This window comes from Centroberyx affinis, unplaced genomic scaffold, assembly GCF_046629955.1.
Source record: "Centroberyx affinis isolate AG114_WGS23_722 - 3 ecotype Tasmania unplaced genomic scaffold, CSIRO-AGI_Caff_v1 ptg003126l_1, whole genome shotgun sequence".
NCBI classification, from domain to species: domain Eukaryota; kingdom Metazoa; phylum Chordata; class Actinopteri; order Beryciformes; family Berycidae; genus Centroberyx; species Centroberyx affinis.
The window spans coordinates 1-121,831 of NW_027281188.1; the positions used below are offsets into that span (position 1 = coordinate 1).

The 121,831-nt window shown below is 41.1% G+C and overlaps 1 protein-coding gene across 1 annotated transcript; it reads right to left on the bottom strand.

Annotated features, from left to right (window-relative positions):
• Nucleotides 1–34,605: 34,605 nt before the first annotated feature.
• LOC139659498 (protein FAM184A-like) lies at nt 34,606–120,649 on the bottom strand (the record flags this gene model as incomplete). The annotated part of the gene is made up of 13 exons (XM_071537792.1): nt 34,606–34,687; nt 42,300–42,568; nt 44,837–44,941; nt 45,741–45,858; nt 54,378–54,524; nt 59,604–59,788; nt 74,334–74,461; nt 78,462–78,615; nt 94,689–94,901; nt 105,073–105,223; nt 116,050–116,171; nt 119,326–119,487; nt 120,527–120,649. Coding segments are annotated over 13 exons (1,959 nt in total), but the record flags the coding sequence as incomplete, so codon positions are not given.
• Nucleotides 120,650–121,831: the final 1,182 nt, after the last annotated feature.

Here is a 121,831-nt window from a genome sequence, read left to right on the forward strand (position 1 = left end):
ATAACTTTAACTGTATTGCTTTACCACTGAGTCCCCATTCATTGTCTCCCACATTGTATGATACCTTTAACTGTATGACCTGCTTTACCACTGAGTCCCCATTAATTGTCAATGCTGCCCCCTAGCGGCACAAAGTCAACATTACAGTGTGACTAACAAAAGAACAAACTAACTAACTAACGGACGGAGACAATCACCATGCACCTTCCAGTCACATGACATAGGCTACTTATCTCTCCCAGGAGTCGATGCTTGTTTATTGATAAAATAGCTATATCAATTAAAACTACCATTAAAATGTCAGCAGTGGTAGACACCAACTCAAGAGCTTTGTCTTGCTTGTATGAGCAGTTTGCTTGATAGGTGCTTGTGCGGCCACTGCCAGCCCATGGCCTCAGCTCAGGAGAGTAGGTGCTGCAGGGAAGTGGATGCCTTCTGGGCCTTGGTGGAAAACCTCACTCCCAGACCGGACCAGACATTACCTGTCTCACACAGCACCCAGGCTTTGAAGCATGCTGTCTGAATCCTTTTGTGCTCCAGATAGCATACATGAACTTCCGGCAGGAACATGGCCCACTCAACACCAGCACACATGAGTAAGTATAGGGCAGAAACAATGGATTATTCTGTTGATTCTTTTTGAAATTATTTGATTATTAATTACAAGATTTATACCATAAAATGATGGTGGAATAATATAGTAAAGTACAAATGATGGTAAATGCTCATCACCAGATATCTAAACCCAAACAGACATCTTCACATTGCTGTCAAAAACATAGCTTTTCCTTTTATATGTAACATTGACAAACATTCACATTTTATGTTATACCCGGCCTAGGGGAAACCTGAGCGCAACACAAAAGCGACTCCCCCCTTTTCCCACTCCCAAGGATGACCAGTACCACAGCAGATGCAGTCCAAACATAATTGATTTATTCATCAACCAGGTAGCATAGGCGTCGGGGAGAGCATGGCCCAAAACAATAAACAAAACGATCTATAATATTAACAACTAACTTACCTAACTTAACCAAAAGAAAGCAAAAGAAAATACAGGTCTCTTACCTACCTCCCTAACTTAAACAGGAGAAAAAAGGACAAAAGAAAAGGCTTCTCACCCCTACAGCTACCAGGACTGCTCTTTTAGAAGATATTTACAATATGGTACAACAGATCAAGAAGCGATACAGGTGGCAGGCTACATAGGTAATGTATGAAATTGATGCAGCATTAATGACTAGGACTACATGCAGCAGTAGCCTAATACTCATAACTAGCAGGGTTATAACATATACAAATATCCTCCATAAATGAAGACTTCAATTATCAGTGCAGTCTTATTCTAATAATAAACTGCAAATAAGACAAATACAAATACAGAATATGAACTGTGGAAACACTCCGACTTTCTCTCTGCTTATAATCTCAAACAGAAAAGGCTTGCACCAGGAACCATTTCTTGCACGCTGGGTTTCAAACTAATGTCCTGTGGTGAACCATGAATGCAGCGCAAGATACAGGCCAACAGCTTCATCCTTGGTGATCTGCTGGCAGGATCTGGAAGGGGGGCCAGGTGCGGTGGAGGACATGGCAGCACTGCTCTCTTGTAGAGCTGTTGGTGACCTGGAGTAGTTCTTCCTCAGAGACTCCATCAGGGCCGATGCATATGCTGGGCGAGAAGAAACATTATTTGAGCACATTCAGCAATATGGCTGGTGAGGCATGCACAGTACAAAGAACATAAATCACATTTGAAGATCGAAATTGCTAAATGTATGGCTTCTACTTGATACGGCGGACTACCCAACCACCCTTACAGACCCCTGGGTAGCGAACCGCATAGCGAATCCCCATCATTGGTGGTAGCTACTGTCACGGGGTCAGACCAGTCATCCTGATTCTTATTTTTCTCCTTTTTTCCCTGTCTGTTATGTGGTGTGTGTCTAGGTATCCCCGCCCCATCTGTCCAGAGGCCACGCCTCACCCTGGGTTACCAGCTGTTGGTGATGATTAATTAGTTCAGGGGTATATATACCTGTCCTCATGCCTTTGTTCCCTGCTGGATTGTCTGGTGTATGTATGGACTAGCTTGCTCACTATTTTGACTAGTTCTGTCAGTTTGCTTTCTGTCGTTCTGCCTGCCCTTGATTTTTGGATTGTTTTCTGTACCATTTCTTGCAACGACTAGTAAATTCTTTTACACAAGCTCCTGTTTCCTGTGTCTGCATTTTGGGTCCCTGTCTGGTCTGCCTGTTACAGTACAATCCAGCCAGCATGGACCCAGCAGACGTGACTCAGCTTCGCACTGCCATCTCAGCTCAAGGATCTGCTCTCGGCCGCCATGAACAACTCCTGGACCATGTTGCTGGAGGATTACAGGAATTGTCTATCCGCCTGGACCAAACACTGGCTCAACTCCTGGATCGGCTTCAGGTCGTTGCCCCAGAACCTGCTCCTTCTCCCACCGTTACCGGCTCTGAAGTTCCCAACCCCACCACACCACAGACTCCGGCACACCATGAGCCCCGACTTCCGCATCCTGAACGCTATTCTGGTGAGCCTGGTAACTGTCGCTCTTTTTTGGCCCAGTGTTCACTCACGTTTGAACTGCAGCCATCCAGTTTCCACACAGACCGTTCCAGAGTGGCTTATATAATATCACTCCTGGCTGGGCAAGCAAGACAGTGGGCGACGGCGGAGTGGGAGAGGCAGTCCACGGTATGTGACAATCTGACTCTGTTTACTGCTGAGATGAAAAAGATTTTTGATCACCCAGTTGTTGGCAGAGAAGCAGCACAGAGGCTTTTTCAACTGAGACAAGGGGGACGCAGAGTGGCAGAGTTTGCGATTGAATTCAGGACATTGGCAGCAGAGAGTGAATGGAATCAGTCTTCCCTTTTTGATGCATTCTACCATGGCCTATCTGAGCAGTTGAAAGACGAACTTGCTTCCAGACAACTACCTGCCAGTTTGGATGACTTGATTGCACTTGCAATTAGGATTGATAACCGTCTCCGGGAGCGTAGGAGGGAGAGAGGCCTCAGCGATCAGAGACTATCTGGAAATGTCAGACCCCTTTACAGATCACCCGGAGCTATGGAGCAGGAAAGAGAGACGGGATCAGCTACCAGGGGAGAGGGGGAATCTGCCACTGTGGAGCCCATGCAAATAGGGAGGACCCATTTGGACCCCCGAGAGCGCCAATGGAGGATACGGGAGAACTGTTGTCTATACTGTGGGAAGTTGGGACACTATGCAGCTGCTTGTCCAGTAAAAGGGCAGACTCACCAGTGAGAGAGAGGCTGTTGGTGAGTCATACTTCTACTTCTGTAATGTCCTCTCATTCCCCTCTACAGGCATCTCTCATCCTTCAAGACCAGACCATCGCAGTGGCTGTGCTGATCGATTCGGGGGCAGATGAGAGTTTGATAGATGAAGAACTGATCCGTCAGCTGGGAATAGAAACTGTCCCTCTCTTGAAACCTATTGCTGCTCATGCCCTGGATGGTAGGGTTTTCAAGTCCATCATGTTCAAGACAGTGCCAGTGGAGCTCGTCATGTCAGGTAACCATCACGAGAAGACTGAATTTTACCTGATAGATTCACCTCAGATACCACTAGTTTTGGGATTCCCCTGGCTGCAGAAACACAATCCTCATATTGATTGGGCTACTAATACTATTGTGGGATGGAGCAGTTTTTGTCATGCCAATTGTCTACATTCTGCCATGCCTGTTCCTCTGAGTTTGTCTTCTGCCACAGATGAAATCAACCTCTCAGGCGTACCACAAGAGTACCATGACCGGAAGGAGATGTTTAGTAAAGGACGGGCGACATCCTTGCCTCCGCACCGTCCCTATGACTGTGCAATTGACCTCCTCCCTGGCACAGCACCTCCTAGGGGCCGGTTGTACTCCCTCACAGCACCTGAAATCAAGTCAATGGAGAAGTACATAGGGGAGTGTCTTGCTGCTGGACTGATTCGTCCCTCCTCGTCTCCGGCTGGAGCCGGCTTCTTCTTTGTAGACAAGAAAGATGGAGGGTTGAGACCTTGCATTGACTACAGACCCCTGAACAACATTACGGTAAAGAATCGGTACCCCCTACCTCTCCTATCTTCTGCTCATGAACTACTCCAGGGAGCCACCATCTTTACCAAATTGGATCTTCGCAATGCATACCATCTAGTTCGGATCCGTGAAGGAGATGAGTGGAAGACGGCGTTTAATACGCCAAGTGGACACTATGAGTATCTGGTAATGCCTTTTGGTCTTACAAATGCCCCTGCTGTTTTTCAGGCACTCATCAACGATGTTCTGAGAGATATGCTGAACAGATCTGTGTTTGTCTATCTTGATGATATTCTTATTTTCTCCAGAACAAGAGAGGAACATGTGCAACATGTTCGGCAGGTCCTGCAGAGACTTTTGGAGAACCAACTGTTTGTTAAAGGTGAGAAGTGCGAGTTTCATGCCACCACTGTTTCCTTTCTGGGTTTGCTTATCTCAGCAGGAAGCATCAAGATGGACCCCGCTAAGCTCCAGGCAGTGAGGGAGTGGCCGCAGCCCGCCACTCGGAAGGACCTCCAACGATTCCTAGGCTTTGCCAACTTCTACCGCAGATTCATTCAGAGTTACAGCACACTGGCAGCTCCTCTGAATGCCCTCACCTCCAGTGCTGTTCCGTTCAAGTAGAGTAAGGAGGCAGAGAAGGCTTTCCAGAGCCTCAAGACCCGTTTCACCTCTGCACCAGTGCTCATTCACCCGGACCCTACTCGCCAGTTCATCGTCGAGGTGGATGCATCTGATGTGGCTGTTGGGGCAGTCCTGTCTCAGCGGTCTGCTAAAGATGGTAAGCTGCATCCGTGTGCCTTCCTTTCCCATAAATTTTCACCTGCAGAAAAGAACTATGACGTTGGGAACAGGGAGTTGATGGCCGTCAAGCTTGCCTTGGAGGAATGGAGACACTGGTTGGAGGGAGCGGACCAGCCATTCCTGGTTTGGACGGACCACAAGAACCTTGAGTATGTCCAGTCAGCTAAACGCCTGAATTCTAGGCAAGCCAGGTGGGCCCTGTTTTTCCACACGTTTCAATTTCACACTGTCCTATCGCCCAGGGTCTAAGAATGTTAAACCTGATGCTCTTTCTCGCCAATTTGGGTCTGAGGCTGAAGAGCTTGTGCCTGAACCTATTCTTCCGGAGTCCTGCAGGGTGGCCGTGGTGAAGTGGGAGGTGGAGCAGAAGGTTAAAGAGGCACTACAGCGTGAACCTTGTCCGGCGTCTTGTCCTGCAAATCGGTTGTATGTCCCAGACTCTGTCCGGTCCTGCGTCCTCCAGTGGAGACATGCCTCCAAGTTGACCTGCCATCCTGGGGTTAGTCGGACCCTTGCATTTCTCCGGCGGCGGTTCTGGTGGCCATCTATGGAGAGGGACGTCCGCTCCTATGTCGCAGCCTGTCCAGAATGTGCACGAAACAAGGCCTCTCATCAAGCACCTGCAGGTCTGCTACAGCCTCTGCCTATTCCTCATCGCCCTTGGTCACATATTGGCCTGGATTTTGTTACAGGGTTGCCTCCCTCTGATGGCAACACAGTGGTATTAACTGTTGTTGACAGATTCTCCAAAGCTGCCCATTTCATCCCCTTAACCAAACTTCCCTCTGCCAAGGAGACTGCCCTGCTGCTCCTCCAGAATGTGTTTAGGCTACATGGGCTACCTGTGGACATAGTATCAGACAGAGGGCCTCAGTTCACCGCTGGATTCTGGAAGGCTTTCTGTCAGCAGGTTGGAGCTACGGTCAGTCTATCCTCAGGGTTCCACCCTCAGACCAATGGTCAGACGGAAAGAGCTAACCAGGAGTTGGAGACAGCACTTCGATGTCTTGCATCCGACAACCCATCATCATGGAGTAAGATGCTCATATGGGTTGAGTATGCACACAATACCTTGCCATGTTCTGCTACTGGGTTCTCTCCATTTCAGTGTGCTTATGGTTATCAGCCTCCTTTGTTCCCTGAAGAAGAGACTGAGGTTGCAGTCCCCTCTGCTCAAGAGTTTGTCAAGCGGTGTAGAAGAACCTGGAGGAAAGCTGTGCTGGCTCTTCGTCGTGCTACGTCCAGGTATCGGGCTCAAGCTGACCGCCATCGGGTGCCTGCACCACAGTACCACCAGGGACAGAAGGTATGGCTGTCTACACGTGATATCCCTCTCAGAGTGGAGTCTCGGAAGCTGGCACCTAGGTTCATTGGTCCATTCCCCATTTCTAAGATAATCAGTCCTGTGGCGGTTCGCCTATCTCTACCCAAGACTCTGTGTATTCATCCCACTTTCCATGTTTCTAGGGTCAAACCAGTTCGAGAGAGTCCGCTTGTCCCACTATCTCCAGCCCCTCCTCCGCCACGCCTCATTGATGGTCATCCTTCTTACACGGTCAAGAGACTCCTCAATGTTCGTAGGAGGGGGAGGGGTTTCCAGTACTTGGTAGACTGGGAGGGGTATGGACCTGAAGAGAGGTCTTGGGTGCCAGCCCGGAACATCCTGGATCCCACTCTTATCAGTGACTTTCACAAGAAGCACCCAGACAAGCCTGGAGGGTTGTCCAGTGTCGACCCTAAAGGGGGGGGGGTCCTGTCACGGGGTCAGACCAGTCATCCTGATTCTTATTTTTCTCCTTTTTTCCCTGTCTGTTATGTGGTGTGTGTCTAGGTATCCCCGCCCCATCTGTCCAGAGGCCACGCCTCACCCTGGGTTACCAGCTGTTGGTGATGATTAATTAGTTCAGGGGTATATATACCTGTCCTCATGCCTTTGTTCCCTGCTGGATTGTCTGGTGTATGTATGGACTAGCTTGCTGACTATTTTGACTAGTTCTGTCAGTTTGCTTTCTGTCTTTCTGCCTGCTCTTGATTTTTGGATTGTTTTTTGTACCATTTCTTGCAACGACTAGTAAATTCTTTTACACAAGCTCCTGTTTCCTGTGTCTGCATTTTGGGTCCCTGTCTGGTCTGCCTGTTACAGCTACCTCTCGGCTGCTATTGGGATTATAATGCAAGGCTGCCAAGAGGAGCCTATAGACAAAGTAAATTATGAAATTCACCAATGATAATTGCCTATATGGATGTGAATAAATCCAAAGGAAACAGCACATGGAAAGTGTGAAGAACCTTCTTGTTGTGTTGTGCATAGTGCTAGGGCTACGCTGCCACCTTGTGGCTAAAAGTTGCATTTTGCCCACTGATAGGAAGCAATATTTCTGTATTCAAATAATTCACTCAGTCAATAGGAATGGGAGTACGGACTGAGTGAATTATTTGCATACAGAATTACGGCTTCCAACTTTTAGCCACAGGGAGGCAGAGTAGCCTTAGCACTATGCACAACACAACAAAATGAGGTTGTTTGACTGAAGTTACCTGCTGTACATGCCAAGGAAGGAGAACCCAGTGTGCTTTGGTGCAAAGCGGAGGATGGTGAAGAGTCCTTCATCAATGCTGTTCGGGTAGCTAGGCTCTCCAGACAGCTACTGTTGCATAAACAAATACTTTGTTCAGCATCATTACATTATTCTGCCATTAGAACTGTCAACAAATACAGCATTTGTCACACATGTTGAATAAATACGAGATAATGCAGATCCATATATTGTAATCTGTATACTGTACCTGGTTCCAGCCACTGCTTGTCCCGTGCTTCTCCCTCCAGACGTGGATGTGCGCAGGTGGGGAATGCAGGAGTGCCATGTTCATGGATGTCCTGCACATGGTTCACCATGCTTCGCCACTTGGCCTCCATCACATTTGGGTCTCCATTTGGGGTGGAAGCTGCAGTCCAGTACAGGTGGTTAATGATTGCTGGCCTCCACAGCTTCAGGTCCTCACACTCCCTCGCCTTTGCAGCAGCATCCGATGCCTTACCTAGGCCTGTTTCAGAACAGAAACTAAATGTTAAAAAAGAAATGTTGTCATTCTAATACTGGAAACCTAACCTGAACTACCAACATAAAGAAACATACTTTTACCAATGTGCTAGACGTTAAAGAAATGGTCCGTTCCTCCTGGACACAACTCCTCCCGCACCCACTTGGCAACCTACAGTTTAGAGTACAATGTAAGAAATGTGGGTTTGCTGTGAAAATTGTATGCAGAGATTGTGCATGTGTATGTGTGTGTGTATGTGTGTGTTTACCTGGCGATTTCTGTCGGTGATGATGACTGACACTTGCATGCCTTGCTCGTCCTGTGCTTCAGACCCTCCAGCTCACACCAGGTGCTGCTTGGAACCTCTGAGCTCTGTAAAGCACATTATTCAATAATTTCACTCACTGACATTACATCAGACAAATGCATAACTTTATGAATAGTGTCTTTGGTTAGACTGACCTGGACAAGCTGAAGGTCCAAAACTTTGTTCGCTCTGTCCTCTAACAGAGAGTAAGTGCCATATTTAGCACAATGGCCAGGAGAGTCTGACCTAGGGATATCAAAAACAACAGTCTGATTTAGGCATGATAGCATGGAAAAAACATAAATTACACTATCAATATTTGCAAATATTGTTTTGACCTGCTTGCTATCTGAATGATAGGCCTATAGTGTCTTACCTGCAGTCACCAGAGAGGATTAGTCCTCCCCCCATCTCCTTCAGCTCTGTGATGAACCCTGCCTGCTCACTCTGCCAGGTCTGCATGATGGTGGTGATGGTGTAATGGCGCTGATGATGAAAGTAGGTGCTGGCACTGATGGGCAAATGGTGAACAGGGACAACAGCTGGCTTTGGCACTCAATGAACTTGTCAGCAGCACTGAAAAAAGAGGAAGATTGATCAATGTTTTGACTGTGAGACAAGGGGTTGATACACATCATGTAGAATGTCTTACTTGAGGTCAGGGTGAGACTCCTAACACTGAAAACTCTAACATTCAAAAGTCCAAACCTGACCACTAGGTCGGAGGTAGGAGTGTAAGATCTCTTCTTATCTGAGCGAAGTGCAGACAATTAATAAAAGATTCTGAGTTGACGCCTCTGGAACTGATGCACGGCTTCACTATATTAAGTCTTTACCTGGTAATAACAGGAATGTTGGTGGGGGAGAAATTATCAATGGGACTGTTTTTGATACATCCTTTCCACTGTACTTTAGTGCATTATAAAGAAGATAAAAATCCCGTTTCAATAGTTCAGATTGTCGACGTGGGATGTCATTAGTGCCAGCGTGAATGACGACCGTACATACAGAGGGTACAGAGTTAGTAGGCCAGTAAGTTCAGAGATAACATCAGTTACCTCCAGGAAGGAGCTCCAGGAAGGCAGTGGGTCACCGTCGATCTGGACTCGACGCCCCTGATGATGGAGTCCCCGATGATGAGGGTTGTTGGCTGAGGCTGTGATGAGGGGCCGTCGAGGGAGCAGCGACGACTACCGTGTAGCGAGGCCGGTCCGGACACTGAGGAAAGTGCTGTGGCGAGGAGGCGGCATCACTCTTGGGAGGGGAGTGAAATCCTGCTGGCTTGGAGCGAGGAAGACCTCCAGAGCGTCGGATCACGGCCTCCTTCACCATCTTATGGCGGGAAGAGGAGGTCACTGCCCGGGGACGGGGCCGCTTATTTGGCTACAGTCCTCACAGGGCATAGCTGAAGTTCACTTTGTTCAGCTTGGCCACAGGCTAAAGGCAAGCCAAGCAAATAGCCGGGGCGGCTTGGCTATCAAGCTGGCAGAATATAGTCCAATAAAAGCATAGCATATATGTTATATATTATTAATAATAGGCTATAATACAATATTACATTATATTATATTATATTAGGCTATATTATATGATATTATATTATATTATTGTAGTGTCCTATAAATATAATTATTTATAGGACACTTTTCAACACTTTACAATAAAATTAAAAAAATTAAATATACATTTTTTTTAAATATACATTTTTAGGTAAATTAAATTAAATGACCATTTGGGCCTACTTGTGCAGACAACACAGGTTTACCCGACCCTGCTGTTACTCAGGACAGAAAATGACAGCCTACAAAATGGAACGACTTTCCCCTGGCTGACTACCTACCCCAAAAACTAACTTGCTATCTCAACCCTAGTCTTCATGCAAAACTGCAACAGGTGTTTTAAACACAGAGCCCAGTGACACGGTTGGGTCCCAGCATGCTGATCCCCACCTGACCGTCATGGAAGTGTACCCGAGCAACTGCTCTAATCGCTGTTTTGCACAAAAACAACAAACTAAAACAACAAACCAACAAGTCCATGAAGGACTACATTGCTTCAACCTGCCGGGAAAGTCAGTTCTACTTAATAATAATAATTGATTGATATAGCGCTTTTCTAGGTACTCAAAGCACTTCACATATCGGGGGGGGGACTCAACTCATCCACCACCGATGTGTAGCACCCACCTGGGTGATGCACGGCGCCAGAACGCTCACCACACATCAGCTATCTCAGTGGAGAGTAGAGGACTGAAAGAGCCAACGAGGGATGATTAGGTGGCCATGATGGAAGGAAGGCCAGGGTAGGGATGTAATCCCGGTGGTTTAACGTCTCATCCGAAGGACGGTGCTCACTCACAGGACAGACTCCCTGTCTCTGCCCTGGGGCATTGGGGATATTACTCATGAGACCAGAGGGAAGAGCACCTCCTACTGGTCCTCCAACACCACTTCCAGCACCAGGTGGTCTCCCATTCAAGGACTAACCACAGCTAAACCTGCTTAGATTCCTAGGCAAGCTAGCGATGTAATGCAGGAGCTATGGTGCTGGCTACTTAATAATAATAATCGTAATCATGTAATATGTGTATCATACGTGTGTATTTCGGAAAAAAGCAATAGTTCATCAGACAGGAGGAATATGGTAAAGCAATAGGGGACATCTCCTTCCCCAGAATGATTTCAATTCATTAAAAAAAACTTGAACTTCCATTTTAGGCAATTTTTTTTTTTTTAAGGTTGTCATCAAACAATTTTTAACCATTTCATCCCACCCGCTCTGTAATTTGACAATAACTTCATCAGGCACTTGTTGGGGAAATGTGAAGGAAGCTCTGTCTGAATGTTCTTTGTACATTCTGTCAGGACTCTCTTCTGCCCGTCTCAAAAGCTTTTCACGAACAGATGAAATGTCCTCCTTTACTTGTATTGTATTGTCTACCCTTTTGAGTATCTCAAATATTTTACTCTTATTAAAATGTTTTCTTAACTCTTCATGGTCCAATTTGAAAGGTATTTTGCAGTCTGCCAAATTTGGATAAAAATCACTGATATTACAGGTTAAATATTTAAAATTGTTTGGACCAGCTAATCCCCAAAATTTTGTGAAGGCCACATGAGTGAAAACTCCATATTTATCGTACCACTCACAGGCCTTATCTAAAAGTTGAAACATGCAAGGGTCAATGTTTTTTCGACCTTCTAAACATGGGCTATTGTCTGTAAAAATAAAAACACATTTTGGCTCATTTTCATTGCCTTGAAAATGTTCATAAATGTTTTCAATTAGAATTTCTTCACAGTGTTTCATTAGGCCTATGTTTTCTTGCTTGCTTGGATAAACTGGTGAAAAAAACTTGACACTATTGTTTTCCATGACTACAAGAGCATATGCATATTGACTGTCCTTTTTCAAGTCTTTCAAATGTGGAATTATACATCTGTGTAGCTGCTGTGGTTTTTCAGCAACATCAAAATCAGTCGGAGACATTATTTCATGATAAAATGTTTTAGGGCTATAATCTGCGATTCTTTTGGTCCAATGGACTTTAAATCTATTTTTATAATTTTCTTCTATTATTTCTTTGTTTGTTTCTATATCAAATTTTTCGTATGTTTGTATATCAAATTTTTCGTATGTTTCTATATCATATTTTTCGTATGTTTGTATATCAAATTTTTCGGATATTTCTGTATCAAATGTTTCGGATGTATCTGTATCATATCTTTCGGATGTATCTGTATCAAATCTTTCGGATGTATCTGTATCAAATCTTTCGGATGTATCTGTATCATATTTTTCGGATCTATCTGTATCAAATTTTTTGGATGTATCTGTATCATATCTTTCGGATGTTTCTGTATAAATTTTTTCAAAAATGTCTAAAATAAATGTAATTTCTCCAGGGCTAAAGGGATGCTGCTCCTCCTGCTTGATCCTTTTCCTGAAAAACAGAAATGTCAAAATGAATTGAATTCACATGTAAAAAATACGAATTCTAAAAATGTTTTTTTCCAGTGATATTATAACTCTCCAGCTGAAAGTTGCATGTCTGCTCGCTACTGAGAGCTGTAACATTCTAGGTAGCCAACATACTGTCTGTTTGGGTCATGTGATTATATGAACCTACTTTTGGGGGTCCAGCTCAGTGGAACTGGCTGAAGACAGCTCTCCCCCCTCACGTTTATTTGAGGATGGGACATTCTGCTCCTGGAAAAAAAAACAATACAGGGCAGTACCGGTTATTATACAAGTTTTGGGGGGTTTTTTCACCAAGGTTTGCCAGCTGGGTGGTGTTTGGACCATCGGGCCAATCGAAGCGCTTAAAAACGGAAAACTCCACCCAACCGGTAAGCAGGGCAACGCTAAACAAACGCACAATCAAATAACAGACACATACAGTTTAATCTGAGCAGCGGAGCTGACAAGTTGTGATGTGAAAATGTCGGGAAAGAAGAAACTTAACTTAGAAATTTAACTTGTAATCAGACAGAAATATCATTGTAATTTTCACATTATCCATCTTTGTAACTGAAATAGTAGTTTAATAGTGTCAAATTTGCTACCGGTTCGCTAATATGCAAACCTGATGAAGCTTTGTGGAAACGCGTTGTTCGCTGTCTTAACCTGTCTAATAAAGTAATGGTATAAATTATGGTTGGCCTGGCTTCTCCTGCTCAAGGAGTTCAATGTATATATGATATGGGAATGTCCAAAAGTAATGGACTTCTGGAAACACTCCCCTATGTTTGACATTAGCTCCTCTCATGTGTTTGCCTTTTCTTCAGTCTTGCCTCACTAATATTTTATTTTTTGTCTGCTTTGTTTAATGTATATATATCTTAAATATTGCATACTATCACCTTAAATAATCCTTGAGGCAAGTAATATATGGTGTATACTGGGGAAAGTGTAATGTCTACGACTAAGCAGCAAAAGTGTTCTGTTGATCCTTTATTATTATAAATCATTAAAAAACCATTGATCACAAAAAAAGAAACATATACCATTCATTCACCATAATTGTAGCGAGTTGTGGCGGCAGTTCTCACGAGTGATGTCTCCCCCAAAGTTGAAATGAAAATTATGCCTATGTATGTGTCTATGGATATATTGTATACAGTTTTTTTTTTTACTTTAGTTTTTTTTTCCCCATTCTTTAACATATTTATTTTCCATGTTTTATGATATAATTACTTTAATCCCATCCTGATTTATCAGATACTTGCAGCTCTATCTTGCATACACACACACACACACAAACACACACACACACACACATGCACACACACACACACACACATGCACACACTTGCAATTTGTAAAATGTCATGGTATCACCATCTAGAGCAGAGTAGCGTGTAAAGCAACATCACATGATTTCCCTGAAATCTGTCCTGCTGCTCTTCTTGTCACATCATGTGTTGGATAAACCTTTGCATAATTAAACAGGTGGGCCAATCAGGACTAACAGCATTCCAGAAGTCATAAGGACTTTCAACAATGGAACTGAATTTGCTTCTGATCCAACCTGTGCTACAATAATACTAATAATAACCTTTATGTGTATAGCACCTTTCATACACAACATGCAGCTCAAAGTGCTTTACATCATAGAAGGCAGATAAAAGACAGATAAAAAGATAAAATTTATATAAAAGAACAAGCAAAACGCATTGCATTAAAAGAATCAAATCAAGTGAAATAGAAAGATATTTTTACCCCTTAAAGGAAACTCAGAATCATGCGGTGTTAGTTCTTGGTATTGAGTAGTCACTCTCACACTGGTGACACTGTCAACCAGTATACGATTAAGTGTGCCTTACCTCTTCAAAGATAATCACAACTTAAAAGACCTTTTGTCGGCCTCACCGGACAAAAATATGTATAGCGCTATAACTTGTCGGAGAGTGAACTCCCTCAATTCTTCCTTTCAAAAGGAAATCAATTAGATGAGATCATGAAGGATTCTTAGAAGGAGCATAGATTCTTTCCGGTGGTCTTACCCTGCCGCATAGGCAGGCCCCACAGCCCTTATAGGACTTGTCAAATGTTCCTTTAGAACAATATACAGATCAGCTAAGCAATTACAATTATAAACTTCAAGCAATCCTTAAATTCTCAATATAGGTTTGTGGATCCTGTCAGAGTGGATACAATGATACAATGAGTCACTGTTGCATATGTAGGCCATTGGTAGGCACAGAATAGTAGCTTCTAGCTAATGTAGCCTATAACAAAGCTCGTGCCCCGTGTCAAAGATGGCGTTGTCATGCATGACATGGAGCTGAATTTTCCAATAGACATTGGTGATAACGCAAGAGGGCAGTCGAGGGATCCTGTGGCTGGCTGAGAGGTGGGGCTAAATGGGCCGAACATTCGAGAATGGTCTAGTGAGTATACCAACATTGTCATGTGATTTCCCGAAAATCAGCCCTCCAGAGCTTTCTGTAGTCTACGTAGTGAAACTTGAGAACTTTAGAAAAGAACATAGCGGAGGCATGTGTCCCTCCGCTAAGTTCTCTTCTATCAACAAAAATGCTATTTGGCAAAGTTATGTTCTCAAAAATATGACCAAACCTCAAAGAATCTTGAATCTCTTCACCGACGTGTTAAATGGAAGTTTCCAGGCTATTCAATTATAGTCAGATTTATCAGTCTCATCGGTTAGCAAATGACTGAGTTACCCAAAATATGAATAATGTCACTCTTAATAACTCTATGGTTGTCAACAGATTCAAACTGTTTTATATAACTGTAACAGAGTAACCAGCTAGCTGTTTGCCAGTTCACCTAAATCGCAATACCTCAATAATATATTGTCAGCTGGTGTTGAAGATTCACATCAGTAAGACAAAAACCAAAAATAAATCTACATATTTATGCCCAGTACAGGTACAAATTGCTCTGTTAAAAAGAGGTTGAAAATTTGAACAAAATTGTCACTTACCATTATAAATCTGGTCGACGTTTTCCTGTGTAGAACACGCTCCTTGTAACGAATTGCTTGGTTTGGAATTTGGAAAGAAGGAAGCGCTGTGGATGCTGTTATATATGCCTACGTACATTACGTATTACAGAAAGCTGTAGACCATTCTCGAATGTTCGGCCCATTTAGCCCCGCCTCTCAGCCAGCCACAGGATCCCTCGACTGCCCCCTTGCGTTATCACCAACAAGGGTCAACTGGAAAATTCAGCTCCGCTACTATTCTGTGCCTACCTTTGCCTTGGCCTACCTATGCAATAGTGACTCATTGTAGCACATTGGATTGGATTGAAAATTCAGTCCCATTGTTGAAAGTCCTTATGACTTCTGGAATGCTGTTAGTCCTGATTAGTCCACCTGTTTAATTATGCAAAGATTTATCCAAAACATGATGTGACAAGAAGAGCAGCAGGACAGATTTCAGGGAAATCATGTGATGTTGCTTTACACGCTACTCTGCTCTAGATGGTGATACCATGACATTTTGTTGTAGGTTGTATAAGTGTGTCTGTGTGTGTGTGTGTGTGTGTGTCTGTGTTTGTGTGTGTGTGTGTGTGTATGCAAGATTGGTCAGCAAGTAATTGATAAATCAGGATGGGATTAAAGTAATTACATCACAAAACATGGGAACTAAAATTATAAACAATGGATAAAATGCAGTCCAGTCAGTCAACTCATGTAAACAGATTGTTGAGAATGAATGCAAATTAAGGCTGATCTTGTCACTCCCTGCGAGCATGCACCTAAGCTAGCCAATGACAGAGCAGGGAGTGACGATAGGGAACTTCCTCCCTGGGGGAAATTTAGAATCAGAGCCTACAGGTAGATACTGAGGTGGAGGTGGGGATGATGAACCGTTGGTATGGTGAGCAGCAACAATTACTGTAGCAGCAGTGAATGGCAGTCTGAGCAGTGTAGCAGCAGCATGGCAACAGGACAGAGTGAGCAAGTGCATTCAGAGCTTAAATAGACTTATTAAGAAGGGGGCGAAATTATGGAGACCAATTCATTTTAAACAACTTGAAATGAAAGTTAATGAAAGTTGTATATTACCTTGATAATGCTATTCAGTAAGTTTAAAATAATGTTATTCACAAAATGTAGGCCTACCTTACACATAAACTGGAAATATGGAGGGACAATAATTCATGCAAGGGTTGGACAAAATGACACATGAAAAAGACAATTGCAAAGGAAGTTACATGGGTGACTCATATTAAATTGAATGCCAATTAATAGTATGTGTCAGCTTTAAAACATGAACCAAAGTAATGGTCTTCGTAGATCATGAACTTCAACTCATTACCTACATATACCCACAGCCACAAAGATTCTATGAGCCTGACTGCTGCGTCACTCTGAGTTTAGTTGGGGAAAGCATAGGTTTGCCACACCACAGATCCTGGGTCCTAATCCTGTCAATGTAGCGCCAAGGTGGTCGTAGTTCATCACAAATTATGCGTTTGTTCTAATCAGTGTGAGTTGTTGGTATGTTTTTTTATTTTCAAATATTTACTTTCAAAAATGGGTAAACTACAAGGCTCAGTTCTGGGCCTGTTACTATTTTCTATCTACATGCTTCTCGGTGAAATCATCCATCAATTTGCCATTAATTTACATTGCTATGCTGACGACACTCAACTCTATATAGTCTACACATTAAACTACATGCTACAGGCATGCTTATCTGAAGTCAAACGTTGGATGTCCCTAAACTTCATGTTCCTAAGTGTTGACAAGAGCTGTTGGACCAATTAAACAGGCAATGTCCTATATTATTATGTTAGTATTAAAAATATCCAGACCACATACTGCCTATCTTGTTCTCCCTACACTAGATCCCAATTCATGCCAGATGTGACTTCAAGGTGCTTCTCCTAACATACAGTGGCATGTCCAGACCATTTTGACTGGGGTGGCCACGGTGGGGCACAGACTCAAGCAAGGGTGGCACTGAGTGTGGCATTTAGGGAGGATGTAGGCAGGTCCCATTACTGTGTCGGTGTTGTTGTGTTTTAATCGCTTTTTGGATTCTTCTATTAGAGATGGTGATTTCCTTATGTGTTTATAGCTTACCTATTGGACAGCAGCGCTCCCGGCTATCTGGAGGTATGAAAGCTCTACAGAGAAGCGGTAAAATTTTGAACACAAGGCTATGAAAAAAGTCAGAATTCTGAGATTAACTGAGTTTAATCTCAGAATTAAGACTTTTTTCCTCAGGATTCTGACTTTAAACTCTAATTCTAAATTCTGAGATTAATCTCAGAATTCTAATACTATTTTTACATGTGGCCCTAATCCTCTTCCATCCAAGGCCCAAAAAAATAGACTGGTTTGATGGTCCTGCCTCTAACATGGCCATCAGCCAATCATAACTCAGGATTTTAGGATGGCACCTGGGGTGGCCAGTCAGATTTCAGGGGTGGCCCTGGCCAACCCTTAGACATGCCCCTGTTAATATGCAAGTATCAGATGGGCTTGCATCATCCTATTCATCAGATCTTATTGCACCATATAAACAAGCAAATAGTAAACATGTTGTCCAACCAGTGATGTAGCTCCACCCTTGGGTCAGTCAGTGATTGCTTGAAATATATAATAGAATATATATAAATAGTACTTGAAATATGAGTGAAATTGTATTAGTATTAGTATAGTATAGTATGTATTAGTAAGCATTTTCCTATGGGACAATGAAAGGACAGATTGACCATATATTTCTGTTGCCTACTCTCCTCAGAATTAGGCTTACAAGTTATATCTTGAAATGCAGTAACTGTAATTGTCCTGTTTTTACTCAATACCGTACAAAATATAAGAAGTACAATACGCAATAAATACAATCCGTACATTACACAATGTACACTACAATACAATTTATAATACAATATACAATATAACATACAACACCAGGAGCGTGAGTGTTATGAATAATATAAATGCTAAATGATAAGTGATATATGGTATTGCACAGTAGGTAAGTGGTAATATGATATAAGTAGTCAACACTGACGGCACAGTGGTAGTGCAGTGATGAGTGCAATAACAGTACAACAGTCCAACAACTGTACAATAACTACAGTGTCTTGTGGTTAGAGGTTTGCCCAAAAATGTTCTATTGACTCTCACTTCAACACATTAACCCAGTCTGATGTCTCCAAGTGTGTAGCATGTGAAGACTATTATGTTACCTATGATAACTTTAACTGTATTGCTTTACCACTGAGTCCCCATTCATTGTCCCTCACATTGTATGATAACTTTAACTGTATTGCTTTACCACTGAGTCCCCATTCATTGTCTCCCACATTGTATGATACCTTTAACTGTATGACCTGCTTTACCACTGAGTCCCCATTAATTGTCAATGCTGCCCCCTAGCGGCACAAGTCAACGTTACAGTGTGACTAACTAACGAACAAACAAACTAACTAACTAACTAACTAATAACTAACTGACGGAGACAATCAGCATGCACCTTCCAGTCACATGACACACGTTATATCCTTATACATAAACTGAAAATATGGAGGTGCAATATTTCATGCAAGGGTTTGACAAAATAATGGACTGAAGTAACTACATCACAATTGCAAAGGAACTTACACAGGTGACTCATACTTAGTTGAATGTTGCCTGGAAAGAAGCATGACATGATGCACTAATTATAGGGACAATAGAGGAATAGAGTTCAATGGTGGAGTTGATAAGTAGCTGGTAATGTCTTTTGGAGTTTCTAAGAAAGAACCATGAAATTATGTTAGGTATAGACAATAGGAGAGGTCAGTTTGGTGGAGTTAAGAAACTGCATTTCTATAGGAGTTTCCAGGAAAGAACTTTAAACTATTTGATTTATTTATTAGAGGTCCATTTGGTAACCCAAGTAATAATGCATATAATTAAATATAGACAATTAGGGGAAGAAGTTTATTCATCTGTAATGTATAACCTTACAGGAAGACAGACATAACCTTTTGTTGCCTATTCAGCTGACACATTGACAGTTGGGTAAAATGCCCTGCAGGCTATGCTACTGTACTGTGGAGTCCAACACAAACATACCTGCAGACACCCTGGCTTAGCGTCGGCAGCCTTGTCAGTAACCCACTAAAGAGTTGGTAAACTGGTCGACCAAAAGGATTTTGAGTCGATGGCTGCATACACACAGCTTCACTCAAACATATTACTGTCTATTTTCCAACTAATTTCTATCTAATTTCCTCAGATAAGACATGTAATGTGGTATCTCACACAATTGTTTTGTAGCTCATTTCAAATAAACTGCCCCTTAATAACTATACAAATCTTTATTACAAACAGGCACATCAGAACAAGAACAGGTACAAGGACAAAACACAGTACATAAAAAAATTAAATGACTCAAATGTAAACAATTGTCAAGGCAGCAGTCTGTCTCTGAGCTATTTTAATATACTTTTGAAAACAATGGGAGCCTATGCGTTTTGTGAAGTAAGGCCCTGCAGTAGAATAATCAGTAGGAACTTCTGACTGTGGCAAATACATGGCCAGGTCTAGACTTTAATTTGCAATAATGGTGACAGAAAAACAATTACACCAGTTGGTGTTATCTTTAACAGTGACCTTAAAGTCCCCACAGATCCTTGGAGCTCCATCTTGGCCCATTCGCTTGTACTCACCGGTTCCAATAACCCATTTTGGACCGGCCTCTCTAGTTCTGCTTCTACAGTCAGTACTTAACAGTCAGTCTTTCATACTGCCAAATTCTCCATTGAACACTTTTGAACACTTTCTTAAGATCTCCTGTAGTGAACCTGTGTGGTTCTCCATCTGGTTTGTGTCCATCACACTTGCTTGCTTGTTGACACTTGACACTGAAGCAGCCTTGCAGAGCTGGACAGTTTCCTTGAATGCAGTGGGAGCATCCTTGACTGTTTAAGGTAACCCTTCATTTTACAGACTTATGAACTATTCCTAATAAGACCTTAACAAAAAAATGTATTACACAGTAACATGGCTGTGTTATTTGATCTTAAATGATGCTGTTGTCTAACTGGACTAACTTACCATTTAGTTATTGCATTGTTAATTATTAACATATGAAAATGTGAAAATATGAAAAAATAATCATACAACAACATATTTGCGTTTATATGTATTTATAGTACATAGTACTGGACCTGTAATATGAAGCGTGTCTATTTTCTACAATTCAACAGTAATTCATATGTATTTACATGGTACTGGACCTGTAATATGAAGTGAGTGTAAGTGGACAATAATTTTCTTTATCGTCATTCAAGTGGTATTTAAACAGACAGCAGCTTACATTCCATACAGCCCAGACCGTAAAAGTGCCCAGACGTTCTCTAGCTTTAGCCTATCCCGGTGAGTTAAAGGTTATATGCATTTAACTATTAACTTTAGCACCTGCCTGGGAGCTAACATGGCTAACTGTTCTAGAGTGCTGGTTGTGTTGGTTAGCTAACGCTTGGCCATAATAGCTTCCAGTCATGTGCCTGCATGTGTTGTGCGAAAATTAATCTTCTACAATAGGGGGTCCATGCACGTCTCCATCAAAACACAACTGTTAGTTAGCTAACGTTTGCCACAGCCACACTTGGGGCTAATGAAAAATAGGTCCTAGCTGAATCCCAGCTTAAAAAGGCGACTACGTAGATGCCGGACTGCAATTATTGGATATAGGCAGTAACCTTTTTTAGTATTCCAACTCAACGGTCATATACCTTGATTCAAGGATAAGCAAATACACTTCAGACATTGAACCCCTTACTAGAAGCTCCCATAAAAATTATACAATCGCCTAAAACTTTAAACTGCCTATACCCAATAATTTCAGTCCAGCATCCTGCCAACATCCTGGAGAACAGCAGCAGCACCCTCCTCTGGCACTTGGTGATGTGGTCCTGCCTCCCTCATGCCTGTGACCCTCAGGAAGTTGTGAAGGACACAGGTGGCCTTCACACACAGCTCTGCAATCCCAGGGCCGATTCCAATTACATGCGCCACAGGACATGCTGAAAGCATCCTCAACAACCAACCTGGCACGGCTCTGCGCTCTGCTCCTGGAACCAATGAAACTTGTGGGAGGTCATCTTGGAGGCCCTCTCCAAAAGCGGAGTTGTGAAGCAACCCACCGACCCACTCACTGGTTCTCCTGTATCTGCCGATGTCAACCACCCGGAAACGGTACTGTACATCTACAACTGCCAAAAGGACAATAGAAAATGTCCCCTTGTAGTTATAGAACAGTGAGCCGAAGTTGGAGGGGGCCTTGATGACGACATGCTTGCCATAAATGGGACCCAAATTTGAAACTGTAGATTCTTATAAATACATAGGAATTTGGCTGGACACTAAACTGTCCTTTAAGACCCCATGTAGAAGACCTCTCTGACAGGCTGAACATTAAAATGGGATTCCTGTATAGAAATAAAGACTGCTATGCCTAACAGAAAACTTATTGTACAATCTACAATCATGTCTGTCTTTGATTATGGAGACACTCTGTATTCACATGGTGCCCCTTCCACGTTAAAACCACTTGATGCAGTGTACCATAGCGCTCTCCGTTTTATTACTGGTGATAAATTTCATACTCACCACTGTGTCCTGTATGAAAAAGTGGGATGGTCTTCTTTGACAAAAAGAAGGGAAATGCATTGTATTTTGTTCATTTATAAGGCTCTGCTAGGAAAATTACCCCAATACCTCTCTTCTCTAATCATAATTAAAGCCAGTAAATATGGGGCCAGGTCACAGGATTACCTAATCTTAGATATTCCGCAAGTGAATACAGAGCTTAGCAAAAATGTTTTTCAATACTTTGTGCCGTACAAATGGAATGATTTGCAAAGATCTTTGAAATTAGAATCCCTTGTCTTTAGAAAAGTTCAAATTCTTCCATGATTTTTCTAACATTGACTGTAACTGTTTCCATTGATTTTTGTTCGATTGCTGATGAACTTGCATGTCTTTTTTTTAAAATAACTGTTCTGTTGTTAGCAGGTCTCTCTTGGAAAAGAGATCTTGAGCTCAATGAGACTTCCTGCTTAAAAGGAAAAAAGTTCCAGCGGTGATGGAACTCCTCGGCTATGGTCCTCTAGTCCTCCAGGGTTGGAGTAGGCATCACCTCGCTCACCATGGACTCCCAGATAACTGCAGCCACATCCTTTACGACACTGCTCACTGTGCACACTCCCACACGATAATCAAAGGCTATCGTCCGGAATGAATCGCCAGTTGCAAGATATCTGTAAATACATGTAGGAAGACATTACCCTTGTACTCACTGCAATATGTAGCTGTGTGGCATACACAGTATTACTGCAATTCAAACAAACATAATGGCTAAAGGCAACAGGAAAGCTCATTGTCCTAACTAAAGTTGAGTTACTGAATTTGGAATATTACTTAGTTATGTAGTAGGGATGCAAATTTTAATCAATTTCCTTAAACCAGTGTCCTGCTCCACTGATGACTGAACACCTGACAGCACAGTCTCCATATTATTCCTCCAATCCTTTTGGCAGCGCCCCCTGCCTGGAGCTAATAAACTCCATCTATTTAGAGTTAAGACTATGGCCTACGCTTTTTAGATTCTAACTGTGAGTCAAACCATTTCTTTTTTCTTTTCTTTCTTTTTTTTTTTTACGCTGGTTTTGCGTATAGGCATGTTTCTTAAGAACAAAAGTAAGAACAATTTAAGAAAAGTTTCGTGAATGAGGCCCAGTGAATCACGAGTCACCTTTCTGTCCAGTCTTGGAAGGAAGTTTCTTTGTCCTCCTCCTTCCATGATTCCGTGATGTTGAAGCCATGTATGAGAGCAGAAGTAGGCTCGAGGGAGACACTGCGGAGAAACTTTGTGTTCTCTGTTACAATTTGGTCCTTCTCAACTGGGATTATTAGAGCACCCACATACACACAAACACATAAACAGACACAGCCATACCTCCACTGTTGACCATTGCTTTGATGGAGATGTCGTCATGGTCTGTCCCACCAACCTCTTGGACGCAGGGAGGTTCCTCACATGGGTCTCTCTCCACATCCTGGTGGCTTCATTTATCATGCTATTGCATTCATCTGACCTGGTTGGTGGTCCTTTGAGGGGACACATGTAACAATATAGACAGTATGCAGCGGCGGATCTACCGGGGTGGCATGGGGTGGCAGCTGCCACCCCAGTTTTGGACAATCTAATTCAAATATATATGAAAAGTTGTGGCTTGTCGGAAATTTACAAGAGTGAAATCGAGTGCAAGTGAATGCAGCAGGAGATGACGCTCCCCGTAGACTCCGACCCGTCCCCAACAGGAGCTGTTAACGTGACTTCATCTGTGACCATCTGTGACACAACAGTAACGGCAGGAAGAAGAAGAAGATAACGACAGTCCAGTCGGCAGACCATACGTTGAAGGAATGAGGTTGATGAGCAAATAGCTGTAGTATTACCAGGAGTTAAAGTGGGCCGGAAGGATCCGGAACGGCGTTCCGGCACCTTCGATTAATAAGTAAATAAATCTGATTGGCAGTTTCATACATAATAATGTCAAGCTAGTTCACAGGGCTGCCAACTCTCATGCATTGACCGTGAGACTCACGCAATTGACATTTTTCACACGCTCTCACGCCACAAGTCCATTTTCTCACGCAGTGAAAAACAAATTCATAACTGATAACGTTGCGACGCGAAAAAAGGAAACTGACAACAGGACAGACGAGACAGAGCAGCACAGTGCAGCAGAGAGTTATTATATTATTATATTATTATAGTGAGAAATATACACAAATCTATTATATTGTAATTTATTCCCATGCATGCTGCTCAGAGTAATCTCAGTCAGCGGCTCTTCTGCGTCTCTCCCTCTCCTCTCGTGCCGTGCGCACCAGGCAGGAGTGAGAGTGAGTTACTATGGTTACGGGGACGCTCTGTGTCTGTCGCTCTGAAACTTTCTTGCGGTTCCCAATAATATGTTTTTAGGTTAGTATGCCTAAGCAAAATCATGAATATAAGTACCTCAATGCTGAAATCTAGTAATATAACATAATTTTACATTTTTGGTTAACATTATACAGGGTTGCTGTTTCTTGACTTAATCCAAGAGGTTAGGTGGTGTAGAAATGCACATAGGTTCATGCCAACTTCATGCTGCACTGGCTCTGCTCAGTAATATAAGCCTTTTTTTTTTTGGAAAGAATATTACACCATGGATATGTGTAATATACATCCTTGTGTCCTTTCTTTGGGCAGAGTGATATGGTCAAAAAAACTTTTGTGGTAAGGCAAGTCAGCTTTTTTATATAGTGCATTTCATACACAGAAAATTCAATGGGTTTTAGCCATGCTTTGGCCTGGTATTTAGGCTGCAGAGAGGGATTAAAGGTGGCCCTAACTTTTAGTCTCTCATTTTTATTGGTTTTGTCCTTGTCCTTTTATTGGTTTTAGTTTTGGAACATATAAAAACCAAAAAAAACATAAAGACAAACAAAATGATTTTCTGTATCTATATCTGTATCTATATCTATTAGGGCTGTCAAATTTAATACATTAATTTAGATTAATTAAAAAAAAATAACACATTAAAAAACCTAAATTAGCGCATATAATTTAATGATTTGTTATGGCCACATTTTAGGCTATGTGATAGGCATTATGTTAAATTATTTAAAAAAAAACTGTTCTAGGCTAAGTGATGGGCTTATGTTCAATGAAAAAAGACATGTATTTGGAAAAATGTCTGAAGATTTGGAAATAAAACAATTTATTTATTTCCAATGCCACCTTTAGATATTTCTATTCAATGCTTTACTCATGTGCCACAATAATGTAATGTTTTTGAGTTAAAATATCTTCATTTGGGGGCTTTTCCAAGCAAATATTGATGATTGTTTGCGATTACATCAGCATATATATATTTCTGCCACCCCTTAAAATCTCCATGCCACCCTCTTGCCACCCCATGAATATTTCTCTAGATCCGCCCCTGACAGAATGCCATTGCCAAGCTGACTCCTCAGTCTGGTTTTCACCCTCTTCAGTGTACTTGTGTGGCACAGCATTTGCTTGTGTACATGGCACAAGCAAATGCTTAACCGTCACCCAAAGGTATGAAAGTTTCTGTTTGAGTTTTATACAGAACCAGAAAGCAAATAGCAGCGCTGCATCATCTGATGGGGAAACACCATGGTCTTGCAGATGTTTTTAAAGTTGCAGGTGGTGCTGTGTATCGTTTTACAGTTTCGGATGCCATTTGAAATTTTTCTTCTTGATCCGATTCTTTATCAATTCCCTTATCGATTCCTATTGTATACATTTTCAGGGGTAAAAGACTGCATACAGCTTTACTGGAGTCAACTTTGTTTTATTAATCAAGGAAGACAGTGCTGTGTAGAGTTACTTTTGTCTCAGAATGACTTTTGAAAACAGCTAAGGTATGCAGCTTTGGCATAATGCCTTACTTGAGACAACACAATACAAGTTTATTGCCTAAAAGTTGTGTATGCGTGACACCTAAAAGAACGAGTCCTTTCAGTCTGTTCATTCTCTGTATCCCACAAATCCAAACTGGCATGAGGCACTGTATCCCCTGCTGGGTTCATGTGTCCTGCCTTCCGCCACCTTGATCAGCCGTAATTGCGACATTTAATACAACTCCATACTCTGATTATGTTACTTGATTTGTGTTTAATCTAGTTCTTTAGCAGTAGCAGCTGCAGCTCGTAGCATCAGAGTAGTAAATGTTGGATAGGCTATGTTCACAACGACAGCGATCCCCCAAACAATTGCAAACTATTTCACTGTACAATGCTGTCATTAGAGCTACAGTAATCTGCAGCAGTATTTTGTTTACATATTCCAGCTGTATGGAGGGGGGTGTTGCAAATTCTGCTAAGATGTCGCAAAGACGTTTAGGACAGTGTCGTTTTTTGGCACTATAGGAGGAAAATCAAAAATTTTCAAATCTCACACGTAGGGGCTTTAAAAAAAAAAAAAAAAAACCCACAATGAATAATGCTAGAAACTAAATGATTAACAATAAATATACATTGTGTTACAACACTGCTCAAGGAAGTAACAATGAGGGAGCCATACGCCAAAGTAAAAGTTAAAACAATGATTTATTAACTAAATCCTAGGGGAAAACAAATAACACAACTAAAACAGTACAAAAGGTGTGCATAGGTGAGGTGAGAGAGAGACACTGATGGTCTGAAGGCTTTTAAAGCCCAAGGAGTTCACCGGGCCCAGGTGCACTCCATCAGCTCTGATGATGACTCCACCCACCAGGCTTCTGCAAGATGCAGAGCCAGGAGAGTGGGAGGGTCGTCACAATTGTATGCAACAGTTGTGCCAATAATAATAATAACAATAATGATCCCAATAATGCTCATGATGATTAGTAGTTGTAACAACTTTGTAAGGTGTGTATTAAATTGTTGACTGTTATGTCCAATGTGAATAGTTGTTTTGTCTAGGCATATATATTGTCTGCTTTTGTTACTATCACTACTGTGATATGTTCATTATTATTAAGAACAATAAAACAGCAATAAAACTGGTTCTCATCTTGGGTATCATGTAAAATTTGACTTTCCCATTTGTATTTACCACTTTATTGGGTCTGTTGTATTTTCAGTAACTTCACATGATCCCTACTGTATGGAATGAACAAGGTTTTACTTTTATTTTTCTTTACCCCTCAACACAGGCTACATCGGCATCACTCTCAATCCCCTAACTCATGTGCCCACATATTGGCCTGCTGTTGGCTGACACTTTACCTTACACCACAGGGTCGTTCAAGCAAGCTCTACCCATAATTACAATATTCCCGACAGCATTTGAAGGCAGCATCTGCTTGCTGCTGTAGTGCCAGTTGATGAGGTGCAGAACAAGTGCAGAAAATCTAGGAGATTAGGAGGCATATTGGACTTTTGGGCCCAGGAGCCAAGGAGCAGGAGCAATGTTCATTTCCCTCCAGTATGATGTCTCCAATCAGTAATATGGCAGCCATGTTGGCTTTGCTCGGGAGGCACAATCCTTATCACCCCTTTGGATAGCAGTGAGGTTATTTCCTCCTGCAATACATGGGCTGACTCCCCTTTTGTCTGTGAAAACTGCCCCGTTGAATATGGGTGGAATGATAGTAGATTGTAGTCTGTAATCCTTGGTTATCGTCCTCATCACCCAGTCTGGCACACTGCATTTCAGCCACTGCAGCCGTCTCTCCCATAGATGGTGGTTTGTTGACCTCTAGTGGGGAGACAGGGTTCTGCAACCTGATGTGCTGCGCATGCATGGCCAGGCTGTATTGGGACAGTATTTATCTGTTTTATCACCCCAGAGAGAGGGAGCTCTCTGTAGATGCTATGGGGAGTGAATGCACTATATTTTTCAATATTTCTGTTTTCATTTTTTTTATCAGTGCCCTCGGCAACAAGCCTGGATGTACTGGGGATATTTTTATTGCATTGAAACAATGTGTGCTTGTGAGACAATTTGTGGGCTTTTGAACAGAATACTGAACACTGTCTCTTTTCCTGTGAACTCTAGGCGCCAACTTGGGCCCTGCATACCATGTTGGGGGGGGGGGGGACTCGGAACTGGTTCCTCCCAACGGGCTCAATGGAGCAAGGACATGAGGAAAGACTGAAGGCCTGGGGCGGCCTGGTGCTCCCCTATAGTGCGCAGCTAGGTAGCCCATTTCTTTTTCTTGGTCCCCTGGTTGGAGGATGGGGCCAGTGGGCCACTTGGAGTCACAGCTGGAGGCGGGGTCTTCCTGGGCCGTGGACCCTTTGGATTCTGAGCTCCAGCTTGGGCTGGGTTGGTCGTGTGGGGAGCTGGGCGCCTCGGAATCTTGTATCTTGAGCGAGTAAAGTTGTTAAACTAGTAAACTTGCTACCTACCTCTTCACTTGTCATTGTGGGACATGTATAACCTTCAGCGGGAGAAAGATCTGGCAAAATGAAACCGGCAACAGGTACGTTTAGCTTGGCCATTAGCCTTTATGCACTGTATGTCCTTGGTAGGCCTCCGTAGGGCAGTGGCTTTGCTGTGCTTTATTTACAAATGTGTTGTGGTTTCTCTAGTGGTCAGAAAAATCTTTTATTGCAGCTTTAAGAGTTGCCAGGAAAAGGAATGAATACATGAAAAAAGAACAATCCTGCAGTACCACTACATGTGTACTGTACTCATAAATTCCCTGTCATGTTTTTAGAATTTACGTCTCTGTCCAATTTTTGGCATTAGACTCACGAAGGCAGAAAGCTCTCCAACAGATCTCTGGCAACAGATGTTCATTGAGGGCTTGGTGTCTTGGGTTTATACCACTTGTGTGCAATGGATGACAGTGACTTCTGTATTTGAATATACAATTAGTATTTATTTATATATTTATCTTTCAGTATATTATTTATTATATTTATTCATTCAAATAAACAAGGACATTGAATACAGCCTGCAGTGTCAATTTTGTTATAGAATTTCACATACACTGATGATACATGAATTTATTAAGTCAATGGCAGTAATTAAATATTCATTTAGCATGCTTTCAGGTTGCAGTCTGTTCCACTTTTTCTGAAAAAAGAAGCATATTAAGATCTGATAAGAGGCAATATTGGCTAAAAAATGAAAATCTAATCCTGAAGTGGGCAGCGTACAATTCCCATAGTTTTGCGTCACTTTTTGAGGGTGATGGGAAGGGTTGAAAGTGAGGCGGACATACCTGAGTGTGTCTGTACATGGCCAGTCAGTTAGCATAGCAGAAGTAGGTGGACTAACATTCATTGACAGAAACCAGGGAAAAAAATCAATTACATTTTGTGGTTTAAACAATATTTAGAAAGAAAAGCAGACAAGAAAATCATGATTAATTCATGAAAAACAATGAAAAAAGCCCTGCGTAAGTTATATGTAATATTGACTGTGAATCTTTGGTAGAACTGTAGTAAAACAGTCTGGACTTGGCCTTTGCAGCGTTACTCCTGCCTATTTACAGTCTGTCCTTGGACTGGCTATAACTGAGAAGAATGTTAGTTGTCAGTTGTTGTAGATGTATCGTTGCTGCCCCAAAATCTCCTGCTACAAATCTGACCCTGAATTCACTCATTCATTATAGAGAGTGATAGCATATAATTCTGAGGTGTTAAATCAAGAGCATGAAAGGATAATTCTGTTTATTTTCAACTTAAGCCTTATTTTCCTAGTTTTCCCAGGGCCAAAGCAATAATCTCCAACAGTTGAATCCAAAAAGCGATGAAATCACATCCTTGCAACACAATGACACTTGAGAAAGTTTTGCAAACTTGAAATAAAAAAAAATCAAAATCTACATCTAATACTTAAAACAGCCAACAGAGTACACAGGGTGGACATTTGGGGCTAAACTTAACCATTAGTCTCGTAATTGAGACTGAGCTAGCATACTGACAGAAACTTGATGAGAAATTGATGTTATGTAACAGTTACATTTTGAAATTAGGAAATATGATCAATTTCCTCCATGTTTTAACCCAACAGGGTGGACATGTTATGCTTGCATTATCTGCATTATAAATTACATTGGCATTATAAAAGCATGAGAATAAGATAATAGGAGGAGTTCCAACTCACTACTAGTTCTTTTCCCATTCAAAAAGAGATGTCACTTCCTTAAAGTGATGTCATGGTGGGGCATTGCCACAACTTAACAGGGTGGACAGTGACTTCAGTGGACACTAATAAACTCTTAAAGTTTTTTTCTTTTTCTCTAATGTAGAAATTTTGATTTAAAAAAACAACAACAAAACACACATGATGAAAAATATTTGAAGCAGGAAATGCAAAATTGATAACATTTTTACACCAAAATCAGATTTTATTTAGCACCCATCTTGGGTGAATAGCAGTGGGTAAATTAAGCAATCCCCTACCACCGCTGCAAAGTGTTAAAACATTTTTTTATAGTAAATATTATCTAGTTAAATATGAAAAACTATTTGATGAATTGTTCAATTTCAGCATTATTTCATTTACAAGAAGTTAACACAATTAGAGAATGTAGAAGAATTACTTTTTTGATCATAGTTTCTCTGTTATCTCTCTACCTACAATACAGATAGTCATGGAATTCTGGAGAAAATCATATCTAACAATAGAAATATTGTCAGATTTGGGTCTGAGAGACACAATCTCATCAAATGGGGGTCTGTGGCCCTAATGTGGACTAAATTAGGGGTCCTTGATATGAAAAAGGTTGAGAATCACTGAAGTCAATGGTGACCTATTTGGGTAAAGTGGACAGTCAGGGTGAGGTGTGCCCAGTTAAAGCAAAGATTTGAATAGTTCACCCTGAAGTTAAATGTCAGTAATTATACTCACCCCCATGTCAGTCGAAACTTGAACTTCGTAGAGCCACTTAACAGCGAGTTAGCCCCCATGGTTCCATCACGGCCTCCTCCCATACTACTGAAGTTAATGGGGCTTTCTGTTTACAGCTAAAAAAAAAGTCCAACTTAGACCATGATTGACTCACCTCTTTACCCTCCAACTTCAGCTGTGTTCCGACCCGTTAGACTGGATGAAAGAGGATACTCAGAATCTGATTGTTGTTTGGAGAATGTTCAATCTACTGGCCAGGTATCTATGCCTATTACACATGCTAAAGTTTTACAAGGAAAATCTACACTCAGATCTTGCCTCTTTCTGAGCGACATAGAACCTCTAGTAGCTAAAACTGCTAGTTTTAGACATTATTTGGTGTTATACTCTCACCATGTATTGGTTATATTTTCCTTCTCCATCCTTGTCAAAGAGGTTCAAAAGGACCAGGTGGAATTTCTAGGTATTCAAGTGTATTTTAGAGAGGGCCCTGATAATACTAAACAAGTGGCAACCAAAGTATACTTTAAAGTTGGGCATACAGTTTTATGTAAAACCAGTTAAATCAGGAGAGACTAGGATATGAATGCTCGAATGAAAAACTTTATTCAGAAGTGAACCATGATGGAAACTTTGGCGTAAGCTCCATGGAGGGACTCCTCCCATTCATGAAGTTAGGAGTACATCCGGGATGGACGTAGGAATTAGGACGTCCCCCTGGGGAGTTCCTCTGGAGCCTTGGTGGTGATGGGGTGGAGGAGGGACGAAGGTAAGCACAGCGACTGGAATGACAGCAGCATACAGCATAGTTCTGTGAGTAGCACAATAGCATAGTAGGTGACGTGTGTCTACTCCCGTCACTTAAGACAACTGGCTCTCTGAAAAAGAGAGGGAAGTGACGACTAACTCTGATTGGTTCTCTGGAAAAAAGAGGGAGTGTGTTCGCCAACTCTGATTGGGTAAAGAGAAGCATGAATGAATAAATGATTTAGGCAGTCTTCCAGATTGAAATTGCATAATACTTCACTTATCATTCGAAACGTGTGCAGGGGGTCGATCAAGTCACAATAAATTAGATTCCATTGATCATGCACGCAGAGAAGATTGCACTAAAATTCAGTTTGAAGTTCTGAGGCCAAGAGGCTTTTCTCAAAGATTTCTATAATGTATCAAAGCTTTTGACATGGTACAGCACAAGGTAACACTGGTCATACTGGTAAGATTGAATTCTCTGGTTAAAACAATTCCAGCACGGACTAAGCAGCATATAAGAAAAATAAGAATTTAAAAGATGTCCTAGTTTACACAAGTCAAAAAAAAAGATTCAGTATATATAGAACTGGTACTTAGACCTGGGGGTTCCTGTCATACAACAAAACACAATTAATGCAGTGTACTGTATGTTTTTAAATGCCTAGAGTGTGGCATCCTATAGCTGAAACAAGGAAATAACTATTCATTCATTCAAGACTTAGACAGCACTTTACAACCTGGTTATTTGTCCATTTAAAGTGCATGCCATTGACAAGTATAGAATATCAGCCCTGGACACTAATCCTACTTGGTCTATTGCAGAACATATAGGTAGATGTAGGGAGAAAAGGTGTAAGGACAATTTACCCAGATGGGCTGAACGGTAGATTCAGAGCCAATTCAAAGCTGGGAATATTCAGCTAGAGTGACCTAAATAAAGTTATTATTAATGAGTTTTGATAGTTTTCACAGTGCATAGTGCCACATAACTTTTTAATAAGAGCAACACTAAAACATGACGCCTTTAAATTCACACCCCGACACCCACATTTTCTCCACTAGAGGGAGCTCCCAAACAGAGATTGGAAGTGAAAGGTGCCTCTTGAACTTTTTCTAAGTCATACTCTGATCTTTACCGTAACCTCTATCTTCCGGGCCATAACCCTTCCATTTTTCCATGGGGGAGTAATTAATGGAGGAGATCCCATCAAAACTTCCTTAAACATGACTCCTTACTTTCTAATTTAATGAAAAATTCAGGCAATATCCACTTAATAACGCTGTAAACCCTGCACAAAAGGCATGAAAAATCCCTTAATTACTAGTGTCTCTGAATCAACCCATGAATAAATCCCTTATAAACCCATGATACTAACCTTACTATTTTAAAGCTTTGTTATTTTGAATGGATAATTCATGTTTATGTAATGGAGGAATTAAGCACATTTAAGGGATAAAATGAAGGGGTTTGGTTTCATAGTGTACTCAAATCCTTTACTTAAGTAAAAGTAGCAATACCATAATGGAAAAATACTTCATTAAAAGTAAACATTCAAAAATGTACTTTAGTGAAAGCATAGAAGTATTTGCGGTAAAATGTACTTAACTATCAAAAGTAAAAGTCCTCATTGTTTCAAAGTGTTAAATTATTGAAGTATTAACCTGTAAGAAGTATTTTAATGTTGTAGGTCTAACTGCTCCGTATACTGTTGGGGAGTTTAAACTCTAACAATGCAACATATTTTCTGAGCTTATCGTATGTTTTGCATATAAATCTTTATTCCTCAAAGTAAGTAGTGACTCCATCTGGCAGATAAATGTAGTGGGGAAAAAAGTACAAGATTTCCCTCTGAACTGTAGTACAAAGGAGAAGTACAAAGTCTTAAAAAATGGAAAGTGGCAGTACCTGAATATTGTACTTAAATACATTACTTGAGTAAATGTACTTAGTTACTTTCCACCTCTGTTTTATAGTCCTTTTATAGCATTAAACACTCGGACATAGACCTTTAAGAAATCTATCAAATTCTCCTTCAAATTGGCTTGATGGCCACATGTTGGGACTTCTGCTCAAGTAGGAATAAGGGGGAAACCCTACCACTGCACCCAGGTAAAATGAAATTATTAATGATCATGATATTGAATATGATAATGATGATAATGCTCATCATCAGTAATCATGAAAGTAGTTGTAGCCCTTTTCAGTATACCTCAGGCTAATGTTGCATCTTCAAATACTGGATATTTGAAATGTAATGAAATTCAAACCATCAACTCATATAAATAAACGACAAGCCAACACATCACATAAATGTCACAATAATTATTTATTAGTTAAGCATACACATTATAATATAAATATAAAATATGCTATTTTTGTTTTTAAAATTGGTGAGACATCATTATATCTGTGTTGAGACAGACGACCATAGAAACAGGTTTTAATATTCTACCAAAATCTGCTGAAATTTCTATGCAGCTGTAACAAACTTGTCATGATGGTGCCATCCTAACATCAGAGCCTGTATTCATGAAGCATCTAAGAAAAGAGTCGCTGATCTGGGATCAGGGGTCAAGTCATATGACCGTATAAATGTCACCATAGCTTAGGAGGCAAACTGGTCTTAGATCAGCCCTCCTATTCTAAGATGTTTTATGAAATGGGCCCAAGTACAGAGAGAGCACAATAACCTACTGTATATTTCTTTATATATATATTTCTTACTGTATTCCAACAATGGTAATTAGCAGCATGATAATGCACCACTCATTTTTTTTCTAATTTCAAGAAACTGCAAAATAAATAACAAAATAAAGAAATAAAATAAACATCAAACGTACGGATGATCATTGTCACTGTACTAAGAGAGGAACTCATCCACAGTGAAACAATCAGAGATAATAAACCAATCAAATTAGATTAGGGTGATGATGTTTGATGATCAGGGTCAAGTTCAATTCAATTTCACTTCAGTCAACTCGGAAAGTGGATAATCATTACATTTTTAAGAAAGTGAAAATTAATGACATCAAATTCTTACACTGTGCGTTTCAGTGACAGATCAATGAGAATTCGCTCTCATGTAAAACTCGGATTTGCGGTTGCAGTCGACTGAATTTAAAGTGAATTGAGCCCCGAACCCGCCAATGACAATAAATAACAAATAGTTTTTAAAAATTTTTCTTTTTTTTTTTTTCTTTAATTTTTTTTGTTTGTTTGTTTGTTTGTAGTTTGGTTGACATGCTGAATCCTTTGTGTTAGCAGGTTTGTGGTCGATCAAAAGGAAAAGTACTGGGCGAACCACTCCTGGCGCTGGGGGTCCGGGGAGCCGATGGGGGAGTCTTCTGTCTCAGGAGGGCTTCAAGACGCGGTTGCACAAAACCACCACGACAACAACAAAACAACAACAACAACAACAACAGTTAGGGCATAAGCTAGGGATTCATTCAACATATTTACATTGGTCTGGATGTTGGATTATCGTCTCTTGTCTCTTGTTCTTGACCTTACCTATAAAGTTTTGCTGGCGGGTTCAAGCAAAGAAAAGTCTCATATTGGGCTTCATCTATTTCCCTGGTAAAAAGTATCATCTTTCCTTTAGAAGCAATGTAAGTCAAACACAGAACTGAACAGTTGTTGCTGTATTGCACCAGTTTTTGATTTGATTTAGATCTGGTACATAGTTAACGCAAGGCAAGCATCCGCTAAGACCAGTTGGCGACATACCAAGCTCTCTGCTTACATAGTACAGACCAGAGGTGGGGACTCGAGTCACAGTTTTAATTGCTTGAGACTTGACTTTGACTTGGGTTCTGGTGACTTGGGACTTGACTCTGACTTGTACTCTGATGACTTGAGAAGGTTTCTAAAGTCTTGACTTGAGATCTTGTGTTTGTGTAAATGACTTGGATTGAAAGTGATGAGATTTGTTCCAGCAGACGACTGAATTTAAATTCTGTTTTCTGAATTTGTATGGAATGATTGAATTTATTGAAGTTGAAACTGATTCTAGAAATCAAACTCATGAAGTTTGTATCCTATTAAAACCATATTGCATTGAAAAGTCATAGATATTTCTTTAAGATATTAAATTGTTCCTGGACTCGATTTGTTCTGACTTGACTTGCTGTTCTACATTTAGACTTGACATTAATGACTTGGACTTGACTTGTACTTGACTTGGTGTTCTACATTTAGACTTGGGACTGACTTGTGCAAAGTTAACTTGGTCAAACCTCTGGCACAGACATGTTGACTGGCTGCTTTGTTATAAACCGCTTATCCATAAGGTGGCAGCAAAGCCTCTAGTCTGGAGCCAGTGACCCTGAGTGGGGTATTTAAAAATGACTACTGCAGAGAAACGTCTATATTTATACATTAGCAATTGTCTCAGTCGATCAAAGAAACAGTTGTAAAGAAGACGGTGCATGTGTCCTTTAAAAAGGTCTAGAATGCAAGACAGGGAATATTATTGTTCTTGCCCATGCAGAACTTAGATGAGAGTAATTGAGAGCAAATTCTACTTACGTCATTCAGACCACAGAAGAATATGTGGTTTTGATGGGGCTGTATTTCATGTAAACACTTCTTGAGAATACAGTATCTTTACCTGATTGCCCTTCATCAGCTATTGAAAGTACATCAACTTTTATCTCTGCAGGAAAACCCTGGACATCCATGGAATTTGTATTGCCAGACGATGCATTAGCTATTGCCTGACTCATGTCCTTGGGGGACAGAATGTTCCCAAGTTTTAACTAATTAGGTTGAGTTTGTGCATCTATCAAAACAAACACCTAATGGTGCTACTTCTGCTTTCCTAATTGGCTACTTCTGAAACAAACAGTCTCATAACTCCAGGGTGATATTTAAATTTTTAGGGTAAAAGATTTTTTTGTTCTGTGAGGCCAGTCATGCTTGGAGTCAATTCCCAAAGGCTTCCCTCGTATTTGTTCAACCTGTTATACATGATTACAATTCACACTTGAGCCTAGAAATATTTGCAACACCACATTATTTGCATAAAATATTATAGAAAACACACACAGAACTGTATTCTAGACTTGCAGCTTTTTATTCACTACAAAATAGCAAAATAATGCGTGCCTGCTGATTGGCTGACTGGGTTGAATGACGGGCGTCTAGGCCTAGATTTGCGTGCCGTGGGCGCAAATTTTGTGAAAAATACATTCTTCCACCATGAATTGGATTCTGTGGCAACGGCACGAATTGGACACAGCATTTTCAGCTAAACGTTGGCGAGCGGTTACGTTTAGGCAAGTAAAACATCTTTGGTTTAGGTTAGGATTAAACTAAAACACTTGGTTAATGAAAATGTACTAGGGATAGTCCTTGCTGGTCACGTAGATACATATGAGAAAGTAGAGGCATGGATTCCCCAAAGAAAAACCACGGCAGTCCGTCTGCAGGTACAACAAAGTAACTGGTCTTCATCAGAGGGAGTCATTCTTATGTTCCCAGGGTCCTATGTTCCCCAGATGTATATGGCACATAATGGGAACATGACAAAGGGTCCTATGTTCACAGGGTCCTATGTTGCCAAGGTCCTATGTTACCAGGGTCCTATGTTCCCCAGCTCTATATAGCACATAATGGGAACCTGAAAAAGATGTTCCCCAGCTCTGTATTCGCTTAATATGGTTAGTTAGGGTTAGGGTTAGGGTTTGGTTAGGATTAGGGTTGGGTTAGGGTTAGGGTTAAACATAGGACCCTGGGAACATAGGACCCTGGGAGAGCACATATGTAGGACCCTGGGAACATAGGACCCTTTGTCATGTTCCCATTATGTGCCATATAAATCTGGAGAACATAGGACCCTGGGAACATAGGACCCGGGGAACATAGATATGCTCCCCATCAGAGCCACAGTGCTTTGACTCTAACGAAGACCAGTTCTTGCTCGAAATGCGTTAGTCGCTGTTTTTAGAATGTAGCCATTATAATAAAGGTTTTTTACTTTTTGGTACCTGCAGATGGAGTGCCGTGGTTTTTCTTTGGGGAATTCATGCCTCTACTTTCTCATATGCATCTATGTGACTGGCAAGGACTATCCCTAGTACATTTTCTTTGGTATTCTACCTGCCAACCACTGGGCACCTGTTTTTTGCTGTCTTCTACCTCAGATCCAAGAAGCGCTCCTTCCTTAATCTTCTTTCAAGACAACTTGGTCAATGTTAGGGAAATGCTTTGGGCGTGGTTAAATAAGAGAAACGTTTCGTAAAAATTAAAGTTCGACTAGCAGTATAAATTTCTTTCGTACAAGCTGGGAATTTAAGTCTGGTCACCTCCTTTTCCTCATCATTTCACACTGGCTGGGAAAACGGAATTTGAACACTTTACCAACATGTCATTTCTTGTTAATGAGTTGTGTTCATTTCACACATTTGTGTGAGATCAGGTTGTTGTTGTGTCTCAGTGGTACTATGCGGAGGGAAGGCGGAGGGATATTGACTGCCACAAACTGCCTTTTGTCAAGGACAATAGCAGGCTGTCAGTTGTGGTGCCTGAGTGTCTGGGCAAGATAAGATGAAACTTTATTGATCCCTGCGGGGATATTGGGTCGTTGCAGCAGCCAAATAGTAAAACGGAATATAAATAAGAATATAGCAAATAGGGGCTATTAAATATAATAAAACTGACAGTTTCAACACTAGAACATGCTGAGTAGAAATCTGATTGAGAAGTATGAAGAAGTATGAAGAAATGTATAGATTACAGCATTATGAGGGTGCATAAAGCAGGAAAATGTACTGACAAAGAAGAAAAACACAAAATATATGCAGACTGAAATTAGTGAAAAATTATATAAAAAAAATATAAGATATATGCAAAATATACAAAAGAGAATTATATGAAAAATAAACCTATGTGAATTTACAGTCTGTGTTTATGAGGAGCATATGGGCAGGTTAGATGAATGGAGGACCAGAGGAGTAGGGAAGAAATGATAGGGAGGACACAAGAGATTGGCAGAGGATGAGATGATGAATCAGGCTTACAGAGAAAAGGCAGAAGATGAGAACGGTGAAGAAATGAGAAAATCAGAGGGGAGGACGCAATCTCTCCATCAGATGTCAAAGCAAAGAGACGATACGCCCTCTCTTCACTCTCTATATCTAGAGATCTACTGTAGCCTAGTCTCTTATTTTCTAGTCTGTTGGCAGCAGAGGCAGCCACATATTCAAAAGTCAACATGGCTAGCATTGAGCATTATGGCTGGCTGGCCCAATTACCTCTTCAGGATCATTAAAGCAATGCACAAAGTTTTTGTTAGATCATCCTGTTGGTCAATTTAGCTGTTAAGTGATGAGAATGTAGACACCAAAATCATCCCTGAAAATCATCCATGTGTCCCTGGTAGATCGTTGGCTCTGGTGCTCCATGCTAACATACACTATGTTGAGTAATAGCATTTACCATGCTAACACTTTAGCATACACTATGTTGAGTGATAGTTGGTTCCATGTTAGCACTGTAGCATGAACTATGCTGAGTGGTAATAGGTTCCATGCTAACACTTTAGCATACACTATGTTGAGTGATAGTAGGCTGCTATAGCATTATCCAAAGTAAGAAGATTGACCTTTTAGTAATGAAAAGGTGTTATTTTTATGATATAACCTGTAACTTTGTAATTAAAAAAAAAAATCAAATATCATATTAACTTGTAGGTTTATGTTTGGAACTATTTCAGGTGAGCAACGATGTAGTCATCCGCTGCGCAGTAATTTTTAGCGGTAGGCACAATCTCAAATTGTCCACCACCTTCATTTCCCATGGAAACAAGGAAAGCAATCCCTGCTAGTTGAAAACACTTTTTCTATCAAATGTTCTGTTAATATGACAAATATCCTACACAAAACCACCAGACTTGCATTACTTGCCATTAGAGCTGCTACAAGTTCTCATTTTCTCACTTTATAATGCTAATGGTCAGTATCAGTCAACATAGTGTACGCTAAAGTGTTAGCATGGAGCCTACTATCACTCAACATAGTGTATGCTAAAGTGTTAGCATGGAGCCTACTATCACTCAACATAGTGTATGCTAAAGTGTTAGCATGGAATCTACTATCACTCAACATAGTGTATGCTAAAGTGTTAGCATGTAGCCTACTATCACTCAACAAGTGCTAGCATTGAGCACCAGAGACGACAATCTTCAGGGGACACATGGAAAATTTTGGTGTCTTTGTTCTCATCACCTAACAGCAAAGTTGACCCGACAATCTACCAAAACCTCCATGTATTCCTTCAAAGTTTCATCTTAACAAAAATACAAGACAGATATTTTGATATGGTTCACCAAAAAAATTTAAAATAATTGGTTTGGATGGGAATCTCAGAGAGAAAAGTGTGTATAACACTAGTGTGTTTTACCTGTATTTCCAGTAAATAATTGCAAACATGTCTTTTAGTTTTCTTGTAGTATCACACAAATCACGTTCACTTCAATATTTACGCTTGTATGCACAGTAACTTTCAACTGTCAGTTCAGTTTAGTCCATTCTAACATTACCTGTATTCAACACCATGATGGGGTGTTTTTGAGTCCGCCTTAAGCTGTCCTGTGTTTCAAACACTCCAGGCCACAAATCTTCTTCAGTGAACCACCCTAGCCTATCTCTTTTCTCTCCTCCACTCGTTCAATCATTTTCTCATCAATCCCAATGGCCCGAGTGCCAGCTAAACTAAAATGAGCCTTTTAATCAATGCTAGGACATCTGTATGTAGCCCAGCTGACAGTACACAACAGCAGCATTACCTGGCCTGCCATACATTATACTACTTTGTGTGTGTATGTGTGTGTGTTTCCCAGCTTATTCATCATTGCGAATAGAGCTGGTGAACAATACACAAGAGCCAGTAATGCTGGGATACATTACATTATATGCTTTGTTCAAGAGACTTAATTTAGGTCGTCAAAGTGGGGTGCTTCAGGAGCAAAATGAGGAGTAATTTAAATTCACGTCATTTAATTCACTCAAAATGATCCCAGTTAGAGAGCGTAGTGTAAGAATGACTATTTTAAACATAGGCACTTTTGTGTCCCTCACTACTCAGTAAAAACAAAATCCCCCCATATGGGTCCCTGGAACAAAATCTTATCAAATAGTGTTTGTTGGCCTAATGTCGGTGTATTTGGGTGTCCAAGACATGAAAACATCTAAGAACCACTGATTTAGAGGAGCCAGATCTACAAATTGCTGATTCGCTTGACAAAGCAGCCTGTGGTTGGATTTAGCTCTGCTTTTCTCTAGCATCTGACGTTACATCCAAACTCTAATAGTGGAGCTGTTAGGATTAAGGTCTAGGGTTTAGGGATGAGTCCAACTAGGGATGTTTGTCAAGGACAAAGTGTGCACAGGGAGAGGAGAGGGAGATGGTTTAACTGAATCTGAAAACATTTCAAAGCAGATCTATAATACAGTATATGACCTCATACTGTCATTGCTTAGCTCTCTTGTGTGTGTGTGTGTGTGCTGCTGGTGCTTCTTTAGCCCACTAATAGGAATGAGGTATGTGTGTGTGTCTGTTTTTTCAAACGAACTGGGGTCACCTTGAATGAGATTGGTGCTTGTGTGTGTGTGTGTGTGTGTGTGTGTTTGGTAATGGCAATGGGTCAGACCCACAACAATGAAGGCAGCCCATAGTAGGCAAACACCCATGCGTCTGCGAAGCAGCCACTCCATCTCGAAAATTGTTTACATAATCAGCAGCAAAGCATGCAGCAGGATGGAGAGAAAAAAACACAACATGCTCACACACACACACACTCTCTCTCTCTCTCACACACACACACACACGCTAAATACAGGCGCACCAGAAGCCAAGTATCAGCCAGCATGACAAATTGAGACATCATTTCACAATACATTTCACAGCATGCACCGCATACACATGTATTCATGTGAGCAGCATGTTCCATACATTATTATCATCATAGCTGTTCACACCACAGTGACCAATCACAGCCATTACCCAGGAACGAGAGAAGCATTTATTGACAGAACGGAGGAGTAAAGCTGTTCTCAAAAGTTTCCCACAGTAAGACAGCACCACACACAGAGGGGACAGTACTTGGTAGCAAAACACAATATCTACTTCGTTATACATTTACATAACAAGATATTATTATTTTTTTTTAGTATGTATAAAAACAGTCAATCCCATTTCAAGTCAGAAGAAAAGTGCGGCGTGTGCAACATGCTGAAATTCGGATGAGGATGGAGATGAAGGCATGGGTAAACTTTAGCACAGAATGGCACAATGCACGAAAAAAAACCCCCAAAAAAAACAAAACCCAGACAAATATCACCAGTAAGTTGTATAACTTCCTCAACAGAATGGAAGAGAACTTGGAACTCCAAAAGAGACACACACCGAGACTCTTAGCATGCAGACCGTTGGCATGTTCAAGAGTGACGCAAACACAGGGGGGGTGGTGAGGGGAAAAAAAACAAAACCAAACAAAAAATAAATAAAAAATCAAAAACATGCTCCTTCTGCATTCCAAGGCCATTCTTTGAAGCTCAAGTCGCACATGGGACTCTTGTGTGTGTGGTCTGGTTGTATAACGTTCATTTATGGACATTTTTTTTTTTACTCCTGTGTGATCTTCAAGCCACACCCGTCACAGCCTTCGGAGGCTTTTTGATTTGACACTCTGCGAATTCATGATCGTCGTGATTTCATGCTCGTTTATGGTTCATGAGAGGGCCAGGCTTGTGCGGGAAAGCATGGAGACATTGAGAGAGGACGTTGTCTTTTGCACGGCGGGAAACGACAGGGAGTGTCTGGAGCAAGCGTTGGCTTTTTCGAAAAGGCCTCGTTGTGAGCCTAATTAGAAAACAGGCCTCTAAAGAGCTAAATTTAAGGTCTGACATCAGTTAAGAGTGCTTAAAACCTCCTTTTAACCCCCCGAGGGTTTTCCAATTAACGGGTCTCACCTCATGAATTTCTTGGGCTCGGTGGGAGGGGTCGGCGGGGGCAGAGGTTTGCTCGAGTTGAGCTCGAGGTGGTGGAGGGGGGAGTTGGGGAGGGGCTCGAGGCGGCCCGGCTGGGGCGGGGGCTGCGGCGGCTGCTGGGGGGGCTGCCCGCTTCCCGTGCCCACCGTGCCCGTGCCCGTGCCCACGCCCACGCCCGCTGCCTCCAACGCCCTGAGGCTGGGCGAGCTGCTGAATCGGCCGGCCGCTGTTTTCTCATTCTTTCGCTTTTGCTACACGGAGAAGAAGAAGGAAGGGTAGAGGGGATGGGGTTGGGGGGGGTGGGGTGGGGTGGGAGGGATGGAGTGGGGGAAGGGCATTGGGTCAAAAAAAATGAGCGAAAGGGAAGTTGAAAACAAAAAAGGATAAGGATAAAACGGGGCAAATGGGAGTATAGGGAGAGCTCCATAGGTTCAATTCAAGTCCAGTAGGGAGAGAGAAAGGAAAAAAAAAAGAGAATAGCTTGCTAACGTGATCATATTTAGGTGTTTCTATGCAGAGTGGATGGATCTGAAAGGTGAGACGGGCGTCACTCGGTCCTTGCCCCGTGTGACGCCGCAGTCGCTCTGAGCAGAATGGAAGTTTCAGATGAGCGGAGAGGAGAGATGTGTCAAAGCAGGAAACATCTCACGCTCACAAAAATGGCTTGGAAAGCAAAGGAAAAGCTGGAGGAAGGTCTGAACACAAACCAAAGAGTGGGGGGGGGGAAAGAATTACACACACACACACACACACACATAAAAATACACACGACACCAAATATAACACACGTAGCACACACACACGCACATATGTGGAAAAAATACATGTAACAGTGAGAGAACATAAATATTGGAAGTTATAGAACTTGAGAGATGGAGTCAGCAGTCACATATTGACCATGCGGGAGGGGGGGGGGGAATCATTCAACTCAGACACACTGTGGAAAATGTGTTGATGCCACATAATATGTTATCCAACTAAACTGGGCATTTGAAGCCATGTCAGATTACAAGTTTTTTGAGATGAAAGCTCTGGAAATTTTAATTGGGGTTGACTTAGAAAAAAAGCAGTTGGATCCCTTGTGATTTTAAGATGAATGAACATTTTTTTTTTTTTTTTTTTTTTTTTTTATCAGTGAGCTGTAGCTGCTTTCATAATGGAACGGGACACAGTGACTCATTTCAGTAAAATAGTGGAATGGAGCCAATGGTGGTTAAAGCTAATCGTCTTGCTGATTTTATATGGTCATTGGGTTTATGTTTTCGGTCCTTGCGGCATGTCAAAGTCAACTGTGTGAGTCATGTACAGCCAAGTTGGAGACTTTTCGTTTCAGCATCAGCTAACTGAAGGAATACAAAGAAACTCAGAGTCAGATGTTAACATTTTGGCAATGTATTGAATTTAAAGGTGCGACAAGTAGCATTTTTAAACATCAATGTATCGTTGTCGAATTAATTTGGTATCGTGGTATAATTACCGTAAACAAATGAGATCATGGTGGAGACGATTGGTAGCCTCTATCTCAGTGGTTCTCAACGTGGGGTCCGGGGACCACCAGGGGTCCTTGAGGGAGTTCCAGGGGGTCCCCAGCAAATTGATGAATCGTTAAACTTCACCATTATTTCATTTACAAGAAGTTAACACAATTAGAGAATGTAGAAGAATGACTGTTTTGATCATAGTTTCACTGTTATCTACCTACAATAAAGATAGTCATGGAATTCTAATAAAAATATTCTCAGATTTGACAAAATCTCATCAAATGGGGGTCCGTGGCTCTAATATGGACTCAATTAGGGGTCCTTGATATGAAAAAGGTTGAGAATCACTGCTCTATCTCACACCAGTGGTATTATTAATGCTGGTGTTTCTCCAAATTAAGACCACATTTCCCATAAACCCCTTTGCTTCCCGTCCTCCCTCCCCCTCCCTGGTGTCTTTGTCTTTACTGAAGAGAATAAACATGTTGAAAGTGATTTTTCCATCGACCTTTCACTTCTTCCACCGCCTGCCTTTGCCAGAAACTCTGAAAACTAGCTCTGTTTCAGCTGGAAAAACAGTGCCCTCTTCCTGTTTTGTGCTGTAAAACAATCTCCCTTTGTGCTGTAAAGCAATCCAGCAGATTTCCCTCTAAATCCAACCTGGTGGCACACAATGTAAAATGCAGCGTAGAGGCTGCCAATCTTTTCAGTGATGGTCTCACATGTTTACGGTAATTATACTAATGTTTCAAAATGAATGTGGCTATGATTTATTGATGTTAAAATGATACACGTCACCTTTAAAAATAGCTAAAATGCATTGTTGATTGTTCAACTGACACTGATCGATTGGTGTTACTAATTACCAGCACTGATGGATATGAAATGAGATGAAGTGGACATCATCTTTGCTATGTCGTAAAGTAAAGCAATGCTTTCAGAATGCCATCTTTGTCCATTGGCAGGCTTATCAGAGCGCCCGGCCCCTGTGTGTGGTGTGCTATAAAACAGGGTTAATGTCCAGGGATCAGGGCCTACCTTAATGAGGGGGTTGATAACTCCTACATTGGGACTGGCATTGAACACTTTGTTGAAGTTGGTCTCCCTGTTGACCAGTTCCAACTGGTAGAACTTCTTATCGTCCTGCAGAGGAAAATCACGTTAACTGACAGCCATGTGAAAAGATAGACCTTTTTCACCAACATGGCTGACGTACTTCCTCTTTGTCGTTGTAGGGTATAGATCGGTTCTCACCTTTGGCAGCAATGTTAAAAAGCCAACTTTCTGTCGCCCATAACTCTGTCTGTGATCACTTATTTTGTGTTTGAACATAATGTATAACACAATACAGGTGTTGTCACTGATATATCTTTCTGTTTCTGTTGTTAATCGACTGCGCAAGTAACTCTGATCGAGGGTCACAACATGCTAACTGGCTAACCAAGGCTAATGGTAATTTCTATGTTGTTAGCATTTTGTGACCCTCAAACAAATCACTTTTTTTATAGTCTTGCAGTCGTCTGAAAACAGAAACAGAAAGATATGTCAGTTACAACACCTGTATTGTGTTATACACTATGTCGAAACACAAAATAAGTGATCACAGACAGAGTTATGGGCAATAGAAAGTTGTCTTTTTAACATAGCTGGCAATGGTGAGAACTGATCTATACCCTGCTGAAGTACGTCAGCCATGTTTGTGAAAAAGGCCTATTGGAGATCACACACTTAATGGATTTTTGTGTCTTGTGATGTAGAGGCCAGCTGAGAATGTTCGTAATACAACACCTTCTACTGAAACACAACTGGACTTAACAGAACTGTTCTATAACAGAACACCATTAGAAATGAGATGAGAGGGAATGCACATACAGTAACTGATTTAACACATTATCACCATCATGATCACCTTTATTACAGCAGTACCCACAGCACTACCCACCACCAGTTTCTTGACCAGAGCCTCTCTCTCTGTGACCATGTCCTTGAGCTCAGCGATGACCTGCAGGTCCTCGGGACGACTCTCCCTGTTCCTGAACTTCTCCTCTGTTCCTTCCAGCCTGTACGGCAAGAGACAAGAAATACAAAATCCACCATTAGCGTTCTGACATCTAGCAGTACAGCAGATACACTGGTCACACAAACTAAATTTCACTCGGGTTCCACCTGGGGAGGCAGATTGTACGCACCAACAATCCAGTCAAATTTCTGAGACGTTAATACACTTAAAGGGGCATTAAGTAATCTATGACCGTTTTAGCGTAATAGCGTACAGCAACATCGATAAAACTTGTACCCCCCAACCCTCTCACTGCTCCTGTTGGCTTGATTTACTACAGTGGTCTGTAACTGACATAATTACTGTAAGAGTTTTAACACTAGAGAGGAGTAAGCTAATAATTAGAGCTGCGCTCCAACAGAAATGTCTAGTGAAGAGGTAATACCGTATTTCCTCTAATAGTAGCCGGTAGTCAATTAAAAGCCGGGTCTCCGATAATGGCCGGGGCCGTGGTCGACACAAACAAATAAAGGCTGGCCCCAAATACAGGCTGGGGAAAAAAACGAAGGAAAAAACAACGGTGGATACCGGTAAACTCCTGGTGCCTGTTATATAATGTAACTGTAGTTTGTAGTAACTTACAAGTGCCACAAGATGGCAGTATGCCACAAGACGGCTCGGCCAGCGGAAGTCTCCGGAGCATGCCGTCGTCGATTACTGTAATTATTGGTAATGCATTGCAGTAAAAAAAAAACGGCTACCTAACGAACCCCAACAATATGAGCAAATATACTTATCAAACAAAGGGATTAGAAATAAAGGCCTGTCTCTAATATAAGCCTGCTTCCAATAAAGGCCTGGTACCCTCTGCAGTTGCGGTAAATAAAGGCCCGGGCCAATATTAGAGGAAATACGGTATATCACCATGCAAAATAATAATACTTTGACTTCTTTTTGGCATGAGAAGAAGTATTTTTATTGACACCAACTCAATTCACCTTATCAGTTATTAATTAGTAAATATTTGAGTGTGAAATCAGTAGGATGACCTAGGCTGATTGGCATTAAATGGTAAGCATAGAGACTTTACCATTACTCTTTGTACCACATAGAAAATAATTGCTGCTATTGCAGTTGGATAAAACTGCAGTTACTTCATTTGGTCAACACACGTTAAAAACATCAATCTCTATTATAACCAGTATTCTTTCATCTGTAATACAATGCTTGTTTTAGGCTACAAAAAGGAGAAACATTGTGAAAGCAATGCTTCACCGAGAAACCTTTATTTCTCTCAGCCCCTCACATACTTTCTTGAATGAAATGACTTTTACCAGTTAACCGCTAAAGTCAGCATGTCCGTTCATAACTACTCAAAAGCCAACATTAACTCAGTCATCAGGAAAACTCTATACATTTTGGACATTATTATGTTTGTCTAGTTCATGATGGAAGCATTTTTGAGTTGAGAGCACCAAATGCGTGTACTGCAAGGAGTAAAAAAGACGAGTGAATCAAAAGCTTTCCTTTTTCATTAGCTTTAGATCAATAGAACATTAACCGTTCTCATTCCCTTTCCTTCCCTCTCTCATCTTCTCATCACAAAAACCATTAAGCCGCAGTGCATTATGATCAAAACAGGGCTAGTTACTCCACAGGTTCTTCTTTTTTTGAGAATTATGAGAACTTTCAAGAGGTTATAATGGATGTTGTTGGTATTCTGAACACGGAGTGCATCTGTCTATTCTGGCTAGGGTTCAGAGAAATCACTATCATCCGACTTGTTTAAAAACATCCGAGTCATTCAACACGCCGCTCCATTTTCCTTAATGCAACACATGCTAAAGATTGCCGAACAGCATGACATTAGCCAGTTGAGAAATTCCTTCCGAGTGAAAAGCAAGCAATCATAAGCGCGACAGTTGGTTGAAAAAATCACTCAGCCTTGAAGCGACACCAGAGGAGAACTAGCTGACTGCCTCTAGGTTGACCTGAGGCTTGGGAGCCATTTTTTTAAATCCTGTGGTACTTTGTCCTGTGTACACTTTGCTGAGTTTGTAATACAAGATTGAAATGAAATCCGCTACAGCAGCACATAGGAAAACACATTCTTTAATCCTCCATGCACTGTAGGCTATTCATTTTTACGTGATAGAATTAATGCACTTGTAAAAGTTTGTCTGTTTCTGTTTCTAATTCGATTGCTTGATTGCTAATGATTTGATCAGTGGTGTGGGTGGCACAACGCAGCTATCACATTTTTGCAGTCGGGTACAAATGGCAGCATTGTCAAAATGCAGTGATGCAAAAAAAACAGAATATAAACTAGAAAATGTGCTCAGTAGAGCACAGACCTCAGCCAAGGCAGACAACACCCTGCAAGGCAGTTATGCACCTTTTGATGATATGCCACGCCCACTACCACCACGCCCCCTTTAGGCCAATCGACATGAAAAGTTAATCAGTTCTTCCTTGGCCCATAACCTTCATACCAAGTTTTGTGCAAATCTGTGCCCAACTTTTTGAGATATCCTGCTAACAGACAGACGGACAGACACACAGACACAGGCGAAAACATTACCTCCTTGGCAGGTAATTATGTGCTGTTAAACTGGCTTACCATAATTCTAAGAGTTCACTGAGAAGACATTCTTCAGGACGATGGAGGACAACAGCAGTCCAGCATCACATCCTTGTTACAACTAAATTCAAGTGCGATTCCAGCAGAACGCAACAAGTCACGCAGCTTGTACGTTTTGTGGACGGTAATGACTTTCCTGCCATCACGCAGGGCCATTACTCTGTAAGTAGAGAGGTAGTACCACGGCAAAGCTGAGAAGCACAGGGCCGAGCTCAGGACTGCCAAAAAGGTTGCCAGAACCACTGACACACTCGCCAGCCCTAGCATCTGAGTGAAATACAATAGTCACTACGTGGAACGGTGGCAAATGAAAACTGCTGTGCTTCAGACTTGCAGCTCAGATGAAAGACGGAAGAAGAAAACATAGCCGCCAGTCTTGGAGCTGCCGCTGTGGAGTGGGGATTGAATGGCAGAGTCAGTGCATGTGTTCCTGACAATGCTAAAAACGAACGAAGCGAACGAAGCCAACTTGGAGGCTGAATGAAGTTGAAGTTGGAGTACATTTATTGGAAAATGGTGTGCTGTTTTGCCCATAAAAGATTACTTAAAAAGTGCAAGCATGAGCTGTGTGGAGTGTAGCCGACTGGTTTTTCACTTGCATCATAGCTCCATTGCAACAAGCACACTCAAGACAAAGCTTCAAAGGGCTTCAGCGTTTGCCCCTCCACAGGCTGCTACAGAACAATACTGTCGCACTTGCTGGAACATGGTGTGTAAAATGAAGGTAAAATATGTAAGTACAATACACCAAAGGAATTGGGAGAGCCAGCACTTGTGAACTGTGACAGTCAGCAGTCTCTGTTATGTATTATGAGGGAGTAATTTGTGCTAGAAACACAAAGCTACAAAAACCCTTAGAAATGGCCTTTGTATTATTGTCAGTTCATTCAGAACACAATTAGTTTTCTGTGACAGTCCTTTTTTTTTCACATTTGGATTGAGGGTTTTTATTCTTTCAGCTATTATTATGGTAGTGGTTTCAAATCATGATCCTTCATGCAAAAGCCTCTCAAATGAAGCAGAAGGCGTGCTACAAGATCCAAAATGGACCGTGCCACAGAAAACATTGGAAAGCTGTGCATTAGTGGTGGAAAATGCATCAGCTTAATGTCCCTTTTTAAAAAAAAAAAAAAAAAGCCACACTGTGCTGCTGCACCACTCGCATAGCCCCTACAACAGCTTATCTGTATATCTGGTCTGCGTAGATAGTACTGTGCTGCTTTGTGATACCCTGCCTTTGTAGTCTTTATACAGATTTTAACTTGTTGGTTGAGGTTTGCCTAGTGGCCGTGTATATTGGCTTTGTTGTTGTAGAACATATCGGTGCTACTTTATTGTAAATGCTGGTTGGTTTTAAGACTATTATCCTCTTCATATTTTCTATAAATCACATTCCTCTTACCTTAGTGGTTCACTGACCAGCACTATTCTCCTGTGAACTCCCTTTCCGCTTGAAACAAATGCGACTACAAACCGCGAACCTCCCCTGGCGTGACGACCCACAGCAAACCCCGAAGGACCAGCCAATAAGACACAGACACAGGATAAAACATTTAAATATTCATGAAGTTAAACGGTGGAACATTTTCAGTGGTCATCCAGGGAGTGGGAATTCGGAGGGGGAAATGAGGCTGTCGTCGCCACGGTGATTAATTAGGTGGTAACAGGGGCGGTGGTTAAGATAGATCTGTGTTTTGGTTAATTAGTAGGAAAGAAAGTGGGACATCTCAGGGGAAGGCCCCTAGAAATGGCTGCCTTTAGTCAGCAAAGTGAAGAGACGGCAGCAAAATGAGGACTGCTGACCATCAGAGCAAAACTGTCCTAGAAAACAGGTCTTAACAAAGTCTATTGCGGAAACTAGACTGGGTAGACACTGGCAAATTAGGTGTTCCGGATCATATCGTAGAGATTTTGAGTCACTTTACTGGCTTTACTTTTGTCCTCAGCATCAGCATACTGAAATATACCGACACCTAGACAGTTTTTCCAATGTTTAACCTCTTTGGTCAAGAGAAAGCTTACTGAAACTTTCTAGACTGAGAAAGCACTGAAAGGTGTTGATTTGATGGCCAGATTTGATGGTACTTAGGTAATGGCTTGTTTGACTCTGTTTGAAGTGTGCTCTTGATAGTAGGCTACTTCTGCAGCTTGTATCATCATGACATTTAGAAAATGGCCCATCTGAAGTACTTCAAAGGGTGCATTCATTTTATGGTCTGGGTGAGTATTTGTCGCAAAACTAGACTGATTGAAATTCTCACTTTTGTCACGCTGAGGTCAAGCCTGACATTTACCATATGGCTGATCTGAGCTACTTTGAAATCGACTCTCTAAACCCGTTGCAATGATTTGCAAAGATTTAATGGCATTCAGGAATGTCGTGAAAAGCTTTAAATCTATAAAAAGTGCAATCAGAGCACTCTCAGTCTGTCCATATGTAGAGCTGACGGTACTGCATTCTAAACAAAAACAAATCTTAGGAAATTTGGGGAAAATGTCTAAGTTTGCAGAAAAACAATCTTTTTGCTGTAATGAAGCTTTACTCATTGTACCAGCATCTGCCTAGTTGTCCTTGAACTGCATGTTAGGTCCTGTTCAACTATGGATCTTATGCAATATTATGAATGTATGCATGTACCATTTCAAATTCCTTGTACATGTAATGGCCTATAAAGGATGCATCTGCTTCAGGACCATGCTCTGTCTGGGTTTGTGTATCTACAGTAGAGCAGTAGGTGGCGCTTCGCTCTCAGCCTAGCCAGACTGAAAGGAGGTCAGCTTTGACAAGGGAGCTAGCTAGCTGCACATCTCGTCCCCCGGCTCACACTCACACCACAACATCTGCTGCAGAGAGCTACCCACATGGCTCTCTGCTTCTTTATCTCGCTCCGTCTTCCATATTTCTCTTTCTTTCTCTCAGTATCTCTACAACTGTCTCTCTATACGCTTCGGCTTTGTCCATTTGCCTCACGCCTACAGAGACCTTGGCATCCACCGCACATCGGTTGAACTATCTTTCAACTTCCCTCTAATTCTTTCTTTTTCTTTCTTGCTGCATCCTTCTCCCTCTCTGCATCCCTTTCTCTCGCTCTCGCCGTATAGCCCTTTGCCTCATCTCATCTCGCTCCCTCGTTTTCCCTCCTTGCTCTGCCGTGGCAACCTCAACAGCTGCTGCATCCCCGCAGCTTTCTCTCTCGCTTTATCCCTCTGTCATTGTTTTCCTTTAGGTATCTGTTGGCCCACGTCGCTTACACTTCACTGTCTGCTAAATCAAATTCACACTCACTCCATCTCTTTCACCTTTTTCTGACTGAAATAGCAGCATGTGATAAATCATACAAATCCCGCTCTTGATCCACGGCAATAAAAGGCACGTTTCCTTCCACTAATTAGATTCATCCAGTATGATGCCTTGCTAAGCTACATGCCTTTGATCCCCACTTCATGTGGAGCTATACATTTCCTTTGATCTCGGCAAGTTCCTCAACTGTGGATTTTCTATATCCTTTTTACTAACCTTTTCCTACTTTGATGACATATACTGCACCATACTATACATTTGGCGGTACATGTGGCTCCTGCATCTGATCATGTGTCATGTGATGTGATGTGTAGGGTTTGAACGATATGGGATTTTGAAGGGCGCTACGCTATTTTTGTATGGACGCTGCCTATAACCAAGATTTTCTGCCAATGTTCAATATCTTTATATTTGACAATTTTCATGCCAAAAATTACAAATATGCAGTGTTTCCCCCAGAATTCTGTTCTTGTCAGGGTGGAAAAGCTTCTGATACAGCATTTAGACCATGGGGACACTAAAACTCTCAATTGAAACCTTGAAATAAATAGCTGTGGTCAGAGAGGAACATTCATCATAAAGGCATAAAGGCAACATCCAATATTTCATAAAAGGCCAATATCGGCACAATCAATTGGCAAACCAATGTATCTGTCTAACCCTAGTGATGTGATGTGATGTGATACAGCTGGTATGTGATTTAACTGGGAACACGGGAGGGAGCTGACTTCCCTGTGGGATACTGGTTGTATTATCAGTAGGGATTCTGCTGTAGCCCACTCTAGTATGAGTTTCAATTTCAGTTATATTGTACATATACAGGGAAAGGTACACAGAAAGAAGTGGTATTCAACGAGTTTCCTGCTCTGCAGTTGGAGGAGGGAAGTAGAAAAAAGAGGAGACGTACCGAGAAAAAGAGATTAGAGAAGCGAGAAGGTAGACAGTAGGTGAAGACAGAAAAGCTGTGTGTGTGTGTGTGTGTGTGTGTGTGTGTGTGTATGGCAATTGGGGATGGGATCAAGCGTTGGTCGCGAGATAGAATGAGGCGGAGGCATCAGGACAATGAGGTGTACCTGCACCCAATTAACCCTTCATCCTTAGATGTGTCTCTGGGCGCATTCGTTTAAGGACGCCCGGTGCTGTCTCGTTTCGGGTAGACACCGGCAAGGGCGGTGCTGGAATCGAGTGCATAAATTCAAACAAACCTATCTGTAGACATAAATGGAGTGAGAGGAGAGATGTAATTTAGTTTCATTCTAACATCTGCATTACTGTTTTTAGGAGCTCTTGGGAAAAACGTGTTTGAAGTCAAGAGATGAGGAAGTGTACATGCGCTTAAAATGTTTCTTTTTGATACATTTGGCCATTGAATTGCGGACTCCTTACTGATGAGATTATGGGTTTGTTTTTTGGTTGAGCTGGTTTTACTGGGCAGATTGTGGCTTTGTGTTTTGGTTGAGCTGGTTTTACTGGGCAGATTATAGGCTTGTGCCTTTAAACAAGTGCGCCCGCTGGTTCAGTATGTGCTGTTAGGTGAGCCTCTGGACCGAGCCACAGACAGCTGAGATCACGCCAACCGCCTAGAGAGGAGCAGCTGGAAAAACCAACATGTACGGACTATAGAACAAGGGGAATGTTTTCTTTCTAGCACAAGTGGTGTGTATTTTGTTGAATGTTTGTTGCTGACAGAAACTGTTCAATTGTCACAGTGTGCGATGGGCTGAAAGACCTTAAGAAACTTAAGAAACAGGGTGGACATGGTGCAGTATGTGGCATGTGTGCCATACTGCAGGTAGACAGGCACATCTAGACATTAGGTCTTTCTTAATATGCGTTCTTGTGTCCTCCATTATGTATTTGACGTAATATCTAACCGCCAAGGTACGATTCCAACACAAAAGAACGCAGAGGACAGACAAAGATCCCAGAAGTTTACTTGCCAACAGAAGACGCAATGACTGGATGGCGACTTGGCTGATGAGAATGAAGGGAAAGACCCAAGATTCATTGCGATGATCATATCCAAACAGCGCAATGGTCTACAGCAAAGAGCCAGTTCAAAGAGCTGGGAGAATGAACACCTGTGTGTCTTAATTGATTGCATGACCTCAAGCACACAGTCCATCTCAAATTGTAAAGATGTTCTCTGTTCACAAGTTCTTGAGAAGTGTGTTCTTTCTAAGACAACTTGGGAAGAACGTTCGCCACAAGGACACAAGTATGGACTTGGCATCCTTGGATTGGATCATCACCTACTGGCTTAGAGCAAGGCAGGGGGCCGAAAGTTGAAGAGATGAAGAGGTGGAGGAGAAGATGTGGAGGGGGAAGAGAGAGACTGGGAATGTTCAGGCAGGTGTGTACGCATCTCATGCTTTTGTCCCTAGAGAGAACTCATCTGTTGTTTAAGCATTGTGGTTCCACTTGGCACCTGAGAACACACAAGCACATTATCTGGGCCAGAACATGCTGACCTGTACCCAAGAGATGATTCATGGGATTAAAAGGGATAGTTCGCGATTTAGGAATCCCAAATTCATCACAAAATGCGCCGTTTCGGTTAAAGTTCTTGCAGCAGTAAGGTTCTCGCACCCCGCCCACACCTCCCACCACATGCAAACGCTCTGTTTTTTGTACATACAGTATCTGAAGGGCAGAGATCTTGTCTTTGAGCAGCTCCTGGGCCTTGTTGAAGTCTGACAGCATATTCTGGGTCTCTCTGTTGTGGACGATGCTCAGCTCAGTCATGTCCCGCTCGTGCTTCTTAGTCAGCTCCTGTTCGTGGGCCCTGAGGAGAGGGAAGGAAAAGCTGTTAAGTTTCTGAGAAAAACAGTGGCATCATTCCTGGGTTTGAGTAATATGGATTTTTGAAGGCTGATATTTCAGGATTGAAGCTGCCGATCGCTGATATTTTGTGTCAATATTCAATATCTTTGAAGTTTGACCATTTTCATGCCATTTCCACATAGTTCCATTCTTGACAACAACAACATTTAGACCATGCGGCACTCAAACTCTTGTAATAATAATCATCAAAACTAATACTGAACAAACTGCACCATATTCATCATATCAAAGTTCGGTGACACTGACTGGCTTGTTATTTTTAATGAAAGGCCAATATCTGCCCCATATATCTATAGTCTAACCCTACATTACATTGAGATATCTCTAATAGATGTTCCTCTATGTGAAATGAAGCTTACTGGGAACAGGTGTATGAGTATATCCATTTCCCTTAGTCAGTAGAGACTTGAGTTTGTAACCTGCACATGAGATTGAAGTTCTGTTCTCCATCTTTTCCTTCCTGCCACAAATCACCCTCTTCTCTCCTTTCATTTTTTTTCTCCACATTCTTTTCCAGGGTGGAAGTTTCATCAAGGTAAATCCAAGACTTTTCAAGACCATTTTTTTTTATGTTTGAACTACATATAACACCAATAGAAAAAGAAACAACTATCAGGGTATGGATCTGCATGACTGGGCTGATTTCTCACTCGGAAAACAGTGCAAAAAATTATAAACTAAAATTCCATTGAAGACTTAAAGGCTGCATGTAAGTAATGACTTTTGAGGCCTTGAATTTAAATAATCAGATTCAAGAAATTTGAAGACTTCTTCAGGCCCTGTCAGACAACTTGTTTACCGTCTTCCTCAGGAAAGACAAGGATAATGGACCGTTTCATGGATGAGATGTCAGTGAGCGGAAAGAGAAACAAGGCAGAACAATCTGTTTTGTGTGTGTGTGTGTGTTGAGAGACACAAATAATGGATGGTGTGACATGCTATGGGAGGTATGTCTGTGACAAAGCAGAAATCCTTTAAGTGGAAATGTATGAATGAAAGTATGAAGAAAATGTGAGTTACAGCATTATGAGTGAGTACAAAAAAACAGCAGAACATATCAAGACACCTGTAGGATATGAAAATATACCAAAAGTATTTAGTAAGTCATTATAAAAGTAGCACTATATAGGCAATATATACCAATGAGAAAGCCTATGGGAATATGAAGAAAACAAATATGTGAATTTACAGCTTATATACATGTATAAAATGTGCATTGTATTGGCCATATAAATGTACAGAAAGTGTCTAGGTGTTGCAATAAACTGTCGAGATTTGGAAATGGAGATGGCAGGGAAAGAAGGGAGGGAAGGAGGAGGAGGATGGGAAATGGAAATAAAGGATGAGAGAGGAGGAATGACGTGGGGTGGGGGGGGGCTGAGGAACGGAGAGGAGAGGGAGAGGGGGACAAAGGAGGAGTGCATCGAGGAGGAGGATGTCTGCCTGCCTCTCACTCTGACTAGGCCAACTCTCCCCGAGGGAGGCACATCTTCTCTCTCACTGCTTCTTCTTTATTTATTTATCTCCCTATTTTTATCCTTGCGACCAGGATTCAGACAGAGAGTTATGTAACAGAAGGAGAAATGTGCTGTGCATGGGCCCTGCCAGCAGTGTGCGTGCGTGTGTGTGTGTGTGTGTGTGCATGTGTGTGTGTGTGTGTGAGAGAGAGAAAAGTGTGTAAATGCATATACTTATAGGTAAGCAGCACATGAATTCACATTAGTAAATAAGAAGCCAAGGGAGCAAGCAATCATCCAACACAAGCACATAATGTATATACATACAGGAATGCTCACACTCACACACTCACACTCACACACACACACACACACACACACACACACACACACAATCTACAGCTACAGACCGATTCTAATGAGTGGACCTTGGACCACATCAGAAATACAGCACTTTAAAATATTCATAACATGCCTCAGGGAACAACATGATTATGGATTCTATTTTGTTTTTGCCCTAAATAACCTTCACACACCTCCTAATCAATTGACGTTTGCTGTCGGTAGGGGGATAGAGAAGAGGTAGAGATGGGGATAGAGAGAAAGAGAGAGAGACAGATTTGCCTCATCTGGCCTCTTGGTTCTCTCTCTTTCATCTTGGTATATTTTCAGCAGGACCGAACCAGAGTCGGATTATAGAAACGATCATGATGCCAATATAGTCAGCGAAGTCAATTGCTAAATATAGCAACAAGCAAGTGGGGATGGGGGGGGCGGGTGTGTGCGGGGGTAAGGGGTGGGCGGGTGGGGAAGGGGGGCGGTACACTTGAGGAATCTAATCATTCCCTATATTCCACTATAACAACATTTCATATGATGCTGTGCTGTGATGCTCCTGATTCTATTCAACTCATACTGACTGAGCTTTTCATGAACTGGATCAGGTATGCTACAGCAGTGGTTCTCAACCTTTTTCATATCAAGGACCCCTAATTTAGTCCACATTAGGGCCACGGACCCCCATTTGATGAGATTTTGTCCCTCGGACCCAAATCTGAGAATATTTTTATTGTTAGATATGATTTTGTCCAGAACTCCATGACTGTCTGTATTGTAGGTAGAGAGATAACAGAGAAACTATGATCAAAACAGTCAGTCTCCTACATTCTATAATTGTTCTTGTAAATGAAATAGTGAAGTTTAACGATTCATCAATTTGCTAGGGACCCCCTGGGATGCCCTCAAGGACCCCTGGTGGTCCCCGGACCCCACGTTGAGAACCACTGTGCTACAGAAGGAGACATTTAAAATCAGTGTGCTATAGAGCCATATTTAACTGGAGCAAGCTACCAGTATCCACCAGGCTGGCAAAGAATAATTACACTTTCAAAAAGGCACTCAAAAGTGAACTGATGAAACTAACCATGTAAACTTTGATTTTATTTAATTGTTATAATTGTTATTATCTGTTCTATGTATATATATATATATTTATTTTTTTCATTGGATTTAGTTTAAATTAATTTGTTTCCTTATATTATTATTATTGTCTTAAGTATTCTCTTATCTTATTATTGATTATTTGTATTGTATTGCTTTTTGTGAGGACCCCAGGAAGAAGAGCTGTCATTAATTTACCAGCTAATGGGGATCCTAATAAAACACTGGAATATGGCGGATGGCTAAAACTATACATAATGCATACACATAGGTGAAATACGCGTCAATTTAGGAAGGAAATTCAGTAATTTCCTTGCATGGGTTATGTGAAGAGGGAAAATTGCATTGCTTTTTGGGGCTATTTGATGTGTATGTATGAGAGAAAAGCATATGAGAGAAAGGCAAGGAAGAGAGCGCACAGACAGAGAAAACAAAGTAGATTCGTTTTAATTAAAGTGGTAAAGTCTTCTGGCAGGTGGAACTGAGGGCATTTTGAGCTCTGTTGTTGTTGTTGTCGTTTTTTCAAATGTCCATCACGGGGAGAGGATTTGTCTTATCCGCCGCGGAGCAATTTGTGTTGTGCGGTGCGAGACAGACGCACAGAGGAACAGCGGGAAAGATAAGGAGAGTTTACCGGAGAGGGAGAGCGGCAAAAGTGACAGTATGAAAAGCTGCAATCTTACGTTCCTTTCGACAGCCCAAAGAGAGTGTTTATGTGGCAGGAGGGAGGACAATCAGGTTTGACAGACACAGAGGAACGGAGAGACAGTTATGTGTGGCCAGTTGTACCCAAAAACAAACGAATGTTGTTCAGCCAAATTATTTCATAGCGACTAAACGAAACGAAATACAAATACTGTTGAAACACCGTGACTGACAACTTTGGTATAAACTGGATTAACAATACTGGATTAGTAAAGTTCAATGACTGTGGCGAGTTGTAGCCAAATTGTGGTGGAGTATCAAAAAACTATACTTTCCAGATTTGTCGGATGTCAAACTATAGAGGGCCCCTTGGAGGCTGTAGTGGAGGGCCAAGGTCTGGTTTTTAAACATAAGACTTCAACACATGGTTCATTTCTGTGCTGTTTTTGACTGGGAACTGATCATGTCACTGTCCTGTTGTTAACACATCTGATTTGCACACTAGCTAATGTATCCAGTAGAAGCTAGAATTAGTAGTGGCTTGTGATCACATGTTACATTTTTGGTGCTTTGGCAAGCGAAGCCAAAACCAGGCGAGCAGAGCTATTGTTCATGAAATCAAATCAAATCAGTAGGGAAGGAAGTGTGGAAATCTGATTGGCTGTTGATGGCCGATGACTATGAAAAGTTCAGCTGTGGCCAACTTTTCTCAGCCGACAAGCTTGTTGACTTTCCCTGATTACTTTCCCTGATTACTCAGCTGTATACGGAATGAATGGACATCCGGTCACTTGTGGATCATGTTGCTTTCACTGTGAACACGCGGTGACAATCTGTTTTTGCACTGGTTCTCGACTATGTGCCATTGGGAACCAAAAGTCTGCAGGCTTTCATTAAAGGAATAGTTCACCCCAAAAATGAAAATTCTGTCATCATCTCCTCCCCCTCATGCCAGTTGAAACACAGGTGAAGTTTGTCCATATAACACACAGGGAGGTCAGTGTCAGTGGGGACCAGTTCTTCAGAGTTCCAAAAAGACCTACAGTATATTTACACCATCATTTAGTGCAAATCTTAACTACAGCTGATTGATTTGCAACAAATAATGGTGTATAGGTCTTTCTATTCACAGTGTGATTGTTTGGCTTTTTTTTTTTTGGAACTCTAAAGAACAGGTCCCCATTGACTTCAGTTGTTTTGGAGAAGGCTGCTACCAAGTTGTGCTGGCAGCCTCCCTGTGTGTTATATGGACTAACAAATTTTACCTGTGTTTCATTTGGCATGAGTAGATGATGACAGAATTTTTATTTTTGGGTGAACTATTCCTTTAACTAACTAACCAGTGAAATCCACTGCTTTCGTGTTCAGTTGGAATTAAAACCTGAAGACTCTTGGGCCACAATGAAACATGGCTGAGAACAACTGTGTTCTTGTATTGTGTTGTATTCTGCTCCATTCAATTCTGTTTTTACTCCTACCTGATCTGCTGATTAGCTTCGCTGCGGATCTTGAGAACCTCCTTGCCCTTGAGCTCCAGCTCCTTGGTGAGAGTGCTGATGTTCTCGTTGAGCGTGTGGATCTGGTGGTCCAGCTGGGCGATGTGGCTCTTCCTCCTGGACACCTCCTCCTGCAGCTCGGAGATCCGGCCCAGCAACTCGCGCTCCTGGGAAGGGAGAGGAATAGGTCATGATGTCGGTGAATTCACGTTCACGGCTTGAACACTTGAGATCCCAACCTGTCAACTGATGGCTGTTTTGAAGTTTAAAATTTAAATACCTTGGTTTTCTAAAAAGTATTCAACATTGTCCCTCCCTAACTTTTCTTAGACCGACTTTCTGTTCAAACCAGTGCTATTAGATTTTCAAAATCATGCAAGGACATAGCAGTAATTACATCCACCCTGTTTTTACCAGAGCAACCATAAATTGAGAGCACACTTCAACAGGTCTTTCATATGGAAACTTCACATGGACTGTGAAGCACCATGTGTCTTCTTCATAATGGTGTCACCAGACTTATTTTGGCTTATGTAGACACACGAGGAGGTTGCCAGATTTACGTGGACGTGTGAGGTCTGGGTGTGCGCAAGTGTGAACGGTATCGAAAACAATGGCTGTAGTGAAGACTTGCACTAAATAATGGTGTAAATATAGGTCTTTTCCACTCACTGTGCAATCATTTGGCTTCAGAAGACTTGGATTATATTGTATATAAGCTGTATGGAGTCATTTTCTGGATGTTTTTTGCCCTTTTTGGAACTCTAAAGAACCGGTCCCCATTGACTTCAGTTGTTTTGGAGGAGGCTGCTATGGAGTTGTCCTGGCAACCTCCCTGAGTGTTATATGGACAAACAAACTTCCCCTGTGTTTCAGCTGGCATGAGGGTGAGTAGATAATGACAGAATATTCATTTTTGGGTGAAGTATTCTTTGAAGTTTGAGCCCCTACAGACAAAGTTGCCTGTTAAAGGATAATTCCAAAGATTTTCAACCTGGGTGCTATTATTCCCAATTTTTTAAAATATTTATGCCACACTGATGTTAGTTCTAATACTACCAAATAAATGAATCAATTTGTATCATTTTATTGCAATTGCCTCAAATTTACACAGCCTGAATTTCCTATATGACAAATATGTTGCATCAACCTGACAGGCTAAATGATCTTAAGTGCTCAAACTAAACTAAAATTATGTAATCCAATCAATTTAATTGAATTTTACTTTAAAAAGGCCAGTGCTTGCAGTGTACAGCACACTATATGCACATGTCTAATTTATATGACGACATACAAAACAGTCTCTCTAACATTCACACCCTGCCAGGAACGAAGGGGAGTTGGTATTTTAGTACATTATCTAGTGTGTGTGTGTATGTGGATTATATCAGGGTTGTCCCAGGTGCCTACTGTAATGCTTTCAGACTCTGTTGCACACACGTATGCACGCATGCATGCACACACATGCACACACACACATACACAAACACTGGGATCAGTGGTCACTGCTGTGCTTTCCATATTTATGCTGACAGGGCATTTCTCCTCCTTCTTCACATTCCTACAAATACACTCCACATCAATAAATAAGGAAGTGACTGGGATGGTTATATGTGTTGACGTTCTGGGCTAGCAGAATGGTTCAGTCTATAGTGGGGGTGTAGAGCTGGACATACCAGCAGATAAATAAAGTTCACAATAGCTGACATGCTCAAAACCCAACATGGTGCTGGACTGAGAAGAACATTGGAATGAAATATCCTGGCAATAACTGAAAAACACACCACTTAGGCCCAGTTTTCTGATAGGTTTCAGTAATCGGATGGGATTACATCTGAAAATTGGGCTTCTCACATCTGATCAATGAGATTCTGGATCATTTAAATTGAGATTTGGATTGGGTAACCCAATCCTAACTTTATTTCATCTTAAATGTTTCTGTGTTTTTCGAAACTCAAAGGCAGAGTTCTCCTTCGTGTTTCAACCTAGGATTTTCTGTCCAAAACAAAAAACTCGGTCCAAGGCAGAACTGATGAGTGTGGAATGTGGAATGAGTGAGACTAGCCAGCATCCTGTGCTCCTTTGTGAAATAAAATTTCCTAAGCTGGCTTTTTAATGCTTGTGAACTAAGAATGAATGGTAATTACAAATAGCCTATTGCAGACTTGGCCACCATGGCTCTCCATGAAAATGAATGTACGGTCTCAATGATGGAATTGCAAAATGTATAATGCAGCAGCATTAGAATAGTTCCCTAACCCATGCTCTACAGTTAGGTGATCACTTTTTCTTTTTTTGCCTTATTGTTAAATGGCTGCTTTAGTCAAAAAAATGCTTGCATACAACAAAAATACATGTCCTATGACATCTCTCAGAGTATTTTTTAAAGGATAGTGGGCAATCTGCTGGCTATCAGTTATTATTACTATTTTACAATTTTATTGAGACAAATGGAAAGGTGATAGGGAAAGCAAGTGTGTGGAGGACATGCAAGATAACTAACCAGGAGCTGGTTTGAATCACACACTAACTCATGAATTGTCATAGTACAATTGACTGTGACAATAAAAACCATGGCTGTCTATCCAAATTAGTCAGTCACCACCCATAGAGCTGTTATTGTCTTCTGAGTTATAATCACACCAGCAAACTCACAGACACACCAAGGTACTGGCTCATTTGAGTCGTGATTTGCAAATGAGAATATGAAGTGATTTGCTTAACTGGGTGGGAGTAAACAACGCGTAGGTTGAATAAAATGTTCACACAACAACATGTGACATGCCTGCTTTTCCAATGTTCCGATACTAGCTGCTGTCCAAGAAGTGGATGTAACCACTAACACAAATTTTAAAACTTGTTCGTTGTTGAACATTCAAAGTGCTCCAATCGGCCGGGTGACTTTCCTGACCTTTTGTATGAATGAACTGGCTGGTGAATGAGTTGGTGAATGACTAGGAATGAATTGGACCATTGAGGTTGCGTATATCTACTGAAGTACTGAACAAATGAAACATTGGTTTTATAACTGTCCTGCTTGCACGGCAAACAACAAATTTGAAGGCAACTATGGAATAGACTAATTTGTGAACAAAATGAGCAAATCTCAGACTACTTTAGGGCTTATTTTCATTGTCGATTAATCTGACGATTATTTTCTCGATTAATCGATTAGTTGTTTGGTCTATAAAATGTCAGAAAATGTTGAAAAATGTCGAACAGTGTTTCCCAAAGCCCAAGATGACGTCCTCAAATTTTTTTTGTCCACAACCCAAAGATATTCAGTTTACTGTCATAGAGGAGTAAAGAAACCAGAAAATAATCACATTTAAGAAGCTGGAATCAGAGAATTTTGACTTATTTTTCATAAAAAAAATTACTCAAACCGATTAATTGGTTTGAGTAATTTTTTCTTATAGTGGCTCATAGTGGCTTATAGTGGCTTACAATGATGCCTTGAGGTTGCTGCTTCAGGTTCCCAGATGGCATAGTGCCAGTCAACTGTTTGTGTTCTCTGGTGTCCCTACACGTGAGGCACTCTTAAGACATCTGATGTACAATTTTATGTGTCGCTTGGATGAGTCAGAGAACAGCATCATAGAGGCTTTAACCAGCCCTAGGAAGAGCTGCTCTCGGTACACATCCAGGCTCAGAAAACACTGGCGAGATAGCCTACATATGAACTGTTTTTTAAATTGAATGATGTATTGTTGTGGTTTTATTTTGTATGTCTTGTTTTCTTTCTTTTTGTATGCTATGGACCCTTTGTGAGTCTGAAATAAAGTTTGAATTGAATTGAATCGATTATCAAAATAGTTGGCGATTAATTTAATAGTTGACAACTAATCGATTAATCGTTGCAGCTCTAGACTACTTTAAAGCATTTTGTGGTATTTGGATAGTCTGACGACTTAGGAAAAACTATTTGAGTTTTTGTAGTTAGTAAAGCTAATAAAGCTACACTTTGGTAAGAGTTTCATGTAAAAAATACACCCATCTTAGCCTCAATCACAACCTCATTAGCCTAAATCAAAAAGTGGTGCTGCAACATAGAAGAGCGTCCTAGCCACCCTATTTGATACGCCATAAATTCACCCTATTTGCCCCAATATTTGCCGGTTGGGAAATCTTCTCCATGCAGGAAGTGACGAATCAAAAGTTTAATCCAAAAGTGTCTCCTAAACAGCAGTGAGTGAGTGCTCTGTCCAGACAAAACTGGACTCACATACGATGGCTAAACTTCTTCACTATCTCCACCCCACCAGACACTAAGAAGAAGAGATTTAGTTTACTGACCTAACCTTAGAGGATTTCTGGGTAATGAAGTATTCAAAATTCAAGCAGTTACATCTTGCTGCCATTTGGGGCCACCACCGTGCAAAATTGCCTAGTCTAGCTTTAAGACCCAAATTATGGTGGATGGTAGGGTGATCATTATGATTTGAGACTGGACTGGATCTACCTGAAAAACGGAGGAGAGGCAAATATGTAATGGGCCAATTCCTCAGAATTAAATCAAATTTTGTCAAGGTCTTGTCCAGTTATTTCCCTGTATAATTGCCTTCTCTGCCAAATTCTCATTCAAGGCCTGCTTGTATAACATTTTGACTCAACGGAATGTGTTCATAAATCCAAAACCCATAATGTTGTATAATAGCCTCATACTCCCAAAACGCTCTCTCTCAGTATCCGACTCTTTCTGAGTGTCTCACAGCATCTTAAATGAATGTAATTGACTGATTTTGCTGTCCATAAACCTAGTTGCACAGTTAAGCACAGATGAGACGAGGGCAGATTAATCAGTAGGTTCTGCTTGGCTGGAAAATTGACTCATTCTACACTCCGGTCCATCCCATCAAATTCATGCTTCTAGGAAGAGAGAAACAGCGAAAGAAAGAAACAAAGAGAAAGGACGAAAGAAAAAAAGGACGAATGGACGAACGAACGCAGAACGCAAAACGAAGAACGAACGGACGGATGAACGGACGGATGAACGGACAGACGAACGGACAGACGGACGAATGAACGGCCAAACGAACGAACGAACGGATGAATGGACAGACGAACGGACAAACGAACGGATGGACAGAGGAATGGACGAACGAACGCAGAACGAAGAACGAAGAACGGACGAGCAAGTAAATGAACGGACGAACGGACGGACGGATGAATGGACGGACGAACAAACGGATGAACGAACGGATGGACAGACGAATGGACGAACGAACGCAGAACGCAGAACGAAGAACGGACGAGCAAGTGAATGAACGGACGAACGGACGGACGGATGAATGGACAGACGAACAAACGGATGAACGAACGGCCAAACGAATGAATGAACGGACAGATGAATGGACAAACGAACGGACGGACAGATGACTGGATGAACGAACGGACGGACGAATGAACGGACGAAAGATGTTCATGCTTCAAGTCACAATTCTCTGGTGGTATTATAAAACTAATGGGTTTCTGCAAGTTTCATCAACATTTAGGACGTTTAAAGACTTTTTAAAGACTATTTAGAATGAAATATGAGACCAATTTTGCAGCTGAAATAAAATGTCTATGTGACTGGAAAAACAATGCACCAAGAAACCACAACCGCAACAGGTTTAAAATTGAATTGACTTAAAGGATTTCATTTAAGTACATTCAAGACCATTTGAAGCCTTGAGTTTAGAATTTCTGATTTAAGACATTTTAACACTTTGCCAGGACCTCATCCCGTCAAATTAAGGTGACGATCCCAGCGAATATAATTTCATGGCAGACGATTGCTGAGATGAAACTGTTGGTGTCGACTCTGGGCCGGTTTGGGGGCAATGAGCTTTTCTTTCTTATCTCACTCTTTCTGATGCTTTCTGGGTTGGGGCCTCTGCTCATTTTCCGACCCAAGCTCTCCCAGTTCCCTTCCTTTTCTTTCCTCTCTCTCTCTGTCTCTCTCTATCTTTGTCTTTTGCTACGTTAGGGTTTATTGCTCTGTCGCTGCTTTGTCATCTCTTTCTCAGTCTATTCTCCTCTTTCTCAGCATCTTTCTTTGTCTCCCCTTTCCAAACCCCGCCGCCCTTTCCGCACCTGTTAACTAAAATAAGAGTACAGCGGCCTGATAGAGATTAAGTGTGACATTGTTGCACTCTCTGTCAGTCCCTTCGCTCTCTCTCTCCCTCTCTTCATCGCCATTTCTCTGCTCTGCGAAATTGGTGAGATATTTACGGAAAAGGATTAGGGCCACGTGAAAAATGTATATGAGTTCTGAGTTTAAAGTCAGAATTCTGAGAATAAAATTAGAAGTCTGACTTTAATCTCAGAATTCTGACTTTAAACTCAGAATTCTGACTTTTTTCTCAGAATTCTGACTTTAAACTCAGAACTCAAATACATTTTTCACATGTGGCCCTAATCCTCTTCCATAGGTATTCAAACATCTATCAGGACAGAATATTAAAAGTCTTACATAGCTCTGTTTAACTGTTCAAACTAGGCTTAGCTGATACATCAGTCTGCTGATATCTACCTTTTATTAAAAATCAATTGTCGGCTGGTCAGTGTGATCCACCTTTGATATGATGTAGTTTGATTGATAACATATAATTGCTCAATACTACACTAGTTGTCTATGGGAAGCCCTTAATCTGAATTGATTGTAATGCAACATTTTGATCAGATTCCATATAAGTATACATGACTATGTTTTATTATCATGATTATGATTATTATCCTGGGTTTTAATGGAGAGTTTTAGTGTCCCATGATGTTGTAAGTGTTGTTTCAGAGGCTTTTCCACTCTGCCAAGAATAAAATCCTGGGGGAAACACTGAATACTGCATGAAAAAGGTCCAATTCAAAGTCATTGGATATTGGCACAAAATCATAAGATATTTGCAGCTTCAATCCAAAAATATCAGTATCGGCCTTCCAGAACGCATATCAGTGGCACCCTAATTCAAAATAGCAAAAGAGCAGCTGCTTAGGGAATGCACACACACACATACACACCAATGGATCAGTCTGCTGCTATAATCACCCCTTTTGATCTCAACTGCATAGTTAAGAGGAGGAAGGGAGAGTGGGAGAGGAAAAGAAAGATGATGAGGTGAAATATTTATATGTATATCGATGGGGCTAAGGTGGGAGAGAATCTTCAAAGATGTACATTTATAGCTGAATCGATTTCCGATTCACATCTATACTAGCTGGTCAGAGTGAAACCTTAGAGCAAACACAATGCAGCATTAAAAGCCGTCTCACCTCTCCATCATCAATATCAACAGCAGAATCAGTCTGGTGTCTGAACAGTCAAAATCTGTTTTCACTCAGTTGAAGTTTGTGGGATCTGAATGTGTGTGTGTGTGTGTGTGGACTTGTGTTTACATATTGGATGGCTAGAGATACTGATGATGAGATAATTGATCAGACAGCTCTGTGGGATCAAACAGGTTATTAGTCATTATTAAGTATCTCCAGGGAGAGAGATGACATTCCACACACACACGCACACACACACACACACATAACCCCTCACTCTATCACTCACTCACTCCCCATCTGTCTGTTAATTGGAGGTATAATAACAGTATTTAACACAGCTTGACAACTGTCTGCTGCTGTGTTCTTCCACTCTGAAGACTCAAATCAGAAAGTTTCAGTGTGTCTGCTATTAGGACTCCCTCATAATTACACACTGGATTAATGGATACACAAACTCTCTCTCTCTCTCTCTCTCTCTCTCTCTCTCTCCAATATTTTATTAGAGAGGGCCTTTTATTATAAATGGGATCTGGTCCAGTCAGTGTCATCCACCTCTGATATGATGGATATGATGCAGTTAAATATTTATCATAGAATCGGTCAACACTTGTCACCTATAGGAAACGATTAACCTGAATTGATTCAAATGAAACATTTTGATTAGATTCCAGACAGGTATGCAGGAATATGTTTATAACAATAATAACAATAATGATAATAATAATGGTAATCATCACTAATAAATGCTGAACTAATCATTTATATTTTTATTAATTAAAATGTAATGGTTAACTAATTGATGATTAGTTAAATTCCTAAATTTAACTAAGTCAGTTACATTAGGCATTTATAAGTATTGTAATCAGTTGCAACTTTATGAAAAGGGCCCAGAAAATATTCCTGTATGTTTTACAAACCACTGATTAACTGTTGCAACTTTATAAGGGCCCACATAACACTTATTTATATTTTACCTGTTTTATCTGTTGATCAGTTCTGAATACTAACCTAAGTCTTTAAAACTGTTTAACCTGGAAGTTAACAAATTGATAACTAAGACAATGAAAAATCATTGATTTAACTCCTTAATAGTTGCAATACGACATATAAATGATCAATGTCATTAATTCAAATAATGATCACAAAGTAATTTAATATACTTAGTAAAAAATGTAGGATATTAAGTAATCATCAAACAGTTGTTAGCTAACCATTCAATAATGTCAAATATTAAATAATGATTAATTCACAATTTAGTAATGATAGTATTATAGACTAGACCTAATATATAACTGTAGCTATCCAAAGCATTTGATTACTAGAAACAACCATATGGTGTCCAATATTAATGCTGATGCTGATGTTAGCTGGCTGAATGGCTCTTTGATGATGAAGCTGAAGGTGTGTATTGTATCTTAGCTGATCACAGACAGTACTGTTTTACCAGGCAGGAGAATACAGAGGAGAAACCATGAAAGACAAGCACACATGCAAAGGGGAGGGGAACATGACTGTGATTACCACATCTGAATAACTGAGGACGAATGCATGGTTGAGGTGAACAGTATTTTCTAGTAGTATTTACCATCTGAAAGCTGAGTGAACAGTATTTTCTAGTAGTATTTACATCTGAAAGCTGAGTGAACAGTATTTTCTAGTAGTATTTACATCTGAAAACTGAGGTGAACAGTATTTTCTAGTAGTATTTACATCTGAAAGCTGAGTGAACAGTATTTTCTAGTAGTATTTACATCTGAAAACTGAGTGAACAGTATTTTCTAGTAGTATTTACCATCTGAAAACTGAGGTGAACAGTATTTTCTAGTAGTATTTACCATCTGAAAACTGAGGTGAAGAGTATTTTCTAGTAGTATTTACATCTGAAAGCTGAGGTGAACAGTATTTTCTAGTAGTATTTACATCTGAAAACTGAGGTGAACAGTATTTTCTAGTAGTATTTACATCTGAAAGCTGAGGTGAACAGTATTTTCTAGTAGTATTTACATCTGAAAACTGAGGTGAACAGTATTTTCCAGTAGTATTTACATCTGAAAGCTGAGGTGAACAGTATTTTCTAGTAATATTTACATCTGAAAACTGAGTGAACAGTATTTTCTAGTAGTATTACATCTGAAAACTGAGGTGAACAGTATTTTCTAGTAGTATTACATCTGAAAACTCAGGTGAACAGTATTTTCTAGTAGTATTACATCTGAAAACTGAGTGAACAGTATTTTCTAGTAGTATTTATCATCTGAAAACTGAGTGAACAGTATTTTCTAGTAGTATTTACCATCTGAAAGCTGAGGTGAACAGTATTTTCTAGTAGTATTACATCTGAAAACTGAGTGAACAATATTTTCTAGTAGTATTTACATCTGAAAACTGAGTGAACAGTATTTTCTAGTAGTATTACATCTGAAAACTGAGGTGAACAGTATTTTCTAGTAGTATTTACATCTGAAAGCTGAGTGAACAGTATTTTCTAGTAGTATTTACATCTGAAAGCTGAGGTGAACAGTATTTTCTAGTAGTATTTACATCTGAAAGCTGAGGTGAACAGTATTTTCTAGTAGTATTTACATCTGAAAGCTGAAGTGAACAGTATTTTCCAGTAGTATTTACATCTGAAAGCTGAGTGAACAGTATTTTCTAGTAGTATTTACATCTGAAAACTGAGGTGAACAGTATTTTCTAGTAGTATTTACCATCTGAAAACTGAGGTGAACAGTATTTTCTAGTAGTATTTACATCTGAAAACTGAGGTGAACAGTATTTTCTAGTAATATTTACATCTGAAAACTGAGGTGAACAGTATTTTCTAGTAGTATTACATCTGAAAACTGAGGTGAACAGTATTTTCTAGTAGTATTTACATCTGAAAACTGAGGTGAACAGTATTTTCTAGTAGTATTTACCATCTGAAAACTGAGGTGAACAGTATTTTCTAGTAGTATTTACCATCTGAAAACTGAGGTGAAGAGTATTTTCTAGTAGTATTTACATCTGAAAGCTGAGGTGAAGAGTATTTTCTAGTAGTATTTACATCTGAAAACTGAGGTGAAGAGTATTTTCTAGTAGTATTTACATCTGAAAGCTGAGTGAACAGTATTTTCTAGTAGTATTTACATCTGAAAACTGAGGTGAACAGTATTTTCTAGTAGTATTTACATCTGAAAACTGAGTGAACAGTATTTTCTAGTAGTATTTACCCTCTGAAAGCTGAGGTGAACAGTATTTTCTAGTAGAAAGCACGTATCTACCTTCTTTCCCATATGATGTGTATGCAGCTTCAGTGCATGGCACGCCCTACTTCACCGTCAATATGTCGATTTTTGCTGTCTGACCTACAGGCATACTGGCTGATTGCTGTCTCACCTCAGGGTGATTTGTGCTAGCGGCCCCTAAATCCTATCAGGCCGACTGTGCGTTTACAGCCATCCGGTTCATTACAATGCATCCATTAGTGAAAATGACAGCAATCAGATGCGGGACTGATCAATTGGGACTAGATATGCTTGGAATGTACTTTCACATTTTGACTGGTTATTACCTCTGGGAAATGAGCACCCAACACACACACACACACACACACAAGATGAAAATACCTGAAAGTGTACACATCTGCGCCTCTGTCATTTTTGACTAAGCGTTTCCGAAGCATACGACAGCTTTACTATAAACATGTGCTCCTTGCGCCTTTGTCCTGATGCTTTTGAATGTATTCCTCCTTCAGTGAAATGACGACAGCAATGGAACTCAGTTTGCCCTGCCTTCCCTGTAAAAATGAATACTCATTCCAGCTCCAAAATATTCAGTAAGCCCCTTGCGTCTGAATTTTAAGTAATTCCGATATGACACTGCACAGAATGCAATGGGCGTATGTTGCTTTTGGGAAGATCACTGTACGAAAATATTGTGATGTTCACACAAATTATATCAAAACTGATTGTAAACTGCTGCCTGCTTTTTGAGGGCTGTGATGCCTATTTAGTTTAGTTTAATTTCACTATTATTTATTCTACTAGGAATTATCTCCATTAGAGAATGCATGAGAATGACTATTGTAATCCTAGGTTTCACTCTCTCCACATACACTGCAGACAGTTCTACAATTCAATACTAAATCAACAGCTAAAATCTTCCCATATGGATCCCCGGCTCTAAATCTGATCAGTTGGGGGTCTCCAGTCTAATGTGGCTCTACTGGGGGTCTGAAACATCTAAGAAGCTACCCAGTTTCCACTGTATTCGCAACAGACTCGTGATTGACAGGCAGTTAGACTGTAACGCTCTACAATTAGCTTCTGACCTCCCTGTTGCCCTGGCAACTGGAAATGGGAGGGACTGGCAGGGAGGGTGGGGGGTAGCGGTGGGGGGGGGGCGTCTATTGCACAGATAACCAGCTGTGCCTCTCTGCCAGAACATCTGCATCACCGTGGTGATGAGAGAGGAACCTATAGTATTAAGGGTAATTAGTAAGATTTACAAAAGGGAAGTAGGCCGGGTGGTGTGTGTGTGCGTGTGTGTGTTTGTGTGTGTGTGTGTGTGTGTGAGTGTGTGTGTTAGCCTGAGGCAGATGTTATGTGAAGCAGGCTATGGCGTCTCACACCGGCTCCCTCCCCATCTAAGCTCTGTTAGACAGCTGACGTTAATCCATCAAAACAACAATGGGTAGAAAAAAAACTGTAAAAAAAAAAAAAGAGAAAAACAAAGGAAAAAAAAAAAAAGGGAAAAATGAGAGGCTGCTGTGTGAAATCAGAGACTAGACTCTGACTCAGCACCATCCTGTCCGTGTTAGCAATACAAAGCATGGGGTGCTGTGTGTGTATGTGTGAGTTTATATGGGTAAATTCTATATAGCAATGTCAAAAAGTTTGTACAGCCCTTGAGTTTTTGCTCTATTTGTTGGGCTACAAATTTTTTTAAAATGAAATTATGTGAATTTTTTTCTGATTAGGTAACACATATTAACTATTAATAAGTTGCTTATTAACATGCATATTAGTAGTGTATTGGTTCATTATTAGTCATTACAAATCACTTATTGGCACCTTATTCTGCACTATTGTATTCTACCAGTACAGCACATTAATTATGACTTTTTCCTAATTAGTGCTTATAGCAGTCAGTAAGGAAGTTGCTGCACATGAATTAGGCTCTTAGTATGCTTTGCTCAGTATTTGGCTTATAAGGTGCTAGTATCACATATTATCAAGGGAAAATATTAAACTATTGTGGGAAAACCCATAGTTAATAGTTTATATGTGTTCCCTAATCAAATTTTTTGTCTGATTTATTTTAAGCTTGAAGACCAGGACCCCAATACCATCCATAAAAGAACCTCACATTCCACACAATACTCATGGTTTCTCAGATTGAATCCATCCCACACCCTAAAATCCATTGAGATTCCATTGAGACCTTTTATTGGCTAAAAAGGCAGAATAACTACAATTTTGAACGGCAAATCATGTTCAAAACCTATAGCTACAACCTGAATGTGAGATCGGAGCAGCGTAAGATATGAAATGTTGATCAAATTTTGGGGTGCACTTACTTTTGCACACCCTATTTCATGTTCTGAATCTTCTAACTTCATAAAGATATATACAGAATTTTCTAATGACAAAAGGTTGGGAATCACTGTTCTAATACATTCTAAACCTTTTTCATATCAAGGACCCTAATTTAGTCCACATTAGAGACCCCCATTTGATGAGATGTTGTCTCTTGGAAGCAAATCTGAGAATATTTTTATTGTCAGATATGATTTTGTCCAGAACTCCATGACTATCTGTATTGTAGGTAGAGAGATAACAGAGAAACTATGATCAAAACAGTCATTCTTCTACATTCTATAACTGTGTTCACTTCTTGTAAATGAAATAATGGTGAAGTTTAACAATTCAGCAATTTGCTGGGGACCCCCTGGAACCCCCTCAAGGACCCCTGGTGGTCCCCGGACCCCACATTGAGAACCACTGTATTAGAAAACATTGTATAGATCTCAGACAAAAAAAATCAAATAATTTCATTTTCAAATCATTTTGTAGTCCAAAAACTCACTCTATGTGTACAAAATTTTTGACACGAAAATAGCCAAATTTAAAGAAAAAACAAAAGAAAATCAGTTAGCAGCAGCTTCGCCCATATCAGTGGAACCCTAGTGTGTATTATACAGAAGAAAAATCGTTCCCTTTTTCCTTTTCTTGTCTTTCTCTCAAGGCCAGATGCCTCGGAGACCGTGGGCGAGCTTGTTGATGAGTGTGAAAGAGGAGTCACGGAAGGCTATTCAGACGATGTCGACACAGTATGGAGGCCTTTAGTCGAGCAAGACTCACTCCAAGCACACCATCTTCTTCACTCCGGCCATTCAAGACAGAGAGCATTCTGCTGTGTTCCATGCAAATTGTCCAGTGATTTTTTTAAGTGAACGGTTGAAACGACAACGCAAATTTGGCGTGTTTCTGTCAATTGTTGAAGTGAAGAAATAAGCTTCCTTCATGCAGAATGAGGAAACACATTGAAGAGAAAAATGGAAAGAGACTTTACATATTTTCGACAAAAATATGTTTCCATTTCTATTAATCTGTACTGTGCTTATTGTGTAGTTTAGTATGTATAGTCTTGTCTAGTTATTTTGCTGTACTGTTATTTCACAATACGTTTCTGACACAATTGTACTGTATTGTACTTTATTCTATTCTCCTCTATAGGAAAATCATAAAGTATTTTTCCACACTTTGTTGTGTTATGGACTTAATTTAAAATGGATTGAATTTGGATGGAAATAGATTCAAACAGGATGGAGCGTCACAGCAAAGGGTCTGAATACAAATATGATTTCATTTTTTCACATTTTGTAATAAATTTGCATTTCTAAAAATGTGTTTTCGCTTTGTCATTATCGGATATTGTGTGTAGATTGATGGCCAAAAAAAAAAAAAAAAAAATTCAATCCATTTTTAATGAAGTCTATAACATAAAGTGTGGAAAAAGTATATACTGCTTATACCAGTGGTTCTCAACGGGGGGTCCGGGGACAACCAGGGGTCCTTGAGGGAGTTCCTGGGGGTCCCCAGCAAATTGAAAAACTGTAAAACTTCAGCATTATTTCATTTACAAGACGTTAACACACTTAGAGAATGTAGAAGAATGACTATTTTGGTCATAGTTGCACTGTTACCTCTCTACCTACAATACAGACAGTCATGGAATTCTGGACAAAATCATGTCTAACAATAAAAATATTCTCAGATTTGGGTTTGAGAGACAAAATGTTATCAAATGGGGGTCCGGGGCCCAAATGTGGACTAAATTAGGGGTCCTTGACATGAAAACGGTTGAGAATCTCTGGCTTATACAGCAACGTGAAATGTCATCCTGTTCGCACTCGTCTTCGAATCCCACGTGAATCGGCATCACTCGACTCCCCGGGTAAACAACCATGTGTCCTACCTGTATCCGGCTGTTCTCCAGGGCCGACTCCAGCTCCAGCTTGGCAGCAGCTGTCTCCTGTTGGTGGGTTTGTCTCAGGTGTTCGATGGCTGACGCGTGGATGTGGTTCAACTCCGATCGCAGAGAGGCTGACGGGAAGAAAAAGGACAGGGAGGGAGGGAGGGAAGAAATAAAAAAAAAAAACAGTAAGGAAAAAGTCAAGTCGAACTTTATTTGTAGAGTACATTTCATACACGAGGAAACCGCAAGATTGTTCTGTAGATCGGTGGTTCTCAACGTGGGGTCCGGGGACCACCAGGGGTCCTTCAGAGGGTTCCAGGGGGTCCCCAGCAAATTGATGAATTGTTAAATTTCGCCATTATGTCATTTAGAAGTTAACACAATTAAAGAATGTAGAAGAATGACTGTTTTGGTCATAGTTTCTCTGTTATCTCTCTACCTACAATACAGATAGTCAAGGAATTCTGGACAAAATCATATCTGACATTAAAAATATTTTCAGATTTGGGAACCGAGAGACAAAATCTCATCAAATGGGGGTCCGTGGCCCTAATGCGTACTGGATTAAGGGTCCATGATATGAAAAAGGTTGAGAATCACTGCTGTATATTTCCCAAAGAAACATTTTTAAGACTTTAAGACCTTTTTAGTGCTACCTTGACTGGTTGAAAAAGCTTCTCTAAAGTATTAGTCTGTTTGCAAAAAAAACTGAGCTTATTGGACTCAAGGGTAAAGCACCATTTGAAAAGAGGAAGCCAAGCCATTCTTTTGTGTAGAAAAATGAAAAAAGCCTTTCCTTTTTTTTGCCGCAGGATAGCCATACAAGAATAAATGAATAAATAAATAAATATATATATTTTTTTCTACTTTTGCACACAAAAGAAGAGTGCCTTCCTTGGCTTCCATTTTCAATTAGTCTCTTAAGCTCAGTCCAATGACCACCTTTTTTTTTTTTTTTTGGCAAACAGACTAATGGTTTGGAGCAGCATAAAATCACCTTTCAACATGAATTTAAGAGCAATTTAAAGAACAAAATGAAGAAACATAGCTGGCAAAACCGGCCTATTTCCAACTGAACACAGCTGGTGAAAGGTCTCAAACTATAAATGGGTAGTATAAGGAAAAAGGACACCAGGAAATATCAACTGTGTTTAGCAAAGTAGATAGGATGCATGTTGTAGAAAAGACTTACAAGATATCCTGAAAACATACAAAAGTAGTGCTGCCATAAAAATGCATATCGCATAGAAAAAATATACACACACCCCAGAACACGCACATGTACACACACACACCCACAGGGATGCGATGAAGGAAAGGAAGAGAGATAAAGAGACAGGTAATTAAAGAATGTTCAGGGAGGAGATATAGAAAGTGATATGTAGTGATAGATGGAAGAGGCTCTCCGGTGTCATGATAGTGCCACGCAGGTTAATGAAGGACCATCCATCACAGCACATTACTGGTACTTTAGCACTAAAAACTGGGGTTAGACCGATATATCAGTACCCTATTCCAGTGGTTCTCAACGGGGGGTCCGGGGACCACCAGTGGTCCTTGAGGGCATTCCAGGGGGTCCCCCAGCAAATTGCTGAATTGTTAAACTTCATTATTTCATTTACAAGAACGATTACAGAATGTAGGAGAATGACTGTTTTGATCATAGTTTCTCTGTTATCTCTCTACCTACAATACAGATAGTCATGGAATTCTGGACAAAATCATATCTAGGAATAAAAATATTCTCAGAGTTGTGTCTGAGAGACAGAATCTCATCAAATGGGGGTCCGTGGCTCTAATGTGGACTAAATTAGGGGTCCTTGATATGAAAAAGGTTGAGAACCACTGCTCTATTCAGTTGTCTTGGTCTGTCTTAAGGTGATGACACACAGGCAAATCTCGCTGGAAATATTTTCGCACTGAAAACAACGTAGCAGTTTGAAATCTAGCCAAGCTTGATCGGAGAGCTAGCTTTGCTGGCAAGGTTTAAACATCAACCAATCAGAGACAAGAAAATTAGTCAGGTGACCTGTCCTCAGCCCAAAATATTTTCAAAATGGTCCAACTGCTACTAAATAGTAAACACTTCCTGTGATTCCTTTTATAGAACATTTAAGCTAGCAAGCTAGCTAGCCTATAATACACATTATGAAATTCCAGTGGATAATCTTGATAAAATGATTAAATGATTAGATTTTCAGGACAAAAGAAGCCAAGATGACAGTGATGGCAGCAGTGTGTTATTTCATCCATTTTCACTCCACCAACTGTCAAATTTGTCAGTTCCTCTTGGCCATTGCTGTAGAAATCTGCCTGTGTATCATCAGCTTTAGTCAGCTTCTCTTCTGCTGGAGCAACTATGCTACTGGCAAAGAATATGTCAGCTAACATGCTACAAACAAACAAAACCTAAGACTATTGCATACATTGCATACACCTGGGAACTTAGGACCCTGGGAACATAGGACCTTGAGAACATAGGACCCTGGGAACATAGGACCTTGGGAACATAGGACCTTGGGAACATAGGACCCTGGGAACATAGGACCTTGAGAACATAGGACCCTGGGAACATAGGACCTTGGGAACATAGGACCTTGGGAACATAGGACTTTGGGAACTTAGGACCTTGGGAACATAGGACCCTGGGAACATAGGACCCTGGGAACATAGGGCCTTGGGAACATAGGACCCTGGGAACATAGGACCTTGGGAACATAGGACCCTGGGAACATAGGATATTGGGAACATAGGGCCTTGGGAACATAGGACCCTGGGAACATAGGACCTTGGGAACATAGGACCTTGGGAACATAGGACCTTGGGAACTTAGGACCTTGGGAACATAGGACCCTGGGAACATAGGACCTTAGGAACATAGGACCTTGGGAACTTAGGACCTTGGGAACATAGGACATGGGAACATAGGACCTTGGGAACATAGGACCCTGGGAACATAGGATCTTGGGAACATAGGACCTTGGGAACTTAGGACCCTGGGAACATTGATACGCTCCCCTTACTAGTGAGCCTGTGGTAGCCAACAATAATGGGCCAAGTGTATTCAATTTTAAACCTATATCCCTCTGGATTCTTGAGCTCCATTTGTTTCAATGATATGTTTTTCAGTGGGGAATCTGTGAAATGATAAATGCTTGTATGATGCGTCTTGGTACACAGCAGTAAGACAGAGCTGGGCTGGACTTGCTCTTCAGGTAGAGTGTTCAAAACTATAGATCGGTGGTTCTCAATATGGGGTCCTGGGACCACCAGGGGTCCTTCAGAGGGTTCCAGGGGGTCCCCAGCAAATTGATGAATTCTTAAACTTCACCATTATGTCATTTAGAAGTTAACACAATTAAAGAATGTAGAAGAATGACTGTTTTGGTCATAGTTTCACTCTTATCTCTCTACCTACAATATAGATAGTTATGGAATTCTGGACAAAATCATATCTGACATTAAAAATATTTTCAGATTTGGGAACCGAGAGACAAAATCTCATCAAATGGGGGGTCCGTGGCCCTAATGCGGACTAGATTAGGGGTCCGTGATATGAAAAAGGTTGAGAATCACTGCTATAGATGATCTGATTCGATTTTGGAGCACTTTGATGCAAAAACCTGCATATTAATGAGGAAAAACTACTCGAAACTACTATAACTCCATAATGCTTTGGGATACGGAGCTCATATTAATGCCGCCCACGTGTTATGTGAAGGCAAGTATGTTGACATTGAAATATTTGCGAATGAACGCATTCATTAGCTTAAGTAATGACCTTAATACCATCACTGATTATATCATGGTGATGATGGCAGGACATCAGGCAGCTCAATTGCCTCTTATCGCGAGATGTTTGTATTATTAGAATTTTATACTTTCACATGAATTACTTGAATTACAACTTCACTTGGGTAGAAAAGAGATTTTAAACTATCATTATATATAGAAATACAGTGGATGTGCTTTCCAGTAGCGTTTTTTTTTTCTGTGCGATTTATTCAGCGACTTCTAGCGCATTGAATTGATTTTGTAGAGCAAGAAAAGGTGCGGAAAGGGTCGAGAGAGGGTGAATACTTTTTACACACACACACACACACACACACACACACTCTGGGCCCTTACCCAGCATGGCTTTGCCCTCGTCCTCCAGCTCAAAGCGGAGCGTTTGCAGCTCCTGCTCTGACTGCTGCTTGAGCGTCTCGATGCTCTGGCGGTGAGCCTCTCTGAGAGACTGCAGGTCCGCATGGTGCTGGTGGCGAAGGCGCTCCTCCAGGTCCTGATGGAGAGATGAGAGAGAGAGAGAAAGAGGAGGAGGAGTGAGAGGGGGAGGAAGAGGGAGAGGGGGGGACAGAGGAAGAGAGAGAGAGAGGGGAGAACAGGGACTGGAAGCAAGAGAGAGGGGAGGAAGACGGGGGGAAAGAGAAGGGGAGAGGGAGGGTGAGAGAGGGATAGAGTGGGGGAAAGAGAGAGAGAGAGAGAGAGAAAGAGAGGAAAACGGGGAGAGAGAGAGGGGCGTGAGAGGGAATCGAGGGGTTTGAGAAAGTGAGATGGAGAAAGAAAGAGCGGGGTAGATTGCAAGGAGGGAAGGAGGGTAAAACAGAAGTAAAGAGAGAGAAAGAGGGAAACGGCAAAAGAGAAAAAAAGAGAGACGGGGAGGATAGAGAGAGAAAGAGCGAGGGAAAGGAATGAGAGAGATGGGGAGAGAGAGAGGGAAGAACGGAAAGGGGAAGGGAGAGAGAGAAAGGGAAAGGGGAAGGGAGGAAGAAGAAAAGGCAGTGAGGGAAGGAGGAAGGGAAGGGTAGAGAATGAGAGAAAGGTAGAGGGGAGGAAGAGGGGTGCGTTAGGCTAACAACTCAAACAACAGAACATTGTGTTGTTTGGTGTATCTTTTCTTTTTCCTATGGATAGTTTCCCAGCAGCTTCAATGGAGTCTGATAGGAGAAAATGTTTCAGGATGTAAAACGTCAGGTTTTTGGTGTCAGTCCCTCAGAATCAAAGAGCGAGGGCTTCTTTCTAGAGCCGCCATTTTGCACCGAGAGACGTTCCGACAATCACACAGGGAGAGATCCATCGTAGAAGAGGAGAGAGACCAGTTTCTCCACCGACAGCCTCGATCGCTGGAGCTTGTCAGAAAGCATTGTGGGAAACGTAGGAAATCTCTAACGGAAGTAGAAGTGGACGAGGCAGGTTGAGGGAAAGTGAAACTGGAATGCCTGGAACATTACAGACTGATGATATACAACAGAGTAAGAGGATCCAAGGGGGGAAGAGGTCCAGTTCTCGGTGTGAAAAATGCTGCTCTCACCCTTTCTAACCCTAACCCTAACCCTATAGAATAGAATAGAATACAGTGCAAAAGCTACATGGCCAGTCCAGTCATGAGTTGTACGGTAACACTTTACAATAAGGGTCACTAAGTTAAGGGTTAGTTCAGTGGTTCTCAACGTGGGGTCCGGGGACCACCAGGGGTCCTTGAGGGGGTTCCAGGGGGTCCCCAGCAAATTGATGAATTATTAAACTTCACCATTATTTAATTCACAAGAAATTAACACAATTAGAGAATGGAGAAGAATGACTGTTTTGATCATAGTTTCTCTGTTATCTCTCTACCTACAATACAGATAGTCATGGAATTCTGGACAAAATCATATCTAACAATAAGAATATTCTCAGATTTGAGTCTGAGAGACAAAATCTCATCAAATGGGGGTCCGTGGCCCTAATGCGGACTAAATTAGGGGTCCTTGATATGAAAAAGGTTGAGAATCCCTGGGTTAGTTAATGCTTAATAAGCATCAACTAACCCTTAGTTAACAGTTAACTAATGTGTAATTTACTAATGGTGTTCATGTTAACTAAGGTATTAATTTATACATTATTTAATAGTTTATAAAGATGACTATTAAATAATGTATAAATGAATACCTTAGTTAACATGAACACCATTAGTAAATGATTACCAGACACATTAGTTAACTGTTAATTAAGGGTTAGTTAATGCTTATTAAGCATTAACAAACCCTTAAGTTAGTGACCCTTATTGTAAAGTGTTACCAGTTGTACTAGTAACTCTACTAGTAAAAGTAAATAGTAGCTCAATCAAAATTTACTCAGACTTTTTTTTTTTTTTTTTTTTACAAAAGGGAACATTATTATCTATGTAAAATATTTGCACTTTCCTTGCAATGCAAAAAAGGACAAGGAGCCACTGAGTTCAAAATTAGGTTCTTTAAAGCGCATGAGCAAAGTTAAGCAATAAACCAATTTCTGATACAATGCTTATGGAAAGCCAAAACAATCTGTATTGACTCTGTGATGGATGCCATTTAAAACGTAACGCAAAGTACCATAATTCAGTCAAAACACACTTCAGTAAAACTTAAATTACCGACTTCAAAAAGATACTCCAAAAAGTACTGCGTGTGTGCACCAAACAGATATTTAATTACTAATTAGTCGTGAGAGCAACTGTAATTCATTAATTCCACCCTTGAGTGAAATGCATAAACACTTCTTGGCTCCATAACAAGAACACTAAACCAGAACAACATATTAATACATTAGTAAAGATCACAGAGACAATTGACAAGCACTTATGTACATAGCATTAGCATCAGCGTCAGACTGGAGCGCCGCTGGCTGGAAGGCTGCCATGACACACACACACACACACACACACACACACACACACAGATGTGCACATACACAGACATGCATAATAGAAACACACACTGTTCACACACGCTCAGTGCAGCCCGGGTGACATTCCATTGCTAGCGACTGAAGCTTTAAACGGCTGCTGACGATGTGCAAGGATCCGGAACGCGTGTGTGTGTGTGTGTGTGTGTGTGTGTGTGTGTGTGTGTGTGTGTGTGTGTGTGTGTGTGTGTGTGTGTAGTAATACCACATTACAAAATACACCTGGTAGCTCTCTCAGCTCATCAGTTCACCTGCCATGTACCATCATCGCCATTATCTCACTGGAATTCCACGACACTACATTACGCACACCAGCCTGTGGATGTTTCTATGTGTGAGAGTGTGTGTGTGTGTGTGTGAGAGAGAGAGAGAGAGACAGATGGAGAGAATAAGACAAGACAGACACAGGAGCATACAGCAGATTATCTGCATGTTTCAGAAAGCCAAATATAGGATTTGTTAAAACCGTTTTAATTCTACCTGCAATTGAATTTAAATGTGTATCATTTTAACATCAATAAATATACAAAGTGGTGAACAGTTCAACCAAAGAATATTTTCCCTTTTCAGGTTGTTTCATTTAATTATCAGAGGAGGCTTAGAGGAGTGGTTCTCACCGTGGGGTCCAGGGACCACCAGGGGTCCTTGAGGGGGTTTCCACGGGGTCCCCAGCAAATTGATGAATTGTTAAACTTCACCATTATTTCATTTACAAGAAGTTAACACAATTAGAGAATGTAGAAGAATGACTGTTTTGATCATAGTTTCTCTGTTATCTCTCTACCTACAATATGGAGTTCTGGACAAAATCAGAACAACAATAAAAATATTCTCAGATTTGGGTCCGAGAGACAAAATCTCATCGAATTGAGGTCTGCGGCCCTAATGTGGCCTGAATTAGGGGTCCTTGATATGAAAAAGGTTGAGAATCACTGGCTTAGAGGCTTTGAACTCTTCAGTATTTCAAAAGAAAAAAAGGAAAATGAAAAATGCAGAAAAATTAGACGTGATAACATGGTACATGGTAGTAAGTTCAGTCAGAGACACTTATGTCAATGGAGCTTGGACCATTTATTGCAAACGGTTACAGTTGTAGGGCCTCATGGATGTATTCAACTAGGGAAGGGCCTACAGGCGGGCGGGTATGGCACAAAAAAAGTAGTGGGTGGGAGTGGGAGCGGTCTTCAACCAAAATGAACAAACAAAAAAAAAAGCTAAAAGGCAGAAACAGCCTATTTCTGACTGAACATAGCTAGTGAAAGTTGTGAAACTGTTTAAGAGCGGTATAAGAGAAAGGACACAAGGAAATGAGTTACTTAGGGACATGACTTGCAATTGTGTTAAGATGATATATTGAAATTCTATATATCGAATTCTATGAATCGCGATATTAGCTCCATTTTATTCTGCTGTAGTAGGGGAGAGTCGCCTTAAATGTGACGCGTTACGGTTGTAACACGCGCGTTTTCTCTTGCTATGTAAATGCCATTATGACGTCATCACGTTGGCATGTGGCCAGTGCGGTACTAAAACCTCCCTGAGAATTGTCAACAGGATTCGCAATTACGTACGGGCCTCCCCAAAAAGCATGCCAATACTCTGTGTTCAGTCAGATGTCATTCAACTATATTCTAAATCATATTAGGGTGGTATAGTATTTTTACAACTTCCATCAATCAAATCCGCTAACTATGTAGGTGTAATCAACGTACTTGCCAACAAGGAAGGACACCGAATGCACCAACTGGTACATCCGGTAAGTTTTAATAATATCATTATGTTTTATGCATTATCTGATCACATCCTTGGTATGAAATCAACGTAAAAACAGTTGCTTGACTGAAACTATTTGTTTAATGCTGTTTTTTTTTAGCCGTGTTACAACCGTAGCTCACAATGTTACAATTGAGACTCACATGAAAATATTACATATGTAGGTAAAAAAATCTCTGAGTAAAACAGTGAAAAGTTGAAAATGTTACAATTATGGCGACTCTCCCCTAATCACAAATGAGACGGCTTGACCATCACAATTTCACAAGCTCTCCATCCAAATTATATTATTTGCACTTTATAATGACATTTTTAAATTGTTGTTTACATTCTAGCGAGCCAGTGCGGTCGCTAGAAAAGATTTATGACTCAGAAATAAACAGAATTCTGCACAGTCATACCTTTGCTATCATTGAACTTTTATTTATACTTAAAGGAATAGTTCACCCAAAAATGAAAGTGATGGCGGCCCGTAATTGACACAAACGATAAAGTGACATTTTCCCATTTTAACAGAGAGGAGTAAGCTAATGAGAACAGAAAGGTCTTGACATATCACCATGCAAAATACTGGTAATAATAATACTTTGTCATTTGCTTTTTTTTTTTTTCACCGTTCGAGCGGTCGGATATATTATGGTCATTTTTGTCTTATGAGGCAGTGAAAAAAATCGGACTTATTTCCCCTTTAATTAAAACGAGTGCATTTATTATTCTTAATGGAAAAGAATCCTGTCATTACGCGGCGGAGGGAATTGATCGTGATGTCGGCCTTCTCTCTTCCTCTCTCCTCCCCTCCTCTCCTCTCCCCTCCTCTCCTCCCCTCCTCTCTCCTCCTCTCCTCTCCTCTCTGTCGTGTTTGTGTGTGGAAGCCGGGACTCACTTAAATCTTCATTCCATTACCGGCCGGTCAATATTCATTAATTAGCCGGTGGGAGAAAACACATGTGGCCGGGGAAACCATTTCGCTGGCTAGAGGGGAGGATATGGATACCGCCAGAGAGAGAGAGAGAGAGAGAGAGAGAGAGAGAGAGAGAGAGACAGACAGACAGAGAGAGAGAGAGACAGACAGAATTTAATTGAATTGAGAGAGACAGACAGACAGAGATAGAGAGAGAGACAGACAGAGAGAGAGAGATAGAGACAGACAGACAAAGATAGAGAGATAGACAGACAGAGACAGACAGCGAGAGAGAGACAGAGAGAAAGAAAGAAAGAAAGAAAGAAAGGAAGAAAGAGAGAAAGAAAGAAATGAATGCAGACACAGAGAGTGATAGAGAGAGACAGACAGATAGACAGAGAGAGATAGAGAGAGAAACAGACAGACAGCGAGAGAGAGAGAGAGACAGACAGAGAGAGAGAGACAGAGAAACAGAGAGAGATAGAGAGAGACAGAGAGAGAGAGACAGAGACAGAGACAGAGAGAGAGAGACAGAGAAACAGACAGAGAGATAGAGAGAGACAGAGAGAGAGAGAGAGAGAGACAGAGACAGAGACAGAGAGAGAGAGACAGAGAAACAGACAGAGAGATAGAGAGAGACAGACAGAGAGAGAGAGACAGACAGACAAAGAGAGAGAGAAAGACAGACAGAGACAGACATAGAGAGAGAGAGACAGACAGACAGACAGAGAGAAGAAAGAAAGAGAGGAAGAAAGACAGAAAGAAATGAATGCAGACAGAGAGATAGAGAGAGACAGACAGAGAGAGAGATAGAGAGACAGACAGACAGAGAGAGATAGAGAGAGAGACAGACAGACCGACAAAGAGAGCGAGAAAGACAGAGACAGACAGAGAGAAAGAAAGAAAGAAAGAAAGAAAGAAAGAAAGAAAGAAAGAAAGAAAGAAAGAAATGAAAGCAGGGTTCCCACCATGGCCCTGAAAATTCAGACTTTTCCACAACTTTCCAGTCTGTCCAAAAGTCAACAGTCCTTTCAGGTGTTAAAAGACCCTATCCTCATACAACTACCATCAGTCTGATACACTTAGTATGCTGCATAATATGAATTTACCCCATAAAGATGCCAGGTTTTATGTATTACCTCATCAAGATGTTATGCAAGCCTAAAAACTCGGTCAACTCTTATCCTGCAAAAAAAAAAAAAAAAAAAAAAAAAAAAATCTGTGTAAACTGATTTTCGGAGGGTTTACCTTCCACTACATCCATGTTGTACATGCACAAACTTGCTTTTACCGGAGTATTAGTATCCATTAGTCCCTTAGCAATACAAGTACACTTGTCACGCTGATAAAAAAAAAAAAAATCATTCTCATTCTGTGCGGGCGAGTCTGAGAAATAAGATAAAGTGAGGAAATCTACAGCCTGCTGATCTTTCTCGTTGCTTTTTGCGGGGGAAATTCGGGCAGCTAAATTGGGTTATATGTGTGTGTGTGTGTGTGTGTGTGTGTGTGTGTGTGTGGAGGGGATTTGTAACAACTTTATTACTCCCTCGATTTGACTGTCTCCTCGCTGTGAACTGTGAATAGATAGAGACACACACAAAACACACACACACACGAACGGTCCCTCTTATGCTACCACTTCGGATAATTGCTCACCCCCCCCCCCCCCCCCCCCCCCCCCCCCCACTCCGCCGCTGACGGAAACATAAAAAAAAAAAAAAAAAAAGCCCTCTCGGAAACTTTTAATACTTTTCTTTCGCCCTCGTGAACGGAGGTGATCCACTTTGCGGCGTGACTTTTCCGCCAGCGATTGAGACAAGAGTGTGTGTTTTTTCGCCGGAGACGGGAAGGAATGGAGGAGGAGGAGGAGGAGGAGGAGAAGCGGAAGATAAGAGCGAGGATTTCCTACAGCGGTCGGGAGAGGAAAATAATACCGAGAGCGCGCTGCCAATTTCATAAGCGCTGTGTGACTCAGAGGTGATGTTGGTTCTCCTGTGTGAACCCCGTGCACCTGGACACAAACACACACACACACACACACACACACAAGGAGTTTTGAAAAACATTAGAAGGACAATGTGTCGCCTCACCTCTGATCTGCCTTAGGCATTAATATAATTACAGATGCCAAGATGGGAAGGGCTTTGGAATTAAGATGTATAGCTGATCAAAATCGACCTTGACTGTGAAATGGGAGGATTAGCGTTGAAGAACATTTCCTTGGCAGCTCCAACGGTGTGTATGATGCGTTTGTGTGTGTGTGTTGTGACATTATAGAGAAGAAACAGAGAGCTGTCAGTATTCTTACTTCATATAGAAGCTGTCAGGGAGAGTGAGTAATGATGCTGATGACTCACTGCCAAGCTAACCTTGACTCCCGACTCTAGGTATCGGATTAAAATGTCACGGTTGGCTTTTCCCGCGCTTCTCGAATTGACAGACAAGAGGAGATAAAGGCCGCGGCTCGTGGTTTATGTGTTCTTTAAAAGCATGCGTTTTTTTTTGCGTGACATTACGGGATAATTCTGACAGGAGAAATGATTCCGAGGTAACGGGAATCTGGGGCAATCTGGCGGTGATGACGCGTCGTTCAAAGTCGGGTTAGACCAGTGGTTCCCCACCTTGTGCCATGAAGGTCCAAGAGTCTGCAGGTTCTTGTTCAAACTGGAACACTTTCGCGTGGTGTCCAGCCCCCATGAATCACAGTCTGTAGCACTTTATGAATTTGCATGCGTGGGCGGTGTTACCGGTGGCATACGGTCTTGGAGTCCACACCGGTGTTATCAGCTCCACACCGGGAATACCGTTATTTTGTATTTTGTAAAATAAAAGCACATATTCAGAGCTTCCATGTTCAAGTTAGGCTACTAAATAATAAATGGACATACTAACAACATACTGGTCACTAATATCTGAACACTAATATGACAGATTAGGGTGAATAGGATTCATTATTTGTCCTTACCTAGTGACAGTAATGTGTCCAGTACAATCCAATGGGAGCCTAAAGAAGGGCAATATGCCAGAATCTGCACTGCACTCACATTAACTCCCTGAGTGTTGAGCAGTGTTATAAATCGCTGATTAAAAAGTGTTACCGTTTACAAATGCCGTTAATACAGTTTGGAGAGGAATTTTAAGTTTCACTTTCATCGTACTGACACTGACTTTGATAGCGCTTAGACCCTCTAGTGGCAACAGGTGGTATAACCGGTATGGCCGGTGTTGAGGAGGGAAACGACACCGGTGTCAAAATGGCACCACTGTGACAACTCTAATGCGGACTCATAGGGGTCTGAAAGCAAGCCTATCCACTGGCAGTTAATTCGGAACAGTTACTGACCGACAAACCTGATTGGATGGTGGATGTAGGCGGGACAAGCCTACTTATGACCTTACAGAGTGTGACAACAACTACCAAAATGGTAGCGCCGGCAAAGGAATTGGATGATAGCGAGTTAGATTTAGAGAATTCATCAGTCCTTAAAAAACTTAAATGGCACCGATGAATTAAAACAGGAACAATCAGTATGTTTAAAAGCTCGGAAGTGAACGCCACTGTGATTGTTGTTCGCTCTGAGGCGTTTCCAGATTACGTCAATCTGCTTTGCTACTGTGATTGGTCAAAGATTTTGATAACTGACAACTAACAACGACCAATCGGCTGGGGCGAGAAATTACGCCAGTGAATCAGTGGTGGATAGGCTTGTGTTCAGACCGCTATGAATCGCCATGAAAATTCAAAAAGTGCTAAAGACTGCGATTCATGGGGGCTGGACACCAGGGGCCGGATTCACCAATATGTTCTTAAGATAGATCTTAAGAAATGACATAAGAGGAAATTTTAGGAAGTTCTTAAGAAGGCTCTTAGTGTAATTCCTCAATATTTTCTTCGTAACAGTCTCATTTCTTACGAATATCTTTAATTTTCCTACTTAAGAACTTCTCAAAAAAGGGCCTAAATTAATTCTGATTAATACACTTTAGGCTTACTACCATTGAGGCTAGGAGACAAGGCTAAGAGGCAGGTCAAGGGCTGTCTTAAAGTTAAGAAAAAAATCAAGAACAAATTTGAGAACTTTCATTTCAAGAATATTATTTATTCATAAGTTTTTTCTTAGAAAGAAACATAAGAAGAAAGTTAAGAAAATATATAAGAACTGTTTTTGAGAATAGCATTTTTTCCTATTTTTTTTCTTAAGACTAAAGTAAAGAAAAAAATGGCACTTGAGAAGATTTTTTTTCTTAAGAGGGTTTTGTGCATCCAGCCCCAGCCAACAATAGCAGCTGATTTCATTAACCTGCTCTCTGATTGAAGGTCTGTTAATCAGTGAAATCAGCTGCTGCAGTGATTGGTTGGAATGGAATTCTGCAGACCCTTGGGCCTCGATGGCACATGGCTCAGAACCACCACGTTAGACCAATATATTGGTTTGCGGATATATCAGGCTGATATCGAGCTTTTATTAAAGTCACAATGAAATGAAGAATGACTTTTTCACCTTGTTCGCTAATTCTCCATATCATAACACATGCTTATTTAACAATAAATTCCCCAAATATTACAAAAACCTTTAACTTGTATTTTTATACCAAAATCCCATTATTTTTACACATTGGTTGTGTCCTGGTGGCTGGAATTTATAGCTCAAGATTATGCACGAAGCATTTCACAGTCCAATGCTTCACCAACTAGTTCTTCTGAGTCACTTTCAATGTTTGCTCTGATCCAACCTGCCCACTTTTGAACAGTCCCTCCTCACATTATGCATAAATCTTGGTTCAAAGTATAGTAATCTTAGTTCCAGGCTTTTCTGGAAGGACCCTGATAAAGAACCAGTTGAAGTTAGTGTTAGTATAGGCCTATGTTCCAGGATAAATATATTTGTAGAAGTGCTGTGTGTGGCTGTACATGTTTTCATATAAACTGAAATATTTTCTTAAAAATGCCCTTCTTGGAGTAGTTATCATAGGTTATTAATTACGCTCCGGTGAACTCTCAGGATATTTGGCATCTGCATGCCATTTGCTAAGAGAAGGAAAAGACGAGTGCACACTGCCACACTAAAGATAAGCTTCTTTCCTTCTTTAATTCCTCCCTGTTCGTAAAAGCCTTGTTGACTTATTCAACAGTTAGTCAGACAGTCACTTTGCCAAGTTACAGCTAAACATTTTTTTCTCTCCATTCCTCTTTCCTTTCCTTTCCTTATTGATATAGACAAAATGTGAATACAAGAGGAAATCCACCATTTGTTCTGCTCAACTGACCCATGGTCTGACCATGCATGAGCTTGCATATCTGCCCTTTTTCTATATTTGCATATTCTTTCCACATATCCGCATCACACCAATGTGAAATTATGTTAACAAGATTCAGTGATGTATTTAACTGCCTGCCTGGTTTAACAGCTTGTCTTGTTGGCATTATGGTCTGCATGATTTAACAGTCAAATAATACTCTACTACTTTGTTCATGTCAGGTTCCATCACACTCAGCATGCTTCAATGTGTCCACAGACATTGATCTAGTGAAATGTGACCTCCTGGTGCCCAGACATCGTCAAGTTGAGCGATAGTAGGCTCCATGCTGACTCTGATAGTAGGTTCCATGTTAACACTTCAATATGCACTATATTGAGTGCTAGAAGGCCACTGTTTTTGAACATTCTCCTGTTCTTCCAGTCAATATTCTCTGTTCTACTGTTTGTCTCCTCCCCTTATCCACTTTCAACAGAGCACTGACAGATATCTTAGAAGATAAGTTTTCAAAGTGTGAGGCACGCCTCCCCTAGGGGGGAGGCGTGTTTCAAGGGAGGCGGGAACGACATGAGGGAAGAACAGGATGTTTTACCTATGAGTTGTGGAAGGTCTGTCAATCAACACAATGACCTAACTAGGTTAGCTAGCTTGAGATTGCATGCAAACCATGGTAAAAAAAAACATGACACAGGCAGTGCCACAGCCTGAACCTGGAGTGACAATGGGAATCAAAACAAAGCATTGAAAATATAATGAGGTGTACATCGACTTAGGATTTATGTGGATTGGATCCAACGATTTACCTTGCGAGGCAGCTGGATTCGCGAGATCACGATCACTTGAGAATCCATCTTGCCAGGCTTCAAGTTATGCGTTTGTGGCTGAACCACAGCGGTGCGGACCAATCAGCATCCTGTGAGGGCAGCTGGGGGCGTGGCTTAGGTGTGACGACAGCGAGAAGCGACTGTAGTATTGACTGAGTATTTCTTCGTTGAAAGAAGAGCAAAGAACGACACTGAAGGCTTTTCCGGATGGAAAAGATGTTTTCGCTCTCCTCCCGACTGGCTTCGGCAATCTGATCTGATTGGTTGAAGTTAGCCCGTGATAGACGGTGATAGACAGATGGTTCATCCAATCACCTGCCAAGTGCCTGCCCTTTTCCAAACAGTTTCCAAGGACGGCTTCCCAGATGGTTCTGTGTAACAAACCATCTGGTGAGTCAGGTTATCCAACGATGCTCCATGACCATAATGTGTGGTTTGCCAAGAGGTCCTGGCTAATGACAGCATGAGGGCTACAAAACTCTGCTGACATCAACTAATCACACTGAGCTAGCGACAAAACCCCCAGAGTTTTTCAAAAGGAAACTCGAGGCATTAAGAGGACAGAAGACAGTAGTTGAAGAATTCAGCAAAGTTAATGTCAAGGCCACAGAGGCTTCATATCGGGTCGAATTAGGCATTGCATAATACTGCAGAAACATTAGTCCTGCCAGCAACCAAGGAGATGTGTTCGGTATTGACGGCTAAGCTAGACTCTATTGCACTTTCCAACAATACTGTGGCTCGCCCCATTTCAGACATGGCATTAGATGTGAAGGAGCAGGTACTAGATAGCATTCGGGAGAGCCCCTACTTCGCTCTGCAGAATGACAAATCCACTGACACGGCTCAGCTGCTTGTATATTAGAGCCGTGGACATCCATGGGGAATTTTTATTCTGTTGTCCTCCGCTCACACCCACTACTGGTGAGGACATTTTCGACACTTTGAATGATTTTGTGAGAGAGAACGGGATTGACCGGGCGTGATGCTGTGGCATGTAGTGATGAGGCGAGGTCGATGACGGGCCGTCAAAGTGGTCTCATTACCAGGGTGCAAGTGGCTCCAGCCGTTGTTCGGACCCCCTGCATAATACATTGCCAGGCCTTGGCCGGCAAGAACATGCCAGAGGAGCTGCATGCTGTCCTAAACGGAACTGTCAAGATTGTCACCCTGATCAAAGCACGCGCCCTAAATGCCTGTCTATTCTCCATCCTATGTGAGGAAAACGGGGGGCGAACCACAAACAGCTGCTTCGGCACGCTGAAATCCGCCGGCTGTCTCGGGGCGAGGTCCTAACCCACCTCTGGGATTTGTGGTGACAAGTCCTGCTTTTCCTCTCAGATGACAACTCCCCATTGCTCCAGCCCATACAAGATATGAACCATGCCGTGCTATCTCTCAGATATTTTTTGTTTGCGTGAATGCACCGGATATATCTTTGCAGGGAAATGAGTGCAATGTGGTTTTGGCACATGAGCGGGCATCTCCATCTGAAAAGAGGCTGGACCCGTGGGCTACCCGTATGGAGCACGGATCCATGGAGATGTTTCCCACCTTGGAAGATGTCATGCAGCGGGCAGAGCTGTCAGTGGTCACCATACGACGTGTGGTCACTGAGCATCTGAGGGGGATGGGTCAGCAGTTCGCAGATTATTTTGCAGAGGAGACCGTGAAGAATCACCGCGAAGAATCACGTAATCCATTCATGTTCAAGCCAGAAATGAGTGACGGACCATTCAAGATCAAGAGGCTTCCATCGGATACTTTTGGCTGTCTGTGGAGAACAAATTCCCCAAGCTTACGTCCACTTACCTGTGCGAGTCAGGATTTTCTCCCTTGACTTGTATTAAGAACAAGAACCATTCAAAGCTTCGGGTGGAAGATGGCCTTCGTTAGTTCCTGTCATCAGTGCAGCCAGGAATTCATCACATGCACACAACTAGGAAGCAGATCCATCCACGGTTATCCCATTGTTTTCTGAAGCAAGCTCCACTGCCTTCTTCGAATATCAAGGGAATCACTGGCTCCAGCTGTAGAAACCTCACTTACATGCAACATTATGTAAAACCAAATCACACTAACCACAGCGTCAGAAACCACTGGGAATACATAAAAGCAGTTTGGAGAAACACTGACAAGCTGCAGGCTACATGAGAACTTTTCACTCCATTTTCAATCAGAGATAGGCCTACATTATCTATTTTTACTCACAGTTTTCACCTCATAATGGAGTTGAGATCAAGAAGACCCTGAACGTCAAGAATTGTCTACCAGGCTTTGTACTAGGGCTGAAGAGGGCCTCTCTGTGAATGCTGCTGCCTGTGTCTCTGTGTGTGTGTGTGTGTGTGTGTGTGTGTGTGTGTGCACGTGTGTAATATTAAATCAGTCAGGCTCAGGCTTGTTTTGACTAGTCGTTTGGATAATTGATCTTAATTGATTTGCAATAGATATTTGCAGTTCCTTTGCTGCATCATGTGTATTTGCTGTCACATATTTCTTCTGATTCCCAAATCCATGTCATTGATAAATACAAATGTTTCCACCTATTTCATACTGAATATGTATTAATATTTTGATATTTTGTTATATTCACATATATACATTTATATACAGTGTATATTTCATATCTAGATATAATGTTCATATGAGAAATAATCTGTACTACTGCTGTTTTTTGCACATTTCTCTTATATTTCCCATTATATGTGCATTCTATTTAATATTTAGAAATTGTCAGTAACCTATGTTTATATTGCCCAAATTTGTTATATCCTTGTTTATATTCTATTTTTCTATTATAATCTATTATTCTTTGCTGTTATACCAACCCAATTAATTTTTTACCTTATCTAACTGAACAAAGTGTGTGTGTCTGTGTGTGTGTGTGTGTGTGTGAGAGAGAGTGTGTGTGTGTGTGTATGTGTGTGTGTGTAAATTTAGGTATATAAGCAAGCATGTCAGTTTATGCATGTACTGTAGGTATCCAATTAGTTGATCATGTGTGTAGATTTGTAATTACATGTATTTCTGTATTTACTGATGCAACAATTCATCTAGTTATTATTACCCTGGATTTAAAGTTTTGGTCTAAATGCGGTTTCAGAGGCTTTTCCAACCTGCCAAGAATAAAATGCTGGATACTGAATACTTGGAATTTTTTGGTAAATGGTCATATTTAGAGACATGGCCAAAAGTATGTGGACACCCCTTCTAGTTAGTGGATTAGTCTATTTCAGCCACACCCATTGTATATAAAATCAAGCACACAGCCATGCAATCTCCATAGACAAACATTGACAGTAGAATGGGCCGTACTGAAGGGCTCAGTGACTTTCAGCGTGGCACCATCATAGGGTGCCACCTTTCTAACAAGTCAGTTTGTCAAATTTCTGCCCTGCTAGAGCTGCACCGCTCAACTGTAAGTGCTGTTATTGTGAAGTGGAAACATCTAGGAGCAACAACTTGCCTGAGTCCAGACCTTTGAATCTGCCCACTCCACCGAGTTGACTGATTCTGGTCTGGCATCGTGACATGAAACAGCGGTTTCTCGGTTGAAAAATGATCGGTCCAATGAGCGCCGGGGGGGGGACTAATGATTAGCCAATCAGCGCCACGGGCGGGACTACCGCCGTTGTCAAGCTGTTGTTGAACCAAGGAGGAGTAATAACAACAATGGGGACCGCTATAGACAAGATAGACGCTGCTATCGAGGCTGTTCTAAATTGATTAAAAGTACCAATTACTTTGAAATCCGAAATACTTTGTTTTTACTTCGCTCCGTGTTGTCAAAGATGCTCTATACTTTCTGAACCGTCTCTGGTGTTGTCACGGCTACGCATCAGTGTCGACTTAAAATGACGTTAGATTCAGGCGGATACGTTGGCCTCTAGTGATTGGTTAGGGAAAATCGAATCCCCCTCCCCCACGGAAATCGGTTAGTGTGGAGGCAATGTCAGACTGAAGATGGAAACGGAGTGGAACGAGTTGACAATTCTGTCTGATATCAGGCAAAGCAACAACAGCTCAGGCGCAAAGTGGTAGACCGTACAAGACTCACAGAACGGGACCGCCGAGTGCTGAAGCGCATAACGTGTACGAATCATCTGTCCTCGGGTTGCAACACTCACTACCGAGTTCCAAACTGCCTCTGGAAACAACGTCTGCACGAGAACTGTCCGTTGGGTGCTTCATGAAGTGGGTTTCCATGGCCGAGCAGCCGGCTTGGACTCTGGAGCATTCTCCTGGCATCCTCCGGACCCCGTGCACAAAGCGAGGTCCATACAGAAATAGTTTTGTCGAGATCGGTATGGAAGAACTTGACCGGCCTGCGCAGAGCCTTGACCTCAACCCCGTCCGACACCTTTGGGATGAATTTGAACAGCGCCTGCGAGCCAGGCCTAATCGCCCCGACATCAGTGCCCGACCTCACTAATGCTCTTGTAGCTGAATGGAAGCAAATCCCCGCAGCAATGTTCCAACATGTAGTGGAAAGCCTTGCCAGAAGAGTGGAGGCTGTTATAGCAGCAAAGGGGGGGACCAACTCCATATTAATGTCCATGATTTTGGAATGAGATATTCAATGAGCAGGTCCATATACGTACATGTAGACATGTTTTTTTCATCATCCTTTAGATTGTACTGTATATACAGTACTATGCAAACGTCTTAGGCACCCTTGATTTTTTAATATAAATTTTAAGATGTTTATTTATCTGCATTAGTGTGTCAGTAGACTGCTCTTTATAGTAACATTTTTGATATTTAGAAACTTTTCATTTCATTATTTTTGAAAGCATCTTCGTTTGACGGATTTATTTTTTTTACATGTGCCGAAGACATTTGCACAGTACTGTATGTGTGTTTGTGTGTATGTGTGTGTTCCCCACCACCTACCTTCAGGTTGTGCTGCCTGGTGTGCTCCAGGTCCTGCATTGCGCAGCAGTGGGCCTCCTGCAGGCGCTGCTGTCTTCTCTGGTGCTCCGTCTGCAGCTCGTCCAGCTGCAGCCTCAGGTGCTCCCTCTCCTGGCTGAACTGGTGCTGCAGCTGCTGCAGCGACGACTGGGACTGGGACAGCTGCATCTCCAGGCTCTGCTTCAACAGGGAGATCTAGGGAGGGACGGACGGAGCGAGAGACAGAGAGAACAATGAGTGCACGGACTTCGGAGCCGCCGCTGAACTGTGGCTGAGAGAGGTATGGAAGGACAGATGGAGGGAGCAGGTTGGACTGGTGTTGTGCAGGTGACTGGGACTGGGACGCCTTTACTCCTCCAGCCTCTGCTTCAATATTCATATCAACGCACACATACACAAATACTTAGAAAGAAAGGGATGGGGATAGGGAGAGAAAGGGAGAAGTGAGAAGAATAAGTGAATTCAGGCGGTCTCTAGGGAGTTGCTTCTCCATGCAGCAGAGAGTTTGAGGAAGAGGGTAAAGAGGGGGTGTTTTTCAATTAGACTTGAACAAACATTATCACATTAAGGGGTCTAGAGCTTTTTCAAGCCTCCAGTAATTCATTTTCTTTCTCCTTTTAGAAGTAAATTTTGTTAGCAATTCCAGCCGGTACGCCAGTAAGCTTTGGCTGATGTTGCAGTGCAATTCATTTAGCTCTGCGTGTAAAAATGGAATCACCAGAGACATTTCATAGGCACAACTTGTCATAATACATTGTCAGGAAGAAGCAGCACAATGTGCCAAAGTAGTTTCTCTGGTCATGCAGGGACAATGGATGAACTGGGTGAGTGTAAAGAAGAAGAAGCTTAGTTGGAAAGAACTTTGGAATATGGAGGCATCTAGGATTAGATTGATTATTAGAGCAACCTGTGATGTGCTGCCATCACCAAACCCACCCAAACCCTCAACCAGTTGCTAGATGCAGACCCCACATGTCCTCTGTGTGCAGAAACAGCAACAAATTGACATATGCTGTCAGGATTCAAAGTTATTCTTGTCCAAGGAGAATGTACTTGCTGCCATAACCAAATGAAGTTATTATTTTAACTATAGTTCAGGGACAAGACCACACCTCAAGCACACATTCAATTTCCTGCTCCACCCTATTTAAACGCACCTAACCATGACCTTTTCTCTCTCTCGTATGTCTCAGTTCTCTCACCCCCCCCCCAACCCCTTGCTCTTCTCTCTCAGTACAGGAACCACAAGGGGATATGATGGAGCCAAGAAGACTCCCCATCAGCGAGACAGTGCCCCCACCCTGAGTCTCAATTCCCTGGTTCCTCGATCTAACCATCGACCCAACTCAATCAATCCCCTCGATTCATCCCTTCATCTCGACCCCTGATTCATCCCTCCACCCTCGACCCTTGTTTCATCCCTCCATTCTCGACCCCTCTTTCCCTCAATAAACCATCTAAATACATCTCATAGTGGCGTGGTCTTTGTTAGTGAAGTGTTCGTTAACCATAACCAACTGAGAGCAAACAAAGAAATGAATTCTTTACCTTTCGAGAGAGAACCCAATGCATCAAATTGGCTTTGTACGTGAAAGGGAATAAGTCACGTGACATCTGATAAAAGGCAGAGAGCTTGAAATGTCACATGTGGTGTAGGTGTTAATAAATTCAAACACGTTGGGAGCAACTTTCAGTGTGTGGATTTTGCTTTTGTTCGATGCTTTGTATTCTGTCCATCACCTGATTAATATCGGGGAGCCTAGGGATTGGTAAATGTGAGCAGACACAGACATCTGCCTTATACAGCCCCACCAGGGATAGTCAGCACCAGCCTAAGACCAGACCTAGCTTTGAGTTGTCTTCTTTTATAGCTTACTGTGCTATAGGAAGATGAGATGAAGAGGTAGATGAAACGTACACAGTAAAAGGAAGACGCTTAGATGCTGTGAGCTAGCAGCTAAGGCTTGGGAGGCAAGGCTTGAAAGCCAGGGTGCACCCTGTGGAATTCGGGTGGTGTAGGTTTACTAGTTTACTCAGGGAGTTTAAGATTCATGGTCAGGGATTGTAGCAGGCAACAAAGTAAGCTTCTAAAGCAACCAAAAAGAGATCAGCCAGTGGCACCGTCTCAAAAGAAGTAACATCAGTTGGGTTTGGAAAGTGTTTGGAAAGTTACATTATGACTGAAGGCCAAGTTACACTTCTGCGTCAAAATGCCGCCGTAGGTGTCTATTGTGGTGCGAGCATTTATAGTTCTGCGTTGGCGATTCTGCGTGTAGACCACAAAAACGCTAGATGTCAGTGGCGTGCTTTGCTGGCACATAAGTAATAACAGAAGTAGTAGTGTTTACATTCTCTGAAATTCACGTTCTGGGATATTCCTCACCACAAATTCAATGACATCGGGTAATCTTTATAATTTGGAGATGAGGCGGCGTACAAATGAACACAGTTGCAAGCCTCCACAGCTCGTCTCTCTTCGATCTGCTCCATGTTGTCTTCACTATCGGCAGATGAACTGGATACAGTTAGGAGGAAATACGAAGTGGAGCAATCATAGTTGTTGCATTTTTGGGGAGATGCACGTACGCTCCGCCGGCACCGCAAAGACTTAATGCCGTAGCTGTGGCGACACTTCAAGATAGAAGGATAAATTGGCCTTAAGGAGTTATGTATCGTACGTTAGTATACCTATATTAGCAGAAGTGAATGGTCATACACCATTCTCAGCTCCAAGTATTATTGTTTTACACAATCTCTGAACCCATCGTCTATCGGTCTGACGACGATTAGACTCTGGGGGTGACGGCCAATATTTCAGGGTTTCCGGTGTAGCCAACAGACATCCGGGCCAAGACTTCCTCTTCCGTGAGCCGGTCATTGTTTACAGTCCGATTAGCAACTTGAGACGCGAGAATGGAGTTGAAGTTGAGAGACGACGTCTCATATGCAGATATCTGTTTATAGAGATTAACTGAAATGTCGTGTGGACCTAAAACACCTACAAAAAGTATCAATGTTTGCGTATTTTGTTTGTTTGTATCCATTCTCACGTCTGAAGTTGCTAATCAGACTGTAAACAATGACCAGCGCACGGAAGAGGAAGTCTTGGCCCGGATGTCCGCTGGCTACACCGGAAACCCCGAAATATTGGCCCCCAGAGTCTAACCGATTCGTCGTCAGACCGATTTCTGAGATCGTGTTTACATAATTAAGCTCACTGTTTGCTGATTCAATCCAGTTTCTGGACTTCTGAGTAGGCCGTTTCAAGCTGTTTAAAAGCCAGTAGGAACTATCCTATTGTTGTTCAGACTAATGTTTGTTGTTGAGGTTGGAAGTAATTGGGTGTCAGTATTGAGGGGGCTGGTCCTGGGATGTCAGAACTTCTTGCTGACCCTTCTGCAGGTGTTGTGGCCCTAACTCAAATATTCAAGCTAGGTTTCTACATAGGTGCTTACCTTAAACAGCACAAGGGATAGACACTGTATTGGTAAATATTGCTTACAAGGCTTTAGGCTTAACATGGAAAAGTTGTTGCTCGCTACCCATAGCCTCGCATATTTAATTTCATTAAGCAACAACAACACTGACACTGATATTTACTATGCCAGACCTCTGCCAGCAAACTACTGGCAGGCTGCTTCTTTTCACAACTCCGTGCTACACACTGTCAAGGTTAGACATTTAAGGAATACCCTGACATCATATCTTTGAAAATCATACCTACTCACCAAGGTTATTATAATTTTGCATTTTTCATTAGATTTTACTTTTATTTCGTTTTGACTTTTTGGTTTTAATTTCAGTTTAGTTTTAATTAGTTTTTAAAGCGGGTTTGCTAGTTTAGTTTAGTTGTTATTTTTTGAAAATGCTTAGTTTTAGTTTAGTTTTTATTAGTTTCAGTGTTAGCTTTAGTCTTTTTTTGTAATATGGGGTATTTGTCAGGGGCGAGATTCAAAAATGTAAAAAAAAAAATTGACAAAAGAAAATTGGAAGATAGATTTCATATCCACCCAAAATACTAGGCTTATGTATGAAATAAATTGACAAAGACAAAAACTAAAGACATTTTCTCTATAATTTTAGTTTATTTTAGTTAGTTTTGTAAACACACAATACAGTTTCAGTTAGTTATCGTTTTTCTCTAAAGCCTCGTTTTTATTTTTATTTCAGTTAACGAAAATGTTTTTTCACACTTACTTTTCGTTAATGATAATAACCTTGCTACCCACACACCAAAGCATCAATGGCACTGAACTGACAATCTGTTAAAATACAGGATGTTTGAACGACACCGTACCGTCACTTGATTTCCAAACTGCGTCTTTTCTGGATGCATTTCCATCCACGAAAATGACGCTGATGATGCTTCGACTTGACACTTGCTTAAATAAATACGGTTCCGCGCTGAAGGAGATGCTGTTGTCACTGCGTGGGAGAAGACGGACCGCAAGGCAGCAGCTGATGAAAACGCCATGCAGGAGAATGAACATAAATAGAGCCGTCGAAAGTGTTTGTGTGTGTGTGTGTGTGTGTGTGTGTGTGTGGGTGCGCGATGACCACAGGAGAGCTTAATCACGCTACATTAATATTACTGAGAGCTCATTAGCGACAGCAGCCTGCTGCTCTGCTCCGGTGTGGATCACCGCAACGCTGAATAATGAGTGTGTGAGTGAGTGTGCGCGCCACTGTGGAAGGAAGAAATAAGTCAGTCTAGCACAGACAGGAGTTCTTGCAAGGGAAACACGAGGCTTTGAACAGCGGCAGTTGCTCTTGTTGCCTCCCTCATCCACTCTCTCTCTCTCTCCCCATTGATTTTTTCACCATCAGTGTAATTACAGCCCATTGGACTACAAGCTGTAGGCATCTGGCATATTGTGTCAGGAGAGATCCCCCAGACCTAGCTGAAGATTAAAACCATCTTTAACCAAGTAAATGGGGGATAACTCCGCTAAAGCTCTTCTAAGTCCGGGACTAGACTTTGGTGTCAGGGAAACCGGCTCTTCGTTTGCTTTCTCTGCTGACTTTCATTTTTTCCTCTCCTCTCTTATGTTTCTTTTTAGAATTTCTAACGTCTTGGATTTTAAAAGAAGCATGAATATGCAATGAACGCCTCAGCACGGCGTCATTATTCCATTCATCTGTAACACTTCTATGTTGTGAAACTATGTGAATACGTGACACTTGAGAAAATGATATCCGATGATATCTGCATATAAATATGTTTCCGTTTCCTGGTTTTGTTCCAACCCTCGTAAGCCGAGGCGTTTTGTGTTTGTTATGTCTTAGTGGATTTTCGAGGTGAACCCTTATATTCGCAATATGTACGATACACAGTTCCAATGTGCACTGATAAATGACTGGGATGATTCATAACTGGGCGGCGAAACTGAGGGAAGGAGAAAAAGCAAGGCGAGAATCCATACCCATCACCTAGGAATCAATACAAGCTGTTCAGGCACAATGCCTCCCGATCACCAGGCACTGACACACACAATAACAGGAGGTGTGATGCTCACTCACCGGCAGAGCACAGCCATCATCACAGCATGTGTGTGTGTGTGTGTGTATGTGGGTTTGACCGATGTGGGCTATTGAAGGTCGATACCGATATATATGGGTTTTTTTTACAGACTGTTAAGTAAAATCCTTCCACTCCAAACTGGAATGATTTCTTTGGTCAGACATGTAATACATGGGAAATAATAACAATAATAGTAAAAACATATTTATTCTGCTGTTTTTTGGCTTGCTTGTCATTTTAGAAGTTGGTCATTTTAGAAGAGATTTTTGTCTTTCTTTTATTTTAATGTTATTTTAATGCAATGCAATGGTTTTAACCCATTCACTGTTTTCAATTAATTTATTGTTTTAATCAATGCATTTGATGTAAAGCAGTGGTTCTCAACGTGGGGTCCGGGGGCCACCAGGGGTCCTTCAGGGGGTTCCAAGCGGTCCCCAGAAAATTGATGAATTGTTAAATTTCACCATTATTTCATTTACAAGAAGTGAACACAATTAGAGAATGTAGAAAAATGACTGTTTTGATCATAGTTTCTCTGTTATCTCTCTACCTACAATACAGATAGTCGTGGAATTCTGGACAAAATCATATCTGACAATAAATATATTTTCAGATTTGGGTTCGAGAGACAAAATATCATCAAATGATTGATTGACTGATTGACTTTATTCAATAAATTAAAATACAATGTTCAAATGTATATACAGTACAAAAATTCATCAGGATATCGCAATAAAGTCACATGACTTATTTCCATTGCGGTCCTGAGGTCTAGGCTAGGAGGCAGGCAGGAAAAGGGAGTGACATGTATATACTACTAATATCCCATTTTTACACTAAAACACCTAAAAAAAAATTAAAAAAACACACCTGAAAAAAACTGGGGGTCCGTGGCCCTAATGTGGACTAAATTAGGGGTCCTTGATATGAAAAAGTTTGAGAATCACTGATGTAAAGCACTTTGAGTTACATTCTATGTATGAATGGTACGATACAAATAAATAAACTTAAAATCACACAAGCTGCGGTCAGGGAGGAAGCTCTATAACATCAGAAGTGGACCACACTGACTGGTCTGATATTGATCAGTGAGGCCCAGTATCAGCCCCATATATCGGTCAAACCCGTGTGTACGTGCATCAAAAGCAATCAGCAAGGCCCTCTCGCTCTATCACCGGCAAAGCCCACTTCTCCCAATGAAAGCAAAAGGTTACAATGGTCTTTGAAGGAGGACAGCACATCATTTCTGAGCTCCTCTCAGAGAAGGCGATGCCATCAGAGCCGGTCATTCACATTCTGCCCAGGTGTCTGACACCATGCTTCAAAACAAACACTCTAGGGAGGGAGAAAGAGCTGAAAGCTATTTCTGTATACTGAATGATACGATCCAGTGCAATGTTTTAATATTTTACAGAGGTTTTGTAGAGGACTAGCAGGATAATAATAGGCTAAAAGAAAGCAATCTTGACTTCATCTACACTACTTGGGATTCCATCCAAATATGTTTTTTCTGAATTACGAGGTATTGAATTAGACGGACTGAATGGGAAATGGCAAAATTCAATATAATTTTTGTAAACGTTTTTACATTCGCTTGAAGTGGAGAAAGTTTTTTTGTTGATATTGATATATCATATAATATATTATATAATATTATGCGCTAAATTGTGCGCTAAACTGCAAACTTACAATAAGGGTACATTAATTAAGGGTTAGTTAATGCTTAATAAGCATTAACTAACCTTAACTAATGTGTCTGGTAATAATTTACTAATGGTGTTCATGTTAACTAAGGTATTAATTTATACATTATTTAATAGTTTATAAAGATGACTATTAAATAATGTATAAATTAATACCTAACATGAACACCATTAGTAAATGATTACCAGACACATTAGTTAACTGTTAATAAAGGGTTAGTTAATGCTTATTACGCATTAACTAACCCTTAATTAATGTACCCTTATTGTAAAGTGTTACCTATATGTGTATAGTGCTGTATTGTATGATATAATATGTCTGATCACAGACTGAATATGAGTGTCTTGTAAGCCCATGTGGGCTGGACTTCTTTGAAGTACGACACTTAAATAAAAGCAATCATCATCACCATCATATCATGCGTTATTTCTAACATGTATGACCATTAGTTGGTACGTTAGAATATCATATGTGTTATTTCTAACATGTACAAGTCTCGATCGTGGTTGTATGACCATTAGCTGGTGTATCAGAATATCACTAAGTGCATTTCTTTGTTTTTGTCTACTGACAGCATGAAATATGGCCAACATTAGTTGACACTAACGAAGGCGTTATACCTCATTAAGGTAGAATCTCAATCAATTTGAGCCCTTTTTTTATTTAGTGAGGATAAATCTAGGCAGGAGTCGACCATGCTGTTAAGGTCAATTGCCTCCAAATCCAGATTGTGCCCTAAAAAGCTTGGTCACCCTGAAGGTAAAGGGTCCTGTGCCCGGGCTGCACAAAAACTCTTAGTTAAGTTTCTAAGAGTTTAAAGTACTCTCTTTAAGGATCACCTTAAACTCAAGTGAGTTGCACAAAACCCACTTATCTCCCTGCTCAGGGAATGTCCTTAGATAAATCTTGACCTTGGTATTATAAGGTTCTATCTGACTTTTTTGTCAAAACTGAGTTAGTCGCATGAACCTATTCTTTGAGTGCCTGTTGGCATATGTGTGGTGTTACTTTTTGAAAATAATGATTTTTGAGTCTGTAATTTCTAAAACAAAAGGACCCATCTCCATTTAACTCAATGGATGCTGAAAATTTTGAAGCTCAATATCTCAGAACTATCCTGAAGGCAGACAGAACCTTATAATTCTAAGCTCACAAAATCTGCAGATAAGGAAAGATCCTTAAGTCATCATTATATTATTGCTGATGGGTTACACAAAGCCCCTTAAGGGCATTTCCTTTCCTTAAATGTTAAGGTGCCTCACATGGTCTCTGAAGTATTTGGGCCACTTTTATATTGCTATTATTTTCCAATTAATTTATATTACAGTCAGGCTGATCTTTCTTGTTAGCAAGATTTAAATTCACTGAGCTACTGTAACAGCTTGTTCAGTGCATTTTTCCCATTAGCTAGCTTGCAGCCAGTCAGTTTCTAGTACACAAAAATGCTAAATAGTCTGGATTAAATAAATGTGTATGACATGGTTTTGTGTCACAGAAATGTAGACCTTGATGAAATTGCAAGGGGAGTTGCGAGTTTTATAGATGTTGCAAAACAATAGCGATCTCTTTTGAGCCTCCCGGGATCGCCCAGAACGTCGGTTTCCATGGTAACGGGGGACTCGTGTTACAGCTGAAACTACTGTAAAATGCTAAATACCAGCCCTTAGCTGAGGAGATCATTTTAGGGGCTTCATGCAACGCTCCTAACGAAACAAACTGAAGTTGGACACCTAAGATTTTTCATGCAACTGGGCACTGGTTCATAAAATGACAAAACTGCAGCCAACTCTATTAATTGTAAATTTGTTATCAACCTGCAACCTGCTGTCCTGGTTGAATATTACTGTCATTATGGGACACTGTAATGAGTTTCAATAAAGTTTTATTAGGCAGAAAGGCCAGTCTGAAGTGACAGAATGTATGGAAACCGCACAGAGGTGGGGCAAACTCAAACTCTAATTGGGTTCCATCATACTTGTAGGCTTGTGTGTGTGTCTGTGTGTGTGTGTGTGTGTGTTGTAGTTCAACCATGAACCCCAGCAACATGTTTGAAGTTGCCTTTAAATAACTGGCCTGTAAAATTCAAAGGGCTGTCACAAACAAACAGAGCCCTGGGAGAGAGAGCGCTGGTTGGGATTTGGCTTGGTGGCAGCCAGTGGCAGAGACGGCCTGGATTACAGCCTCTCCTTTCTCTCTTTCATCATGCGCTTTGATGGGGGTGCCATGGAGCAAACAGCTACCACACACACACACACACACACAAACACGCACACAGAGGAGTGTGTCCTATATCTATCTATATCCTCACTGTTTTGTAGGTGCAGTGGATGTATGTATCAGTGACTGTACCGCTAAGTCTCTTCTGCATTGTTTCCTGAACTGGCAGCAGAATTGATAGATATAGGATTTTGTCTCTCAGACCCAAATCTGAGAATATTTTTTAATGTTAGATATGATTTTGTCCAGAATTCCATGACTATCTGTATTATAGGTAGAGAGATAACAGTCAAACTATGATCAAAACAGCCATTCTTCTACATTCTCTAATTGTGTTCTTGTAAATGAAATAATGCTGAAGTTTAACAATTCATCAATTTGCTGGGGACCCCCTGGAACCCGCTCAAGGACCCCTGGTGGTCCCCGGACCCCACGTTGAGAACCACTGCTCTAACGTCCGCTAGGGCCCGGCTCCAAAAAGACTCCAAACCGCCCCAACTCCATGCAAGTCAATGGGACCACAACCCAACTTCTCACTAAAAATACAAAGTCAATACATTTTTTCGAGAAGAGGTTATGGTCTCAGTAGCTAATTTCACTTCTTCTAATGTGTGTCCATACCCAAAATGTCTCTCAGACCCAAATCTGAGAATATTTTTATTGTTGGATATGATTTTGTCCAGAATTCCATGACTATCTGTATTGTAGGTAGAGAAATAACAGAAACTATGATCAAAACAGTCATTCTTCTACATTCTCTAATTGTGTTCACTTCTTGTAAATGGAATAACGCTGAAGTTTAACAATTCATCAGTTTGCTGGGGACCCCCGGGAACCTCCTCAAGGACCCCTGGTGGTCCCCCAGACCCCACGTTGAGAACCACTGGTCTACGGAATACACACATCTCTCGGCCACAGTCTTACCTGTTCCAGCAGGTCCTCCACTTTCCTCTGCCAGCTCTCCCTGGCATTGCCCAGTTCCTGCTCCTTGCTCTGGGCCAGCTGAGCCAACGCCAAGGCTTTGTCCTCCTCATGATCCTCCCTCAGCTCCTCACGCAGCTTCTTACATTCCTGCCTACGGGACGACACACACACATTTTCATTTTACACATTTTAGGCGGAACTAGCTTTAATTACTACATCACCCACATTACAAGCCACCAAACACAAGGAGTGCAAAGCTTAGGGAATGAGTGCCTTTATAATATTCCTGTGACCATGTCAAGTTTATTTCGATAGAAGACTTTTTAGTGGTCATAAATTGTTAGTGTTTTTTAATTATATGACCTGTTGATTCATACATTTTAAAAATACAATATCATTAACTCACTATAGCGGATGTAGCAAGGTTTATTTTTGGAACTATTTCATGTGAGCAAACATGCATTCATCCGCTGGGTAGTGATTTTTTGATGTACACAGTCTCCCACCACCCACCACCTTCACTTCCTATGGAAACAGGGAAAGTAGTCCCTGCTAGTTTGAAACATTATGTTTGCATCATATTTCCTGTAAATTTTACCAGACTTAGCCACATATCATTTGAGATTACATACCATTCAGCTTTAAGGCCCATTCACATCTAGAGCGATAAATATAACTATAAACTATAACTGTAAACTATAACAATTGATGCTCAAGCATTCACGCTCCAATGATATTGTTTTATCGTTTTCAAAAGATATGATAGATAGGTCTAAATGTGGCATAGCGCTTTAGCCCTCAGCAGGTCAGGTTGGCCAGCACATGATGCTGTTTTCTTAGTTAGCTAGATAACTAGCAAATACTCTAGTTAGCGAGTTAACTAGCTTCCAAGTCAGTAAACACAATTTAATGCTAATCCCAAGTGCTCTTCCAATCCCGACCCATCTGCCACGTTACTTTTCAACATTCATAGAGGGGATGGTCTTTGTCAAATAGGCCATCCCCCAACCTTTCCTTTTTACTTTATTTTGATTTATGAAAAGATTTTATCGTCTCTGTATCTGAAAAATCGCTCTGAGATTTGGATGTTCATATAGTTATCGTTGTAGTGGGAACACAGACATTCTATTTAATTAGAACGATTTCAATATTTTTATAGTTATAGTTATCTTTATAGTTATCGTTCTAGACGTGAATGGGCCTTTAGAGCTGCTACAGGTTCTCATTTTCCCCCTTTTGAAAATATGCTAGTAGCCTACTATCACTCAACATATATATTGTATGCTTAAGTGTTAGCATGGAGCCTACTATCACTCAGCATAGTGTATGCTTAAGTGTTAGCATGGAGCGTACTATCACTTAACATATATTGTATGCTTAAGTATTAGCATGGAGCCTGCTGTCGCTCAACATAGTGTATGCTAAAGTGTTAGCATGGAGCCTGCTGTCGCTCATCATAGTGTATGCTAAAGTGTTAGCTTGGAGCCTTCTGTCACTCAACATATATTGTATGCTAAAGTGTTAGCATGGAGCTTACTATCACTCAACATAGTGAATGCTAAAGTGTTAGCATGGAGCCTACTATCACTCAACATATATTGTATGCTAAAGTGTTAGCATGGAGCCTACTATCGCTCAACATAGTAAATGGGACAATCTCCCCAAACTTGGTGTATCCTTTTAATGCACATTTTGCACACTGACTCCATACATATTAGTTACGTCTTTTTTTTATCATTTTGGCGTTTGAGAATAAAAGCAATATCTGGATAAAGGAGAGACTCATCAACGAGCAGCCAAGTGCAGATTGAGGTAGGAAACAGAAGCTGGTTGAAAAGATGAAAATACCACGCTTCAGAACACTGCATACTGGCTTAATGGGCACAATAAATGGCCTCTCTCAGACCTCAGCGCTGCATCTGTTGAATGGCTACCACTCTTTAACACTGCTGCTAACAGCTCTTAGTGTGGCTGTGTGTGCTGCCAGTGTAATAGATGTGTGGGAGGTGAAATGGCAGCTGTTAAATGAAGTATCCAGGCATTCGGGGTTTTTGTCGCTCTGAGAGCCAGAAAGTGTCAGACTGAAGGCGGTCGGGCACACACACACACACACACGTGCACACACACACACACACACACACATGCAGTCACACTCCAGACAGTCACGTTCATTGAGCAGCATGCCTGCTTGACACGTGTCATCATTCATGTCCTCATTCAGTATAAAGCATGCAATCATACACATAGACACACACACAGACATACACACACACACACACACACACACACACACACAGAGAGGCTTCAAAGAACTCTGGTTTTGCTAATAAGCACTGCTCTACAGCACCTGGTGGGCTGAATGAGTGATGAGGGGATGAGGGGAGACGGAGAGACGGAGAGGGATGAAGAGATGAATAAATGAAGGGATGGAGGGTTAAAGGGATGGGGAGATGAAGGGAAGGCCAAAGACGGGGAAATATCCAGGTATGTGGTAAATGTTGCCTCATAAGGTCGGTACATGTGTAGGTCTGTGCTATACTGTGAATGTGCACTTGAGTGCCTGTGTGTGTGTGTGTGTGTGTGTGTGTGTACAGCAGGTAAAAGATGTTCTTCTAATTGTCGCGTCACAGTTAGAAGAAAGCCAATGGATTGTGTCTAGATCTGATATAGCTGGATTAGATTTACACCTGACAATACATTTAATTTCAGGTTTGCAGCTTTCAGAAACCCAAAGACTTTTGAAGACCTGTTTAAAGCTACCTGGAATTTAATTTAAGTAAAATTTTCAAAACCAAAATGAAGAAACAAAGCTAGTAAAACCAGTTTATTTCTGCTTGGACATAGCTAAAGGATATTGTACTACTAACCCTGTTCTGTCTTAGTCTAGGAATGCATGCAGCATAAATAAACCTGAAAAAATAGCCTCTTAAGACCTTTCAATACTTTTAAAGGCTTTTCAAGGACCTGCGGATTCCCTGCTTGTCATATTTCCATCCTTCAAAATTGATAGTAAACACCTCGTCTTGCTTGTTCACCATTCACCGCTATCCTGACAATCCATTTTTGACAAGGATGCTGCTATCAGAGCTGCCTGTTAGATTTGCATTGGATCAGCAAAAGTCATTGTATTTCCATTCATGGTGCTGGTGGATGTGGATTATTTGGATTAGGTGTGATATGTGGATTGGAGGCGCATCGCATTTCTGCATTGTTATTGTGTCTCGGAGTGGCTGATCTGATTGTCGGTGAATCTTAGGTGCGATTACACCCGGATTTTATGTTTTTGCTCTATCCAATTACAATCCGATCACCTAGGACGCAGGTTAATGCAGGTGGAAAGGGGCTCAATGAGTCCGGGTCCCAAATGTAAAGGACATATGTGCATATCAAACAGAATTTTGGCCTTGAATTATATCTTACATCTCCTTTATCCTAGCAGCCAAAGATCTTTGGTTGCACAGTTGAGAGCTGGTATTCTTCCTCTGGCCATTTAGGTCGGTCGATTCAAAAATATTCCGGAGGAAAACAGACTGTGTGAGCTGTGTGATTTGGGTGAAGTGGAAAGTGAGTCCCATTTTCTTTTGTACTGTACAAATTATGATGACTTAAGAGAGTTACTGTGACATGAAATCGTTCGACAAAACCCTGAAATATTCTGGTGTTCAGATGAGCAAAAACTGGAATGGCTGTTTCATTTTGATGTGTTTAAGTTTGCTAACTTTATCTCAAAAGCTTGGAAAAGAAGGCAAGATAGATTGTTTGATTAATATTTATTTTGATTTTTCAGTAACACATAGTAAGCTTCTGTCAGTGATTTAGGAGTTCTGCCCTACTCAGTGATGGTCTGAAGATCTGAAGGTGAAAGATGCTTTAGTTTCTTTATTTTCTTTCTCTGTTGTTTGACAATGTATACACTGTACTGGCTTGTTTGAATTTATGGTGTCTTGTAAGCCCATGTGGGCTGGGCATACAATTGTATGCACGACACAATAATAAAATTTCATTTATTCATTCATTGTAAATGGTTTTAATGGTAATAAACATCTCTGCCTACCATGCGTAGTCATTCAACCCTCAAATCTAGAGTATGACATGCTTCAATTGACTTTGCGGTGTTTGTGGTAGAATTTGGGTTTAAGTATGATTTTAGTTTGGTAGAAACATTTCTAACCAAGGCTGTTACTATGCACCATCCAATCAATGTCTCAGTGTACTGTGTTTACAAGCATAGAGTAGTCTGGCTATTGACGAAAACTCTGGTTAAGGTCTGATTTGGGTTAATCTGTTTACATGAACCTTTGATACCCGGTTGTGGAGTCTCCCTGTTATCATGAATAAATCAGTTAACGGAATATTCCGCCTCCCTCTTTGACCGAGCGGTAGCTAAGTGGAAAGAAATGACAATCCCAACGGTAAAAGTAAGTACATCAAAATGTAAAGCTGAGAGGGTCTGACAGATGGTGAAAAGCAAAAGTGAGAGCAATAAGATGTTTCCATGCCACAGTAAACAGTTTAATATGGGAGCAAGCCAGGCATCTTAAGCAGGTTTCTCATAATCGGAGTGCAAGCTTCTTTAACTTTCACCCAGTTATGACGTTTACATGTGTAAACCCAAACCAAAACACATCTTTCTTATTCTAACTCTCCCTCCCGCTGCACTTGCATGATGTATTTTCAGAAGTCTGTGTCAGCAGGTATGGCTGTGCGACATAAAGCGTAGTAAACATGCTGCATCAGTGTCTCCTGGGCACGAAGCAATGTGGTGCAACTTCTAGAATAATGAGTTTCTTGAGGTGGTGAGTAGTTTCCTTATGATCCCAGGTGAAACGTATACTGTCCCAAGAGGGCTTAAAGGAGATGTTCAGTGATTTTGGACCTATATACCATTTGCCTCATACTGTAGTATTTTGACCCACAGACAATATTGGCTCCCAAGTCAGCTGTCGTTTGAAACAATGAGTCCAAAATGAGGTTCGTCAAAAATATCTCTAATCAGGAAATCACAGAACTATTTTTCTCTGCTGCAGCACAGACTGTGGTGGGGTGAAAGTGTGTTACTGGCGGAGTAATCTAGTTTTGGGCGGTCAGGTGAGATTGTAAACAGTAGAGTTTGGTAGAAGACGATCCACTGAGTGGAAATGGTGCGGTGCTGCTGCTTTCCAGGCGAATATAAATACATCAGTCGGTCGCTATATCGTTTTCAAAGACTGGCTTTTTTGGAGATATTTTGACAAACCCCATTTAGACTCATTGTTAGCAACAAGAGGTAACGGAAGCTCTCAGTTTCAACCAACAGCTGACTCTGAAGTTAATATTTTCTGTGGGTCCAAGTACTACAGATATGTAAGAGACAAATTATCCAAAATCCCTTAGATACAGAAGAACATCATCCGCGAATAGGGAAATAACATGGTTTTCTTCACCCACTGTGATCCTGCTTATGTTGGCATTAGTTCTGATGACCTCGGCTCAATGAATAATGTGAACAATAAAGGTGACAGAGGGCACCCTTGTCTGCAACCTCTGCGCACCTCAGACATCAGGCCGTTTGTATTAACTTTGGCTATTGGATCAGAGTAAAGAATTTTAATCATATTAATAAAACTAGAGCCTAAACCAAATTTTTCTAATACAGAGAACAAAAAGGACCATTCCACTCGGTCAAAGGCCTTTTCGGCATCCAGAGAAACTATCAATGCTGGGTTTTTGTGTTAAGATAGTGTATGACATTAAGCGCACAACGTACATTATCTGTGCCATACCTCGATTTCACAAATCCTGCCTGGTCCGGGTTTATAATTTTAGGAAGCACGTTTTCAAGTCTATGAGCCAGTACTTTTGCAACTATTTTGTAGTCCACATTGAGTAGACTGATAGGCCTATACGATGAACAGTCCAAGGGATTTTTTAGGAGTAGGCTAATGGAAGCATATCTCCAAGAGGGTGGAGTATCACCTTTCAAAATATTATTAATAGCGGGCATAAGGATTGGGTGTACATTATCCAAAATCGACTTATCCTTTAAGTCTGCTTTTCAAATCAAAAGAAACAAAACATTAGCCATGCTCCTGTTATATAACTCATCAATGCCAATGCCAAATTACAGACATAGTTTCGTCAGATATTCCGGAATGCAAACATCAATGCACACAAAGCCTGTTAGTTGCTTCCGATACAAACAGTGCTCTCAAATTCAACATGGCATCCAAACATTGCAAGACAACAAGCTGTTGGATGAGGGAGGAAAAGGAGTGTAAGGTATAAGTGTAGGTGGCTTCGTAGGAATTAAATGAGCAAAAGCCTCCTCAAACGCTTCCGTGTTGGCCCATCTTCACTTTCACAGATAAAAAATGAAATTTGCATGCTCATTGACAATCGGGAAGCAGCACGCCCGGTCTCCACATCGTCTGCAAATGAGTTGAAACGCGGAGGAGTCTCTTCGCACGGGACCGGAATTATCAATGGAAAAACAGGAGGTAATTGGGGTCGAAATTGGTCGAGGGGGAAAATCACCGACACGGTCGCTCCAGACGGGATTAAAATTAGCAAATAGCTTGAGTAATAATTACAATTACAATGCCTACCCTGGAGAAACTAATCCCATCTGAATGGGCTTTGGAAAGGTTGTTGGTAAAGGTGAAAATAAGAAGTCAAAAATCCTAAAAAAAAACATTAGCCTCTATGTCTACTAACCAAATGGGAATGCGCTGGTTCTGTTCTGTTCACCAGCTTTAAGAACAACCAAACAAACTATGTTCAATAATTCTGTTTGACACGGTTATGTGTGTGTGTGTGTGTGTGTGTGTGTGTGTGTGTGTGTGTGTGTGCGTGCATGCTGTAGCCAGTCTTCTGACAGGCTGTCAGAATAGCGGAATAGATAAAAGGGAGATGCTCTGGCACCTACTCCTCCTCCTTGCAGGGACAATCCGTGTGTATGTGTGTGTGTGTGTGAATGAGAAGATCAGCAGACCTCTCCAACTCTCTCTAACCGCTAATCTCTCTGAATCTCTATCTCGCCCTTCCTCCCACTTTCCTCTCTCTCTCTCTCTCGCTCTCTCTCTGTCTGCCTCCCTTGCCCTCTGTTCCTTCCTTCCCTGCCTGTCTGTTGCGTCTACCTGAAGCTGAAGTTAGTTTTAGTGAGTTGGGTGAAGACCACCGAGCAAACTGAACTGCAGAGGAGGAGGAGGATGAAGAGGAGGAGGAGGAAGATGGGATGAGGCTGGGGGTGAACAAGTAGCAGAGGGAGGCAGCCAAGAGAAACTCAATGACTGAGGGAAAAATCCACTACCAGATACTGAGTTAGGTAGCTATATGATGTTAGAGCAGTTATTTTGTGAAGAAGTGATGTTATTGACTTTTTTGGTGTACCTACACCTCAGCCTGCCTTAGTGATTTCCTACATTTCCCAGAATGCCTTTCAACAACCCCCAGAGAAGGGCCGTGGACTTATTGCATTCAGCTGTGGGTTATAAGTGTAGGTGTAGAGAGCAATAATATAGTTTCGCCGCTTAATAAAAAGACAACATGGCTTGCGGCTGCATTGCATTCTGGTCAATTGGGGTTACTGTCAGTGGAGAAATTGCTCTCTCCGAAAAGGCTGAAACTTTTTCTGCTATTAAACTCCATTGCAGCTGTGCTGGAAATATCTTCATGTGACATCACGGCATCTACGTTTGACCAGTTTTCTAAGGGAATAAGAAAAATACACCACCAAACAACAAAATGGGCCCAGAAATGCAAGAAACATCACAAATATCTTTTTTTTTTAACAGTGTTTAAGTGTTTTAGGGTAGTTTTCCTTTAAAGGTGCTATGTATGGCATTTTTAAATGTCAATATATCATTGTCAAATTAAGTGATACTTTGGAATAATTACTGCAAACAAATGAGACAATGGTGAAAGCTTTAGCTCTGTTTGCTCTGGAAGAACAGCGCCCTCTTCCTGTTTTGTGCCGTAAAGCAATCCAGCAGATTTCCTGCCAAATCTGACCAGGTGGCTCACAATGTAAAATGCAGCGTAGAGGCCATGGTCTTGTTTGCTTCTGGTTTTATACTGATATCTCAAAATTAATGTGGTAATGATTTACTGATGTTAAAGGTCCCAAATTCTCCACTTTCCAGTGTTTTATTTTCTATCTTGAGGTCCATTCAAAGCTGTGTGTGTGGTGTCATGTACCAAAAACACTCTCAATCCATTTATGTTTTACATTTTCCAGCATCTCTCTGAGCCTTACCAAGAACAGGCTGTTTCTGTCGCTGTGTCTTTAAGGCTCATTAATATTAACGACCCCTCTGTTCCGATTGGCTAACCGTTTCGAGAGTGAAACGTGAGACTCCGCGGCCCGGCAGCTACAGGTGGGGAAAACTCTCCGGTTAATAAACAATGACAACCGCTCAACCGCTTTGAAAAAAACACTTTGTTAGTCTATTATTTCTTACAAAAATGATAATGAGCGAACCTTTGTGACGCCACAAAGTTACGGAAGTCCAAACGGCTCGTTTAGAGGCTTGCTTTTCTAATATGGATTGTGTGGATTTAGTTGGCGACCGTGCGTTTTGATACTTTCACCATGTTTAGATAGACCATCCAACTCCTTTATCATCACAGAGGCAAAGGAAATCCCATTTTCCACGATATGGGACCTTTAAAATGCAACACGTAGCACCTTTAAGCAACTTATTCGCTGGACCCATAAATCAATACTGGGAAAACGCTACATGACTAAACAGACAGTGAAAACATTGGGCATCACAGACATTAGTGAAATGATGGTGACGGTCCAGACTAGATCAGAAGGCAAGAGATTAAAGTCCTGAAGCCTCGCACTACAAGATCATCTGTACGACCGACCCAAACTAGCATGGCGCTGTATGCGCTTTAGTCTGTTGATCCGCTGAAACTCGTTTGGTAATCCTCAGAGCTTTGATTACACTATCACTGACAGGCCATCTGCTTTCACTGTGAAAAAGGGATTAAAAGCAGCCTCCCCGATTCATACCGCTCACCAACCGCAATGTATGTACCACAACCACCAAATGAATGGAGGCTCTCCGGAGAATACGCTCTGTGTAGAAAGGCAGAGGAAGGTGAATGAAAGCTAATTAAGAGGAGACAGAGAGGGGAGAGAGAGACAGACGGAAAGAGAGCTCTGTAGCAGCGGCGGTACTTGCTATTTCTACAGTATGTGGACCTCTACTTTTAAGATCACCACTCCGAGATTCATTAGGCAGCTAATTGAAGCTGACCAGAGCCCGCTCAGTCTGTCAGCGTGGCAGACTCGGACGATTTAAGGAGAGGCATTCCGAAATCCATCTTTTAAGCCATCATCTTTAGCCGTGAAAGCAGGCGTTGTCACAGGAAAACGAGAGCTTTCTGCACCGCCACAGAATCGCTCCTAATGATGTCTCCTAATGATTGAGAAAACACGAACGCTGTTACTAAGCAGCTGCTGGTGAGGTAACTCGCAATTCCGGGTCCATTTTGTTGCCTGGTGGTGTATTTTCCTTATTCCCGTGGATGGGTAACTGGCCGAACGTCACATCCAGATATTTTCCAGCAGAGTTTGATAGCAGAAAGGTGTCAGTCCCTCAGAATCGAAGAGCGAGGGCTTCTTTCCAGAGCCGCCGTTTTGCACCGAGAGACGTTCAACAATCATACAGGGAGAGATCCATCGTAGAAGAGGAGAGAGACCAATTTCTCCTCTGACAGTAGCCCCAATAGACCACAATGCAATGCTGCCACAGAACATGTTGAGTTGAGTTCTAGCTAGAGATGTTCCGATACCGTTTTTTCCTTCCCCATACCGATTCCGATACCTGAACTTGCCTATGGGCCGATACCGAGTACCGATCCGATACCAGTGCGTTAAAAAAATATATATATATTATTTGTTATTTTTTAACAGCTGTATACTACTAACCCTGTATGGGTGTGATATAATTGCTATCATTGTTGTATGGCCTGGCTCAGGTTAAAGCCTTTGTAAAACATGAACAAATAACATACAGAGAATGAATGCCATAGAACTTTATTATCTAGTTTGACAGTCAGTCATAACTGAAAAAGAACATAAATAAATAAATCTATGAATAAATAACAGTTCCTTTAAAAAACTGTTAAAGTGCAGCCACAATTTAGTAAAATAAAATACATTTAAAATTTTAAATAGAACAGTAACAGTATATTTAGTATATAAGTATAGATTTCCGGGAAAAAGGACGTTTTATCCGGGTGAAACTACTTTAAAGTTGTACTTTTTTCGGGGCTAATAAATACTGATACCGATGTTCCGATACTGATACTGGTATCAGTATCGGAACAACTCTAGTTCTAGCTATATTTACATGCCCATACACCCACCTTTGATTGAAAGCAACAAGTTCACTCTGCACTGTGGGAAATGTAGGAAATCACTATTTCCAACACTTCTTACAGGTGTTGAGAGGATGAAGAGAGTCAATGGCAACGTTCCGAGAGTGTCAAAGGGCTTATACTTTCAGAAGTGGATGAATAAACTATCTGTAGTGTGGACCCATATAGACGCTATTCAAGTGTCGAGATGAACTCTAATGGAGTAATTTCGAGGCTGACGACTTTTCTGCGTGGCAGGTACATCGGTTCAGACCTCTGAAAAGTCAATTCTTTCATTCTTCGGGGGGGTTTTGGAGTAACAACACTTCAAAAAGGTCCGCGGAAGAATCGGAGACTTTGAGCTGGTGGCTTTAACAGTGGATTGAGCTGAGGAGTTGCAAAGCCCTCTAAGGATAATGCTCTCCGTCATGGTCAATATTATGAGCGGTATGAACTGTGTGTGTGTGTGTGTGTGTGTGTGTGTGTGAGAGTGTGTGTGTTTTAGTGAGTGTGGGAAATGGAAACAGACTCCCATTTCTCAATTTCATGCCCTGTTCTTGGCATAGAAGAAAAACAAAGCAGTCTCTCTCTCTCTCTCTCTCTCTCTCTCTCTCTCTCTCTCCTTACCTGAGGGTTTCGGTCCATTTGAGCTCCAGCTCCAGAGCCATCTTGTCCATCTTGAGTTTCTCCTCCTCTTTGGTGGAGATGAGTTTGGCTTCATGCTGACGCTTCTGGGCCTCCATCTCTCCCTGAGAGGGAGCGAGAGAGAGAGAGAGAGAGAGAGGGAGAGAGAGAGAGAGAGAGAGAGAGAGAGAGAATCTGACAGTGAATACATTAAAAGAAAAAAACTTGGTGCCAGAGACTTTAGTTCTGTCAATGTGGCAATTCCTACAAATCACAGATAGGTCATACATTACTTAATATTACTTAATAACTGAAGCTGCTGATTACCAAAATCTTGTGCTCATATTCAATTTATTTAAATTTGACAACTTTTATGGCCAAAAATGCAAGTAATCAGTGTTTCCACTCAGAATTTTATTCTTGTCAGGGTGGAAAAACCTCTAAAAAAAAACATTTCGACCATGGAACAATACAATTTTTCACTGAAACTCAGGATAATAACACACACACACACACACACACACACACACACACACACACACACACACACACACACACACACACAGAGTTTTCCCTCCTGACTTCCAGAGAGCTGATTCATTATGCAAAACGCAGAGTGCGAGAGGCAGCGAGAGGCGAGAGAAAGGGCGAGAGGAGGAGGAGAAGAAAGAGAGAGAGAGAGAGACATAGAAAAGGTCAAGGGCACGGCTAGCCTGGAAGTGCCAGACTGTAATGAAGTGGACTGCCGACCGGGTTGGTTTCTGTCAGTGCTTTAAAGACACTCACTGGCATATTAGACTGGCTGGGAATAGACTTACATCATCAAAGAATATACTGTATAAGAGAAGAGAAGACAAGATGAGATAGGATAAGATGACTCTGTGGGGAAATTGATAGGACAGGATAGAATGAAATATAGAATATAAATGAAAATGGTAACACTTTACAGTAAGGGTACATTAATTAAGGGTTAGTTAATGCTTAATAAGCAGAAGAAGAGGAGAGAGACCAATTTCTCCTCTGACAGTAGCCCCAATAGACCACAATGCAATGCTGCCACAGAACATGTTGAGTTGAGTTCTAGCTAGAGATGTTCCGATACCGTGTTTTCCTTCCCGATACCGATTCAGATACCTGAACTTGCCTATGGGCCGATACCGAGTACCGATCCGATACCAGTGCGTAAAAAAAATATATATATATTATTTGTTATTTTTTAACAGCTGCATACTACTAACCCTGTGTGGATGTGATATGATTGCTATCATTGTTGTATGGCCTGGCTCAGGTTAAACCCTTTGTAAAACATGAACAAATACATACAGAGAATGAATGCCATAGAACTTTATTATCTAGTTTGACAGTCAGTCATAACAGAAAAAGAACATAAATAAATAAATCTATGAATAAATAACAATTCCTTTAAAAAAGTTAGTTAATGCTCAGCCACAATTTAGTAAAATAAATTGTTAAGGGTTAGGGTTAGGGTTAGGGTTAGGGTTAAAGCATTAAGTTAGTTAATGCTTAATAAGCATTAACTAACGGTGTCTGGTACTCATTTACTAATGGTGTTCATGTTAACTAAGGTATTAATTTATACATTGTATAACAGCCATCTTTATAAACTATTAAATAATGTATAAATTAATACCTTAGTTAACATGAACACCATTAGTAAATTATTACCAGACACATTAGTTAACTGTTAATTAAGGGTTAGTTAATTATTATTATTATTATTATTATCATTTTTAGATATATTTAGATTTAGATAATTTAGTTTAAGACTTTTCCTCTTTTTTTAATACACTGGGATAGCAGCAGAACATAGACAAAGAAAAATGAAAATATGTACAATATGAAAATATACAAAATTATACAAATATACAAATTTATAACTATGCATACTGTACATAATATGCAACATACATTCACAAGTTAGAGTTATAGCTGAACACTATCACACTACATCACTCATCTAGCTGAACACTATCAAACATCACTCCTCTATAGCTGAACACTATCAAACTACTTCACTCTTCTAGCTGAACACTGTCACACTGCATCACTCCTCTATAGCTGAACACTATCACACTGCATCACTCCTCTATAGCTGAACACTATCACACTGCATCACTCCTCTATAGCTGAACACTATCAAACTACATCACTCCTCTATAGCTGAACACTATCACACTGCATCACTCCTCTATAGCTGAACACTATCAAACTACATCACTCCTCTATAGCTGAACACTTTCACACATCACTCTATAGCTAAACACTCTCACACTGCATCACTCCTCTATAGCTAAACACTATCAAACATCACTCTATAGCAGAACACTATCGAATCAAGGCAACTTTAAACCTCTTGCTATACATTTTCACATCTTATGGAAAAACTCTTTCTCTTTCAACTCCTTCAAACTTATTGAGAGAATATATTAAAATGCATATGCTGGTACGGCGGGTCCATGTTCCAGACCAGAATAATTATCAAAATGTCACTTCAGTTCAGCCAATGAACTGTGTCGTGGCAGCAGCAGCAGCAGCAGCAGAATGTCATACAGTTCAGGGAGTTCTACACTGAATGTACAAAATATTAGGGACACTCCAATAGGGCCAATATTGTCCTTATATTAAAATGGGATCTGGTCCAGTCAGTGTGGTCCTCCTCTGATATGATGGATATGATGCAGTTTGATTGATTCCATATTTATTGTAGAATTGGTCAATAGCACACTGGTTGTCTATGGGAAGCCTTTAATCTGAACTGATTCTAATGGATATTTTGATCAGATTCCACACAAATATGCATGAATATTTTATTATTATATACTTGGAATACTTCGATTTCATTGAATATCACCTGAATCTAGATACTGTGCCTCATACCTATTCTAGGTAATCAAGAGGGTGGGAGGGTGGGGGGGTAGGGACGTCTCACTTTATTACTGTCACTATTATCACTTTTTATTTTTATATGATACTACATTGATGTATATTTTGTAACAATGTGGAATATGCCTGCCCAACCCTGGGAACTTTTGTTGAAAATCTCAATAAAAAGATTTTGAAAAGAAAAGAATATCTTCAATCCAAAAATCACAGTAATGGTACATCCAGCTGATACAGTATATGACTAATGATGATGCTTTGAGCTGGGGGAATCACTTCTAAGAGCATTTGTGTGTATGTGTGTGTGTGTGTGTGTGTGTGTGTGTGTGTGTGTGTGTGTGTGTGTGTGTGTGTGTGTGTGCGCGCATGCGGGCTGACCTGCAGTGCGGTCAGCAGGTTGCTGGTCTCTCTCAGTCTGGCCCTGGTAGCGTCGAGCTCCTCCAGCAGCTTGTCCTGCGCCTCCTTCAGCGTGGAGATCTGTCCCTCGGCGGCACCGATACCCTGCTCCCCCTGGCGCACCTCCTCCTGCAGCCGACACAACTGAGGGAGAAAGTAAAAGAGGGGAGTTTAAACTAACTTTATCCAAAAACCGAGAATCTGGTCTGCCGCACTTTGTAGCTCGGTATGGCAGCGACCTTGAAAACTACATCAGCATTTTAAGCTCAGCGAGGTGGAATTTCCATCAAAAATGCATTCAATAACTACTTTTATTCCTGAATTTTAAATGAGCCAAGCCCATATACTTTTGGCCGACGTGGCAACATAGTTTTGCAAAGCATACTTCAGATATCCATATACCTCAATGTATAAAGTGCCTTACGACTTAAGACAAATCTGCGCTACATTTTGGATGCAGGAACACAGAAACAGTGGACAGATGCGAAGCTGTGGGAGCGGGTTTATACAAAGCAAACCCTTGTTTTCCAAGCAAAATGAAAACTGACTGGACAGGGATCGTAATGCCCTTTGAGCTTGACATTTATAGCCATGCCCTATGGAGCTAGACTGGACCAGACTGGCCCAGACTGGACCAGACTGGACGAGGGGCTTATGTGCTATTTTTTTTTGTAAATTTAGTCTTAAGGAAAATGTTAAGAAAAGACAAAATTCATCTGGTAAATACCACTAGAAAATACTGTTCACCTCAGATTTCGGGTCATAAATACTACTTGGAAACTCCTGCTTGGGTTTAGTGATGGATTCTGATTTCATCAACTTCCTGAATTTTTAAATCACCAACAAGAAAATACCCAGAATCAAGTGTAGTGAATTGTAGTGAATTCCTTTCAAATATAACAAACAAAACAAACACTTTCCATCACAGAAGTACATGTATGATCACAGTTTTTTTTGTTTTGTTTTGTGGTTGTCATTACAATGTTTAGTTTGTAAAACTTGAACTAAAATGTATCCCTCACTAGTGCAAGTGTGTTAAGTGTGAAAAAGCTGATCAGAAGCAACCAAAGACTATTTCAATCAGGACATCAGCTTCAAATCATTTTAAATGCTTTGTCCCATATGACATCAATGCAGCATACGCCAGGCTCAAATTTGAGCCAAGTTCTGAACGTCCTCCTACCTCCTCATTGGCTGCATTGAGTTTGGAGGTCAGCTCCTCCCTCAGCTCGTCCAATTGCTGCCTGAGGAGTGTCTTCTGCTCCTCCAACGAGAGGCGCTCCCTCTCAAACTGCTGCTGCAGCTCCTGCGGGGACGAATCAGAAATACACATCTGTTAAAACAAGTATCCAATAAAAGCATTCAACAAGCCTTTCGTGGAGGATTCAGTGTGCTTGGAGCAGTAATCCACAGTTGAAATGGTTCTGAATGAGCAGTTCAAGTCTCAAGATGACTTTCTAACAATGGAGTGTACGTTTTATTAGCAGCAAAGTACATTAAGCACCTTAACAGTCGCTAACTGTAACCCTAACCCAAACACAACCTTAGGCAGCACTTCAACCACTCTAATATGTTAACAAGCATGTTGGTTTATGCTTGTAAAAACTGACTTCAAATCAAGTCATGTCATTGCCAAGTCAAGCGATGTCATGACAGTCAAGTTAATTCATGTCAAGTCATGAAAGTCAAGTCAGTTCATGTTAAGTCAATTCTTGTTAAGTCAAGTCAATTCTTGTTAAGTCAAGTCATGAAAGTCAAGTCATGAAAGTCAAGTCAATTCATGTCAGTTCATGTCAAGTCACACCATGAAACTCAAGTCAATTTATGTAAACTAAAGTCATGTCATGAAAGTCAAGTCAATTGATGTCAAGTCAACTCATGTCATGTAAATTCCTGTCAAGTCATGTCAAAGTCAAGTCAAGTCAAAGTCAAGTCAAGTCAAAGTCAAGTCAATCCATGTTAAGTCAAGTCAAATCAATTTATGTCAAGTCATGAAAGTCAAGTCAATTCATGTCGATTCATGTCAATATCAAGTCAAGTCAAGTCAAGTCATGAAAGTCAAGTCAATTCATCCCAATTCATGTCAAGTCAATTTGTGTCAAAGTCAATCCATGTCATGTCATATCATATCATGTCAGGTTTATTTATAAAGCATATCTAATACAACCATCATCAGCGCTGTACAAAAGATAAAAATAGGACATGACTTATTTTTACGAAGAAAATCCCTTGTTGAACTCAATTTACAGTCCAACCCAATGATAACCTGACTCACAAAGCACTGTTAAAAATAGTGTGTGTGTTGTCTTGCAAACAAAACTGTAATCCCTCATATATTTCTTCAGTTGTGGCGCAGATCCAGAGCCCGACTCCCTCTCCTTTGTTTGACTTCACATTCATCCCTCTGTGCAAATTTCTAAAAATACATCAGACAATTCTATTGTCCTTGACAGAGAAGAGAGTGCTCTAGCATTGTTATCATAGTGAA